General features: G+C 42.1%; 8 protein-coding genes across 14 annotated transcripts in view; 3 read left to right on the top strand and 5 right to left on the bottom strand.

Annotated features, from left to right (window-relative positions):
* Positions 1–41,512: 41,512 nt before the first annotated feature.
* On the top strand, positions 41,513–42,779 carry LOC135549079 (niq CART3-like). The gene is made up of 3 exons (XM_064979142.1): positions 41,513–41,801; positions 42,151–42,240; positions 42,486–42,779. Exons 1-3 carry the CDS (start codon positions 41,655–41,657, stop codon positions 42,591–42,593), a joined length of 345 nt encoding a protein of 114 aa, XP_064835214.1. The 5' UTR covers positions 41,513–41,654; the 3' UTR covers positions 42,594–42,779.
* Positions 42,780–49,196: 6,417 nt separating this feature from the next.
* On the top strand, positions 49,197–50,284 carry si:ch211-191i18.4 (uncharacterized protein LOC799350 homolog). The gene is made up of 3 exons (XM_064979140.1): positions 49,197–49,413; positions 49,599–49,724; positions 50,087–50,284. The coding sequence occupies exons 1-3, from the start codon at positions 49,282–49,284 to the stop codon at positions 50,198–50,200; spliced, it is 372 nt and encodes a 123-aa protein (XP_064835212.1). The 5' UTR covers positions 49,197–49,281; the 3' UTR covers positions 50,201–50,284.
* A 1,353-nt stretch (positions 50,285–51,637) lies between these two features.
* Positions 51,638–55,498, bottom strand: LOC135549911 (protein JTB-like). 2 transcript variants are annotated; one of them, XM_064980295.1, is made up of 6 exons: positions 55,387–55,498; positions 54,252–54,439; positions 54,125–54,165; positions 53,735–53,820; positions 53,135–53,214; positions 51,638–52,823 (listed from the first exon to the last, which is right to left on the bottom strand). In XM_064980295.1, the coding sequence occupies exons 2-6, from the start codon at positions 54,347–54,349 to the stop codon at positions 52,667–52,669; spliced, it is 462 nt and encodes a 153-aa protein (XP_064836367.1). In that variant the 5' UTR covers positions 54,350–54,439; positions 55,387–55,498; the 3' UTR covers positions 51,638–52,666. The 2 variants fall into 2 exon arrangements, with proteins under 2 accessions (XP_064836367.1, XP_064836368.1); XM_064980296.1 differs by having other exon boundaries at positions 53,135–53,211.
* A 6,704-nt stretch (positions 55,499–62,202) lies between these two features.
* Positions 62,203–73,524, top strand: crtc2 (CREB regulated transcription coactivator 2). Of its 2 annotated transcripts, none has more exons than XM_064980291.1 (14): positions 62,203–62,464; positions 64,889–64,990; positions 65,146–65,259; positions 68,963–69,024; positions 69,117–69,185; positions 69,268–69,356; positions 69,529–69,602; positions 69,745–69,794; positions 69,889–70,109; positions 70,201–70,652; positions 70,764–71,666; positions 72,220–72,306; positions 72,444–72,588; positions 72,763–73,524. In XM_064980291.1, exons 1-14 carry the CDS (start codon positions 62,291–62,293, stop codon positions 72,942–72,944), a joined length of 2,724 nt encoding a protein of 907 aa, XP_064836363.1. In that variant the 5' UTR covers positions 62,203–62,290; the 3' UTR covers positions 72,945–73,524. The 2 variants fall into 2 exon arrangements, with proteins under 2 accessions (XP_064836363.1, XP_064836362.1); XM_064980290.1 differs by having other exon boundaries at positions 70,764–71,696.
* Positions 73,409–78,887, bottom strand: LOC135549910 (glycosylated lysosomal membrane protein). The gene is made up of 6 exons (XM_064980294.1): positions 78,739–78,887; positions 77,273–77,548; positions 76,754–76,948; positions 76,260–76,478; positions 75,346–75,611; positions 73,409–75,124 (listed from the first exon to the last, which is right to left on the bottom strand). Exons 1-6 carry the CDS (start codon positions 78,844–78,846, stop codon positions 74,953–74,955), a joined length of 1,236 nt encoding a protein of 411 aa, XP_064836366.1. The 5' UTR covers positions 78,847–78,887; the 3' UTR covers positions 73,409–74,952.
* A 193-nt stretch (positions 78,888–79,080) lies between these two features.
* LOC135549909 (T-complex protein 1 subunit gamma-like) lies at positions 79,081–90,778 on the bottom strand. The gene is made up of 14 exons (XM_064980293.1): positions 90,670–90,778; positions 89,663–89,724; positions 85,289–85,339; positions 85,131–85,193; positions 84,914–85,010; positions 84,646–84,763; positions 83,743–83,929; positions 83,348–83,497; positions 81,355–81,487; positions 81,174–81,255; positions 80,771–80,951; positions 80,298–80,543; positions 79,980–80,111; positions 79,081–79,871 (listed from the first exon to the last, which is right to left on the bottom strand). Exons 1-14 carry the CDS (start codon positions 90,761–90,763, stop codon positions 79,779–79,781), a joined length of 1,689 nt encoding a protein of 562 aa, XP_064836365.1. The 5' UTR covers positions 90,764–90,778; the 3' UTR covers positions 79,081–79,778.
* Positions 90,779–91,059: 281 nt separating this feature from the next.
* On the bottom strand, positions 91,060–115,775 carry LOC135549907 (protein disulfide-isomerase A3-like). Of its 2 annotated transcripts, XM_064980288.1 has the most exons (14): positions 115,488–115,772; positions 113,058–113,136; positions 105,086–105,203; positions 104,905–105,012; positions 100,177–100,306; positions 99,846–99,959; positions 99,385–99,510; positions 96,935–97,117; positions 96,578–96,686; positions 94,630–94,758; positions 93,758–93,837; positions 93,562–93,619; positions 92,435–92,530; positions 91,060–92,073 (listed from the first exon to the last, which is right to left on the bottom strand). In XM_064980288.1, the coding sequence occupies exons 1-13, from the start codon at positions 115,646–115,648 to the stop codon at positions 92,441–92,443; spliced, it is 1,485 nt and encodes a 494-aa protein (XP_064836360.1). In that variant the 5' UTR covers positions 115,649–115,772; the 3' UTR covers positions 91,060–92,073; positions 92,435–92,440. The 2 variants fall into 2 exon arrangements, with proteins under 2 accessions (XP_064836360.1, XP_064836361.1); XM_064980289.1 differs by lacking the exons at positions 91,060–92,073; positions 92,435–92,530; positions 93,562–93,619; positions 93,758–93,837 and adding an exon at positions 95,215–95,356 and having other exon boundaries at positions 94,680–94,758; positions 115,488–115,775.
* Positions 115,776–132,126: 16,351 nt separating this feature from the next.
* The window catches only part of LOC135549905 (GON-4-like protein), a 19,338-nt gene continuing 7,685 nt past the window's right edge, over positions 132,127–143,779 (bottom strand). For all 4 annotated transcript variants that reach the window (XM_064980284.1, XM_064980286.1, XM_064980285.1 and 1 more), the window contains exons 12-28: positions 143,776–143,779; positions 143,643–143,683; positions 143,370–143,488; positions 142,775–142,985; positions 142,061–142,147; positions 141,722–141,899; positions 141,386–141,536; positions 140,168–140,318; positions 139,764–139,880; positions 136,680–137,903; positions 136,476–136,560; positions 135,896–136,077; positions 134,518–134,715; positions 134,220–134,363; positions 133,718–134,040; positions 133,101–133,203; positions 132,127–132,902 (exon numbers count right to left, since the gene is read on the bottom strand). The exon at positions 143,776–143,779 is cut by the window's right edge and continues 101 nt beyond it. In XM_064980284.1, coding sequence (XP_064836356.1) covers positions 132,783–132,902; positions 133,101–133,203; positions 133,718–134,040; positions 134,220–134,363; positions 134,518–134,715; positions 135,896–136,077; positions 136,476–136,560; positions 136,680–137,903; positions 139,764–139,880; positions 140,168–140,318; positions 141,386–141,536; positions 141,722–141,899; positions 142,061–142,147; positions 142,775–142,985; positions 143,370–143,488; positions 143,643–143,683; positions 143,776–143,779 — 3,438 coding nt within the window. In that variant the 3' untranslated portion in view covers positions 132,127–132,782. The remainder of the gene's footprint in view (positions 132,903–133,100; positions 133,204–133,717; positions 134,041–134,219; positions 134,364–134,517; positions 134,716–135,895; positions 136,078–136,475; positions 136,561–136,679; positions 137,904–139,763; positions 139,881–140,167; positions 140,319–141,385; positions 141,537–141,721; positions 141,900–142,060; positions 142,148–142,774; positions 142,986–143,369; positions 143,489–143,642; positions 143,684–143,775) is intronic.

Below are 143,779 nucleotides of genomic sequence, written 5' to 3'. Positions count from 1 at the left end.
CGAGACGGCCTATAGGGAGGAGGTCAGAGACCTGGCCGGGTGGTGCCAGAATAAAAACCTATCCCTCAACGTAACCAAGACGAAGGAGATGATTGTGAACTACAGGAAAAGGAGCACTGAGCACGTCCCCATTCTCATCGACGGGGCTGTAGTGGAGCAGGTTGAGAGCTTCAAATTCCTTGGTGTCCACATCAACAACAAACTAGAATGGTCCAAACACAACAAGACCGTCGTGAAGAGGGCACAACAAAGCCTATTCCCCCTCAGGAAACTAAAAAGATTTGGCATGGGTCCTGAGATCCTCAAAAGGTTCTACAACTGCAACATTGAGAGCATACTAACCGGTTGCATCACGGCAATTGCTCGGCCTCCAACCGCAAGGCACTTCAGAGTAGTGCGTACAGCCTAGTACATCACTGGGGCAAATCTGCCTGCCATCCAGGACCTCTACACCAGGCGGTGTCAGAGGAAGGCCCTAAAAATTGTCAAAGACCCCAGCCACCCCAGTCATAGTCATAGACTGTTCTCTCTACTACCGCATGGCAAGCAGTTAGACTGGCCAGGACTACTGCAATCTTATAAGCATTTTGTAGCCTAAATGAAGAGTTCGGCCTAACTTTTTACATGTTGAACTCTAACACACAACAATGAGTCTACATGACTTTAATTGAATTTGTCTGGATACGGTTCATGATCTGGCAATGGCCATTTACCACCGGTGTACGCGAGCCAAGGGCAACGTGCCAACGACATGCATTCACCATTACACAGATGGCATGCCCCAAAGAGGAAAACATCTTGCCAGCCAAGTGATGTCTTTGTCTATACAGGCACTCTTGCTGTGAATGAACACTGCCATTCATTATATCATAGATGGAGAGGAAGGGGAGTAATGTCATTCATCAACAGTCTGCCGTAGGGGCCGTTCGTCAATCTTTCTTACATGTCTTTGCACAGACTTATAGCCTCTGTCATATACAGTACATCTACACTATCATTCAAAAGTTTGGGGTCACTTAGAAATGTCTTCCTTTTTTTTCTCCATTAAAATAACATCAAATTGATCAGAACTACAGTGTAGACATTGTTAATGTTGTAAATGACTAATATAGCTGGAAACGGCAGATTTTTTTTTTTAATGGAATATCTAAAATTACACCATCCACTGGTCCTACAGATAGGGAGGGCAATAATGTAAGCAGTTTTCATCCCATGATCCTTGTAGTGGTCACCAGAGGGAGCAACCAATAATAAATGAGTATGGGCACATGCCTTGTGGGTAATTGGGAATGTTCTTAATATAAGGTAAAATATAGGCTATGATGGGAGATAGACCTACATGACAGTTGGCTATGTGCCAATGGTGGGAAATGCATAGTTCGTGGTCCAGTGACTACTGTGTTGCTGACCACCTCCTGAACTCTACTTGACACGGGCTGGCATTCAATCGAATCAGTACTGAAACTGTTAAAACTGCACTACACATACAATTGTGTCTGTAAACACTGTCTAAGCAGTTAAAGGATTACAATGTGGTTATGTGCACAATATATTTGCACGTCTTTACTTTCACTGATCTAACATGGGAAAATAACAAACAAATGCCCTGAAAGTGAGGGTACAAAATGAAACAGACTTTAATATTAAGGCATGCATTTGTGTACAATTGTTTCAGCAGCAGCTATAGACTGGAGTTTGTGGATTCTTACCGTTGTCCTTAACTGGCTAGTCAATGGAATGACATGAATATACACCAGCTGAGCCGGCAGCTCATCGGAGTGCTGCACTGCTCGCCACAGAGGTCTCATCTGAAGCCCCAGTTCCAATTCCGTTGATGTGGGATCAGTATGCCTGTTGGTTCTGAACCATGTCGGGCAGGGGACCCTGCGACTGTTTTGGTAGCTCAATGTCAAGTGCACCTCTGTCGTAAAACCATCTGCCAGTGGTTCACCAGGAAACCCTTCACAGTATATGCACATTCCCCTCTTCACCGTCCCTCTGAATTGATTTGTAATAAGAGCGGCTAATGTATTAATTCATAACAATAAATAGCTTGTTTGAATTCACATTAAGCCCAGAGGGACTATTGAGTCATTTTCACAGCTGGGGGATTTCATAAACATTCTCAACATGTCAGACCAAGGACTTCAAAAGTCTCACTCTTAAACTATTGGTAAGACAAACATCTGGTAAATTAGTTCAACACTTCCTTTTGGTTTATTGTAATACAGCTGTACACTCATGATTCAAAATTGTCCTCTCGTGTGGAAAAGGACCATTTATCGTAACAGATGCTGCACATTGCAGAATGCAACGTACAAGATACTCCTTTCTTCTTAGAAGCCATCAATAATATATTTTTGTATTTCCTGCCATTATACTGTATTTTCCAACAGTGATTTTCATGATGTCCTACTCAGTGTTTGGGGAGTAGTGAACTTCATGTAGGTCAACTAGTAATTACATTTTTTTGCCATGTAGTGGGGTAGCTAACTATTGGAACGACACACTAATCTTTTGGCAAAAATAAAATATGGGTAAAATAGGCAAATGAATGTTACTTGAAAGTCGTTTTTGTGTTTTAAAGGTGAGATTGCACATTTTGTTAACATATGACCCCAAAGTGATCTGATCTTGGAATTTGTTATCTTTGACATTTCAGATTGACATATGGTATAAAGTTGTTTTTTTTCACAAAGTAGTTCAAAGTAACTTTAGTTCAGTTAACCATATTTTTTTTAAAGGGTAGCTTTAGTGTAGCTTAACTTCTTCCAACAGGAAGTGATTGGTAGCTTGGTGAACTATATTTTCAGAGTTGCTTCCCCCACACTCTCCTACTCAAAATATACTCAGGTCTATAACTCAAGGGAGCTTCAGTCAAGCCCATTTATGATTCACTAAATGTTTTCTTTACCATAACAATGTTTTACCTTTTAAAAAAAAAAAACACGATATAGCCTACATATCAGAGAATCGATCACAAGTTTAGTGTCTCCTTGTGCTTGAGTTTATACCATGCGACACAGGCCTTGCAGGTGTCTGAGTCTGGGGGCCCCATCCAACTCCCAGGCCCCCGCTTTTCTTCCACTTCATAGCCTCGGCCCTTTGCCTCCGTGGGCAGCTTTGATTAATAATGGGAACAGACATTTCAGTGCCTAACATACCCACGGGCAAAACCCTCCCATCAAATTCCATTTGAATCAGATTTGTATCTCACCTAGCTTTTCTATTAAAAATACTGTAGCAATTGAGCTTTATCTACAAAATTATTAGAGATTTGTTGAATTTGACCGCCTGTAAATGTAAGCCTGCCATGGTAATGATTTGAAATAGATTGCCTCAACATTTGAAAATCATTTCCAAGTTTTTAGCTTCCACCCACATCAGATGTCGGGGATAGGCTTGGATCGGGATGGCTGAACAATAGTTCTACAGTGAAGGGAAGGAGTTGCATTCCAATCATGCATGTAGTTGTTTAAAATGAACCCATCTGTATAGAGCACAAAATAATCTGAGGGTTCAAGTGAAGGGAAATTCCAGTCTACCTGCAATGAATCTTATCATTGTCTTCTTTTTTACGAGACAAGTCAGTTAAAAACAAATTCTTATTTTACAATGACGGCCTACCCCAGCCAAACCCTCCCCTAACCCGGACGATGCTGGGCCAATTGTGCGCCGTCTTATGGGACTCCCGATCATGGCCGGTTGTGATACAGCCTGGGATCAAACCAGGGTGTGTAGTGACGCCTCTAACACTGAGACCTTAGACCGCTGCGCCACTCGGGAGTTTTACCTCCTTTGTGTTTATGCTTTGCTGGGTCTCCTAGATCATGAGTCTGATGGCTATTAGCAAGATGGCGCCAACAGAGATGGTCACCTCGCTTTAAGTCCTTAGGAAACTATGCAGTAATTAGTTTTTTTATGTATTATTTCTTACATTGTAATAACACTTCAGATTTTCTGGGCTAACAAACAGCCGGGAAGAACTACTGGATGTAAGGGCGACGTCAACTTACCAACATTACGACCAGGAATACAACTTTCCCGAAGCGGATCCTTTGTTTGGACCGCCACCCTGGACATTGGAACTAATCCCACAGGCCGACCCAAAACAGTTGTCACCGCAGGAGAGGCAGACGGAGTGGCCTCCTGGTCATACTTAGAAGGCGTGCACACCATCCATCGCTTCCGAGCATATTACTCACCAATGTCCAGTCTCTAGACAACAAGATGGATGAAATTAGGGCAGGAGTTGCCTTCTAGAGAGACATCAGAGATTGTAACATTCGGGATATGTTGTCAGAGTCGGTACAGCCACCGGGTTTCTTAATGTGTCGCGCCGACAGAAACAAACATCTCTCTGGTAAGAAGAAGGGAAGGGTGTATGCCTCATGATTTAAGACTCAGGGTGTAATCATAACAGCATACAGGAACTCAAGTCCTTTTGATCACCTGACCCAGAATTCCTTACAATTAAATGGCGACTGCATTATTTCAAGAGAATTATCTTTGATTGTCACAGCCATGTATATCCCCCCCCCAAGCAGATACCTCGATGGCCCTGAAAGAACCTTACTGGACTCTATGTAAACTGGAAACCATATATCCCGAGGCTGCATTAATTGTAGCTGGGGATTTTAACAAAGCTAATTTGAGAACAAGGCTACCCAAATTCTACCAGCACATTGATTGTAGTACCCGCTCAAGCAAAACACTGGACCACTGCTACTCTAACTTCCAAGATGCATACAAGGCCCTCCCCCGCCCTCCCTTCGGCAAATCTCACCATGAGTCTATCTTGTTGCTCCCCTCCTATAGGCAGAAACTAAATCAGGAAGCGCGGACTGGGATATGGATACGTGGACTGGGATATGTTCTGGTAGCCTCAGACAATAACATTGACGTATACACTGACTCGGTGAGTGAGTTTATTAGGAAGTGCATTGCAGATATTGTATCCACTGTGACTTAAAACCTTCCCTAACCAGAAACCGTGGATTGATGGCAGTGTTCTCGCAAAACTGAAAGAGCGAACCACCGCATTTAATCATGGCAAGCCGACTGGGAACATGATCGAATACAAACAGTGTAGTTATTCCCTCCGCAAAGCAATCAAACAAGCAAAGCGTCAGTATAAAGACAAAGTAGAGTCACAATTCAACGGCTCAAACACGAGACGTATGTGGCAGGGGTCTTCAGACAATCACAGATTACAAAAAGAAAACGAGCCCTGTCGCGGAATTCGACGTCTTGCTTCCAGACAAATTAAACAACTTCTTTGCACGCTTTGAGGACAATACAGTGCCACCGACACAGTCCGCTACCAAAGACTGTGGGCTCTCTTTCTCCATGGCCGACGTGAGTAAAACATTTAAATGTGCTAACCCTCGCAAGGCTGCTGGCCCACAGAGCATGCGCAGACCAGCTGGCTGGTGTGTTTACGGACATATTCAATCAATCCCTATCTGCTGTTCCGACATGCTTCAAGATGCCTCAACCCTCAACTCACCATTAAGCTTGAGACCCTGTGTCTCAACCATGCACTGTGCAACTGGGTCCTGGACTTTCTGGCTAGCCGCCCTGTGGTGATGAAGGTAGGAAACAAGATCTCCACATCTCAAACATCTCCACCCTGCTGATCCTCAACACTGGGGCCCCACAAGGGTGTATTCTCAGCCCTCTCCTGTACTGTAACATAATTGCAAAAGGGTTTTCTAATGATCAATTAGCCTTTTAAAATGATAAACTTGGATTAGCTAACACAACGTGCCATTGGAACACAGGAGTGATGGTTGCTGATAATGGGCCTCTGTACGCCTATGTAGATATTCCTTTTTTTTTATCTGCCGTTTCCAGCTACAATTTTCATTTTCAACATTAACAATGTCTACACTGTATTTATGATCAATTTGATGTTATTTAATGGACAAAAATGTTTCTTTTATTTCAAGAACAAGGACATTTCTACGTGACTCCAAACTTTTGAACGGTAGTGTATATGCTGTTTTTTATTCCATCTATTGCATCTTGCCTATGCCTCACGGCCATCGCACATCCATATATTTATATGGACATATTCTTATTCGATCTCGTTAACTTGTGTGTGTGTATAAGGTAGTTGTTGTGAATTTGTTAGATTACTTGTTAGATATTACTGCGAGGTTGGAGATCGAAGCACAAACATTTCGCTACACTCACATTAACATCTGCTAACCATGTGTATGTGATCAATGAAATTTGATTTGATTAGATTTATTCTCATCGCTCGTGAAAATCCCCGTCCATCAGCTTTAGTTTTAGAGGACGTCTTGGGGATGGCAAACAGGCCCTATTATCTGTGGCGCATTTGTAAGAAAAGAGGCAGATATTTGTGACTTCCTCTTTATGGTAGTAGCCATAGTCTGTCTCTAATTGTGAAAAGAATTTGCAAATCTGCACTGTTCAACCCTGCAGTACAGACTTTCTAAATCATATGTTTACTTAGAAATGTAGTGCTTGGTATAGGTTTACTCTCTGATTTCGACCGTTTAATAGTGTTTACTATGTTCTTAAGTATCAAAAAAACGTGTAGGATCATTTCAAAGAGCCCTGGCTATTAGTTAGGCCACTGTTTGTATACAGTGCATTCGGAAAGTATTCAGACCCTTTTCACACATTTTATTATGTTACAGCCACACATTACCCCACACATTATGTCTACACACAACCCCATAATGACAAAGCGAAAACTGTTTTTTAGAAAACAGAAATACCTTATTTAAATAAGTGTTCAGACCCTTTGCTATGAGATTTCTGAATTGAGCTCAGGTGCATCCTGTTTCCATTGATAATCCAAGAGATGTTTCTCCATAATTCTTAAATGGAAGTAGTTTGGAACCGCCAAGACTCTTCCTAGAGCTGCCTGCATGCCAAACTGAGCAATCTGGGTTGAAGGGCGTTTGGTCAGGGAGGTGACCAAGGGTCACTCTGACAGAGCTCCAGTGGTCCTCTGTGGAGATGGGAAAACCTTCCAGAAGGACAACTGCAGCACTCCACCAATCAGGCCTTTATGGTAGTGGCCAGACGGAAGCCACTCCTCAGTAAAAGGTACATGACAGCATGGTTAGTTTGTCAAAAGGCACCTAAAGGACTCAGACCATGAGAAAAAAGATTCTCTGGTCTGATGAAACCAAGACTGAACTCTTTGGCTTGAATGCCAAGCATCACATCATGAGGAAACCTGACACCATCCTTACAGTGAAGCATGGTGGTGGCAACATCATGCTGTGAGGATGTTTTTCAGTGGCAGGGACTGGGAGACTAGTCAGGATTGAGGCAAAGATGAACGGAGCAAAGTACAGAGGGATCCTTGATGACAACTCTCTGAATGTCCTTGAGTGGCCCAGCCAGAGCCTGGACTTGAACCCGATTTGAACATCTCTGGAGAGATCTGAAAATAGCTGTGCAGCAACGCTCCCAATCCAACCTGGCAGAGCTTGAGAGGATCTGCAGAGAAGAATGGGAGACACTATATACAGGTGTGCCAAGCTTTTAGTGTCATACCCAAAAAGACTAGAGGCTGTAATCGCTGCCAAAGGTGCTCATCAAAGTATTGAGTAAAGGGTCTGAATACTTGTGTAAATGTGATATTCCAGTTTTTGCTTTGTCATTATGGGGTATTGTGTGTAGACTGATGAGGGGGGAAAACAATTTAATCAATTTTAGAATAAGACTGTAACGTCACAATGTGGGAAAAGTCAAGGGGTCTGAATACTTTCCGAATGCACTGTATTATAGGCTCAGTGCTCTTTCATGTAGATAATGAGCGTTGGGATGATTTCTACGAGGAGATGATTGAGAAACCACGATGGATCAGTGGTGCACATACGGAAAACAGTTGCTGGAACCGTGCCCAGATTCCATTCAAATGTCCAATGGTAAACATTCACAAATGTGTTCTCCCCCTGGGTTGGACCCTCTGCAAGCACAACGGATCCAGCACAGCCCCCCACCTTAAGGGGCCCTCTGGAGCCCTGAGAATTTTCTTCTGGATGCTCCCACGGACAAATCCTGTATGATTCCCTCGCACCACACAAGTTTTTCTGTGGGAGAGAACACAGCGTTAAACGCTGATTTGGTCTTCGGGGAGCGCACTGATATTGAGTTACACAGGGTTTTTGGAGTTTAACGTAGTAATCAGTTTTGATAATGAATGTGTGGATATTGTGTCTAATGCATTTAAGAGTGCATATGATCTAAGTCTCTAAGAACTTTGATCATATTGTTGAACGCCCTCTCAAATTCCATTCCTAGAGCAATGCCCTGTTTGTTTTCCAGAGTGTCCATAGGACCATCTATCAACACATACAGTAGATAGTGCCGACAAGGAATCCCCAGAAAGGAAATAACATCTCAGACATGTCTATAACACATGCCTGACCTGCTATCCAAACACATCATTAAACTACCATTCATTGGTCTGCAGGGGTCCTCTTATCTGCCTTTCATATGTGTACGTTATTGGTTAATAGCACTGCAAACTGGGCTAGGTGACACTGCAAACTGGACTAAGTTACATCTGCTCAAAATAAGTACACCCTCTTGCATGATGCTGACCAGTCATATGGACTAAATGAGATTCCTTGGAATTTGTGTGTCAGCCTGAAAATCTGACACTGTGACAACCACAAAACCAGACCAAAAACAAGGCCTTGTACAGAGTTTTGTCCACTTCATTGAACACTGCCTGTGCTTGTTGGGCATCCCTGCCAACCCCCTGTCCTGACCATGGCTGTTTTCAAAACCACTCCCCCCGCCCCCCACTCCTGTCACATATCTAGCCGTCAGGGTGTCGAGCAGTGTGAATTGTGTACATGCCTATACGCGCCCCTTGGTTAATGCTCAGGTCAGGGATGTCACTCTCACTCTCCCCCAGCCATCCTGCAGTCCTGAAACTGGAGACTTGGAGAATGGCACATTTGTGCATGCTCTGTTCATACCATTTTTCCCCTGGCACCGGGCCATTCCATTAAAAGGTGTCTCTCTGTGCAGAGAAATATCAAATGGGATGGGGAAAAAATGGGACACTTCTGGAAGGCTTTGCCAGGCTGCTGGACTCGCCCTTGACAACTAGGTGTGGAAACAGGCGAGACACTCAGGGTTTGGCCGTTCCTTCACAGGAAGAATACAGGTCGCAAGCATTGAGAGAGGGAGCAAGAAAGGAGTGAGAGTTTAAGGAACTGAGAGACCAAACTCTGATCAAGAGATGTTCTTTGGAACAGCTCTATGACTCAGTGAGAGTTGGCCTGGTTTCTCTTGTTACTATAAGCACCACCGGCTGTGAACAGGACCGTGGGACCATTTAGGTGACTGGCTTAAATATATCTTACTCCACGACCCCATACTGACTGGGGAGGATGGGGGCGGTCAAAACCCCCCACCTCTTCTATGTAAAACGCAAAAACATCTGGCATTTGGAAAAGAGCATTTTCTCCACAACAGATACAATAGGGAAAGAGTAGTTGACTGTGTCTTTACTGGCCGGTTCACAGCGAGATGAGCTGTCCAAACAACAATGGCTTTTTAGAGGCACAATTTGAACATATGCAAAATATGTATATATGTGTATATATACACTGTTATCCGACGTTATCTAATCATCATGTTCAATTGGAATGTATATGAATTTATTGTGTAATATATAAGAAAGACGATGCTATGTCTCGCCACCCCGTAACCTTTTCACTAATTGTGAAATGCATTTTCTCATACCAAAGTTTGCGGATCCATTTCAGTGCCTTGAGCACTGTTCATTTAGTGGACTCACTGTCTCGACAATTTACCCACCACTCCATGTCCTTTATAACCCAGACTTTTATAACCCAGAATCATCCAAATATATAATCCCAAACCCCATCTACAGTTTGTAAAAAGTGGTCACTAGTCACTGACTGAAAATCAGATGAATCTACTGTAATCCCAACCTCAACCCATCAGTGTTAAAAGGCCATAATGGATCCAGAAATAGTTTACCTCACCTTAAACCAGATCACAGCCACTTTGTGTGCCATTGACATTTTTGGGGTGTGTTTAGTTTATACTCGGCAGATTGAGAAACACATCGAGACAAAGAAGAGTTCCCCTCTTCTGCCACCTCCCTCTTTTCCCTCTTCCCCCACCCCTCACCCCTCTCTCTCACACACCACATTCATTCAGAGCCCAGTTTGGAGTCTAATCACTTCCTCACACACTCACGTTATCTCTTTCTGGAGCAACATGCACAGGCTAACCCACTACCGCCTTCTCTTTGTCTGCTTGACTGGAGTGCTGCTGGAGTGCTGTGGTGAGTACTGCAATAGGCAGGGTGTTTATCTGTGGGGAGATTGAGTACCATGAAAAAAACAGAATGTAAGAACTGAGAACCTGTGGCATGTGTATCTGTTTGGGTTGACCTCTGAGAGACAGGCAGGTGTGTGTGTGAGTATTATTGGGTGATATAGAACATTGAGGGAGTACTGAGGGGGGCAGGTGTCAGAGCTTTCCCACTGGGCACACACTGGTTGAATCGCCGTTGTCTCCATATCATTTCAACTAAATTACATTGAACCAACATGGAATAGACGTTGAATTGACATCTGTGCCAAGTGGGTTGCGTAATTAGGTGAATTTTAAGACTGGGAACTTTCTGCTAGATCATTTTTTAAAGTTAACACAAAGTGGAAAGTTTTTCCCCTGAAAGTTTTGCCAGACTTGCACAAATATTTCACAATTGTAGTTACAGGGTAAGGGTGGGATGAGGCATTGCCGGCTATCAGATTTACAAATCCAGTTAGTTGGTCTGACTTTCCATACAAATATCTTTTGATCTAAGTCTACTCAGCTAAAATGCTCCAAAGTGTGGGAAAGTCTGAAAACACACAAGCCAGTGAACCAAGCAGTACGCAACCATGTTCCTCTCTCAAGCCCTGGAGGCAGAACAATCACCCGGCGACGTAATCCTGCTGCAGGTCCCAGCCAGCCAGCCTCCTCCTTCACTCCCTCTAACCCCCCCCTGTCCCACCGTGGGCCACATTGGCTTTCAGACAGTGAGTGGGAAGCTTGATTGTTGTCAGTATATGTTTGCAAAGTGCCTGTCAAAACACTCAGTCCATCAGGTATCAGTGGTGGACGCGTTCCTATTGTGAATGAAAGACATGTGCAACTTGCGCATTACATGAACAAAAAAAGGGCAATCTAATTAAATAAGGAAACATCTGAATAAATGAATGATCATGACCGGCATTACCAGATGTTACTCTTCTTAATGATGATGAACGGCATGATATATTGCTTGATTTTTGTTTTGACCTTTCAAAAGTACACACTGTAGATAATTTTTTTTTTTCCCATTTCATTATGGTTGGAGGCTTAACATGGGATGGGCTTTTCAAAAGGGTTGGCAACTGGGATTGTATCGATAGGGACTTTACATTTTTTTTCTATTCGATGAATCATAATTAGAGCAAATGAGGCCACATTTTATGTCACGCTAACCCTGTTTGCCTGTCTCAAATTTTGTTGGTGAGAATATTTTGCACGTGCTTTGCAATGTTGAGGCTGTGTTCAGCCTCCTTAAAATAAATGTACCTTGACTTGGGCCACCTCCCAGATTGAAGAAATGTCATTATTTTGCAAACCTTGGTGGTAATGACACACGAGGATGAAATATAGACCTAAAAACCAAACAAAGCTGTGATGCTGTATTGGGTGTCCTACTCATTTCACATCTCATTTTCACCTTCCACCTCATTTAACACGTGATTTACACTGAACAAAAATATAAATGCAACAATTTCAAAGATTTTACTGAGTTACAGTTTATATAAGGGAATCAGTCAATTGAAAAGAAATCATGAGGCCCTGATCTATCGATTTCACATGACTGGGAATACAGATATGTATCTGTTGGTCACAGGTACCTTAAAAAAAGGTAGGGATCTGGATCAGAAAACCTGTCAGTATCTGGTGTGACCACCATTTGCCTTATGCACATCTCCTTCACATAGAGGTGATCAGGCTGTTGATTGTGGAATCTTGTCCCACTCCTCTTCAATGACTGTGTGAAGTTGCTGGATATTGGCGGGAACTGGAACACGCTGTCATACACGTCGATCCAGAGTGTCCCAAATATGCTGAATGGGTGACACGTGAGTATTTAGGCCATGGATGAACTGGGACATTTTCATGAATTGTGTACAGATCCTTACGAGATGGGGCAGTGCACTATTTATTTTACCTTTATCTTACTAGGCAAGTCAGTTAAGAACAAATTCTTATTTTCAATGACGGCCTAGGAACAGTGGGTTAACTGCCTGTTCAAGGGCAGAATGACAGATTTTGTACCTTGTCAGCTCGGGGATTTGAACTTGCAACCTTTCGGTAAACTAGTGCAATGCTCTAACCACTAGGCTACACTGCCGCCCACTATCATGCTGAAACATGAGTTGATGGTGGCGGATGAATGGCATGACAATGGGCCTCAGGATCTCGTCACGGTATCTCTGTGCATTCAAATTTCCATCAATAAAATGCAATTGTGTTCATTGTCTGTAGCTTATGCCTGCCCATAACATAACCCCGCCGCCATCATGGGCAACTCCGTTCACAACGATGACATCAGCAAACCGCTCGCCAACATAACACCATACACGTCCCGTACGGTTGAAATCAGGATTCGAAAGTGAGCATTTACCCACTGAAGTTGGTTACGAATCCAAACTGCAGTCAGGTCAAGGCCCTGGTGAGGATGACGAGCATGCAGATGAGCTTCCTTGAGACAGTTTCTTACAGTTTGTGCAGAATTCTTCTGTTGTGCAAACCCCCAGTTTTATCAGCTATGCAGGTGGCTGGTTTTAGACAATCCCACAGGTGAAGAAGCCAGATGTAGAGGTCCTGGGCTGGCGTGGTTACACGTGGTCTGCGGTTGTGAGGCCAGTTGGATATACTGCCAAATTCTCTAACATGACGTTGGAGGCAGCTTATGGTAGAGAAATTTATGTTTAAAAACTTCTTAGGGCTTGGGGTCCCACTAGCGGGACAACTCTCGGGGAAACTGGAGCGCGCACAATTCAAATAAATAATCTTAAATAATATGGATTTTAAACATTTCGTACATTACGTCTTACATCGTCTGAAAGCTTAAATTCTCGTGAATCTAACTGCACTGTCCTATTTACAGTAGCTATTATAGCGAAAACATGCCATGCAATTGTTTGAGGACGGCGCCCCACATCAAAATATTTTTCTACTGGCCCGTTTCATAAATTCACAAATAACGATTAAATATTCACTTACTTTTGAAAATCTTCCTCTGAAATGTCATCCAAAGGGTCCCAGCTATAACATGTAGTGTTGTTTTGATAACTGACTTTTTGGGATATAAAGAAGGATTTTAAGTTGGCACCATCGATTTGAGTAATCCACTCATTCAACGTGCAGAGAAAGGAATCTGAAAATCTACCCCTAGACTTTGTTTAAACATATACTGCTGACACCCTGTGGGAGCCATAGGAATTGCATCCAGGGAGCTAATTCTCAATATGACCTTTCTCTTGCATATCTAAGAAGGTGGTCTCTCAACAAAATAAAATTCTGGTTGGTTGTTCTTTGGATCTTCTCCTACCACATCTATTGTGTTATATTCTCTTACATTATTTTAACATTTCCACAAACTTCAAAGTGTTTTCTTTCCAATGGTATCAATTATATGCATATCCTGGCTTCAGGGCCTGAGCTGAAGACCGTTTACTTTGGACACGTCATTCAGACAGGAAGTGGAGTGAAAAGGGGCCTAGGACTAAGAAGTTTTAATGAATTATCTGGCAACTGCTTTAGTAGACATTCCTGCATTCAGCATGCCAATTGCACACTGTGGCATTGTGTTGCGTGACAAACGTCACTTTTTTGTGGCCTTTTATTGTCTCCAGCACAAGGTGCAGCTGTGTAATGATCATACTATTTAATCAGCTTCTTGATATGCCACACTTGTCAGGTAGATGGATTGTCTTGACAAAGGAGACTAGTAGGTATGTAAACAAAACAAACTAGTAGGGAAGTTTACAGTTGTGTCTAAAAAGCACTATTTTGCACAAAACATATATTTTTTTTTACCCTATAGTGAGTGTACTGTATTTTACTTGGGATATCACTTTCTAACAGGAAAAGTAAAACAATAACTGGAGAACCTCTTTAAGCTGATGCCTTAATTAAAAGCTCAAATACACCACCAGCTCAAACGTTTGCCTGTGGACAGTACTTAGCACCTCTGACCAGTGTTGGCAGTCAATCTCTTTCGTGTTCACACAGCAAAGACCTTGGAAGTCGTCAGCCACTCAGCCTTGTTAAAATAGTCCAAACCAGAAGCTGCAGTAGCGTTGTTTGGCAATGGATATCCGTGTGTATTGCATATGGCGTAGATTCCAAACTATCTACGCTAATGTTGCTATTTTGTAGAAAGCCCTTTTTGATACTAGCCAGATGGCCATAGCTAGATAACTACCTAGATGACAAAGAAACAATTTAATTCACTGTCCATAATCCCAGTCCGTATCCAAATGTTTAGCTAGCTAGCTAACGTTAGCATAGTCACTAGCCAGAACAACATAGCTAGCTTGCGACACTACGCTAGCTAAGGACACTGCACTAACTCGGCAGCTAACACAGGCAGCTGTTTCATGGAAACGAACTAATCCATTGTGATTTAATTATAATTTCAATACTAGCCACAGTGGTTAGCAAGCATTTAGTATTGTGTCTGTGCACTTACCTAGCTACCATCCCATAGCTTACATTGCATTTGAAGTTTGACTGGCTCATCCGTGGATGTATGGAAAAAATGCACAAAAAAAGTGTTTCCATGCCAGGCAACGTTTTGACAGTGTTTGGACAAGCTCGACTTCATTATGGTTCCCTGTTGGAGGTAGACAAGGGACCGCTCCTTTTAATAGGGTGTTTGAAAAGTCATTCAACACCTCCCCCCAGTTTGCTTATATGGCTGGCATTACTGTCTTTTTGCTAATACCTTTCCCCCTACGGGCTTAACATGTGATGTGGTCGGTATTCTGAACATGTTTGTTCAGAGCCCACTATGGGAATCAGCTGAATCTTCAGGATGCAAAGCAATGGGACTGAGATTCCCTTCCCACAGTTCCTTCCCTGGAAAGCACATACTGTGACTGTCACGAACCGACTCAAAGCCCGTAACAAAAGGGAGACAACGTGGAGATAAGGAGTAACAAAATATAGATTTATTAAATAAGTAACTAAGTACAATATACAATGGTATGTGTAAGTGAGTGTTTTGCATGTATGAATGTGATAATGCAGGGTGTTGAAAGGTGCCAAAGCAAACAACCAAAAGGCCACCAAGAAACACAACAAAATCTAGAAAGGTGTCTGCATGGAGAGAGTCTCCTCCATGAATGTGGAAGAGGTTTATTTATCCTGGGACACACCGGGCCCAGGTGTTTCCCATGTAGCTGACGACCCTCCCAACTCCGCCCACCGGCATCCAAATAAGGAAACAAGAACAAAGAGAGAATACGGCAGACAGAGTGGGAGGGTCGTCACAGTGACCACAATGGAACCTTTTCCTCCTAAACTGGTGGGCAGTGTTAAGACAAGCAGCCTGTCTTCTCAGATGAAGAACAGATCCACTTACGCTCACTATAAAAGGTTTGTGTCATTTACTGTTGTGAATGAGAGCGTTTTTTGAACACTTTCATAGAGGTAGCATTCATCTTGGTCCTGAGAGGAGACTGTGACACACAAGCATTATGTGGTGATCAAGGACAGGAAGATATAGAGGACAGCAGCACACACATTGCCTTAATTTCCTCGTTTTTTTCTAAGCTGCCCACACAACGCCGGATACTAGTGAATTGGTGTTTTCTTCCACATAGCACTCCATTGCCAGTCGTGGCGTGTTGACAGAGAATGGGATTGTGTATCTGAAGGCATGATGGCAGACTGCCACAAGCTACAGTTCATCTCTGGGTTAAAAACATTTTTTTTTTATTAAATGAGAAGCTAGCATCAAAGCCCATCTGAAAGTTCTCTGGTAGTAACATTGACCACCCATGTACCTTATCATTTTGCACTGACCCTTCCCATTAGGCATCGTAATATGTGTAGGCCATCTCTTCCACTTCAAGGCAGCCTTTATGACTCCACCAGAAATAGATGATCATGGTGCGAGGTCTGGTACAGGATTTATTGGGCTCCGCTCAAGTAGACCGAACTGGAGCAGGAGGAAGTTTGGGGCAATGGTTGCATGTGAAACTGGAATGAGGAGGGAGATGGGCACAATAAAATGATAAACTAGTCCACCCAGATGATCATGATGAGTCTCACTGACTTTGAGGGTATTTAACACATCTTGAAAAAAGCAGGGGGTCCCGGTTGAAATAACAGAGGCAGACACATACAATACGTTGTCCTTGGGAAATGCTCTACACTAATACATCTGTATATTCATTTCATTTTATTTTTATTCAAACTTTATTTAACTAGGCAAGTCAGTTAAGAACAAATTCTTATTTACAATGACGGCCTACCCAGGCCAAACCCTAACCTGGACGACGCTGGGCCAATTGTGTGCCGCCCTGTGGGACTCCCAATCACGGCCGGTTGTGATACATCCTAGAACTATAAATGAATCACATGCAACTGATGGATCCTTATTTATATAGGCATTTTTGGGGAAAGGAAGTGGGCCCTTGGGGTCAGTTTAGTTCCCATTCTCCGTTCTTCAGAACTTCCGGTCCAAAGTGCAGGGTCCAGAGCTTCTGTGAGTTCTATGGACCAAAAACCACCAGAGCCCTGTAGTGGTTAGGCAGGGTGACCCCTGTCCTGAGGTCTCCCATATCTCTTTTTTTTTACCAGCAAATCATGTCCTCTTTTCCTGGACTCTAGCCCTGGTTCGCATGGCCTAAGTGATGTGACTTTCCAAACTATTTGATGACGATGATGTACCGTGGCTGCCATCGTCTCCCTGATGTCCACCCATTAGTAAGGTCTCAGGTAACTGAATGGAAGTCCTGCAGCTTGAATGAGGTTATAGAGAGGATTACTGATTCTCTTGAGTAAGTTTAGACTTAGATGCTTAAGGAAGTTAGAGTTTCATTGAAATGACTAACTGATGGATATGCTAACAAAACAATTGTCAATTACTTATACTGGGGTAGTACATCATTTCCTTGAGTGACATCAGTGCTGTCCAAATAAAATCTGACTTTTGCCATCTGTGTCCACCATCATGATTGACTGACAGAACCAAGCTTTGCTGTAGCTATTGTTGTCGCTTCTTTATTTATTTATCTGACCCACCTTAATAACCCGAGTTTGTCTCAAATATTGCCTTACCAGATAAGCTGTTCTAAATTAAGTTTGAGCAACAGCTGTCAGAACTAAGTGCTGTGCTGATTTTGATTGGTTTGGAGGAGCTTACCTCTCATTTCCTGGTTTAGTGCTGTGCAACTCTGCCCATTTCAAACAGTCAGCCAAACATCTGCTAACTAACGTACAAGGTGTGTATGGGTGATATATCAGTCTCATATTACCGCTTTACCTCTGATCAAAATCTCCTCACTGTTGGAAATGAAAAGGGCACTGTAGAACAATACGGGGCATATTTGTTTAGGGTTCTCACTTGTTGGGGGAAAAAAGGGTAGAACATTTGGAAACCACTGCTTTTAACTGTAAATGATGCAGAGATGTTGTATTTTCATTGTAGTAATTTAGCAGATGCTGTTATCCAGAAATACATGCAACTCGTGAGATGGCATTCACTACCCAGTATATTTTGGCCTTGTCGCAACTGAGGTATATTTTCCTCACAGAAACATCTTTGTTGCGGTGTGTGGGTAAAATCACTGGGAAAGCCCACCCAAGAAAATTGCCATTATTAAATCCTATGTGCTGTGATAATTGCGTTGTTTGCTCTATAACCTGTTAATTCATATGCCTTGACACTGTGATATACAGACCTACCGTAAAGGCCGAGACAAGAAGACACAGCGGCAGAATAAATCCAACTGCATCTTTCTTCATCACAAAACCTCTGTCTGGTGGAGTCCACATAGCATATTACATGTAACAAACAGTTACATGACCTACAGCATGGTCAAGCAAGTTAATGTTTCTGACATTTTCAGACCACTAAACTATTTATTTTAGAACCGTGGAGAGTTACCGCAAGTCGCAAAGAAAACAGCCGATGCCTCCACTATTCCAGCACATTTTAACTTCAACATCATCTATTCACCTCTGCTTAGTCTAATACAGTGACAACTAAAAGATACCATAAACAATTTAGTCCAATCAACATAAGCTACATTCGCTGTGTCTGTCTATGATACTGGTTTCTGTGTGTGCAAGTAGAAAAAAGCATGTTGACTCACCCTACTTGTAGAGAAACTCCAATGCCATCCTCCTCTTTCATGTTACCTGAATCATCTATCACTTTGTCATACAGTACATACATTTGGTTTTTGTTGTCCGAGGCTACCTGGTCAAAATGCTTGCTCGCTAGCTTAACTTCCTTTCATGGGCAATGATGCGCCAGACCAACTTGTTGACATTAGCCAGCCAACTACATCTAACTGCATGTTGAACTTCCATCCTCTCAGTCCAGGGGCACGATGTATGAATTTATGGTTGGATCAGAATCGCGTTATAATCATTGGCCAGTATGGAGATTTAAGTGAAACCACAAGTCCAAATCCCTTTCTCCATCCATTGCTAATTTAGTAAAGGGACGATTTAAGCTAGCTAGCTACCGGGACACAACGAGATGCAACAATTCTAGTTTTCTGTTTAATGTGATGTGATTGGTTTGAAGCCAAATACAAACTGGCTACACTTGATTTTTATTTTTTTGGTGCGCCAGGACCATTCACAGCTGAGCTCACTCAGTTTAGCTCAATGCTGATTTTCTGTTTTTAAAAAAATATCAAGGGAGGCCAAGCCAAATGCTCGCTGGCTCCCTTGCATTCAACGCTACAGGTGGCAACAATAACATACACCTTTTGACAAGACAGCATAGATGGGTTATACATACAGTGGGGCGCTATTTCGTTTGCTTGGAAGCTCGCTCAGTAAAATACATTCAGCCTCTAGAGGATTGAAAGACATTTAAGAAACACAGAGAGACAAAAGACACATTTCTCTTTGTACTTTTTGGGGGGTAGCCTAGCTTCCCTTGGCTTCCATGAATACATGCAACTGCTTTGTAGGCCAGGCACAATTCATGGACGCCCCCCCCCACACACACACACCCCCCCCCACTCGCGTGCCAAAACTGTGCATGATTTCCCTTGAGTAACTCCCTTGAGTTAGCACTGGACTCTACATCCATTAATCATAGTCGATTATTAAGACTGCCATTAACATTCAACAGCCTCTGCTGGATATTTACAGACCATTAGATTATTCAGAATATAAAAGTTCATCACATAATTTAAGGAGTGTTAATGGGCTGTCTGTAAATAGTGATAAAACATACTTTAATAATGCTTGACGATGAAAGAGCTCAGTGAATTTAAAGAGTAGGCAAGATGGATTAATCCATTTTAAAGGTTTACTGAGATTTAGGAGATTTGGCACCATGATCTATTTCTCCTTTTTATTAAATTGTTTTATTTGGTGGGGTGGATTGAACTGTCCATATGGCCTCTTAAGTGATCATTTACTATAAAGTTCATCTTTGCAAGACATGCGCAGACCTCTGAAGTCCCAAGCTATCGGTTGTGTACTGTAGATACAGCTATATGCCTCAACTCTATATTAAAATATAAGATAGGCCCTGTCTAATTTCTTGATTTTTATTTTGTGCCCATCTTTCCCATTATTTTGGTATTGAGACATATAGCTGTATCTATACAGCCGATAGCTTGGGACTCCTCTTGACATTATACCACTTTTTAGGTCTGAAAATATCTGATAAACGATGCATTTTGAGTGTACCATCTCTTTAAGTTATATTGATGATAGCTGTGTGCCAAACAGCACTTGGGAAATAAAACATTGTAGGTCAGCTTTCCCCTCATCTTTGACCTTGATTTTCGTCAGAAGCTTTTTATTTGTTGTTTTTTTGGACCCAAACCCAATCTGCTATTGTCTCACTGCGTTGACATAACCTTCTGTTTCTACTCCATCCCTACAGGCCAAACTGTATATGATGACTACGGTGACACAACACAGACACCGGACTACGACTACAACGCCACCTTTGAATACATCTTTTTCAGTATGTTAAAACACCTTAATTTTGGGGGTTTTGACTGATGTTTTTATCCCCCTGCTTGTACAAAATCATTTAATCTGCTTCATTGTTTGTGTTTAATTCTTTGAACTAAGTACTGGAAAGTACCTCACAAATGTGTTGTTCACTAGGCAACGCTAGTACTGAGGACCTGGACAAGTTTCTAAGAGCAAGTGAAGAGGAGTTTTATGAGGGAGAAGATATGGGGGAAGAGGAAGACACAACCTTCTCGACCACTATGTCGACCACAGACAGCAGCATAGCGAAGGTATCTGTCACGTTCTGCCCTTAGTTCCTTTGTTATGTATTTGTTTTAGTTTAGTCAGGGCGTGAGTTGGGGTGGGTAGTCTGTTCTTTTTTTTTCCATGTTGTGTTTGTGTTTGGCCTGGTATGGTTCTCAATCAGAGGCATGTGTCATTCGTTGTCTCTGATTGAGAATCATATTTAGGTAGCCTGTATTCCCTTAGTTGTGGGTGATTGTTTCTGTTTCGTGTCTGCACCAGACAGAACTGTTTCGGTTTCATTTTTCGTTCTCTTGTTGTTTTTGTATTTATTAAATATCATGAACACTTACCACGCTGCGTATTGGTCCGATCTCTCATACTCCTCGTCAGAGGACGAATCCCGTTACAGTATCCCAACATGTTGCTGCAGTCGTTTGTGTCTGATAAGGCTCCCTTTTATCTCCCAAATACTGTAACAGTGCCTGTTCTTCTCCAGCGGTCTATTGTGTATAAAGTTCACCTTTGAGGAATATATCTTTTAAAATGGAGGCTTAAACCAAAACCACATACCTCTGCCCTGAGAACACTGTAACACTGACCTTCTGTTCCAAGCTTGCGGAAGTTTACTTGTGTTTTGCGTGGGTGTGTGGATTACCCAGAGACAAACCAACACTGGAGAGATTTAAGACAGATGGGTTCATTTGGAACAATAAATGTACTAGGAATCAGAGCAATTCTGGAGTCACTTCTCCTGCTGCTACTTCCACTACAGTTGTAAGTGTTTTCAGTTATTTTAAAATAGTCCGCATATCGAAATTCTTAACTGACAGCAAGAACAAACTGACACTTTTGTTAAGTTAGCCTAGTCGTACTTACAAATGAGTGGATAGCTTTACCAAAATGGTAACAGTACTTGATTATTACGATACTTTCTCTGGAAAAGACCATTCAATTTAGTAGTGACATCTGATACATACGGCTTTGAGAGTGCTTATTTTAAAAGTACAAATCCAGCACATTTCAGTGGCTTAGTCAATATCTCAACAGGTGGATCCTATTATCAATACGGGTCTGTCTGAAAGCTCCATCTGCTTTTTATCTCAAACTCAAGTCCAGGAAACCATCATCAACAAACACTTTGGGATTTGTCCAAAACTTCCCAACCATGAGTCTAAACTCTAGGAGGGTTTAGTCTTCGCCAGTTAAACAAACACTTATCATTGGAATCCATGTTTAGATAGAAGCTCTCCCTTGTCTGTGTAACAATAGAGTGCTGGATGGCCAAGTGGAGTATCGTAGTGGGGGGTGGGGGGGGGCTTCAAACTCACTTGCTCAAGATTCCTTCAGATCCTTTCCAGGGAATGTCAAGGAGTATATATATAACACTGAGGTTAAGTAACAATGCTACACCATGTCTTAGCTGGTGTGTATCCAATTATTTGAACATTGCACATTCATATAGAGTTAATGCTGAAGATGCAGACTTTACAATATACAGAATAGATATAGTATATATAGTAATGTATTATGCATACACATATACAGTACATGCTAACACATTCACATAACTGTCAATGTTAGAAGGCAGCTGTAATTATTGCCTTCTAGCCAGACAAAAGCATACAGTTTTTATATGACAGACTTGAACCATACATCTCTCCCACAAAAAATTCCATTGAATCTTTCAGTTTAACCATTTTTGGGATGTCCATGGCAGTGGTGGACATTGGTGGCAGTGATCGAGTCTTACTCCGTTCTCGTCTGATCACCTTTGCCACTCCTCAGTTTATAACTCTGATTTTCTATAACTCTGATAACAACCGTCCTCCACAGGATAAAATAAGAGTTATTTTATTTGATTACGGTTGAGAAGGACTTACATTGCTGTTGTGTATTGGTTTGTACAGGGCTCCAGGACAGCTCCTCCATGTTTACTGCTTGCCTTGGCCTTGACCGTGCACCAACTGGGCCAACTCCTATGAGAGGTTATAGGACGCACACATACACACACTCAGGAGGTGGGTCACACACTTGAAACACACTAATGCATAATAATGCATACTACAGATTTAAGTAGGATACATTCGAACATATATTAAGCAGAAGATGAATATACTCTTCCAGTAATTGTGTACCAGACTTCCAATAATAACACAATGTCTTGTGGTATGTAGATGTAGTGATATTTATATACAGTAGATGGCGCTTTGTGCATACTAAATTATGTGGTGAATATGGCTGATTGCTACAGAGGTATTTGCAGTCTGTGTAGATTATGAGATGAACACCTCTACCTCTACATACCCCGAGTATACAAAACACACCTGCCCTTGACATAGACTGACCAGGTGAATCCAGGTGAAAGCTAGGATCACTTATAGATGCCACTTGTTAAATCCACTTCAATCAGTGTAGATGAAGGGGAGGAGACGGGTTAAAGAAGGATTTTTAAGTCTTGAGACGATTGAGACGTGTGTATGTGTGCAACTCAATATTAGGAACATGTTCCTAATGTTTGGCATACTCAGTGTATGTGTATTACATTGTGTGTAGTGTGATGAGTTCAATATTATTTGGTTGAAAACATGACTAAAGTTTTTCTCTAACATTTCAGATATCCATGTGTCTAAGCATGAAGGGAAGCGCAAGAAAGAATGGAGGGACAGGGCTCAACACTCACCAGCAGTGACTCTTGGGGGACTCCTGGGAACTCAAACTTTATTATGCAAAGAACCCCTTCAGTCTTTGACTGCTCCCCCTGTAGGACCTGAAGCCCAAACCAGGGACTCAAACCACAGCTCCCATTGGACATGTCACTACAACATCACCCATAGTATTCTATAGCAGTGGAGAGACGAAAACCACTGCACACTGTAGGATAAATCACTACACAATTGTGTTTTTATGCGTTACAACACACACAACCCTGCTTATGTAGCACACGCCACCACCGCACAATATTCATATTCACTCCGTGTTGCATCATTCAGGGAGGTAGCTGATCTGTAAGGTTGGTTCAGGCACCATTTGGCTGCTGAAAAGAAATGCCCAATGGTGATTTATTTAAAGGGCAGAAGGTCCTAAATGTGAAAGTAGGCCAGGTTAATGAGAGGACTTCAATTTGATGCTCAAAAAGTAGATACAATACCACAGCAACACATGACCTGTTACATGCTTTGTCCATCGGGGTGGTCAATCTTATTCATCGTCTGTTTTGGAACTACTTTGATTCATGTGGATTTTTATTGAGAAAATTTGTCATTCTGTCAATGAAAAACTCTGAAGAAAAAAAAAACTGGTTTGAAAATATTGTGAACCTGTCGATGCCAAATAGCACAAATATATCTGATGTTCCATTTCACACGTGTTCATTCCCAGCTCCGTTACTTCCGGTGTGTCGCAGTTACCCTGGTTCCTCTCTGTGTACATCATACACAAACACGGCACAGCGTCCTTCTAATCTAAGCCATGCTGTTTATTGAGCAAATACACAGGCACTTTCCTTTGGCACTTCTGCATCACCAGTCTCCTCATAAGGGCAGGTATAACCCTCTGCAGCATACCAGTATTTACCATGTTGTGTTTTATACCATTTTTACAAGTGTTTTATGAATATTTTATAGACGGTATATAAATGAACTCTAGAGGGGATCATACTGACTCCTCAGATGCACAGAAGGTTAATCATGTCAACTGATGAATGTTATTGTCAGTGTAGTGTATGCATTTATACATATTGTTTGTTTCATAATAAATAATTGAAATACATTTGTTCTCCTTTTTAACGATTATTTGTCCGATGAACCTTTTCATTATATCATGCTTTTCTGTCTCCTGAAAAGATTCAACTCAATGAAATTACACACAGGTATTTGGAAAATGCATTAAAAGAGGACCCATATGAAAAGGTTCTTTGAAATAACTTATAGGGGTTCCCCCACAGTTTCAATTTGTAGAACCCCTAAAGGACACTCCAGGAACCTTTTATTTTTAGAGTGTACATTGAATACTCCACCTGGTTTTATGTATTCAAGGAAAGCATTTGTGTACTTCTCAGCTGATACATTCAGCACTCCTGACCTTCAGGCATGCTTGTGCATTCCACTCATGATAACTTAAGTGAAGAAAAGTGGAAAAGAGTTGTTTACCTTAATTAACTTGAACATTGTTTTTCTTATGGATATCAGGTTGTGCAAGATTGTGCAATCGTGGAACATTTTTGTTCTTTCAGGTCAATGATTGCTTAATTACTCATCCACCAAACTATTGCACCATAAATGATGTCTGCAGGGGAGGGAGACTTGGACAGGCTTTGCGGAGGAGAACGATGTCTGAAGAAGAGCACACAGGGCCGATCGGCTAAACACAGTCAGTGGCCGAGCAATTGTCTGCCAAAAGTACTTTAATATTGACATGAATAAAAAGTCAGACTGCAGTTTAAAATAAAAGGTTCCTGGAGTATGCTTTAGGGGTTCTTCAAATTGAAACTGTGAGGGAACCCCTATAAGTTCTTTGAAGAACCTTTAAAAATGGTTATTCAAAGAACCCCTTTTAATGGATCCTCAGATAACCTTTCGGATAAGAGTGTGGGGTTCATTTTTGAACTACCTCCCCCGCACTTATTATTATTATTTATAATACGCATAACAATAACACAATATTTTAGTTGTCAATGTTCATTATGAGTTTAGTGGCAAAGCAAAATAAAATGTCCAAATATGAGGCAAACTCCCAGCAGAGCCCCAAGTCCAATGGATATATCATCTGGCGTGTTGATGTTAATGTGTTGATGTTCTCTGTATCCATAGCCAGAATGATTTTGCAGTGCGTGGTGATTGAAGATGTTTCCTGTTATATTCATCAGAGGTGTAGGGAGGATGAAGTCTGTGAAGCCATTAAAAAAAAGATTATACAGATGTTTAATTAAACATGTACAAGTCAGTATTCATACCTTGGTTTTTGTGGTAAATGGGAATTTAAAAAACAACCTGTTCTGATAATGGTTTTCATACACATACCTTGTCTATAATGTAGAGGCCTATGGGATATTCATTGATGAGGAAAGGGAGGAGGATGGTACATATGTGATCTGCATAACATACCAATACCAATTGACAAACCTTTGTATGCCTCCTCGTCTGTGTACGAGCAGACACAGACACTAAAGTGAGCAGATATGTCATCTGCACCCAATACAATTAGCCGTCAACATGTTCTTACAGCCTACAGATTCTTACCTCTGTGTCAATTGATATCCATTGAATTGTGTCTATTTTCTGCTTTACAAATATTTGCACAAATATGAAAAGATAGACTGTATCATCCTAAAACAATATCAATTTAGATCATATAAGGAACAAACATTACCTTAAATGAAGGAGATCTTTACATTTTTCAGTTAAGTGCCTGCACATGCTGCTCTTTTAAATTCAAATCCAAATGTTTCAGTTGGGCAGTTAGGTTCCTGCAAGAACCCCCACCAACTAAGGAGGTTCCTCGAAGAACCCCACCTTCTATGGGGTTCTTGGACAAACCTTTTGGGGTCAATTTTCAGTGCCAAGAACCATAAGGTTCTTCGAATAACTTTTAGGATCTTAGAAGAACCCTTGTTGAACCTCTAATTTTTAGAGCGTCGAGAGACAGGAGCTGAAATAAGACATTGGCGGCTTAGAACGTTTCCTCGATTCAGGCAACAAATAATAATAATAATAATAATAATTTCCTTAGCTTGGCATTTGAATCTTAACTTTGCTTGCCGCATGTTGTCGGACCTGCGCATTCAAGCCATGGGAACACACTGTGCTCTGAGGAAATGACTAATCTCATGAATGTGTAGCAGTCTCACACTGACACAAGGTTCTGCCCATATTATTCATTGCGGAATGAAGTTGCCATCTAACTATGCCTCAACTGAATTATATTATACACTAAAAGCCACCTCAAGGGCACACATTGACAATTCAGTATTCAGGAACACGCTATTTATGTGGCAGTATTTCCAAGACAAACACCTAAATGTGGTTGCATCTCATGTTTTCAGGGCATGTTCGACAAGAAGTCTACAAATCTGGCCAGTCAACGTGGCCTAATTAGTCAAACTGAAGAACCTGTTGAAATCATCTGTTTACCTGGTGGTAGGTTGAACATGTAAACAACCACTTAAAACCCCCTGGTCAAAACACTATGTCGCACCAACATGCTGCCAGAACAATGCCTCCCTTCCCATACATGTATCCAGTTGCTGCCACTTCAGTACGATCACATAATTAACAAACAACACAAATGGGATTGAAAATGTCACGCTGCTTCGGGATCCTGCGTCTGCCACTTTAATCATTTGTGAGTCAGTAAGATAACTATGATGCGCGCACGGGCTGGAGAAGCGGCGTCCGTGTCAATAGGTCTGCACGGAGAGAGAAAATAGGTGTCAGAAGGCATTTAAAAAGAAATACATGGTAAGGTCAGTAGAGATGTACCTGGCCGGCTCGTTGATGAGGAGGAGAGATAAGACGAGTCTGAACCGGTTATTAATCTGCTCTTTTCAGCTGGACTTCTCTGAAATCTGAACAGTTTGATAAAGCATCTCTGTGCATTGTATAAATAACTCATATAAGCTCGATTGGGTCATTCATAAGGTTGCTACAGCAAGTCCCCGTTAAGAAGGAAACCAAGCAAGACCTCTGGGTTTACAGATACATGTATTTCAGGGATGCCAACCCAAACTGAATTGTTGGGCAGAACACTGGACCCCGAAAGAAGTGGTGGTTTTCACTGTTTCCCATTACATTGAGCCACACTTTATCTCAAGTCTCTAATACTAAATATTTGGTTATCTCATCTGCGGTCTCCAATCCCACTTCTGACACCAGTGTAACAAGGGGCTAGTCTTGAAACCAGCATTCTCACGAATTTCCTATTTGAGAAACAATAGTGTAACATCTTCTTTTGGTCCTTTTAGTTGCCCTAAATTAATTAATGTATTCCCTGGAACATTTGAGCATGTAATAAAAAATGTATTTAGAATAACTGGGTGTTCTTTGGCGATCAATGGTAGATGGTCTAGCTGTTTTCGCTTATGATAGAGAGGCTAGACCACAACAAGATGTGTAAAACCATTCATTTTATTTTCACACATTCCAAAAATGCTCTAATCAATCTAATTTCAGTAGATGACCTCCCAAGAGATACAAAAACATTTTTTCCACCATGTTCTGTATATTCAGCTTTCTCACACACAAACATTGGAAAAGGTAACATGGCATGGCAGGGCATAAATTAACATTTGTGGCATACAAATGCCATGGCATTCAAACTGCCATACTGGACCCGATAATGTCATGTCCTGTATATTCCTACATTTACATGACATTTATAGAAAGCATCTATACTCAGAACACAATTACTTAAGTTACTATCATTAGCTACTGGGTGAAAATGTGAATACTCTCAGCTAAAACAAGGAAGGGACAGTTGTACAAGCGAGTGAACCAACAGAGAGATGGAGATAGCCCTCCGATATCCCTTTGACTCTCCAAGTTTGGGCCAGACAAAACAATACCTAGGGTTTACAATAACAGGAGGACTGTGGACAAGGTTAGTAGAATTATCAATGCTGTCCGCTTCACTCTTCTAAAAGCAGAGACTGAACTACTGTCATTAGAGTAAGCAACAGTATCATCTGCATAATGAGTACAATGGTTGTTTTGAACTATTTCCCAATGTTGTCTATTAGTCATAATCAAGGACCTAGAATTGATCCCTGTGGCACACCTGAGTGACTGGCGTGAAATGTTTGACTCATGGCCACTTGCTGCTACACACTGATTTCAATCAATGTTGTTAGATGATAATGTGTTGTTAAATGGTAATAAATGCCACCTACCAAGCACCAAGAACACATACATATAGGCCTGGTTATAACCTCAGGAGGCTAAAGAAATTTGGCTTAACACCTAGAACCCTCACAAACGTTTACAGATGCACAATTGAGAGCATCCTGTCAGCTGTATCACCGCCTGGTACGGCAACTGCACCACCCACAACCGCAAAGCTCTCCAGAGGGTGGTGCGATCTGCCCAACGCATCACCAGGGTCAAACTTCCTGCCCTCCTGAACACCTACAGCACCCGATGCCACAGGAAGGCCAAAAAGACAATCAAGGACATCAACCACCCGAGCCACTGCCTGTTCACCCCGCTATCATCCAGAAGGTGAGGTCAGTACAGGTGCATCAAAGCTGGGACCGAGAGACTGAAAAACAGCTTCTATCTCAAGGCCATCAGACTTCTAAACAGCCATCACTAGCACATCAGAGGTGGCTGCCTATAGACATAGATTAGGAATCACTGGCCACTTTTAGAAATGGATCACTAGCCACTTTAATAATGTTCCGTATCTAGCATTACACATCTATTCTTCGGTATCTTAGTCACATTAATTGTGTGTAAATATTGCATCATCCATCTCATATGTATAAACTGTACTCTATACTATGCCACTCTATCTTAGTCCAATGCCGCTCTGACATATATGTATATATAATCCATTCCTTACTTAGATGTACGTGTATTTTTGGTATATGTTGTGAAACTGTTAGATATTACTTGTTAGATATTACTGCACTGTTGGAGCTAGAACAAGCATTTTGCTACACCCACAATAACATCTGCTAAACACGTGTGTGACCAATACAATTTGATTTGATTTGATTTGACAATAGACCATCATAAGATTGAGAGGAGTGATACCATCACATGCCCTTGAATTCCACACCCCAAATGGACATGTACAGTGTCTTGCGAAAGTATTCTCTCCCTTTGGAATTTGTCTTATTTTGTTGCTTTACAACCTGGAATTAAAATAGATTTTTGGGGGGTTTGTAACATTTGATTTAAACAACATGTCTACCACTTTGAAGATGCAAAATAAAACAAATTGTGAAACAAACAAAAATAAGACAAAAAAACTGAAAACTTGAGCGTGCATAACTATTTACCCTCTCAAAATCAATACTTTGGAGAGCCACCTTTTGCAGTAATTACAGCTTCAAGTCTCTTGGGGTATGTCTCTATAAGCTTGGCACATCTAACCACTGGGATTTTTGCCCATTCTTCAATGCAAAACTTCTCCAGCTCCTTCAAGTTGGATGTGTTCCGCTGGTGTACAGCAATCTTTAAGTCATACCACAGATTCTCAATTGGATTGAGGTCTGGGCTTTGACTAGGCCATTCCAAGACATTTTAAACCACTCAAGTGTTGCTTTAACAGTATGCTTAGGGTCACTGCCCTGCTGGAAGGTGAACCTCTGTCCCAGTCTCAAATCTCTGGAAGAATGAAACAGGTATCCCTCAAGAATTTTCCTGTATTTAGCGCCATCCATCATTCCTTCAATTCTGACCAGTTTCTCAGTCCCTGCTGATGAAAAACATCCCCACAGCATGATGCTGCCACCACCATTCTTCACTGTGGGGATGGTATTCTCGGGGTGATGAGAGGTGTTGGGTTTGCGCCAGAAATATAGTATTCCTTGATGGCCAAAAAGCTCAATTTTAGTCTCATCTGACCAGAGTACCTTCTTTAATATGTTTGAGAGTCTTCCACATGCCTTTTGGTGAACACCAAACGTGTTTGCTTATTTTTTCTTTAAGCAAAGCCACTCTTTCGTAAAGCCCAGCTCTGTGGAGAGTACGGCTTAAAGTGGTCCTATGGACAGATACTCCAATCTTCACTGTGGAGCTTTGCAGCCCCTTCAGGGTTATCATTGGTCTCTTTGTTGCCTCTGATAAATGCCTTCCTTGCCTGGTCTGTGAGTTTTGGTGGACGGACCTCTCTTGGCAGGTTTGTTGTGGTACCATATTCTTTCCATTTTTTAATAACGGCTTTAATGGTGCTCCGTGGGATGTTCAAAGTTTCTGATATTTTTATAACCCAAGCCTGTCTTTTCTTCTCCACAACATTTTCTCTGATCTGTTTGGAGAGCTCCTTGGTCTTCAAGGTGCCGCTTGTTTGGTGGTACCCCTTGCTTCGTGGTGTTGCAGACTCTGGGGCCTTTCAGAACAAGTGTATATATACTAAGATCATGTGACTCTTAGATTACACACAGGTGGACTTTATTTAACTAATTATGTCACTTCAGAAGGTAATTGGTTGCACCAGAAGTTATTTTTTTCATTTCACTTCCCCAATTTGGACTATTTTGTGTATGTCCATTACATAAAATCCAAATAAAAATCCATTTAAATTAAAGGTTGTAATGCAGCAAAATAGGAAAAACACCAAGGGGGATGAATACTTTTGCAAGGCACTGTATCTGTGGCTTATCAGATCAAACAGTTCTCCTTTGAAATCACACATTTTATTTGATAACAAATACCACTTGATACACATTTCATTAGCTACTGCTAGATTGGAGTACTGTATGCATGGAGGTCTGAAGTAAGGATACATATATTGAGACACGATTGTGCCAGCTTTCAGCAGTTTGGGCTATATTTCAACTTGAATCCCCACCGGCTACAAGTTAAATTGTGGTGATGTGCAAACTAACTGGCTAGGGTAATTCCGAAGTCATGTGTAGTAAATCTCATTAATAGTCCTTGGTGGACTATTGCAGACCTGTTGAGTCAGTGAGTCCTTCATAAAGCCAGCTCTAGAGTGAAACTCCCTTCTACATGAGAGGTCCTTGGGGAGGCCTCGCACGATGCCGGTGACGCACTACCTATACATATTTCAGAGTGTTTATTCCTCTAGACGTGTGCTTCACAAGGTTATTGGGATAATCAGGTGCAGGGTTGAAAAATGACCTAACATCTTGTTGACGGGGACATGGTAGACCCCACACCTCTGAATAATGCAGGGCTGTCTGTCAAAGGCTCCCACACACAACTGCACACACAGACATGTAAACAATCAAAACCGACAAATATATGTTGTCAAGTTTTAATTTATATTATGGCCTTGGTGTACCATCTAGTGTCTGTTCTTCGCGTAAATTGTTTTCTCAGTGATCTTTGCATGCAAAACGTTTAGCTAATATCTTCCAAATACTTCAGCCAATTGCTTTGTGGTATGTTTTTTCCAGTATCGCATTTTGACAGGACTGCAACACTGAAACTGAGTAGTTCATTTGTAACACGGACACTTAACAGTTTTTGGTCACTCCAATAAAGAGAGAGAGTGAGTCATCTAGTTGTGTTGGCTCATTGACAATTCCAAGCCATACAATAATCTAGAAAAGGGTGGAGGAGTGATCCTTCTCTATTCCCTGTTTGAGAGGAGGCACTGCAGGGTAAAGACCAACTGTCCATTCCTATAGCGCTAGTAAGAATGGACAAATCATTTACCTGGGAATCAGATGTGAAGTATTAGAAACTGGTCTGAACTGGCCAGCAAGGCCCTGTGCATTCCATATTCAAGGGAGGGAGAGATGGAGAGGGTATTTGTGATTGAGTGAGGTCAGGATGAACTCACATTCTCTGTCTCCTCCATAATCGCCAAGGTGTAAATGACATGTCAAGGAACATTTTCTTACCCCAGTTCTGTATTACTGATGCCCTGAATTCTACCGCAGTGAGAGACTAATCCTAGTGACAGTGAGAGTTGTCTGTATCACAACCAAACACACAGGTAATCATTCTATGCAACATCATTGCCATTGTAAATCAGAACAGCGGTTGTCCATCATGGAGAATGGATGAAAAGAAGGGATTTAATTGCTTTCTTTGCATTGATGGCTCATTAACACTATCACCACCCACTTCCACACCACTTGTCTGCTGAAATGAAAGAGATAAATTAGGGATGGGGTCTAGCCTGGCTGGGTTGTGATCAGTTCACGTGTGCAAACCACAGCATTAGATCTCTACATCAGAGACTGGGAACACACTGGTTGAATCAACCTTGTTTCAACGTAATTTGTCAACGTATTGGGAACACACTGGTTGAATCAACCTTGTTTCAACGTAATTTGTCAACGTATTGTGACGTGGAATCAACGTGGGAAAGACATTGGATTTGAAAAAAGTAATCAACCAGTAATGTTTTTATCTAATTTCAAACAGCGTTGTAAACATTGAAATTAAGGTAAAACAAACTTAAATTAATTGGCTTATTCTGACTAACAGGTTGTTACATCAATCTAATTTCCATATAATCATAAGAACTATGTACAGTGGGGAGAACAAGTATTTGATACACTGCCGATTTGCAGGTTTCCCTACTTACAAAGCATGCAGAGGTCTGTAATTTTTATCATAGGTACACTATGAGAGACCGAACCTAAAACAAAAATCCAGAAAATCACATTGTATGATTTTTAAGTAATTAATTTGCATTTTATTGCATGACATAAGTATTTGATCACCTACCAACCAGTAAGAATTCCGGCTCTCACAGACCTGTTAGTTTTTCTTTAAGAAGCACTCCTGTTCTCCACTCATTACCTGTATTAACTGCACCTGTTTGAACTCGTTACCTGTATAAAAGACACCTGTCCCCACACTCAATCAAACAGACTCCAACCTCTCCACAATGGCCAAGACCAGAGAGTTGTGTAAGGACATCAGGGATAAAATTGTAGACCTGCACAAGGCTGGGATGGGCTACAGGACAATAGGCACGCAGCTTGGTGAGAAGGCAACAACTGTTGGCACAATTATTAGAAAATGGAAGAAGTTCAAGATGACGGTCAATCACCCTCGGTCCGGGGCTTCATGCAAGATCTCACCTCGTGGGGCATCAATGATCATGAGGAAGGTGAGGGATCAGCCCAGAACTACACGGCAGGACCTGGTCAATGACCTGAAGAGAGCTGGGACCACAGTCTCAAAGAAAACCATTAGTAACACACTACGCCGTCATGGATTAAAATCCAGCAGCGCACGCAAGGTCCCCCTGCTCAAGCCAGCGCATGTCCAGGCCCATCTGAAGTTTGCCAATGACCATCTGCATGATCCAGATGAGGAATGGGAGAAGGTCATGTGGTCTGATGAGACAAAAATAGAGCGTTTTGGTCTAAACTCCACTCGCCGTGTTTGGAGGAAGAAGGATGAGTACAACCCCAAGAACACCATCCCAACCGTGAAGCATGAAGGTGGAAACATCATTCTTTGGGGATGCTTTTCTGCAAAGGGGACAGGACGACTACACCGTATTGAGGGGAGGATACGTGAGGCCATGTATCGTGAGATCTTGGCCAACAACCTCCTTCCCTCAGTAAGAGCATTGAAGATGGGTTGTGGCTGGGTCTTCCAGCATGACAACGACCTGAAACACACAGCCAGGGCAACTAAGAAGTGTCTCTGTAAGAAGCATCTTAAGGTCCTGGAGTGGCCTAGCCAGTCTCCAGACCTGAACCCAATAGAAAATCTTTGGAGGCAGCTGAAAGTCTGTATTGCCCAGCGACAGCCCCGAAATCTGAAGGATCTGGAGAAGGTCTGTATGGAGGAGTGGGCCAAAATCTCTGCTGCAGTATGTGCAAACCTTGTCAAGAACTACAGGAAACGTATGATCTCTGTAATTGCAAACAAAGGTTTCTGTACCAAATATTAAGTTCTGCTTTTCTGATATCAAATACTTATGTCATGCAATAAAATGCAAAATAATTACTTAAAAATCATACAATGTGATTTTCTTGTTTGATTTTTTTAGATTCCGTCTCTCACAGTTGAAGTTAAAAAAATACAAACCTCTACATGCTTTGGAAGTGGGAAAACCTGCAAAATTGGCAGTGTATAAAATAATTGTTCTCCCCACTGTATATGTAGAAATTGCCTAGAAAATTCCACATAGAAACTTTAAAAAAATGAATAATCCTATAATCAATTGGGTTGTTGAAATGATGTTGAATTTTAGATTTGATTAGACATGTTATTTAACCTTACATCAATGTTTTTAATAAAATGGTTTGTTTGAATCAATGTCATTGTTTCAAAGTCATGCTATAAGCCTCAGCTTCAATAATTTGAATAATTCAATGGATGTTTTGTGGCCGTCTATGGGCCAGGCGTCAGTTAAACTGTAGTAACAGAAGCAAAACCTTAGGAGCAGTCGAAACCATGCTTCTAGACCGGAACCCTGGCACCTTGGTCCACACCCTGTCTCAAGCCTAACCCTAATCTTGGCATAACCCTAACCCATTTGATGAACCCTGGCTCAATCCTTACCCTAACCTCTCGTAGGGCTCCCCCACATCCAATTTAACCCCGAATTACCACATCAATCCAAGAACCACTGTGATGAGACCAATCAGTTCACTCGGGAATCACTGAATCATTTCATTACTTACACCTTTACTTGGCCTACCAATTAGTCAACAATGGATAGCTGCAGCCTTAAGGTGGCCAAATGTGAAAGTCCACGTCACTTGCACAATAGCGTGTGCCTTTCTATTATAATTGCATATCACCTGTAGCCACTTTCCCAATGGACGTCCATCATGGCTCAACACTGCAGTCCAGTTTCCACCTTCACACATCTGTGGCTGGGGAGAGTCAGGAAAGTATGCACGTAATTACGCCCTGGTAATGGAGAGGGATCCTTGAGCTAGACCTTCTGCAGTAGATTATAAGGAGACCACAGTGATGACAGCTGTCGAACATGTATCTATCTACTGTGATGTTCTGAAAACGTTTGATTCCGTAAATTCAACATGACACAGAAATACTTTTCCCAACTGTTTCATACTTAGCACAATGTTCCAGAAAGATTGTGCTTGTGTGATGCTTCAGATACGTTCTCTAGCAATCAGTGGGACCATATAATTTTTGCACCTGTGCAATCCTACTTTTGATACCGACCCGGAGGCGAACAGTGAGGACAAGTCTGTAGACGTGTTTTCAATTTATAGGTCTAATATAAGACGGACCCACGTGATGCGCGCGGGAGAAGCCTGAAGCCTCCTTGTACTTTGAGTTCCACAAAGCGCAAACTGCATTCTAACTCATCAAAGCCATACTGTAAAGAGAGGCCAGTGCATGCATGGTCCCATTTAACGCTCCTCAGGGGTCTAATCCCAAAGCGCCTTACTAAATCTGAGAAACGCACAGTTTGCCCTCATTCTCTGAAACAAGCTGTGCACCTGACACCGGCGCTCTTCCTTCGATATTTGCTTTGAGGAAACTTTTTTTTTAAATTGATTGTAGGCATGTTGTTTACGGACCAGAAATTGCTCAGATATTGTCTAGGCCTAGGATATATCTGTTGGACACCATATATTGAGCAATTTGACATTTATGGTGGACCTATTCTCTAGGTAGCCTTGATTGCCCATAAACACTAGCAGATAATTATTGGATTCAATCACACTAGAATAACATTAAAGAGAGAAAATTCCACAGAGAGGCAATAATTCAAGCCTTAACGCCTAGAGTGATGTCCTCATCTAGCGAGGGAGCAATGCATGAAGTATCCCAGCAAATTACATATGGGAGAGTGTCACTTGCTTTTGTACTTTAGGCACTGTAGGCAGAGTCAGTCACACAACATTGAGAAACAGCCATAAACCCCTCATGTGCATTTAGGCCTAAATATTGAAAAATAATATGGCATTTAATTGAATCATGTCAGTTAAGCCTATTTTATAGATTGCTATTGGTCACAGGTGATCAGTAATCTCATATTAGACTATATTACACAATCTCGTCCTATTCGTGACGGTATTAGAAGTGTGCACAAGTTAATTAACATAATTCTTCTAACCTGTTGCAAATTAATATGCGTTTATACTAGCCATATTGCAGTTTCCTTCATTCATTTCGTATGATATCTTACGAATTACAATTCGTATGATACAGTATGTTTACGAATTGCGATTCATATAATATTTTACGAATTTGCAATACATATAATATATTCCAAATTCCAATTTGTTGTGGCTAGAGTTAGCTAGGTGGCTAGCGTTAGCTAGGCTAGGGGTTAGGGGGTTTATAGGTTAAGGTTAGGTGTTAAGGTTACTGTTAAGGTTAGGGGTAAGGGGAAGGGCTAGCTAACATGCTAAATAGCTAAAAAGTAGTAAGTAGTTTCAAAGTAGCTAATGAGCTAAAATTGTCTGTGATGTGATTCGAACACGCAACCTTTGGGTTACTAGACGTTCATGTTATACGCCTGTCCATCTTTCCAGACAAACCTCCCTCTTTGTTATGTATCCATAACAAAGTAACATACTAATTTAAGTGGCAGAGATTTACATGTACTATGTTACATCTAGTCTTTGAGGCCAGGCTGCAACTTTGGAGGCACGATATAAACCTGGTGGTTAGAGCGTTGGACTAGTAACCAGAAGGTTGTGACTTCAAACCCCCGAGCTGACAAGGTACAAATCTGTCGTTCTGTCCCTGAACAGTCAGTTAACCCACTGTTCCCAGGCTGTCATTGAAAATAAGAATTTGTTCATAACTGACTTGCCTGGTTAAATAAAGGTAAAAATTAAAAAAAAATAGTAGGGTAGTGCTGCAGCACGCCCTGAAAATCATAATAAAAAAATATATAAACTACCGTTCAAAAGTTTTGGGGTCACTTAGAAATGTCCTTGTTTTTGAAAGAAAAGCACATTTCTTGTGCATTAAAATAACATCAAATTGATCAGAAATACAGTGTAGACATTGTTCATGTTGTAAACGACTATTGTAGCTGGAAATGCCAGATTTGTTTATGGAATATCTACATAGGCGAACAGAGGCTCATTATCAGCAGCCATCAATCCTTTGTTCCGATGGCACCTTGTGTTAGCTATTTCAAGTTGATCATTTTAAAAGGCTAATTGATCTCTAGAAAACCCTTTTGCAGTTATGTTAGCACAGCTGAAAGCTGTTGTTCTGATTAAAGAAGTAATAAAAACTGTCCTTCTTTAGACAACTTGAATATCTGAAGCATCAGCATTTGTGGGTTTGATTACAGGCTCAAAATAGCCAGAAACAAATCACTATGTTCTAAAACTCGTCAGTCTATTCTTGTTCTGAGAAATTAAGGCTAATCCATGCGGGAAATTGCCAAGAAACTGAAGATCTCGTACAACGCTGTGTACTACTCCCTTCACAGTACAGTGCAATTTTGCTCTATCCAGAATAGAAAGAGGAGTGGGAGACCCTGGTGCACAACTGAGCAAGAGGGCAAGTACTTTAGAGTGTCTAGTTTGAGAAACAGACACTTCACAAGTCCTCAACTGGCAGCTTCATTAAATAGTACCAGCAAAACACCAGTCTCAACATCAACAGTGAAGACTCCGGGATGCTTGCCTTCAAGGCAGAGTTCCTCTGTCCAGTGTCTGTGTTCTTTTGACAATCTTAATCTTTTCTTTTTATTGGCCAGTCTGAGATATGGCTTTCCTTTGCAACTCTGCCAAGAAGGTCAGCATCTCAGAGTCGCCTCTTCACTGTTGATGTTGAGACTGGTGTTTTGCGGGTACTATTTAATGAAGCTACCAGCTGTGGATAAGAACGTCTACTAAAATGGAAAATAATATAATAAGACCATTTTAGTTTTCACATACAAATAAGTTGCATTGGCAAAATATTTTTAAAAACTGGAAAACATACAGTACCAGTCAAAAGTTTTCACACCTACTCATTCAAGGGTTTTTCTTTATTTTTACTATTTTCTACATTGTAGAATAATAGTGAAGACATCAAAACTAAGAAATAACACATATGGAATCATGTAGAAATGAAAACAGTGTTAAACATATCAAAATATATGTTATATTTTAGATTATTCAAAGTAGCCAACCTTTGCCTTGATGACAGCTTTGCGCACTCTTGGTATTCTCTCAACCAGCTTCACCTGGAATAGTTTTCCAAACGTCTTGATGGAGTTCCCAAATATGTTGAGCACTTTTTGGCTGCTTTTCCTTCACTCTGCGGTCCAACTCATCACAAACCGTCTACATTGGGTTGAGGTTGGGTGATTGTGGAGACCAGGTCATCTGATGCATCACTCCATCACTCTCCTTCTTGGTCAAATAGCCCTTACACAGCCTGAAGGTGTTGGGTCATTGTCCTGTTGAAAAACAAATGATAGTTGCACTAAGTGCAAACCAGATGGAATGGCATATCGCTGCAGAATGCTTGTGGTAGCCATCATGATTAAGTGTGCCTTGAATTCTAAATAAATCACCAACAGTGTCACCAGCAAAGCACCCCCACACCATCACACCTCCTCCTCCATGCTTCACAGTGGGAACCACACATGCAGAGATCATCCGTTCAACTACTTTGCGTCTCACAAAGATACGGCGGTTGGAACCAAAAATCTGAAATTTGGACTCCAGACCAAAGGACAGATTTCCAACAGTCTAATGTCCATTGCTCGTGTTTCTTGACCCAAGCAAGTCTTTTTGTATTTTTGGTGTCCTTCAGTATTGGTTTCTTCACAGCAATTTGACCATGAAGGCATGATTCACACAGTCTCCTTTGAACAGTTGATGTTGAGATGTGTCTGTTACTTGAACTCTGTGGAGCATTTATTCGGGCTGCAACTTCTGAGGCTGGTAACTCTAATTAACCTATCCTCTGCAGCAGAGGTAACTCTGGGTCTTTCTATCCTATGGCAGACCTCATGAGAGACAGTTTCATCATAGCACTGGATGGGTTTGGAGACTGCACTGGAAGAAACTTCAAAAGTTATTGAAATTTGACTGGCCTTCATATCTTAAATGAATGATGGACTGTCGTTTTTCGTTGCTTACTTGAGCTGTTCTTGCCATAATATGGACTTGGTCTTTTACCAAATAAGGCTATCTTCTGTATACCACCCTGAACTTATCACTACACAACTGATTGGCTTAAGAAGGAAACTAATTCCACAAATGAACTTTTAACAAGGCACACATGTTAATTGAAATGCATTCCAGGTGACTACCTCATGAAGCTGGTTGAGAGAATGCCAAGAGGGTGCAAAGCTGTCTTCTAGGCAAAGGGTGGGTACTTTGAAATATTCCAGGTGAAGCTGGTTGAGAGAAAGCCAAGAGTGTTCAAAGCTGTCATCAAGACAAAGGTTGGCTACTTTGAAAAATCTAAAATCTAAAATATATTTTAATTTGTTTAACACTTTTTTTGGTTACTACATGATTGGATATGTTTTTTTTACGTAGTTTTAATGTCTTCACTATTATTCTACAATGTAGAAAATAGCAAAAAATAATGAAAAACCCTTGATTGAGTATGTGTTCAAACTTACTTAGCATTATCAGATTAAGTGTTTTGTACATATACTTATCAGACTTGAGTTACACATTTATATTTATTTAACCTTTATTTAACCAGGTAGGCAAGTTGAGAATCAAATCAAATCAAATTTATTTATATAGCCCTTAGTACATCAAATGATATCTCAAAGTGCTGTACAGAAACCCAGCCTAAAACCCCAAACAGCAAGCAATGCAAGTGTAGAAGCACAGTGACTAGGAAAAACTCCCTAGAAAGGACAAAACCTAGGAAGAAACCTAGAGAGGAACCAGGCTATGTGGGGTGGCCAGTCTTCTGGCTGTGCCGGGTGGAGATTATAACAGAACATGGCCAAGATGTTCAAATGTTTATAAATGACCAGCATGGTCAAATAATAATAAGGCAGAACAGTTGAAACTGGAGCAGCAGCACAGCCAGGTGGACTGGGGACAGCAAGGAGTCATCATGTCAGGTAGTCCTGAGGCATGGTCCTAGGGCTCAGGTCCTCCGAGAGAGAGAAAGAAAGAGAGAAAGAGAGAATTAGAGAGAGCACACTTAAATTCACACAGGACACCGAATAGGACAGGAGAAGTACTCCAGATATAACAAACTGACCCTAGCCCCCCGACACATAAACTACTGCAGCATAAATACTGGAGGCTGAGACAGGAGGAGAACAAGTTCTCATTTACAATTGCGACCTGGCCAAGATAAAGCAAAGCAGCAAAGCAGTTCGACACATACAACAACACAGAGTTACACATGGAGTAAAACAAACATACAGTCAATAATACAGTAGAAAAATAAGTATATATATGATGTGAACAAATGAGGTGACATAAGGGAGGTAAAGGCAAAAAAAGGCCATGGTGGCGAAGTAAATAAAATATAGCAAGTAAAACTCTGGAATGATAGATTTGCAATGGAAGAATGTGCGAAGTAGAAATAGAAATAATGGGGTGCAAAGGAGCTAAATTAATAAATACAGTATGGGGAAGAGGTAGTTGTTTGGGCTAAATTATAGATGGGCTATGTGCAAATGAAGTAATCTGTGAGCTGCTCTGACAGCTGGTGCTTAAAGCTAGTGAGGGAGATAAGTGTTACCAGTTTCAGAGATTTTTGTAGTTCGTTCCAGTCATTGGCAACAGAGAACTGGAAGGAGAGGCGGCCAAAGGAAGAATTGGTTTTGGGGGTGACCAGAGAGATATACCTGCTGGAGCACGTGCTACAGGTGGGTGCTGCTATGGTGACTAGCGAGCTGAGATAAGGGGGGCTTTACCTAGCAGGGTCTTGTAGATGACATGGAGCCAGTGGGTTTGGCGACGAGTTTGAAGCGAGGGCCAGCCACGTGTTACAGGTGGGTGCTGCTATGGTGACTAGCAAGCTGAGATAAGGGGGGGTTTTACCTAGCAGGGTCTTGTAGATGACCTGGAGCCAGTGGATTTGGCAACAAGTATGAAGCGAGGGCCAGCCAACGAGAGCGTACAGGTGGTATGCTGGTAAATGCTGGTAAACACTCAAATACATTAAGTTAAAAAATCATAAAAAGTAGTCCACTGTGCATGCTGTTCTTACCTGCATCCCTACCCCCCACCCTGAAAAATCACAGCACCCCCAAACTACATCCCACTACTATGGATCGGCTCCTAAAGTTTCACCCTGGTGGTTGAATTCCTTGGAGTGGTGGGAATGTTTAATATCATTGACCGAGATACCCATCTCACCCAATCCTTGCAAAACACGGTCTGAGGAGACCAAGGTGATGACGTTCGAGCGAAATGGGAGCAGCACCGGGCCGGTTCTATATAAATAGAGAAAGTTTCCAGGCAACAACAGAAGCAAGTGCAGCACCCATGAGCAGAAGGAGTGAGGACCTGAACTGCAAAATAGAGAGGGAGAGAATAATACCAAAGTCACAGATAGTTGCCAAGAGAACTTTGCTGAAGTACGATTTGTTTCTCATTCACTCAGTTCAAGCGGAAGATTTTCAGCACCATGGACAGCATCAGGGTCCGCGCAGTCTTCTACCTGGGCGTCTGTCTGTCTGTCTTCAGTGTTGATTGCCAGGAGCAGATGTCACCCGATAACATACTCTCTTCACAAGAGGAACAATTTCCACTGGGATATGTCACCAGAAATTTGGTGTGTCAAATTTACTCATTTACTTATTTTTCTGTCCTTTTTAAGGATTTTAGGAAAAAAACAACCAATCCAGAACTTGTTCAAGCATTTATTTATGTTGTACCATCAAATGATGTGTAACTATTCTGTGATGGAGATTGAAGACAGTCTACTTTTACCTGTAGTTCAATGAGCTATGTAAGATATCTATTATGGACATTATGCATTTGCGCCCATTCTTGCCCAATGTCTAGTAGCCGATTAAATCGTTCCGCCTTCAAGCTAATGTCGAGAAATAGATGCGATGCAATATTTATTTGGGTTGATAGTGAAGATGGTTCTAAATATCTTTATTGGCGACTTTTTTAAGGCTGATGTGCTCGAGGGGCTTCTAGAAGGCGGTCAGCAAGACAACATGTTAGGTCTATCAGTGGAGAAGAAAGCAAGTCTCATTCCACGGGTAAGTTAAGAATAACCTACGTTCTTTTACATCTACCTTACATATCTCAGTTCCAAAACGCACCTAACGCAAACCTGAATGAGCGCAAAAGGTCGTCCGAGAGTCATATATTTGGAGTGCCAGCAGAGCCTACAGTGCTGTCAGAAGTTTTCTGTTACATCGAATGTGTTTTTATTTGGGAACAGAAATGTGCAAGTAGGACCTAACGAATTTTGCTAACACTCTCTCTCCTCTCATATTTACAGTGTGATGTTGGAGAGCGGTGCGCTATGAAACACGGGCCGCGCATCGGAAGGCTTTGTGACTGTCTGCGAGGCACCGCATGCAACACATTCTTCCTGCGTTGTTACTGACCCCGGTCACAGACCTATCCCCTCAGGCGCACAACATTTCCGAGACACAGGCTTGTGATACGCCCATGCACCTATACCGTTGCCAATGTAAATGTCAGTCTGCATGTATGACTGTCTTGAATTCCTTTGTCTTCTGGAAGTATAAACAAATGTATTTATTTTCGTTTAATAAAACATCTCCATAAAGCTCCACGCATCCTCTTGCATTGTAGACGGGCTCTTTTTGATGTCATTAAATCAAAAGTTCACTTCTTATTTTCCTATTGCATTTGTAGCCCTACAGCTGCAATTAAATCCGTTTATTTAGGTTAATCTCCAAATGTGTTGCTTATAATGACATTGAAAGTCGATAAATGAGATGAAGTTGCACACATCAGAAATACTATCTAAAAAGAAGTTTTCATTCAAACACGTCGTCTGAAAATTTCTCACATTTTAGTTCGTTGATAAAAGACCAAGGTGATAAACTTTACGTTTGGAAGTAATTTTACATTAATGCAATAAGCCTTAATCTTGCCGAGTGATCCAGTCACTGCTGTCTTGCTGCAGATGTCTTCGCTCCATAATGACTATGCATATGACTAATTGTGCTGCCATCATTAATAATACTTTCCAAACAAATATGAATCAATCTCTCAAGATTTGAGTTGACCTGGATGGACAAGTGGTGATCTTTAATACCAGACGAATTTGGAGCCTGACTCCGTAAATGGTTAAGGAGGCGGGTGTAGATAAAACAAAATCTATGACGCACTTTTCTATCACATCTTAGATCACCCTGTCTGACCTTTTCGCTGAGATCATACGAATCTCATGCATGCGATATGAAGATGAGATATGGCTTTTTTAAATACAGATTTCAGATATTAAAGGACAAGGGCAGTCAAAAGCGTGATTGACCTGTATTTTATATATATTTCCATACTACAAGGTTGGAATAATACTGTGACATTTTTAAGATGATGATAATGACCTTTTAGTCTAAGAGCTGTTTGAAAATACCACCTGTTTTGGGTTCACCAGGTGGTAAATCAGTGGACAGATCAATAAGAAACAGAGTCCTAAACCTCTCTGTCAATGACAGCTAGTTTCCCCCTCCCCACTCAGACCACTCCCACACAGTCCTAGCGAAATTCTTGCTCTTTGATAAGCTATTTTTGTATCTTTTTTGGCCATTTTAATTGAAAACAATCACAGAAACCAGGTTTCCATCCAACCTTTTTATACTAGTAAAGTATTGTGCCTTCAGAAAGTATTCATCCCCTTTGACTTATTCAGCATGTTTTATAGCCTTCAAAATGGATTCAATTGATTTATTTTCTCAACCATCTACACACAATACCCCACAATGACAAAATTAAAACGTGTTTTTAGACATTGTCGCACATGTATTGAAAATGAAATACAGAAACACCTCCTTTACATCAAGTACCAGTAAAAAGTTTGCACACACCTACTCATTCAAGGATTTTTCTTTATTTTGACTGTTTTCTACATCGTAGAATAATAGTGAAAACATCAAAGCTATGAAATAACACACATGGAATCATGTAGTAAACAAAAAAAAGTGTTCAACAAGCCAAAATATATTTTATATTTGAGATTCTTCAAAGTAGCCACCCTTTGTCTTGACGACAGCCCTTTGCTATGACACTCCAAATTAGAGTTCAGGTGCATCCATTTTCCTTTGATCATCCTTGAGACGTCACTACAACTTTATTAGAGTTCTCCTGTGGCCAATTCAATTGTTTGGACATGATTTTAGAAAGAAACACACTGGTCTATATAAGGTCCCACAGTTGGCAGTGTACAGTGTGTCAGAGCAGAAACTATACCCAGAAGTACCAAGGAACTGTCCATAGAGCTACGTTTGTGATGAGGCATACTGTATATCTGGGGAAGGGTATAAAAGTAATATGATCACATTTTTTTGGTATTTCATTTTCAAGAAATCTGCAAAACTTTCTAAAAACATGTTTTCACTTTGTCTTTATGGAGTATTGTGTGTAGGTTGGTGAGGAAAACATTTTTCATTCAGGCTGAAACACAACAAAATGTGGAATAAGTTAAGGGGTATGACTACTTTCTGAAGGCTTGTCTGATATTTTTTTTATGACAGATCTGACAGAAAAAGCTAATTTGTCTAAACTGTCCAACTGTAGACAAAACAAAATATGCTAGACAAGGTAAGTTCTTTTTGTGTCAGTAAAATGTATAATGTGAGAAATAGCAGTGGAAACACCTTTATGCGCAAATATTGATATAATAAATCAAAACAAATTGTATTAGTCACATACACATAGTTAGCAGATGTTAATGTAAGTGTAGCAAAATGCTTGTGCTTCTAGTTCCGACAGTGCAGTAATTTCTAACAAGTAATCTAACAGTTCCCCAACAAATACCTAATACACACAAATCTAAAGGGCTAAAATGAGAATATGTACATGTAAATATATGGATGAGCGATGGCCGAGCGGCATAGGCAAGGTGCAATAGATGGTATAAAATACAGTATATACTGTACATGTGATATGACTAATGTAAGATATGTCAACTTTATTAAAGTGGCATTATTTCAAGTGTCATTGTATTAAGTGACTAGTGATAAATTTATTAAAGTGGCCGGTGATTGGGTCTCAATGTAGGCAGCAGCCTCTCTGAGTTAGGGATTGCTGTTTAGCAGTCTGATGACCTTGAGATAGAAGCTGTTTTTCAGTCTCTCGGTCCAAGCTTTGATGCACCTGTACTGACCTCCTCTTCTGGGTGGTAGCTGTGTGAACAGGCAGTGGCTCGGGTGTTTGATGTCCTTGATCGTTTTTGCCTTCCTGTGACATCGGGTGTTGTAGGTGTCATGGGGGGCAGGTAGTTTGCCCCCGGTGATGTGTTGTGCAGACAGCATCACCCATTGGAGAGCCTTGCGATTGAGGGCGGTGCAGTTGCCGTACCAGTGATACAGCCCGGCAGTATGCTCTCGATTGTGCATCTGTAAAAGTCTGTCAGGGGTTTTGGTGACAAGCCAAATTTCTTCAGCCTCCTGATGTTGAAGAGGCGCTGCTGCTCCTTCTCAGCTCCTTCTCAGGTGGGTGGACCATTTCAGTTTCTCCGTGATGTGTATGCTGAGGAACATAAAACTTTCCACCTTCTCCACTGCTGTCCCGTCAATGTGGATAGGGGGCTGCGCCCTCTGCTGTTTTCTGAAGTCCACGACCATCTCTTTTATTTTGTTGATGTTGAGTGAGGGGTTATTTTCCTGACACCACACTCCGAGTGCCCGCACCTCCTACCTGTAGGCTGTCTCGTCGTTGTTGGTAATCAAGCCCACTATTGTTGTGTCGTCTCCAAACTTGATGATTGAGTTGGAGGCGTGCATGGCCACACAGTCATGGGTGAACAGGGAGTACAGTAGGGGGCTGAGCACGCACCCTTGTGAGGCCCCAGTGTTGAGGGTCAGCGAGGTGGAGATGTTGTTTCCTACCTTCACCACCTGGGGGTGGCCCGTCAGAAAGTCCAGGACCCAGTTGAACAGGGCAGGGTTGAGACCCAGGGTCTCCAGCTTGATGATGAGCTTGGAGGGTACTATGGTGTTGAATGCTGAGCTGTCATCAATTAACAGCATTCTTACATAGGTATTCCTCTTGTCCAGATGGGATAGGGCAGTGTGATGGTGATAGCGTCGTCTGTAAACCTGTTGGGGCGGTATGCAATCTGAAGTGGGTCTAAGGTGGCCGGTAAGGTGGAGGTGATATGATCCTTCACTAGTCTCTCAAAGCACTTCATGATGACAGATGTGAGTGCAACAGGGTGGTAGACATTTAGTTCAGTTATCTTTGCCTTCATGGGTTACAGGAACAATGGTAGCCATATTGAAGCATGTGGGGACAACAGACTGAGATAGGGAATGATTGAATATGTCTGTAAACACACCAGCCAGTGGGTCTGAGCATGCGCTGAGGACGCGGCTAGGGATGCCGTCTGGGCCAGCAGCCTTGCGGGGGTTAACACGTTTAAATGTTTTACTCACGTCAGCCACAGAGAAGGAGGGGGGGAGCACAGTCCTTGTTAGCAGGCCGCGATGGTGGCACTGTATTATCCTCAAAGCGGGCAAAGAAGTTGTTTAGTTTGTCTGGAAGCGTGATGTCGGTGTCCGTTACATGGCTGGATTTATTTTTGTAGTCCGTGATTTCCCGTAAACCCTGCCACATACGTCTCGTGTCTGAGCCATTGAAATGCGACTCCACCTTGTCCGTGTACTGGCATTTTGCTTGTTTGATTGCCTTGTGGCGGGAATAACTGCACTGTTTATATTCAGACATATTTCCAGACCTCTTTCCATGGTTAAATGCAGTGGATCGAGCTTTCAGTTTTGCGCAAATGCCGCCATCCATCCACGGTGTCTGGTTAGGGTAGGTTTTAATAGTCACAGTGGGTACAACATCTCCAATGAAATTCTCTATAAACGCACTCACCGAGTCAGCACATTGGTCGATGTTGTTCTCAGAGGCTGACCGGAACATATTCCAGCCCGTGTGATCAAAACAATCTTGAAGCGTGGCTTCCGATTGGTCGGACCAGAGTTGAATGGTTCTTGTCACTGGTACATTCTGTTTGAGTTTCTTTCTATAAGACGGAAGGAGCAAGATGGCATCGTGGTCAGATTTGCAGAAGGGAGGGCGGGGGAGGTCCTTGCATGCATCAGGGAAGTTAGAGTAGCAGTGGTCGAGGGTATTGCGCATGCGCATAGTGCAATCAATATGCTGGTCGAATTTACGTAGCCTTATTCTCAAATTTGCTTTGTTAAAATCTCCAGTTACAATAAATGCAGCCTCAGGAAGTATGGTTTCCAGTTTGCAAATAGTCCAGTGAAGTTCCGTGATGGCCATCTTGGTGTCTGCTTGAGGGGGAATGTACCCAGCTGTGACTATAACTGACGAGAATTCTCTTGGTAGGTAAAATGGCCGGCATTTGATTGTAAGGAATTCTAGATCGGGTGAGCAGAAGGATTTGAGTTCCTGTATGTTGTTATGATTACACAATGAATTGTTCATCTTAAAGCATACACCCCCGCCCTTCCTCTTCCCAGAGAGATGTTTGTCTGTCGGCGCGATGCATGGAGAAGCCCGGTGGCTGGACCGATTCCGACAACATATCCCGAGAGCCATGTTTCCATGAAAGAGAGAATGTTAAAATCTCTGATGTCTCTCTGGAAGGCAACCCTTGCTCGAATTTCGTCTACCTTGTCAAGAGACTGGACATTGGCTAGTAGTATACTCGGAGCGGTGGGCGATGTGCAGGTCTACGGAGCCTGGCCAGGTGGCCGCTTCGTCTGCAGCGTCGTTGTTTTGGGTCGACTACTGGAATTAGATCCATTGTCCTGGGTGGTGATCCGAACAGAGGATCCTCTTTGGGAAAGTCATATACCTGGTCGTAATGTTGGTAAATTAGCATTGTTCTTATATCAAAGTATATATATATCATAGTTCTTCCTGGTTGTATATAATAAGACTTAAGTTTTCCTGGGGTAACAATGTTAGAAATAATACATTAAAGAAAACAAAATACTGCATAGTTTCCTAATATTCCGAAGTGAGGCGACCATCTCTGTCAGCTCCATCTAACTGTAAATATCGAAGTAAACTTGGAGGAGTCTCTCGATGATATGGTGTGTGGTCCCTCCCACTATGACTCAGAAAAGCATGCAGTTTTTTAGGCTACAAATTAAATAAATGAAAATGAACTTGAGTTTGATGAAAGTGCATGGTGATGAGCTTGATGCTCCTTCTTCTGGTCACATAATGATCGATGCTTGGCTGCCATTTGACAAATTATAAGACCCCGGATATTTAATCTCATTATGTAACAGGTTATACCCGCATTGTATCTGCAATCTGTTGGCTAGAGCGCACATGCCAAGACCAGAGTGGGCACATTCACTATATAATGCCACATTGTTTTGGTGCCAAAACCATCAGTAGAGTTGACAATGCAATGGGAATTTAACTGCAACATATCTTCATGTACACTATGTCATAAAGCTTTAATCCGCAACAAGTTAATTTAATGGAAACATTTGGAAAAATGCACATATTGTTTTATGCAGATGTTTTAAACATTCGCAAGAATATTGAATCGTGGCCAATTGGAGGGAAACCTGGCTAATAAGGTTGTTACCCAGAAATTATTTGGTTTTGAGATAAAAACGGCTGTATTGGACCTTTAAGAAAATTATCAGACATGTACATGAAGGCGCTGTAGATGAACTAAAGGAAATTGTGTGATAGGCTAATAGGCCATGTTTGCTCTGTCTTGTGGATATAGTCTACACCGTGGTTGGTTCATTTGAGCTAAACGCCAAGGCCTACAGCTTGTGTCAACCTGTCAAAGGGTAATTTGCAACGGACGTCATGTGATCATTAAACCCGTTTAGAAAAGGATAGATTACCGTGCATCTAGGAGAGTGTTTGCGCACACTGGGCAGTGTGCTTGTTAAAGAGGCTCGGCAATAGCGTCTGCTATTGACGTCGAGACAAAATATTGTTTGTTGACATTGGAGTCAAACGAGCCATTGGTTGAGCTGAAAATGCGCTCAGCACCTTGGAGAGCTCTCGCGCGTAGTGAATCACTCGGCCACTCATTATGATGCGTACAGATCAGCAGTGCCACTGTCTGACAATTTAGTGGAAATCACGCTATGACGAATTTCACTGTGCTGTTTCTGCTGATGTGTTGTGTTCTATGTGTGCACTTTCTGTCTGTCGGAGTAGAGGCAAGATTACCGGACGTTCCGTTGTTGGAAACACGAGACTCACGCAAGCATAAACAGGTGAGTTTGGTTAGATATCCTGGCTATGATTTAAACAACATAGTCATTTAATATAAGGCTAACTTTATTATATGAATAAATACCGTCTAGTGAACATAATTGTTTAATGGTACTATGGACTATGATGATTAGGCCTTTGGTCTCGGCCCCAATATAGCCAAGTCATTTTCACTCTTCTATTCTAGTTGGGTGTCCCTGTCCATGATAGGGGACAGCTTCAGAGGGAAATATCTTCCTCAGTTTTGAGAAACAAGTTCAACCGCCTTCCGGGAGTATGTCAACGTCTACGCAGAAGGAGAATCACAATTCTGGTACATTATTGGCTGTAAACTAACCACCATTTTTTAATGCTTCCTAGATCTGCTTTTCTGTTGAGCTGATTTTTTTAAAAAAATGCAGTTGGACAACTTATTTTTAGTAGTTGGCCCTTTTTCTAATTTTAGTATTTTATAAACCACGGGCCCAATCGAAACGCAGTTAGGACTACCAGCTTTGATTGAGTAGGGCCCCAAGTTACTCTTGTTTGCCTTCAGTTTGATTGTGGTACCAGTGCGACATCTAGTGGTTCATTGGAAACCCCCACCAACTACACAGTGCCCTTGTTTGGCATCGGTGCAATCTAGCACACACAAATCAACAATGGAATCAATTTCGTCATGTACTTTTCTTTCAGTGCAATTCCAACGTGGGCAAGTACTGTTCGGTCAAAGATGGAGCTCAACATGGCCATATTTGCCGCTGTCCAAGAGCATCAAAGTGTAAATACTTCTTTCTGAGGAGTCTGTAGAGTTCAATCTAGATTGTCTTTGTCTGTTGTGCTGTTTGTCTCCCATCAAACTGTTTTGACAACTAAATAAATGCACATTTTCAAGAGAAAAATATAAGGAACACTTTCCCAGTACATCACAAATTGTGTCTTTTGACACAAATACAAGTCCAAGTTGACTCTGGGAATCTTATTTTTCACATTTTATGTTCAACTTGTATCTTACATCTCTGAAAAGTTTGCTTATTTAAGGTAACAGTTACCACGCATCATTACACATCATAACCATGCCATTACAGCCTGTCATAAAACTGTCATGAGACCTTTTTGGTCCTGCTGTGACATATATTGCATTACTTTATGACTGGTTATGACACCAACATAAGTGTCCAATCCCACAAAAAAACCTACCACGGTAGTTACTTTATGGCTGGTTATGACACCTACATAAGTTTCAAAACCCACAAAACATACCATTACACCATAGCCTACTCGTCAACAGTATGTTTAGAACATTTTCTGAAATTTACCATATTAAATAATCATTGTAATTGCGCACACATTGTCAGACATGCACCTACCCCAATGCTCTTTTGCTGATGCTGGGATGAATGCAGGAGCAGATATCAGGAGCAGGACAAGACACTGTTTTGGACTGGTGATTGACATAAGGGCATGTACGTGAGAGGCCCATCTGGCTTACAGCGGTGGTAAGAACTTTAAAAGTATTTTTTACTTAAGTATCACGTAAGCTGTTTTTTTTTTGGGGGGGGTCTGTAAATTACTAGTTCTACTTTCACTCCACTACATTCCTAAAGAAAATATGTACTTTTTACTCCCATACACTTGACCTGACACCAAAAAGTAGTCATTACATTTTGAATGCTCAGGCAGGAGACTTATGATCCAATTCACACACCTATCAATATAACACATACCTACAGCCTCTAATCTGGCGGACTCACGAAACACAAAATATTACATTCGTAAATGGGTGTTGAAATGTGCCTGTCTGTCCATAAAGGGGGAAAAAGGGAGGCCATTAGCGTAATATGAGGAACCTGATGTATAGCTTTTACTTTATACTTTTAGTCAAGTATTTTCTTAGTCCAAGTAAAGCCACACAGGATGGTCATAATGCTTCAAGACAGTGTCATAAAGTGTATTACCTGCGAGTTACTTCAAATGGAGAAAAAAAACACGACTAAAGAATTCATTATAACGAAAACAAAGGACTTAAGAAACAAACAAAAGAAATTCTTGGCGGGGAAAGAAAAACATTTGAATAAATGCGGGTTGACACGTGTCATAACCAGCCATGCAATATGTCACAACAGGCGTAAATGTATGCGTCAAGACAGTGTTATGACCATATAAACAGATTATATCAACTGTTATGACCGTGTCATGTCGCTGGGTGTGAAGTGTTACCCTATTTAATTACAACAAAAACACAGATTAACTGTTGTCCGATTTTCCATTTATTCTTGCAGAATTCTCAACTCTCCGTGAGCTGCTGAGGCTGGAAAACACATGTCACATAATTCCTAAAAATACATTATTTACAGTTCAAATGTAAAACCATGATAAAATCATGAAAATACTGGCAATCACTGAGCTCAGAGACCAATGTTACTAGGAGCCTACTAGGGGAGTCGAAAAAAGTGAATCTCCATCAGCGGAAATGCAACTAAGTTTTTAAATGAATGAAAACAGAAAGAAATATGTGCAGTGTGTTTGTGTGTATTGGATAACGCTATACTCTTATGAAAAAGTAGTCAAATGTCAGTGTTTGTGGTTAGGACCATGCCTGGAATCTCCAAACACACAAGATTTCACCTTTCACAAATCTAGTGATTATAGACTTTTGGCAGAACACCAATACTGAATCTTGGAAATATGAATCCCATGGAGGTGAAAAACAGCACTGCAGCATGAAACTCATACAACAGTACACAGTAACACTGCAACACTCATCCCCCTATAAGACAGATTCTAGATCCACTTGAGTCACAGACCTAGTTATTAGGCCATGTTTCCAAGTCAGACAGGGCATTTGACACTAGATGAGATTAGTTCTCTCAGAGAACAGAAACATGTGCCAGATACATCTCTGGCATTTGTCAGATAATTCATCACTCTGTCCAGATCAAAGTACTGCAAGTTGCCTGCTCAGAAGAGCCATTCATTCCATTGACAAAACGCCAGACACTGTTCACCATTTGTGCTTTGGCGGGTTAAAATTAGAGCTGGAGTTTCACTGTCAATCTTGATTTTATAAGCTTGTTACTGTCAGGCCTAATTTCTTCAAGAACCCCCCCCAAAAAAGTGAAACCGTTTTCTAGTAAGTCTGGCCCATTGAACATTACGTTCTCCAGACCCCCATGCTGTTGAAATGGAGCGGCTGTGGACATTCTTAACAGTTTGAAATGTTGAGATGAGCCACCATGGTGAGTTTTACTAGTCTCTTCACTCTGGTGTACTGCGCTAGATGGACTCGATCTGCCTGCGGACTTTCTCGGAGGCAAGCCGGTCCAGCGAACGTTGCCTAGCGACCACTATGAGCGCAAACAGTATGGTGAGGCCCAACGTGGCTCCTTCAAACTTCCAGAAAAGGTGTTCCTCCATCAGGGTAGAGCGGCAGCTACGAGCAGAAGGGAAACAAGCGTATACATGATGGAAAGCTTGACAGAATAGTTATCATCATGTGTAAAAGCAAATCACAAAAATCTTTATTCAACCTTAAAAATCCATCTGTGCAGTAGTCTATCATGAGTTTGTCTCCTGTAATCTGTTATGAAAAAGCGCTTCATAGTGTTTTCTTAAGATAAGTTATCCAAAGTCTGGTAAATGACATCCAATTCACACAAGATCTAGGTTCAACCTGTGAAATCAAGAGACAGCTCGGCATCACAAGTACACAACGAAATGGCAATAGAAGTTGTAGGGATTCACCTCTTGTACTCATCTTTATTAGACTTGGTGCAGTTGATCGTCTCCACGTATCCCGTCTGAATACATGCTGCCCACGACTTCTAGAGGGAGGACAGGATGGTTAAGGGCGTCTAGTCTACAAACTGTCGAAAATTATGTATCAGACACAGAAAACAACAGTAACATGTTGGTGGAAGGTGCAAGGGAATTTGATGGGTTTACACTAGATATACAAGCCCAACAGAAAAGTTGGGGAGAGAGTTTGTTTAGCTTGGAAGTGTCCTAAACCAGGTTATAATAACTGACTGTTTTTCTCTTTCACTGGGCTAGCTTAAACCTGCCTACTTTAAAATCAGATAAGAGTATCCCAGTATTCTCTATAGCTTACAGTTAAAAGGGCTTGTTGCAGCTTGAAGTCCACTGTCATAAGCAACCACGGACGGTGAGGTAGCATAAAACACGACTACATTAATAACATACATTGAATATACTGCATTCATGTTTAGAGAGATATTCACATCTCCCAATAATAAACTGTCTATTAACCAGATAACTATTGGCAGAAGAAAGGAAATGTAAGGAGAAGTGTGGGGAGGGAGATGACAAAGAGAGAGATCTCACCGACTGGAGAGTGTTGCACCGGGAGCATTCCACTGCAACCACAAACTCCTCCATCTGCCAACAGGGGGTGGTTACCGGCCTGGCCACTAAAACACAGGCAAAACACAATGCCTTGAATCAGTGTCTGAAAAGGACTGGGAATAGTTTTGACAGAAATTATGCTGAATGACATGACCTGTGACACACTTTTGTTTATACCCCTGACACGAGTGAACTGGAGCTTCTATCAGCCCCACACACAAACATGTGCTTCTCTGTGAGCTGTGTTACTAACTTGCTATACAAACTATGTATGAGCAGTCACTGGCATTTATGTATGCAGCACCACATCAATCCTGTACTCATGTTCTCCAACTCATCTTATCAAATACTAATAAAAAAGTATAGAACCTGCGGTCTTCTCCTCACTCAGCAGAGCTGCACCAAACACTCTGAAAGAGACAGTAATGAGGGTTAAGCTCTGAAGCAATGTCAAGCATAAAGGCTTATCAGCAAGAAGGATGACACCAGCACTCACCTGAGAGACACCAAAACCCAGAAGAGTGCATGCAAGGCCAGGATTCTGGGCCTCAAGCACGACATGGGGATCCTGCAATCACTCTCCATCCTCCCCATGCAGGTGCGTGTGGTGTGTGCCACAATTACAACCAAGGCCTGAAGCTTGTCATCGTGGAATTATTCTCTATGGTCCAAAATGGCTGAAACCTGTTACACAATCAAACCACTACCATAATAAGAGACAAACATTGGGCAGCGGGGAATGCCCATGTTCAACAACCAAACATCCATTTAGCCCATTTATAATTAGCAACCACTAAGACACTTTAACAGAGGTCAAAGAAGCTTATCTAGATGCCACTGTTAATCGCATTAACGTTACATGTACAATGGAAGCATGATGGTTCAAGTTCAAATGTGTTTTCCTCCCTAGCGCTGGACCTCATACGCTGTCTTCCAGTCATTTAAACTACTCCCCCCACAGTAGGTTGACTGGACACCTACCTATGTGGGCAGGGTCTGCTGAACAAAGCATTACGCTAACTAGCTAAACATCTGATAACTGACTTCAAGATGAAAAAACGTATCCAGCCATTTCTCTCCGTTCACTCAGCAGTGAATGAGACAATGCAGCAAACCTTCCGCCAGTCGACTGGACTTCAACCTTTATCTCATCTTTCCATTAGTAATATTAGGTCATTGCTGCATAAACATTAACAAAGCAGCCAATGCGGGTCGCTTTTAGGGAGTGTTGTTGCTAACTAGCTAGCGAACAGCTGGCAACAGTTCTAAATCAAGTTATGGAACTTAACTAGCTAACTTACCTAGTTAAAAGGTAACTTAAATAGTAGGTTAGTTTGATATCGTGCCACTAATAATTTGATTATAGCTAGTAACGTAGTACTATCATAACTTGTTTTAGGCAATAACTAGCAAGCAAGACATACAAAACAACATTAACAGCCGGCTATTTTGTTCCACGTAGAGTCGCTAGTCTCGTTAGCCTGGCGGGGGTTTAGGTTTACTAGCTAACATAGCGAGAAGACGGCTAACGTTAGTAGCATAACTTAGTCACCGGAACCCCTCCTGATTAGCATGCTGAAAGAATTGACCATACAAATGTAATGTTAGATACTATTCGTTGAAAAGCAAACCTTAACAGATGTCTCACAAAGACTTAGTGTGATTTTGTTGTTTTCGTTCAGTCCCTGAATAGCCGTTTAGTGGAGAAGTGCACCGCCATTTTGAGTCATGTTGGAAACGCTAATGAATACGTAACAGTACGTCATCAAATGCGTTGCATCCTGGTTGACCCGGTGTCATTAGCGACAGCTCCCTCTAGCGCTTGTCTAGAACGCAAACTGGCAAACTTGTAAACAATCCTGTGTTAAACCTATATGTTCAGAGAAAATAACGTGTGTCTTGGTCTGCTGATAGTGAAAGAACAGAAAACCTATTTAAATGCCAGAGTCTGGATAACTGAAATGACCAGGGGCCGGTCCGCCCAGGTCCACCATGCCCTATTTTGTCTATATTCTACCTGGCTCTGAGAATAGTGCATTGAACTGCTCACAATATAGAGAACACTGCAGCACTCCACCCCCTCCAACGAAAATCCATATAATTAAACAAAATCGTAGCTCACTGGTCCCAGGTCCTCCCTATTGCCACATTTGTTGTCTCATATCATGTTGACCTACTACTTTATTTAACTTTTGTTCAAATGTGTAATATGGTTCTATAGTATCTAACCTGATATTTGTTCATGTGAGATCAAATATATGCCTACTTAATTTCCAGTTGACTGTAGCCAATGCATGTCCCCAATACCTGATATATAGGTGGGTACAGGAGGGTATTGGGGATACAGGTACACTGTATCCCCAATACCAGATCAGATCCAAAGATGACGCAATCTCAATCGCACTCCACACTACCCTTTCCCAACTGGACAAAAAGAACACCTACAGTGGCAAGAAAAAGTATGTGAACCCTTTGCAATTACCTGTATTTCTGCATAAATTGGTCATACAATTATATCTGATCTAGGTCACAACTATAGATAAACACAGTCTGCTTAAACTAATAACACACAAACAATTACATGTGTTCAAGTCTTTATTGAACACACCGTGTAAACATTCACAGTGCAGGGTGGGAAAAGTATGTGAACCCTTGGATTTAATAACTGGTTGACCCTCCTTTGGCAGCAATATCCTCAACCAAACGTTTTCTGTAGTTGCGGATCAGACCTGCACAACAGTCAGGAGGAATTTTGGACCATTCCTCTTTACAAAACTGTTTCAGTTCAGCAATATTCTTGAGATGTCCGGTGTGAACTGCTCTCTTGAGGTCATGCCACAGCATCTCAATCGGGTTGAGGTCAGGACTCTGACTGGGCCACTCCAGAAGGTGTATTTTCTTCTGTTGAAGCCATTGCGTTGTTGATTTACTTCTGTGTTTTGGGTCCTTGTCCTGTTACATCACCCAACTTCTATTGAGCTTCAATTTGCAGACAGATAGCCTAACATTGTCATGCAAAATGTCTTGATAAACTTGGGAATTCATTTTTCAGTCGATGATAGCAACCTTCCAGGCAATGAGGCAGCCCCAAACCATGATGCTCCCTCTACCATACTTTACAGTTGGGATGAGGTTTTGATGTTGGTGCGCTGTGCCTTTTTTCTCCCCACAGTGTTGAGTGTTCCTTCTAAACAACTCAACTGTAGTTTCATCTGTCGACAGAATATTTTGCCAGTAGCGCTGTGGAACATCCTGGTGCACTTTTGCAAACTTCAGACGTGCAGCAATGTTTTTTTTGGACAGCGGTGGCTTCTTCCGTGGTGTCCTCCCATGAACACCATTATTGTTTAGTGTTTTGCGTATCGTAGACTTGTCAACAGAGTTGTTAGCATGTTCCAGAGATTTCTGTACGTTTTTACCTGACACTAGGATTCTTCTTAACCTCATTGAGCATTCTGCGCTGTGCTCTTGCAGTCATCTTTGCAGGACGGCCATTCCTAGGGAGAGTAGCAACAGTGCTGAACTTTCTCCATTTATAGACCATTTGTCTTACCATGGACTGATGAACATCAAGGCTTTTAGAGATACTTTTGTAACCCTTTCCAGTTTTATGCAAGTCAAAAATTCTTCATCTTAATTCTTGTGAGATCTCTTTTGTTCAAAGCATGGTTCACATTAGGCAATGCTTCTTGTGAATAGCAAGCTCAAATTTTGTGAGTATTTCTTATAGGGCAAGGCAGTTCTAACCAACATCTCCAATCTCATCTCATTGATTGGACTCCAGGTAAGCTGACTCCTGACTCCAATTAGCTTTTGAGAAGTCATTAGCCTAGGGGTTCACATACTTTTTCCAACCTACACTGTGAAAGTTTAAATTATTTATTCAATATAGACAATTTTTTAAAATAATTTGTGTTATTAGTTTAAGCTGTGGCAGACCAGGGGGTTGGGTCAAAATATTTACACAGATCAGACACGGACAGAGTAGGATTTGCTCAGTTTTAAAGGTGTTTATTAAAATAATAATCCAAAAGAAAATAATAGGTCTCCCCCAAGAGACCCTCTCCGGGATACTGTCTTCTGGGCGCCGGGTCTTGCTGTATCCTGTGTGGATCAAAAACTGAACTCTCTCGTTACCTCTGGTACTGTCTCCAACTATACAGGAGTCCTTTCCTCCCCCAGTCTCTCCCCTTAGTTTATGTAGTAAATCATTTCTTGACTCTATTTTCTTAAAACTGAATTGTTGGTTAACAAGGGCTTGTAAGTGAGCATTTGTACTCGGCGCATGAGGCAAATACAATTAGATTTTATTTTATTTGTTCTATGGTGAGGTTTATACAGTACCAGTCAAAAGTTTGGATACGCCTACTCATTGTTTTTTTGTTTTTTTACCTTTATTTAACCAGGCAAGTCAGTTAAGAACACATTCTTATTTTCAATGACGGCCTGGGAACAATGGGTTAACTGCCTGTTCAGGGGCAGAACGACAGATTTGTACCTTATCAGCTCGGGGGTTTGAACTCGCAACCTTCTGGTTACTAGTCCAACGCTCTAACCACTAGGCTACACTGCCGCCCACTCTACATTGTAGAATAAAAGTGAAGACTACAAAACTTTGAAATAACACATATGGAACCATATAGTAACCAAAATAGTGTTAAACATATCAAAATAGATTTGAGATTTTTCAAAGTAGCCACGCTTTGCCTTGATGACAGCTTTGCACACTCTTGGCATTCTCTCAATGAGCTTCACCTGGAATGCTTTTCCAACAGTCTTGAAGGAGTTCCCACATATGCTGAGCACTTGTTGGCTGCTTTTCCATCACTCTCCGGTCCAATTCATCACAAACCATCTAAATTGGGTTGAGGTCAGGTGATTGTGGAGACCAGGTCATCTGATGCAGCACTCCATCACTCTCCTTCTTGGTCAAATAGCCCTTACACAGCCTGGAGGTGTGTTGGGTCATTTTATTATTGAAAAACAAATGAGAGTACCACTAAGCGCAAACCAGATGGGATGGCGTATTGCTGCAGAATGCTTGTGGTAGCCATCATGATTAAGTGTGCCTTGAATTCTAAATAAATCACCAACAGTGTAACCAGCAAAGCACCCCCACACCATCACACCTCCTCCTCCATGCTTCATGGTGGGAACCACACATACAGAGATCATCCGTTCAACTACTTTGCGTCTCACAAAGACACAGTGGTTGGAACCAAAAATCAGAAATTTGGACTCCAGACCAAAGGACAGATTTCAACCAGTCTAATGCCCATTGCTCGTGTTTCTTGACCCAAGCTTGTCTCTTTGTATTTTTGGTGTCCTTCAGTATTGATTTCTTTACAGCAATTTGACTATGAAGGCCTGATTCACATAGTTTCCTCTGAACAGTTGATGTTGAGATGTGTCTGTTACTTGAACTCTGTGAAGCATTTATTTGATCTTCAATCTGAGGCTGGTAACTCTAATTAATGTATCCGCTGCAGCAGAGCTAACTGGGTATTACTTTTCTGTGGCGGTCTTCATGAGAGCCAGTTTCATCATAGCACTTGGTTTTTGCAACTGCACTCGAAGAAACTTTCAAGTTCTTGACATTTTCCAGATTGACTGACCTTCATATCTTAAAGTAATGATGGACTGTCATTTCTTGTTGCTTATTTGAGCTGTTCTTGCCATAATATGGACTTGGTCTTTTACCAAATAGGGCTATCTTCTGTATACCACCCCTACCTTTTTACAACACAACTGATTGTCTCAAATGCATTAAAGAAGGAACGAAATTCCACAAATGAACTTTTAACAAGGCACACCTGTTAATTGAAATGCATTCCAGGTGATTACCTCATAAAGCTGGTTGAGATAATGGCAAGAGTGTGCAAAGCTGTCATCAAGGCAAAGGGTGGCTACTTTGAAGAATCTAAATCTAAAATATACACTGCTCAAAAAAATAAAGGGAACACTTAAAAAACACAATGTAACTCCAAGTCAATCACACTTCTGTTAAATCAAACTGTCCACTTAGGAAGCAACACTGATTGACAATACATTTCACATGCTGTTGTGCAAATGGAATAGACAACAGGTGGAAATTATAGGCAATTAGCAAGACACCCCCAACAAAGATGTAATTCTGCAGGTGGTGACCACAGACCACTTCTCAGTTCCTATGCTTCCTGGCTGATGTTTTGGTCACTTTTGAATGCTGGCGGTGCTTTCACTCTTGTGGTGAGAGCATGAGACGGAGTCTACAACCCACACAAGTGGCTCAGGTAGCTCATCCAGGATGGCACATCAATGCGAGCTGTGGCAAGAAGGTTTGCTGTGTCTGTCAGCGTAGTGTTCAGAGCATGGAGGCACTACCAGGAGACAGGCCAGTAAATCAGGAAACGTGGAGGAGGCCGTAGGAGGGCAACAACCCAGCAGCAGGACCGCTACCTCCGACTTTGTGCAAGGAGGAGCAATGCCAGAGCCCTGCAAAATGACCTCCAGCAGGCCACAAATGTGCATGTGTCTGCTCAAACGGTCAGAAACAGACTCCATGAGGGTGGTATGAGGGCCCGACATCCACAGGTTGGGGTTGTGCTTACAGCCCAACACCGTGCAGGACGTTTGGCATTTGCCAGAGAACACCAAGATTGGCAAATTCGCCACTGGCGCCCTGTGCTCTTCACAGATGAAAGCAGGTTCACACTGAGCACGTGACAGACGTGACAGAGTCTGGAGACGCCGTGGAGAACGTTCTGCTGCCTGCAACATCCTCCAGCATGCTACCTTTGGCGGTAGGTCAGTCATGGTGTGGGGTGGCATTTCTTTGGGGGGCCGCACAGCCCTCCATGTGCTCGCCAGAGGTAGCCTGACTGCCATTAGGTAGACCCCTTGTGAGACCATATGCTGGTGCGGTTGGCCCTGTGTTCCTCCTAATGCAAGACAATGCTAGACCTCATGTGGCTGGAGTGTGTCAGCAGTTCCTGCAAGAGGAAGGCATTGATGCTATGGACTGGCCCGCCCGTTCCCCAGACCTGAATCCAATTGAGCACATCTGGGACGTAATTTCTCGCACCATCCACCAAAGCCACGTTGCACCACAGACTGTCCAGGATTTGGCGGATGCTTTAGTCAAGGTCTGGGAGGAGATCCCTCAGGAGACCATCCGCCACCTCATCAGGAGCATGCCCAGGCGTTGTAGGGAAGTCATACAGGCACGTGGAGGCCACACACACTACTGAGCCTAATTTTGACTTGTTTTAAGGACATTACATCAAAGTTGGATCAGCCTGTAGTGTGGTTTTCCACTTTAATTTTGAGTGTGACTCCAAATCCATACCACCATGGGTTGATCAATATAATTTCCATTGATAATTTTTGTGTGATTTTGTTGTCAGCACATTCAACTATGTAAAGAAAAAAGTATTTAATAAGAATATTTCATTCATTCAGATCTAGGATGTGTTATTTTAGTGTTCCCTTTATTTTTTTGAGCAGTGTATTTTTGATATAATACTTTTTTGGTTACTACATGATTCCGTATGTGTTATTTCATAGTTTTGATATTTACATTTACATTTAAGTCATTTAGCAGACGCTCTTATCCAGAGCGACTTACAAATTGGTGAATTCACCTTCTGACATCCAGTGGAACAGCCACTTTACAATAGTGCATCTAAATCATTTAGGGGGGGTGAGAAGGATTACTTATCCTATCCTAGGTATTCCTTGAAGAGGTGGGGTTTCAGGTGTCTCCGGAAGGTGGTGATTGTCTCCGCTGTCCTGGCATCGTGAGGGAGTTTGTTCCACCATTGGGGGGCCAGAGCAGCGAACAGTTTTGACTGGGCTGAGCGGGAACTGTACTTCCTCAGTGGTAGGGAGGCGAGCAGGCCAGAGGTGGATGAACGCAGTGCCCTTGATATATTTACTATTATTCTGCAATATAAAAAAATAGTACAAATAAAGAAAAACCCTTGAATGAGTAGGTGTGTCCAAACTTTTGACTGGTATATAAACCTTTAATACATTAGCCATAGTTAATTTGTTTTAGAAATGTCAATCTGTGAGAAACTGCAAACATGCACTACAAAAATGGTGCATCGCTACAGACCCTGGTTCGATTCCAGGCTGAATCACAACCGGCCATGATTGGGAGTTTCATAGGGTGGCGCACAATTGGCTGTCGTCCAGATTTGGCAGGTGTAGGCAGTCATTGTAAAGAACAATTTGTTCTTAACTGACTTGCCTAGTTAAATAAAGGTTACTTAAAAAATAAAAAATACATGTAATTACAAATTCGTTACAATGTAATGGGACCCAAAACTACACATCCCACATTCACCAAGTTGTTTTTGTCTGTGATGAAAAAAATGAAGCATGGGCTTGTAGTTTAATTTTATTATTTCCACCTGTCCCACTTCGATTAAAGAACAACATATCCCACAATGCACTTCGAAACGACGTGCATAAAAGTGGTCCGTCACGGGTTGCAACTTGTTCTCTCCGGGGGCTTGTGTCTAGTTAACTGTACACTAGTTGTGGTCAGTTATGTTTCTTGCAGGCACAGGAAATGGGTGCTGCGGGGCTGGCCAGAGGTCAGGATCTAGTAATGGGTCCTGCAATCCGCGAAAGTTTAGCGAGAAGATTGCACTCCTCACCCAGCGACAAGCTGAGGACACCGCAGCCTTCCAGGAGGTTATGATGGACATCACTTCCACCAGGGTGAGTCAAGAGGACAGGCCTACGAACTTCGTGTTGATAAAACAGGAGACACCATAAAGCTGTCAAAAATATTCAAACGTCAGTGATGTTGACCACCCGACAGTCAGAGCACTTTGTTTTCACTTTTCAGAGGCGCAATCAATTCCAGGCCATATCAAGCATCGCGTTTAATTTTGCACTATAGAGACTTTCACTGCAAATACGCCGGTTGACAAATCTGTTTAATCCAAAGTGTCGATATAATTTAACTTCAAAACACTCTTACTGTAATATAACCTTTAAACATAATATGTGCGTTATATTGATTTATACACCATTTATGCTTATCACACCTGTTGATTTGCCATACAGATGCACGGAGTGCAGGCTGCCCACAACCTGCAAGGCTAGAATTACAAATTGCACTCTTTGGGTAGCCTGCGTAATGTGCAGTGGTGTAAAGTACTTAAGTAGACATACTTGCAAGTACTACATAAGTCGTTTTTTGGGGTATCTGTACTTTACAGTATTATTTATATTTTTTACAACTTTTACTTCACTACATTACTAAAGAAAATTATGTACTTTTTACTCCATACATTTCCCTGTCACCCAAAAGTAGTTGTTACATTTTGAATGCTTAGCAGGACAGAAATGGTCTAATTCCCACACTTAAAAAGAGAACATCCTGGTCATCCCTGCTGCCTCTGATCTGACGGACTCACTAAATACATGCTTCATGTGTAAATGATGTGTAGGTATAGGAGAGTGCCCTTGGCTATCTGTAAACAAACAAAAAATGCAAAAACACGATGAGGTATGGTTTGCTTAATATAAGGAATTAGAAATTATTTCTACTTGTACTTTTACTTTTGATACTTAAGTATATTTAAAACCAAATACTTTTAGATTTTTACTCAAGTAGTATTTTACTGGGAGAATTTCACATTTTCTATGAAGGTATCTTTACTTTTACTCAAGTATGACAATTGGGTAGTTTTTCCACCACTGTTAATGTGAATATGTTAACACTTATGGGATATGCCCCCACGTTGCTATTTATGGGGGTGTCTATTAGGCTAGGGGTTGCCCTGATTTGTTATTGTGCCCATAGGAAATATAAATACTATTCTATTTTTATGTGAGTGTCGTGTCCCACTACACAGTTGGAGTACTACAACCTCACAGTGCAGTGAGTGTATTAAGTAGTGACAAATATGATACTTTATCGTTTTGGAATCTAATTGCCTTCTGTGTATTTGACTGTATTAGGCCTAAGTAAGTTATGGTATTAAGACTTAACAGGATGTGCTCTTTGGCCTACAGCTCGATGGTGTTCTCAACACCAATATGCTGGTTAACGTTGCTATTATGCACATAGCAACATGGTTGAGGAAAACAGCGCACTGATGTTTCAGAATTTCAGACAGTGACCACTATGCAACGTGGGAGAAAGTGCATTTGTTCTAAACTAATATTTATATTAGTGTTACACCATTGTTCTTGTATAACCATATAGAATTACAGTAGCATGTCTTATTGATGGACTGTGCCATCCCCATGGCCTCCACAATGGATTAGTCCACTCAGACAGGCGCAAATCAAACAGGTGTCTTGTACACCATGCAATTATAATAATTCTTGTTGTTGTTACTCCTCGACTAAAGAAGTCTCAATCAACCAACAGCCTATCGACCAAGCAATCGACCAGTCGACTTAATGGGGTCAACCCTACAGGGGTGTAATAAATATGTTTGAAACATGAGAGACACAGTATGTGTAAAGTGCACAAGTTCGAGTTTCCCTATTCTGCATTATAGAGCACACCGTCCTTATAGCTCGGCTACATTGCATCTCAATCTTCAATGTTGTGAACACAATGCAGTATCCTATTGATTAAGTCTCTGGTGTCACGTGAAATGAGGTGCAGCCCCATGCTCTGGCTTGAAACTGAGGAGCCAAGACCTCATGGCACTATGGTAGCTCTTTGACCTCTTACATAGACCACACTTTTCATATCATTAATACCCGAATTCAAAGGCTCTCAAGTCATGTTACCGAACCACCATGCAACACTTTCCTTAAAATACAGTGGCTGTAGGAGATGGTACCCAGCGATACTCATGGTTTATTGCACATGGGCTTTTAAAGTACGCAAGGGTCTTTCTCCTGCAGTATCTGATTCCCATGTTCATGCCAAGGGTTGGCAGTCAGAGGGTATTCTTTCCGAGATCGAGCCAACAGTCGCCTTGACTCACTCTTATAGTGTCACTATATACGGAATATACTTTGTCTGAGTTTTACATTCACCAGTAATTCCATTATACAAGTGAGACTATTATAGAACTGACTGTAAATGCATTTTTTTCTGATAATCAACTAAATTAGAGTAGTTGTCGTCTTTATTCACTCCTTCTTTATCCCCCCACTCTTTCCGGGCCTCAGATTCAGGTCCAGAGAGCGCGGCAGGCCAGAAGCCTGGGCACTTATTATGGAGGCTCCCTTCCCAATGTCAACCAGATTGGGAGAAGCATTTCAGATGTACAGGTTAGATTTATTACTTACATTTGACTTATAACTACTACATTACCTACTACTTAAAACTATATTTATAAGCCTAATTACATACAAGCTATAGCAATGGTTATATGATGCAGGCTACTGAAAGTCAAATGAACTGTTGATCTGTCTGACTCTGTTAGGGTCAGCTCCCCTGTAGTCCAGACAATGGCTGCCCCTCAAGACTTCACCCAATGGCAGAGTGGGCACAAGGAGAGGGGCGGCTTAGTTTTCCGGTCAGGCCAAACAGGAAACATGTATCCTTTATGGTCAGTCAAAGGGCAGCCAGTGGTGGGTCCCTTAAAGTGAAGTGAGGTCACTGCTAGTGTAACGTCTGTATTGCTTCGTGGCTCCCATGCCTTAAAGTTAATACATGGGGGGGCTAAAGCAGAAACAGATGCTTTTAGGGAAAGGGTTTCTAATGGTAAATGCTAAAGTTAGCCATTTGCAACTGTAGTATAGTAAGCACACAAGAATGACGGTTTTCCTCCATGCTCCCCAGATATCTGACGTGCATGGAGGATGACCATAACAGTGGATGTAAAGCAATAGTTCACCACAATATTGCAATAATGTGTTGAACTATTGCTTTACATCTACAGTAACCTACTTCCTATTGTCTGTATGGCAAGATGACCAAACAACTATTGTTGGTAAAAGCGTGCAGGGCCAAATGCCACACTACTGTCTAAGGTCAAAGGCCCAGTGCAGTCAAAAAAGTGATTTCCCCGTATACTGCATTCGGTAAGTATTCAGAACCCTTCACTTTTTCCACATTTTGTTACGTTATTAACACTCATATTTGCCCCACCTTCAATTTAAGCCTACTAGAGACCATGTGCCCCCAGGCCTGGAGGGAAGATAAAGCAATTCCACTACCCAAGAATAGAATAGTAAAGCCCCCTTTACTGACTCAAATAGCCGACCAATCAGCCTGTTACCAACCCTTAGTACACTTCTGGAAAAAATGGTGTTTGATCAGATACAATGCTATTTTACAGTAAACAAATTGACAACAGAATTTCAGCATGCTTATAGGGAAGGACACTCAACAAGCACATCACTTACACTGACTGATGATTGGCTGAGAATTGATACAATTATTCAATACAGCTTTTGACATTATTGATCATAGTCTGCTGCTGGAAAAATGTATGTGTTATGGCTTTACACCCCCTGCTATAATGTGGATAAAGAGTTACTTGTCTAACAGAACATAGAGGGTGTTCTTTAATGGAAGCCTATCAAATATAATCCAGTTAGAATCAGGAATTCCCCAGGGTAACTGTTTAGGCCCCTTGCTTTTTTCAATTGTACTAACGACATGCCACTGACTTTGAGTAAAGCCAGAGTTTCTATGTATGCAGATGACTCAACACTACACACACCAGCTACTACAGCGACTGAAATGACTGCAACACTCAACATAGAGCTGCAGTTAGTTTCAGAGTGGGTGGCAAGGAATAAGTTAGCCCTGAATATTTTTAAAACTAAAAGCATTGTATTTGGAACAAAACTCTCTAAACCCTAAACCTTAACTAATCCTTGTAATAAATAATAACTTGCTCAATTTCTTTGACTAATATGCTTGGAGTAACATTAGATTGTAAACTGTCATGGTCAAAACATATTGATGCAGTAGTAGCTAAGATGGTGAGAAGTCTGTCTATAATAAAGTGATGCTCTGCCTTCTTAACAACACTATCAGCAAGGCAGGTCCTACAGGCCCTAGTTTTGTCGCACCTGGACTACTGTTCAGTCGTGTGATCAGGTGCCACAAAGAAGGATTTTGGAAAATTGCAATTGGCTCAGAACAGGGCAGCACGGCTGGCCCTTGGATGGACACAGAGAGCAAATATTAATAATATGCATGTCAATCTCTCCTGGCTGAAAGTGGAGGAGAGATTGACTTCATCACCACTTTTATTTATGAGAGGTGCATGTTGAATGCACCGAGCTGTCTGTCTAAACTACTGGTACACAGCTCGGACACCCATGCATACCCCACATGCCACAAGAGGTCTCTTCACAGTCCTCATAGTCCAGAACAGACTATGGGAGGCACACAGTACTACATAGAGACATGACAACATGGAACTCTATTCCACATCAAGTAACTGACGCAAGCAGTAAAATTAGATTTAAAAAAAAAAAACTTATGCAACAGCAGGGACTGTGAAGCAACACAAACATTGGCGCACACACACACACAAGATAACATATACATGGTTGTAGTACTGTAGATATGTGGTAGTGGTGGAGTAGGGGCCTGAAGGATCACAGTGTGTTGTGAAATCTGTGAATGTGTTGTAATTTTTTAAAATTGTATAAACTGCCTTAAATTTGCTGGATCCCAGGAAGAGTAGCTGTTGCTTTGGCAGCAGCTAATGGGGATCCATAATGAATACAAATACAGCCTTATTCTAAAATGTATTAAATATTTTATTTTTAATAAACACAGTTGACAGTGAGAGTACGTTACTTTTTTTGCTGAGTTTATATATATACACGTCCTCTCACTGTCAATTGCATTTATTTTCAGCTAATTTAACATGTGTAAATATTTGTATGAACATAACAAGATTTAACAACTGAGACATAAACTGAACAAGTTCCACAGACGTGACTAACAGAAATTGAATAATGCGTCCCTGAACAAAGTGGGTGTCAAAATCAAAAGTAACGGTCAGTATCTGGTGTGGCCAGCAGCTGCATTAAGTACTGCAGTGCATCTCCTCCTCATGGACTGCACCAGATTTGCCAGTTCTCGCTGTGAGATGTTACCCCACTCTTCCACCAAGGCACCTGCAAGTTCCCGGACATCTCTGGGGGGAATGGACCTAGCCCACACCCTCCGATCCAACAGGTCCCAGATGTGCTCAATGGGATTGAGTTCCGGGCTCTTCGCTGGCCATGGCAGAACACTGTCATTCCTGTCTTGCAAGAAATCACACACAGAACGAGCAGTATGGCTGGTGGCATTGTCATGCTGGAGGGTCATGTCAGGATGAGCCAGCAGGAAGGGTACCACATGAGGAAGATGTCTTCCCTGTAACGTACAGCGTTGAGATTGCCTGCAATGACGACAAGCTCAGTCCGATGATGCTGTGACACACTGCCCCAGACCATGACGGACCCTCCACCTCGATCCCGCTCCAGAGTACAGACCTCGGTGTAATGCTCATTCCTTCGACGATAAACACGAATCCAACAATCACCCCTTGGTGAGACAAAACCACGACTCGTCAGTGAAGAGCACTTCTTGCCAGTCCTGTCTGGTCCAGCGACGGTGGGTTTGTGCCCATAGACGGCATTGTTGCCGGTGATGTCTGTTGAGGACCTGCCTTACAACAGGCCTACAAGCCCTTAATTAACCAATAAGAAAGAGTGTTCCAAACCTCTCTGCCACTCAAACCATTCCTAGACAGTCCTATTAGAATTCTTGCTTGAGAAATGTCTGTTTGCCAATAAGCTATTTTTGTTACTTTGACCATTTTGTTTTCAATTAATCTTAGTAAGGTATGTTACCCAGAAATGATTTGATATTGAGGTAAAAATGGCTGCATTGGACATTTTTTTTTTTTTTTAATATTCACTTTTTTAAATGAAACCTTTATTTAACTAGGCAAGTCAGTTAAGAACAAATTCTTATTTACAATGACTGCTTACCCCTGCGACGCTGGGCCAATTGTGCGCCGCCCTATGGGACTTCCAATCACGGCCGGACGTGATTCAGCCTGGATTTGACCCAGGGACTGTAGTGATGCAGTGCCTTAGACCGCTGCGCCACTCGGGAGCTCTTTAACTGTTGATCCACTTAAGTAGCAGATAGAGGGGATTAATCATGTACACACTGTAGAAGAAATGCCCCGTCAACTTTGTGTACCATTGTTTGCCAACAGTCGGCCTATGCCTAGGTTTTCCAAGGGCACTCTGTATAGCCTTAACACTCCCTCACAGATTGACAACTCTCCCTACCGCTCAGTTCACCCGACTCCACAACCTGAACCCAGTTTGAGAAGGTAAGGGTCAGCGCAATCCAAAATGATACATTTTGTAAACTTAATAATAACCATCCTAATACATATCTTGACTGATTCTGTCACCCAAAAAGGAACTGGTCTATCAGCTCTCCAGTGGACAAAAGCCACTTGATGCACCCTCCCTTAACAGCACTTAATAGGTGAGCAATGTACCCATCGTGTTTCTCTACTGTTCTTCTACACTCTTGCTTTCCCCTCTGAAAGGTGTGCTCTCATCCCCAGAACTAACTCAGACTCGGCCCTGCACACCAGTGTGAGGAACACCCACGCAGGGGACCAGCAGCCTTTAATCTCACAGAACAGGCACAATGGTAAGTCCACAATGCCAGTTGTATTGATTTAGTCATTGTATTGTGTTCAGTGTTTCAGTATTATTCCTTAGGTAATTCTTGCAAATGCCTCTTGAAAGTGAGTTTTCTTTCCTATATCATGTATTAATCTATTAGATTTTTGCACCTGATGGTTTCCTCTCTAACACCTCAGGTTTTCCATATCCAGTGCCTCCAATTGAGGAGAATGTCCTTGAAGAGGAAAAACCATTAAGGAATACCAAAAAGGTATTATTTCTTGCCAATGTAACCATCCACAATGCTTCATATTTCCTATACGAATGGGTTCAGTATTGCACAATGTGCTCTAGCGGATGGATTACTATTTTTCTCATTGATGTATCCTTGCTAATTGTTTGTCTCATCTTAGCTTCCTGCACTTCCCACTGGAGTCAAATCGCATAAAGTTCCTGGTATAAAGTATGTTCTGCTTCTCCAAATGAATATTGTCTAAAAGAAAGGCAAACCCTGTGCCCTGAACCACCTTCCTTTCTCCTATCCTTCTTTCTTGCAGTTTCTCCAGCCTCCTGTCCTCACCAGATCAGCAGTTCAGGGCTCTTAATGTCCCTTCCGCTCTCAATGCAAGTGGCTCCTTGCCCGATCTCTCCAGCCTGCACCTCCCCTCCCCACAGCCAGTAGGTGGGGACTCACACAAACCCACTACCTGTAGCACTGGCCACCTACCTGGAACTCCCGCTCACCTTGAAGCCAGAGATGATGAATTTCCCATGCCAGGTGTGTTTGTCTGTGTGCTAAGTTCTTAGTGTATGTTGGTTTAGGTAGGTTCATATGGTGATGGTGTCCATTTCTTTCCTTGTGTTCTCAGGTTTGTCGTTGTCTCTCCAAGGCTCGTACAGTAACCCATTGCTCCAGTCCTCCCACAGCAACCCCAATATTCAAGCCTCTCTGCGCAGCCACTCCCTTTCCAGCTCTCTAAACTCCACCTCCTTGAACTTGTCACTCAGCAACTCTTCTCTGCAGTCATCCCCTAGCAACCAATCCCTCCAGTCCTTCCTCAGCAGCTCTTCCCTAAGCGGCCTATCCCTGCAATCCGCAACTAGCCACTGTAGCTACAGCAGTGGGATTGGCGGATCTCGCTCTTGCTCCTCCTCTTCCCTATCCTGCTCCCCACGTCCAATTAGCCAGACGCGGGTGCCTTCGTTAAGAAGGCGGACTCCCCTCAGCCCACTGGTCGTTCCCACTGGTGGAGAGTCTCGCTGGCTCCAATCTAAACAGTTTTCACCTGTTGGGTCTCCAAAGTTATCTTCTATAACTCAGGTATATCAAACAAACTGGAATTGAAGTGATGTTGTTTTTGTTAATAAGATGGTTTCATAGAACTCCATATTAAGACATTGTTTGATGTATTGCTCTTATTTCAATTCCAAGGGAGTTCTCCTGAACACCAACCAATTACCACAGGAGTCAAGGCCACCAGGGTATCCTCACTGCCAACCTCAACACGAAGGTACTCCAGCAGCTCAGCAGCATTCTCTGACAGAGGGGCAGCAGCAACCCAGCCAGGAACCGAAAAAAACACCACCACACCAAGAGAAATCCAGGCATCAACAACAAGACCAACAACACTCACAGCTACAGCTCCCACAGACACACAACCTCCAACAACTGCAATATCACCATCGACAACAGTACCAGCACCCAAATCAACTATATCAATGCCAAATCCAGCATGTCCAGACAGAAAGTCAGGACCTGGACACAAAACAGCAATATCAAAGAGGGTCAAACCATTGTGAGAACCCACAGCAACAACACCTACATCAATCACAAGAGGAACAGCATCAAAGACAACAACAGAAACAAGTGTACCAAAACCTTCCACAGCACCAGCTAGAGAAGCAAAGGCAACAATACCAGCAACACCCACACCAGCAGTACTCACATCAGCAACATGATCAACAACAAGCGTACCAAAGACAACCTCAGCAAAACCGAGCACGTCGACAAGATGAGCTGCTACTGCAGCAACATCAGCTCCAGCAGGTTCAACTCTACCAACAGCAGCAGCAGACAAATGGCTACCAGCAACAGCAGCATGAGCAACAGTGGAATCTCCAGTGTGCATACCCACCAGCTCAGAGCCTTGACTTGAATGGGCAGAACATGTCAAACCCACAAAAAGTACCAATGATGACTCGTAAGCATCAGACCCAAGCCCAGGGAAGGAGCTGGGCACATCAGAAGGTGCAAAGTCAGAAGGACCAGATTGAGTCGACCAAAATCTTCTCACAGATTAACTCCTTAATGGACAACAATCCAGGCCTCTACAATGTGAGAATATCCCCATCTGTTGCATATTGTGTATGTCTATTTTCACTAGTTTGAGTTTAGTTTGGATAGCCTAAACTGTACACACTGACACTATGTTTTGGATCAATAAGAGGCCATTTTATGTTTGGTCTGTCAGAAAGATGTGGTAATGTAGGGCTGCACGATATGGACAAAATAAAAATCGAATAACGATTAAAAAATAAATCAAATACTGCGATTTGACATGCGATATAGATCAACACTTGGGTGAACTGGATTATTTTCCTGCTGTAGCAAACGGTCTCAAATGAAGATCCTACATCTGTATAAGGAATCTAAGAGAGAAGAGGAACTGTGCTGCTTGAGTGACGGGGTGGTTTTCTTGTGTGTGGGAAGCAGCCGTAAGAGGAGAATGAAAAACCGAGTAAACTATTAAAAGGACATTACATGCGACTGAGATGCGTTTCAAAATATTGTAATGCGATATGGATGTTGCACATGTGCATATTTCGATGGGAATTCGATAAATTGTGCAGCTCTATTAATGGTACTTACTTCTTTTCTGCTCTCTCAGGACACTTTCATACTGAACCATTTACAGCAGGAGTCCTACATGGGTCTACATCTCACACCACGCCAGACTCAGGCACTCTCCCAGCAGGTAGTCTAAGACCTAAAACTGTAAATAATCTAACAGTATTGAAAAGGACAACTCCATTTGACATGTTGATTCACTCACTGTGCATAGTTTCAAATCTAATTCTCTAATCTTGTCTGGTTGTCCACACCTCTGCCCAGCTGGGACAGCTCAGTAAGGAGCCTCTCTGGGGAGATCCTGGGCCTCAGGCTGTGGAGGGGAAAGATGGAGGGGTTTACTGTGGGAACCAGGGTCCTCAGATGTCCCTCCACTGCCAGAACCAAACCAGTGCAGACTTTATGACAGGTAGGGCCCACTCTCTCCACCCTCTTGCACTTTTTTAATTGCTTGCATTTGGGTGCTGGTACTGTGAACGGGAGCGTTGACTTTAAGTCACAATGCCTATAACCCGCAATCGGATTGAATCCCAGCCTCACTCTTTCGCTCTTATCCACTTTGTCTTTGTTTCCCACTTAACAGACAAAGGAGCCTATGAGGATTTATCTGGTGTTCTGCCCATGCTGGGATTTGATGCAGACAACTTCACCCTGCATAACCCCCTTCAGATCGATCCGCTAGACCTGGAGGAGCTTAACATACTAGCAGATGGAGACATGGTCGAGGACCCTGTGAAAGGACACTGCTCTAACCTACTTAGGTGACCGGGGTAGTTGAATGTATCCAGGAACACTACTTTCAACTAAGATGGCTGTCTTGGTATGGTCTGATGGCAGCAATGTCAGTTGTAGTTTCTGTCCCGGGATCTTTCACTGCTGGACATAATTTGATTGGACATTAATGTTATCTTACAGCATCCTCATGTGATTGGCCAGGTCATGGGATTTAACAAGCATGTAACTATACATCGACTGCCTCACACGAGACTCGTTAGCTGACTGCACTTTTTCTTAGTTGTCATTTAATGCTTGCCTGCAATGGAAAAATGCACCACAAGAGCTGGCATCCCCTGCACCTTAGTTTAAATGTAGTTGAATAATGAGATTAGATATGTAAAAAATATATATTTCTATTGATATGGATTTTTGTAATACAATGATGTACATTCTAATATGAATGGTGTCTTTTCACCCTCTAGTAGTGATGAAAAGTTTTTAAAAAACACATCTTAAACTTTGTGTATTTAATGTGGCCAAGAAAACAGTTATTTACATGTCCTTTTTTAAACATCTTATGACATTGTGTACCATTGTTTTAAAAGAAAAATAAATGAGCACGAAATAACTTGCCAGTATATTTCTTTAAGAAAAAGACAATTATGGACAGACCATTACATTACTATTGAAAGGGAGCATTTCCTCAAAATACAAATGAATGTGACCTGTGTATTAGATGCTTGCATAATAATATTTCAGGTACTGGTGTTTTTGCATTAAATTTAGCATGTAGTCCTAAAATTAAGGTAACACATTGTTGCCTAATAGACAAATACAGGTAAATAAATAAGGCCATTTATTCTCTTGTACTGTGATTACAACCTGAATATGACTGAAGCTTGTTTTAAATTAATTCCAAAGGAGAACTATAAATCAACACGGCCTTAAAAGTAGCAACATTATCAAATATTTTGTAATCCCATACCGATTTCTAACTTCATTGACATTAAATCAAACATCTCATTTCAGTTCACTTTGGGTGTAGCACATGGACCCTAACTAGGCTTCCCCTTACCCCAACCAATAACTAACATCCAAGGGGTTGGGAAAGAAAGCAACAAATCTTGTTCCTTTAAGCTTCTTCTCTTGAGATTTATTTTCCTTTCACTGCTCCAGGTATGAGTCTCCTTCAGGTGCAGATCTTGGATTATTTTAGTTTTGAACAATTCCTAAACCATTACAGTACAAACTGACCTCAGATCAGTGTTACGAAGAGAAAAAAAGCCCCTACTCCTTTGTAGCTCTTCTTCTGTCATCAGATATATGCTTGAGTGCATTATTAGTTAGGACCCATGTCAGGATATCTAGATAGGCAGTGCCAAACATGGACCACTTCAGTGTAACATGTCATCATGTACTAATGTTTGTTGAGCAACAATAAGATAATATACTGTTTTACACAGAACTGGAGGGACAGTGTACACCGTTTGAGTTTTACAATGAAAAAACATCCTTAACTACAGTAACTAGCCTTTTCACAATTTTCTGGATAAATATGTTCTCACATGGAATGTTAGGTTTGAGATGGGAGCCTTTGGCATTTCCAAGCACAACTAAATCAACTCATTCATGGGCTTTCTCTTCCACAAGATGATTCAGCCCATTCCTAAATTATGCAAGTGGTTAAAAATGTGTTTCTGTCAAAGCCTTATTGGCCCGTTGTGCCAACAATGGGTGGCCATATTAGACAGTCATGTACCTCATATTTATTTTTTTTATAAACGAGTGACACCTGCCCGACACCAGGGCCCAGTTTTTCAAAAGTTGTCTTTGTTTTTTGCCTATCAGATAGGATTAAATGCATAGAAATATAAGTAATAGAACAGTTGTCCCCATTCAAGTAAATGATTCATCCATTCTATTTCTATGCATTTAATCCTATCCGATAGGCTAAATCCAGATAACTTTTGGGAAAAAAATGGGCCCAGAGGTGTCTGCTCATTGGCAAGAAACTGGTTACAGCAGGACTTAAAAGTACACATATCCTGGCTTGGCCTCAGTTGATTGGCTCATAGACCAGTGGTTGGGGCTTGTTCTTGCGGACACACACACATACCCCGCCAAGCAGGATGATCAACATGGGAGTGCCCAGCCCCACCGCCATGATGACCAGAACCAGGGGAGAGAACGAGTCCACAGGAGGAGAGCCCAGCCCCACCAACACAGTCCTGAAGTACAAAAAGCAAGAGGAGGAAGAATATTATCAGTGCTGACAATTTCATTATCATTTCAGGTAGTTGGTGATGGTGTGAGATATCAACCTCAGCTGCTTGATAGTTGGTTAATGGAGGGGCTATAAACTGCAATTTAGTATATAATTAAGTTAAAGTTGCTAAAATGCAACCTATTATAGCTAGGATGAACCAACAGGATGTAAACTGCTACCTACCAGCTGAGGTAGTTGGTGGTGTTGTAGAATGGGTCTCCAGTGATACTGAAGGTCATGTTGAGCCCGGTGGTCTGGCGCTCCCCTCCAAAATACGCCCGCACTAGGCCGGAGGGAGGAAGCTGGGCTACGGGGACAGGGGTTGAGTGGCGGCAGGGAGTGGCGTCCTCAAAGACAGGCGATGGCCTGCGGTAGGCCACGGGCTTCCATTGGGCGTAGCCAAGAACAGGAGAGGTGGAGTTGACTGGAGAGGACACCCACTGAGATACCTAAAAGAGAGGAAAGACGAGGACGCTGTAGCATCTGAAAGCTTCAGTGACAGTCTACAGAGAGACGAAGGTAAAGAACAGTAAATCAACCATAAATTATCAACCACAAAAAATGTGTTGAAATATAAACATCTAAATACTCTTATTCAGTAACATTTACTCCAGTATAACCACAGATGGAACAATGAAACAGATAGTTCACCGGATGTATAAATATGAAGCATCCGCTTGATGTTTCCACTCACTACCAAATATGGCAGTGAGAGGATGCCCAGTGGACGGCAGGGGGAGAGGATGGATTTTTCTGTTCCCAAAACTATAATCTGTTATGAACAGAATGGACTAAGTTTTGTAGACTTTACCCTTTGCTAAAGTCTTTAAAAATCACCTTGTTTAGAAGGAGTACAAAGGTAAATTGAGTTATTGCACATGCACACTTCACAGAGTAGGCGTTCCCTACCGGAAATATGCAGATGTATACTTGAACGGGCCAATACGATCTCGCTAGCTCGTGCTTGGCTCTGCCCATCTCATTGCTTGTTTTATCCACATTTGTTCCCAGTTGGAAACGACAGGCTGTGGTCTATCTTAGTTAAGTTATACAAATCTTTGGTACAACTACATGTCTATAACACACAGAGACATCACCTTGAATATGGAGGGTGTGTATTCATCATCTATTGATTGGAGCACGTCCACTCTGCTCATGGCCTGGGTGCCGCCCACAACCTGTAGCTCTAGAGAGAAGCGGGAGCGATTGGACCTCGGGACCACACCATCCAGCACCACCCTCAGCTGGGAGGAGTTTGCGTTGTGGAGGAGGCTGGGCCAGCCTTGGTCCCGCCCCTCAACATCAAAAGCTGAGAACTAGGATAGGAAGATAGTAGTTGAATACAGGCTGGCTAACATGTAATAAAATAAATCATACCGCACTGATCATTAATACTCACTTCAGTAACCAAGTTTAAGTGATAAAATCAATCTTTGCCGGACATTTTCAGACCTTTAAAGTGGTCTAATGTAGAGATGAGTCCATGTCCCACTTTATCTGTTGAGTGGATCCAGGCATAGGTCTGAATCTAGTGAAGATAGGCAATGTCTAATTTCATCACACAGGCTTTAGATGATGCAGTTCCACCTACCTTCAGACAGAGCGAACCGTTGCTGAAGCGCTCGCTGGCGCCTCTTCCACAGAGCAGGGCGGTGTGGGCCATGGGGTCAAGTGTCTTGTTCAGGTCATCCCAGGTGAAGTTCTGCAGCTCGTAGGGCTGGAAGAAGCTGGAGGGGGGTAGGTGCTCGGGGACGGCTGTGTCATTGACATCATCGTACTCCCACAGCTAACGAGAGACAAATGATGAGTTAGTTTAGTGAGTGAGTTACCTATGGCTTTGCCCAGTCTGAAATCAACCCCTTGTTAATAGCCAGGTGTTTGTTAGAGCTATTACCATATTGATAACCATCCAAACATTTAAGATCTACAAGAAATGTCTAGAGCATGAATTTTGGACCTGGAATATTCAATAACCTGGATTATGGATCAAAACCTAGCATCTCGCTCATCTTTATGGCTTAAGCATTTGGATGTGATACCTGTATCAGCCACTTAGAATATCACCTCAACAGACACTTATGAACAGGATGACAATCAATTTATGACTCACCCTGGTAAAGACGAGTGCGTTGCTGTACAGAACACTGCTCTCCGGAGTCAATTTCAGGCTGCCTGTGGTATTTTGTGCCAAGAAGGCAGGCCAGTCTACCTTCACCTTGGATGAAGTGGAGTTTGTGTGCACCAGAAGTAATGCTGGCGCCCCCTGGCTGCAGAGGAGGTAGTGCAGTGTGTTGTTCTTGCCCAGCGCCCGCACATGGAGCAAGCCAACACCAGGGGGTAGTGGTGTCAGCGAGGAGTTTAGACCAGGGTTCAGCTCCAGGGATAACTGGGAAGAGGTAAGTCACACAGAGACGGTAAATTTTATAATTTTCCCATAGTGACAGACAGATTCTAACAAGCAAACTGAAATTGTAAGCAGAGGTGATTCATACATCATTAACAGATTTGCACAGCATCCTCCTCAGGCCAACAACCCTCAAAAATATTGTCTGGTGACTGGTCCTACTGAGTACTGACCTATGCAAGGAAGTCTGAGACAGTTCATAATCAACACTTAATCCATACATTTGTTGAATCAATAATATTTTATTCATATTTGATATGGAGGGATTGCCAGCACAGAGTAGGGTTTAGATATGTTTCAGCATTATTTGACCTAGCTATCTCAGCATCTTCAGTAGAGAGCTCTTGGGTACCGCTATGGCTCTTTAAATCAAATGTTATTCGTCACATGCGCCAAATACAAAGGTGTAAACCTTACCATGAAATGCTTACTTATAAGCCCTTAACCAAAAATGCTGTTTTTATTTACTAAATAAAATAAAGTTTAAAAAAAGAATAACAATAAAATAATGAAACGAGGTTATAAAACAGGGGGTATAGGTTAGTCGAGGTAATATGTACTGTACATGTATGTAGGGGTAAAGTGACGAATAATAAACAGCGAGAAGCAACATGGTAAAAAATAAATAAAAATAGTCCATTTGATGAGCGTTCAGCAGATTTATGGCTTTGGGTAGAAGCTGTTAAGAAGCCATTTGGACCTAGACTGCCATAACAGATTGTTTTAATTACCCACCGCTATCAATCACAACAACAAAACACCCACATACTTAGACTTTTCTATTTCCCTGGTTTAAAAATCACACCCACAAGGGATTGCGTAATCTGTCGCTACATTATGTGTAATCTGTCGCTACATTATGCATGGAGGGCTGGGGTGAAACAATGGATAAATTATGATAGCTAGTTTAATTGATTTTTGATCATCATTCCAATATGGCTCGCGCTACAAAATACAAACACAACGTGTATATCCAAAATGCTCGAAATCACCAACTAGCTAAAATATGTTAACGTACTATCTAGCAGTATATCGGGTCAAATACAGAAAACTGGATCCAAACAGAAGTTAGTTAGCTACAGCTGACGCTATCCCTGAGAAGGTAGTTAGCTACCTTTATAGAACTTTATTACTGTACAACATAAATATAAACAATTTAATATCAAACTCACATTCCGTCGGTAGTTCTCACCATTGCCGATAAAACTAGAAGAACATCGAAGCGTTAAAAGCACAAATAAGACATAAAAGTGGATTGTGTACATAATATCCGCCGCCATCTTTCTTTTTCAGGGGAGGAATCACGTGCCTAGTTCCTTATTTGATCAGCTGATCGGTCTTCAGCTGACTCGCCAGTATCGATTTCAGGATGCACCTTAGCAATTCATGAAACAACATATTTCATCATAGGCTACATCATTAACACAAATTGTGAGAGAATCTGAGATGAGAGAATCAAATCACATCTACACACATCATGGGCTTCATCAAAGTGAATAAAACAAATATAGGAATATGGTCATCTGTTTCCAATTTTATTGAGGTTGATACAATCACAGGCAACAGCACCAGGCAAAGGGGTAATGGAGGAAAAAAGTTATGGTGGAGTAACAGGATTCAGAACCATAGTCACCAGTCCAATTTAATAACCCCAACAATTATTTTGGAGAGAGAAAGCATTCTCATTCATTGAAATGCAGTAATGTGTTACGATCCAATCCATATAATACACAATTTCAACATTTAAAAAGGATCTTCAGAAGTGGACATTGCAGGCTCTAAATCATTTACAATCTCTATTTTGTTTAGTAGTTTATTCAAATAACTTATAGGTCACTTGATTTGGTCACCATCCATTGGCAACTGTTCTTCAACTAAAGTCACACAAAGGAGTTTTACCATACAGAGAAATACCTACAGTGACTAGCTGAGGTAAACCTTGGTCCCAGGAGAACATATTCAGTCATCTTACTTACTGCTATAAATACTGCGCAAACACACACACCGTACACACACTGACCAAAGCCAACTGGGGTGCCTTGATACCCAATCTAGTGCATTCATATGTAATGCATGCAACAACACTATCCCAGCCTGCTTAGTGTCCATACCAAATGTTATATCTGAGTTAGTGGTTTATAGAACAGTGTTATCACAGCTCAGATTGCCTATTCCTCCATTACCCTCTTCCTGATCCTTGTCTTCTTCTCCTCTACTCAGCACCCAGTCCTCCTCCTGTCTGCTCGTCTCCCTTCTTCTTGTGTCCGGAGACAATGTCGTCGATCCGCAGCAACAAGATGGCCGTCTGGAGAAATAGTTCAATGGAGGAATGCTGCACATCCAAACATGTACTTAATGAACACTTATGTAGTGTTTCTTAACATTGTATTAAGCAGGCGGTCGCAAGTCTCACCTCTACTGCGGTCTTGTACGTCTGAGCCTTGACTGCCAGCGGTTCCCAGATGCCCAGGACGGTCATGTCAGCCAGGGTGCCAGTCTCTCCGTTCACCCCCCACGATACACTGTCCTCCTGGGTGTGCTTGGCCTGTAGGCAGTATGGAACTCAGTGAAAAGGCCACTAAAATGTACAGTAAGTCCTCCATCTCCCTTTTACCAACGCTCTCTCCTTCTTGAGCGTTCTCTCACACAACACACACCCACTCTCCCATCGGGTCTTACTCCAAGATGGTATGAGGTTCTACCTTTGACTCTCTCTCCGTCGCTCTCTTACCCTGAGGGCGGTGAGCACACGGATGGTGGAGGCGCCACAGTTCTGGATGAGGGTGCGGGGGATGACTTCCAGGGCCTGGGCAAGGGCGCGATATGGCCATTGCTCCACGCCGGTGATGGCCTTGGATCGCTCCATCAGCCGCTGAGACACTGCCATCTCGGTGGCGCCGCCGCCAGGCAGCAGGCTGGGCTCCAGCAGAACGTTGCGGGTCACCTGCATGGCATCCTGCAGATTACGCTCCACCTCCTGGGAGAGCAGGGAAAATGGTGTAGAGAGAGATTTCAGAACAAAAGTAAATCCTCAGTCAGTCATCTTTACTCTGATAACATACAATAAAAAAATACATGTTCTAGGAGGGGAGTAGAGACTCATCTCATGAACATTATTTTTCCCCATTATCCATCTCTTTTAGTGATTGTTGTACAATAAAAAGCGCATATTATTTGAAATGTTTTATTTTCTCAGTTTCTCACTGCAAGGATTTCCTTGCTGGCTCCTCTCAGCAGGATGGTGCAGGCTTTGGGGTCTTTGCACTCTGTGACGAAAGTGAAGTACTCGTCTCCAATCTTCTTGATCTCAAACAGGCCCGCCCCCAGGCCCACGTCCTCCTCGCGCAGCTCATCCGTACGGCTGGCAATACGTGCGCCACACGCTCTGAGGGGTGACAGGGAAAGAAGATTGTTGGTTTAGTCAGAGAAGTGGTTGTAAAGAGCATACACCCTAATACGCAATTAAAGTGACCGGCCATTTGCTAGCTATGTAATGTACATAGTAACAAAACGCAGTGAAGACAAGCAAAACAGAACAGAGATAAGCGTCTCCAATAACGATGAAGAGTCAAATAATTGTTTTGCTTTCATAGTGTATTGGACTTACCTGGCGATCCTGTTGTTGTCTGTCTTTCTGACACGGCGAATAGCCGTGATGTTAGCCTTCATCAGGTAGTGCTGAGCCAAGTCTGAAGAGAGAGGCAAAATATAGTCACGGTAAAAATGTTAGTTGCATCAGACATGTGCCTTACCAAGAGCATTGCATTTTAAAGCAGTGTGTGTAGTACCTGAGATGCCCTTCTCTGTGAAGATGAGGTCAGGCTTGAGGCGGATGATGTCTTCACAGATCTGCTGGATGTACTCCTCCTCCATCTGCAGGATGCGGGCAAAGTCCTCCTCACGAGTGATCTCAATATCAGTCTGTAGAACAATACACATGGTTTAAAAAATGTTTTATACACACACACAGAACAAAACGCAACATGCAACAATTTCAAAGTTACAGTTCAAATAAGTAAATCAGTCAATTGAAATAAATTAGGTTCTAATCTATGGATTTCACAAGACTGTGAATACAGATACGCATCTATTTGTCACATACAATTTAAAAAAAAGGTGTGGCTCAGAAAACCAGTCAGAAGCTGGTTTGACCACCATTTGCCTTATGCAGTGCAACATCTCCTTTACAGTCTTAATCAGGCTGTGTGAAGTTGCTGGAACACGCTGTCGTACACGTAGATCCAGAGCATCCCAAACTTGCTCAACGGGTGACATGTCTAGTGAGTATGCAAGCCATGGAAGAACTGGGACATTTTCAGCTTCCAGGAATTGTGTACAGATCCTTGCAAACTGGGGCCGTGCATTATGCTGAAACAGTCCTTCCTGAGCGCGCACTGATTCTGTAACAAGCAAATTGGTTGTCTCTTCTCTCTTCATTAGCGTGCTGCATTCTGCTATGTGAATGATTGGCTGAGCCTTGGATACAGCCAGTATTGCTCCAAACGCGCATCACTCGTTCAGTTACGGTCAGTAGTCATCCAGCCCCCCCTCCCAAATGTTTCTCATCGGATCTACACTATTCACATAGGTCACCTATTTTAGATTCAAAATGGCAAATTCCGCCGAAAGGTGGCTAGTTTGCAGTTTGTGCAAACTAGCGCCATCGTGCGCTATCGTGCATAAACCTAGCGCCATCGTGCATAAATTAATTTTGTCCCCCTACACCAAACGCGATCACGACACGCAGGTTAAAATATCAAAACAAACTCTGAACCAATGACATTAATTTGGGGACAGGTCAAAAAGCATTAAACATGTATGGCAATTTAGCGAGTTAGCTGAGAGTTCCTCTGTGGAGATGGTTGTCCTTCTGGAAGGTTCTCCCATCTCTGCAGCACACCACCATTCAGGTCTTTATGGTAGAGTGGCAAGATGGAAGCCACTCCTCAGTAAAAGGCACACGACAGCCCGCTTGGAGTTTCCCAAAAATTCTCTGGTCTGATGAAACGAAGATGAAACTCTTTGGGCTGAATGCCAAGAATCACGTCTGAAGGAAACCTGGCACCATCCCTACAGTGAAGCATGGTGGTGGCAGGTTGTGGCAGCATGGGGATGTTTTTCAGAGCCAGGGCCTGGGAGACTAGTCAGGATCGAAGGAAAGATGAACGGAGCAAAGTACAGAGAAATCCTTGATGAAAACCTGAGTGGCTTGGGGACAAGTCTCTGATCGTCCTTGTGTGGCCCAGCTAGAGCCCGGACTTGAACCCAATCGAACATCTCTGGAGACCTGAAAATAGCTGTGTAGCGACGCTCCCTATTCAACCTGACAGAGCTTGAGAGGATCTGCAGAGAAGAATAGGAGGTACTCCCCAAATACAGGTGTGCTAAGCTTGTAGCGTCATACCCAAGAAGACTGGAGGCTGTAATCGCTGCAAAAGGTGCTTCAACAAAGTACTGAGTAAAAGGTCTGAATACTTATGTAAATATCATATCAGTTTTCATTTTTACATTTGCAAAAATTTCTACAAAATTGTTTTTGCTTTGTCATTATGGGGTATTGTGTAGATTGATGAGGGGGGAAAAATGTAATCAATTTTAGAATAAGGCTGTAATGTAAACAAAATGTGGAAAAAGTCAAGGGGTCTGAATACTTTCCAAATGCACGGGAAAAAAGAGAGAAAAAAACAACAGGAAACATTTGTTAGTTTTTTTGACAAGTATTTAACCCCATATCTTTGGCATTAAACAGTCTCCATATAGACTTCCATTCCTTTTCCATACCTGGCTTTCTCCCTTCTTGTACTCCAGGGAGCAGTCCAACAGGATAATTCGGGGATCCTTGATCATTCTGCGCATGCGTGGGTGAGTCACATCCTTGTTAACCATCACACCTCTCAGCACGCATGAGTCCTCGATGATCCCACCGGGAACCTGAACAAACACAGATAATAAAGCAGACGTTGAAGCTGATGCTGATCTGATGCAGAACTTGGACTGTATGACATTAACAAGAATTCAAGCTTTATTTTGATGTATTACACTTGTGATTTTATGAAAGTTAAATATTTATAAATCTGTAGTTTGAATTTCGCGTTCTGCAATTTCACCGGATGTTGGCCAGGTGGGACGCTACCGTCCCACCTGCCCGTAAGAAGTTAAGACACTTTGACCCTTACCTTTTCTACTTTGGCGTACTTCTTGATGTCGATCTCCTTGCGTCCGTTCTCCTCCATCTCCACAGTTTTGACGGCGTCCAGTGAGATGCTGCAGGCCATGTCAGACCAGCGGCTCAGGGCCTTGGTGTTGATGGCAGAGTGGATGATCTTCAGCATCATCTTCCTGTCGCTAACGTCCACTGGGGTGCTGGGGGGAGGAGGGGATGGAGGAGAGTGTGTTGTTAAACAACTGATGAGTATGAAAGCAGTTGTCATCGAAAACATGCAGTTATCAGAAAAAGTACTTGGACCAATATTCTAGACTTCTGTAAATCAAGTACCAATGCCAATCCCAGATTTTCATAACAAGTGAAATTATGCACAGATGTCAAGTTAGAATTCAGCTCTTAAAGAGCCACTGAACATGCTGATTGTTTTTCTGTTGCTCATTAGATAAACAAGATTTCAGTCTGGTTTCGCAATTTTACATCTAGCTAAGGTGTTTGGTGCAGTATTTCTCAAGTTAAAAAAATGTGCATCGTGTTGTCTTGTGTAAATGAAGTCGGGCTGCTGGGCAGGTCTGTCTCACTGTCTATTCTACTGGATACAGAGCAATCACCGCAGCTGCTCACCCCATGTTAGTGGGCAAATGGACATCATCAAATCCAAACCCAACCTTCATTTACCTGTTGTGACGCACAACGCACACACGGCTGTTCCAAACTCTATTTTAAACGACACAAACTTTGACTAAAGTTATCCTATTTACACTTCGTAATCAATTTTGACACTAGAATAACCATTTGACTCATATCGATGCCACGTAGGCCGTTTTCAAAGGGATTTGCTGCTTTTTAAAGGCAGTAGCTCTATAACGATTAAAAGGTTGTGTGTGTGGTTGGGTGGTAGAGGCTGGAAGAGTACCTGATTTCTTTGAGAACGTTGAGCACATCATCCAGAGCTTGTCTGTAGGCGCTGATGACAACTGTTGGGTGCATTTGCTGCTCCAGGAACTGCTCTGACACGGACAGCATCTCACCCGCTAGAGATGCATAAAATGTATGATGTTTCCCATGTTGAGACACAGGAGTAATAAGAGTAAAACATAAGGAATAGGCTGGATTGGACTACTACAATGAGAATAGACCTGATGGTGCAGTGTATTCACAGTATTGGGCATGTGGTGACTCACCCAGGATGATGACAGAGGTGGTGCCGTCTCCCACCTCCTCGTCCTGAGTGCGACTTATCTCAATCATGGACTTGGCAGCCGGGTGCTGGACCTGGATCTGAGTATGTGGAAGCAGAGATGGAAGGAGTGACATAGGCTTTGCACCGGGGCACTGAACATTGATATTTTCTGCATGGAAGTAGATGTATGGGAATCATAGCAAGTGTGCCCTTCTCACCTCTCTCAGGATAGCGTTACCATCGTTGGTCATCACGATCCCACCCATGGGGTCCAACAGCATCTACCAAGACAAAGTATCTTATGGTTCCGGATTCAAGTGATACCATAAAAGTAAATTCCAGACAAAAGTGACATAATAGAAGACCTATAGCTCACCTTCATCATGGCCCTTGGTCCCAGGCATGTTCTGATGACGTCTGCGATCGTCTATAACACACACAAAAAAAGTTCTATACAGCGCCAACAGGCAATGCATGATGGTGATCCTACATTCCTCATAGAGCTACAGTAGTAGCTATGACAATAATAGTATCACAATATTTATTACATAAGGAAATATTTCAACAAAGCAGACCTAACTCCTTGGTCCTTTAAAAACTTGCTGTATGCAACATTTCGTGTGCTATAACTTGGAAAATAAATCAAGGTGACTCGATGTCAACATAATGATAATTGTTTCCAACATTAGGGCCACTTTGTGTTTTGTTTCCTTGTTGCGATACTAAAGAGTATCGCGATATTGGCATTGTCTCTGCCCTAGTACTGGGCCCCATAGATTAAACATACAATTATGTTGAAATAACATAGCTAGAAACCAAGTTAATTCTTAAAAAGTTTAAGCCATTGGGGGGTTTCTAAGATGACATGTGCAATTATTTTAAGATGGTCATACTATGGAACATTTAGTGATTTGATTTTGAACTTTAAATTTCTCCGGATGTTGGCCAGGTGGGACGCAAATTTGGACTCATCAGACCAAAGAACAGATTTACACCAGTCTAATGTCCATTGCTTGTGTTTCTTGGCCCAAGCAAGTCTCTTCTTCTTGTTGGTGTCCTTTAGTAGTGGTTTCTTTGCAGAAATTCAACCATGAAGGCTTGATTCACACAGCCTCCTCTGAACAGTTGATGTTGAGATGTGTCTGTTACTTGAACTCTGAAGCATTTATTTAGGCTGCAATCTGAGTTGCAGTTAATTGACCATTTCTGGGACTGGTAACTCTAATGAACTTATCCTCTTCCTTTCCTGTGGTGGTCCTCACTACAGCCAGTTTCATCATAGTGCTGGATGGGTTTTGTGACTGCACTTGAAGAAACGTTCAAAGTTAGACATTTTCCAGATTGACTGACCTTCATGTCTTAAAGTAATGATAGACTGTCATTTCTCTTTGTTTATTTGAGCTGTTCTAGCCATAATATGAAATTGGTATTTTACTAAATGGGACTATCTTCTGCATACCACCCCTACCTTGTCACAACACAACGGACTGGCTCAAACGCATTAAGAAGGAAAGACATTTCACAAATGAACTTTTAACAAGGCACATCTGTTAATTGAAATGCATTCCAGGTGACTACCTCATGAAGCTTCCAAAGGTGGGGGAGTGGCAATCTTCACCAAGGATCCCCTTCAGTGCTCGGTTGTCTCCACCAAGTCTGTCCCCAAACAATATGATTTGCTTTCAAATAGCTCTTTGTTGACTGTTGTTGGGTGCTATCATCCTCCATCAGCACCAGCCTATACTAGAGGTCGGGCCGATTTCAAGTTGTTGTTTTTTTACATTTAATTTTTATTTAACTAGGCAAGTCCGTTAAGAACACATTCTTATTTTCAATGACGGCTTAGGAGGCAGGACGACAGATTTTTAACCTTGTCAGCTCGGGGGATCCAATCTTGCAAACTTACAGTTAACTAGTCCAATACTCTAACACCTAATTACATTGCACTCCACGTAGAGCCTGCCTGTTAGCGAATGCAGTAAACTAAGGTAAGTTGCTAGCTAGCATTAAACTTATCTTATAAAAAACAATCAATCAATGACTGTCATTGCGCCAATGTGTACTTAACCATAAACATCAATGCCTTTCTTAAAATCAATACACAAGTATATATTTTTAAACATGCATATTTAGCTAAAATAAATCCAGGTTAGCAGGCAATATTAACCAGGTGAAATTGTGTCATTTCTCTTGCGTTCATTGCACGCAGAGTCAGGGTATATGCAACAGTTTGGGCCGCCTGGCTCTTTGCGAACTAATTTGACAGAATTTTACATAATTATGACAACATTGAAGGTTGTGCAATGTAAAAGGAATATTTAGGCTCATGGATGCCACCCGTTAGATAAAATACGGAACGGAATAAACGTTTTGTTTTCGAGGTGATAGTTTCTGAATTAGTCAAAGGTATATGGTTTAGAGAGAAATAGTCGATGCGTTATAATTCCTGTAATAACTTGCGGCTGAACTTGAAAGGGGTTCCTTCGTTATTTTACCGTTCATGTCTTCCATAGAGAATGTCTTGATCTACTTCAAATAAGGTCTGTGTTTCATGCAGGCTTAAACCGCCTCGGCGTTTTGATACCCGTGTAAATCTCACTAGGACAAGGTAACGTTTGTCAACATATTTTCATAAATCCACTCTACAAAAAAAATGATCTTCACTTATATTTAGCCAATATTGATCAGAGTTACCTTGTCCTATGGATATCTACACAGTTAAAAAATTGGCACGGAGGTGTAAGCCTACACGAAACACAGACCTTATTTTAAGTGAATCTAAAAATATCCTATGGAATAAATGAAGGAACCGCTTTTCAGATTTTGCTAGGTGTCATGGGAATTATGACTCGCACTTTGGTTATCAATTCTTACCATGCCCTTTATTAAAATAGGATTTCCTGCATATAGAAATTAAAGTTTTTGTTTTCAACATTCATCACAGATAACTTAAACTCTATTTTTATTCAAACAGTTGAGAGTATTTGTCTCCTAAGCAGACTCTTCAGTATCATTGTAACTTCAGAGCTGTTAGTGTGTGTGTGTGTGTGTGTGTATTTATGTATTATATTAAGTTAAAATAAGTGTTCATTGTTCATTCAGTATTGTTGCAATTGTCATTATTATAAAAATGTGTGTGTATGATATATATATATATATATAAAAAAAAAAATCTAATAAATCGGCCGATTAATTGGTATTTGCTTTTTCGTGTCCTCCAATAAATCGGTATTGGTATCGGCGTTGAAAAATGATAATCGGTCGACCTCTAGCCTGTACCCTACCTGCCCTAAGCGCTCTTCTGGCCCCTTACACTAAGTCTGAATTTGTCCTGTTAGGTGACCTAAACTGGGACATGCTTAAACCACCTGACCAAGTCCTAAAGCAATGGGACTCCCTACATCCTTCTCAGATTATCACCAATCCCACAAGGTATGACTCCAAACACCCAGAAAAGGCTACTCTCCTCGATGTTATCTTCACAAATAATCGTGATATGTATCAGTCTGGTGTTTTCTGTAATGACCTTAGTGATCACTGTTTAAGAAAAACCCTGGAATGAGTAGTTGTGTTTAAAATTTTGACTGGTACTGTAAATATTCCAAACACACGCTGGGACAGTTGGGGGATGCGATAGATCCCAAACTAATACAACCACTCCCATCAAAAAATATTTTAAAGCAATGAGGCTGGTGCAACAGATCAAAACATTTAGCTTAACATTCTAACTATTAGGCAATTTCTTCACATTATAGGCGCAGCAATACGCACACGGCAATAGGCTATAAGTGCGAATGTTCCAAAATGCAATCAATTAGTGGGAAAAACTGACCGGAAATGCAATTATGCATATAACGCTTTATTATAAAAAGGTGCATTTTTATGGTGAACATCATCTTCCCCAAATGTGAAACTCGCACCGCCCATGTATTTATGCCAGTTAGGCTTTACACCGGATTAATGTGCTTCATTTTAAGAAGTTATTTGGAGACTTAAGTTGTGATACATACTGTACCTTATCGTAATATTAAATATCACTTGTGAATGATGCCCAGTGTGTGCAGTATGGCCTATATGTTTTCACAAGGTACAGTACATCATTAACAAGTGATAGGCTAATATTGTCAACCATCAGACTATTCTTAATTGAATGTGTTTTTTTTACATATAGTAAAAAAATGTGTGAAATTAGTTTTGATATAATGGACCATTATCGTGCACCTGTCTCAGAACAGGGGCATGTTAAATAAAAAATAAATAAAAAGTAATCTATGCACTTAAATAGTGAATGGAGGATGCTTTTCCAGTGGTTCATTTTCATGACAGCCAGGTAGGCTATACACCTGTTGTAAAGCAAAGCAATGTACTTATTATTAGAAAAGTTGATAAATAAATATAGTAGACCTAGCGTATAGAAAGCTGATTGGATCCTCTTTCTAATAGAGGCCGTCATAACTATTTTCTCACAATTGCATAGCCTATTTGAAATGTTACGCAACATTAGCTCTCATGAAGTGTGATTTGATTTTCTAAAACATTTGCATTGATGTCAGAGTGATTAGAGGGAGTACCAGGCAGTTTGCAAGTTTGGTAGGCTACTAATGACCATCAGCAGCATTAGAGCTTGGAGAAGCCTGACTAAACGGTCATGTGGAATTTGACTGCGGTCATGACTCGTGACCGCCAGTGTGGCGGTAATACAGTCACCATTACAGCCCTAAGTGGAAGACACCAAAGAATGATAACTCACCTTGGCTGCACTGATATTTCCTGTCTGAACCTTCCGTCCAGACTCCCTCTTCATATTCTGGCCTGTAGCGGAACATGGAAACCAAGTTAAAAGTCTGTATGTTGTGTAAAATTGTACTGCAAAAACACAGCAGACCAAAACATAATTTCAGCAATTAGCCTAGTTAACTGTGGGATCCAACCAGTCTACGTCTGTTCTGCACCTTTTGATTTCTATGTACAAATTAAGATCCCACATCTGTAGATAACTAGCTACCTGCCTACAGTACGCCATACAGTAGCTAGCTAGGCGTATCATGTTTGGATTAGGGATGTGTCATATTTTGGAAGGCTGATCTTTTATACTGTACAGTTAACGTTACTAAGTTACACACACACACACACACACACATACATACATAAACTACATCACCCAAGCCAGCTTCATTCATCTGACATGTTAGCTACGGACATGCCTGGAAGCTTCAACGACTAGGTTAAAATGCCATTGATTTGAGTCCCTTTCTTTGCGCTTCACTAATATGTTGCCGAACAGATGGGCTCCCCTCCCATATTTTTTACCCTCATTTGGTCAAACGCTAACTAGCTAAGGTTCCTGTATGTTGTAACTAGTTAGCTATTGTAATATGTAACAGTAACGTTACTGCAAAATGTATTCTTGAGAATGGACACTTGAGTACTTAGTTATCTAACTAGTTAACGGTTGTGTAAATAGTACTATAGCCAGCCAGAGGTTTGTTGTAACATTATCTTACGTTAGAGCCAATGAAGTCATACAAAGAGCCAGTTCGCTAACGGTAGCTAGTTAACACTAGTGTCAGCTGTCGACAAGGAAGCAGAAGCACATGCTTTGTTGCTGACTAGAAACAGACTATAACTATGTAGCCTGTATTGGCCCCTTGTCGGGATATTACAAACGACAGAAACATCAAAATTAGTAACATTTCCAAAGAAATCTACGTTAAGTTGTAAACTTTCTCGTTGCGTATGGGTTTTCTATTTACTTACTCAGCACGAGAACCTGTTGGCCCATCATTTTTGACAGCGTGTGGGACAACCGTCTGGAACCTTCTGGGCTGCCGGAGAGTAAAACTCTCGACATCGGGGGGCTGATTACTCCCAGTATCTTGACCAATAAACTTCGAGGAAAAAATGATGTACAGTGGATTCCACCAATTAGGGAGACGGGATAAACGTAAAATGATTAAATGGGAGGTGAGTATGTACAGGGCATCATTGTGAGACATACCCTGTACATTCATTGACCTGTACAAAACCAAGCAAGTCCATATACAGTAATCCAACATTGGCTAGACCCTTTCTGAAATGCAAGGATACCCGACAAGGCCCGATAAGACTCGAACAGTCGGAATATTAGCGAGAAGAAAGTCAGACACATCGAAGTCAGTAATTTTATTAAATGGTTTCAGCATCTTTTAAGTGAGAAAACTCCAAAGACAAACATTTCTTAGGGATCAAAAATAAACTAAAGATAATGGGTCCTCTGAGTGCCAAACTCTTGCAACAAATAAAATGTACATCAATAAATCAAAAGGCTCTGTCAAAAAAGAGACAATTAAGATTGCAAATATGTTCACACATTATGTACAGTACACAGAAAGTGAATTACTGTATTGCCTATACTATATAATAAATATGATAAATAACACACATCTGGCCTTCATAGTCAAATCCAAACATTGTACATGCCTTTCAGAAGTTACTTGCTCAAAAAAAAAAGCATGGGAAAATGGCATATAATGACAGAAACATAAATAAAATACAGAATATTCAAAAACATAAAGTGAAAACATTTGTTTTCAAGGAGACCATGGTGGCTACTTGTCATTTTTGCCACTAATCTGAATATTGCCTTTGCAGTATTTCCAAAATGGTTAATTCGATATTTGCATGGACAAAAAAAGGGAGAATGGGTGGGGATGTTTTGGGTTTTGTATGCAGTCAGTAGGCAGATAGGTGGTGAGCGGTTGGTTGGTGCTGTGTGGAATGACACCAACTCTGTAGCTCAAGTACACATAAAAAGACCAGTGGGTACCTTTTGGAACTAGTTAATATGAAGCTATTTCAGACTAATTTACACAAGCAAGGTTAGCTGACCACCTCCTTGCTCCTGCTTTGTGAAATGCCAATGCAAAAGAGTGCTCAATATTAGCTGCCAATCTAGGGGTGTTGATGGGTTATCATTGGTGGAATGGATGGTATGGCTTATAGTGGTGAAGAAGACCTATAGTTCAGACATAGAGGTGGTAAGTCAAGACCTAGAAACAAATAGGTGTTATTACAGTGTCATTATACAACGTCCATTAATTTCATGGTATTTGATGCATGACAAACCTGCACCAAACTGCTCCTTGGTGAGTTGATGCCGTTGATATTCATTTTGATTTTGTCCTTTAATGAAAGTAAATTGGGAAGGTTTGGTTCAGTCTCATGCCAAGACAATCAGCCTCATCTCCCTTCCAAGTCACTTGACATTAGAGGTTCGCAGTCCTCAATCTTTGTTCTCTCTTCCTCTGTAGAAATGTTATTTCTCCTCCTGAACAATTACAAGGGGCTCGGTTCCTAGAGAGTCAATTGTGTGACTTTCAAAACTATTGTTTCAAGGAACAAAATTATTGTGGGTAGATTTAGGTTTTTGGAGTGTCATTTCATCAGAAATAAAGAATCTTAGCAGAAGTTGTGAGTATCCACAACCGTAATTCCAGGGGTCTCAAGCTACATTTTCCATAATACACCCCTGCCATCGCCTTACTTCTGTTCACAGGTCTTCTCTCACTCCGCTGACAACAGGAACATGCGAGGATTCTCTCTTCAAGTACTTGATGAAGTCCTTCACTTCATGTGCTCCCTGGAATTAGAGGAAAACATTGTATGCTCCCTTTGTAACCAAACATAAAATCTTTCATACATCAATACATGCAGTTTCCCTTAGGATTTTTTTCAGCAGTGGTGGCAAAGGTAGCAGGAGAAGTAGTTTCGCAAGCCATTGCTTCTAGTCATTGCGCTAACGCTAGTTAGCAACTTCCTTCAAACTGCACGCATAGACATAAAAATTGTACCCATGAGTTAATTTGCCTCTGGGTAAGTAGAAAATGTCAATCTGACACTATCCCTTTATAAGCACATCTTGGCAGAAATATATACACTACATGACCAAAAGTATGTGGACCCCTGCTTGTTGAACATCTCATTCCAAAATCATCAGCATTAATACACAATTGGTCCCCCTTTGTTGCTATAACAGCCTCCACTATTATTGGAAGTCTTTCCACTAGATGTTGGACATTGCTGCGGGGACTTGCTTCTATTCAGTTACAAGAGCAATCGTGAGTTCGGGCACTAATTTTCGGCAATTAGGCCTGGCTCACAGTCGGTGTTCCAATTCATCCCAAAGGTGTTAGATGGGGTAGTGTGTGCTGAAACCAAGAACAGATGATTTTTACACACTATGCGCTTCAGCACTCGGCTGTCCCATTCTGTGAGCTTGTGTGGCCTACCACTTTGCGGCTGAGCTGTTGTTGCTCCTAGACGTTTCCACTTCAACAAAATCAATTACAGTTGATCGGGGCAGCTCTAGCAGGGTAGACATTTAATGAACTGACTTGTTGGAAAGGTGGCATCATATGACGGTGCACATTGAAAATCACTGAGTAAGGCCATTCTACTGCCAATGTTTGTCTATGGAGATTGCATGTCTGTGGCTGAAATAGCCAAATTCACTCATTTGAAGGGTTGTCCACATACTTTTGTATATAATCTCTATATATTATTTTTTTGGAGTGGCAGGTTGCTGCTAACTGAATATAGAGGAAACGCTGGTATATGACTAGTTTGTGTCTGCTTGTGTAAAATGGTATTAACAGTGTAAGGACACTTCACCTCATATCGCTTGGGCTGGTCCTTCTTGCCTGCCTGAGCAAAGTAGATGGTGGGAAACCTACAGAACAATAAAAGCGAGAGAGAGAAAAACAATGAATGAATGCCCAGAAAGAAACATGGGAAAAATAAAATGGAAAGATAAGTGAGTCCTGATAGAAGGGAAAAGACAACCAGGTGATGAAATGTGACCTCTCACCCTTGCACATCAAAGCCTTGTGGAACATCATTGGCTGTGGCGTCCATCTTGGCAATTACAATATTAGGGTCAGAGTAGAGCTGAGAAGAAAACATGAGAATCAACCAATGACTAGGGTTGCATGCACACAATAATGTGGCTAGTCTGACTACTATAATAGTTTGATTGAAACCTTTATATGCTTCACAAAAAGAACGATTTCCCTAATAATCCTTTTTACATGGACACATCTGAAATCAGGCCCCCTGATCGGATTTTGATAAACGCACAAAATCTGCAATCAAAATAAACGTTCTACCACAGTGTTTTTTTGGGAAGTATATTTGATTCTGAGTTCAGATATATAAAGTTTGCATGTGAAAACTTTTTCTAAGACACAGAAATGTGGTTGTTCCAAACTTACTTCTTTCACGCTAAAGAGGGAGGCTTGCGCTACCGGTGCAGATTAAATACACCGCTGGAATGCCGATTAAGGTGTTTACATGTTCAAATAATTAGAAAGATTGCTCAGAAAACCAGGTGTTTTAATCGGCGTATGCTTACTTCATTTTGACCTGACGCCGATGAAGATAAGCAGAGTAAGGTGTTTACATGACTTTTGCATGATCTGCCTACTGCCAGAATCGGTTTAATATTGAATTATTACTGTGCATTTAAACGTACTCAGAACAAAGGGCGTAACTTGGCTTTAGTTCTTTCCTTAATTTGACATATTACAATTTTCAATGGCCCACAAATGTTCTGAGGAAAGCCATAATCGTGAACGGGGCAGTAAATAAAATAAAAATATTTTGTTCCAGAATTTAATCATTTTAAATAATTTAAATGTGGCATTGGTGAGTCTGTATGAGTGCGTGTGTTGTCTTGCTTACCTGTTCTGCCAACTCCTTGTACTTGGGCTCCAGGCTCTTACAGTGACCACACCAGGGGGCATAGAACTCAATCAGCACGTCCTTCTCCGGGTCATTCACAATCTCCTCAAATGACTCCGCTACCACTACCTGCGAGAGGGCGCACACACAAACCCAGAGAAAATAATTCAAATCAAACTATTTGTCACATGCGCCGAATACAACAGGTGTCGACCGTTTCCGTGAAATGCTTACTTACAGTTGATGTCGGAAGTTTACATACACTTAGGTTGGAGTCATTAAAACTTGTTTTTCAACCACACATTTCTGGTTAACAAACTATAGTTTTGGCAAGTCGTTTAGGACATCTACTTTGTGCATGACACAAGTAATTTTTCCAACAATTGTTTACAGACAGATTATTTCACTTATCATTCACTGTATCACAATTCTAGTGGGTCAGAAGTTTACATACACTAAGTTGACTGTGCCTTTAAACAGCTTGGAAAATTCCAGAAAATGATGGCATGGCTTTAGAAGCTATAGGCTAATTGATGTCATTTGAGTCAATTGGAGGTGTACATGTGGATGTATTTCAAGGCCTACCTTCAAACTCAGTGCCTCTTTACTTGACATCATGGGAAAATCAAAAGAAATCAGCCAAGACCTCAGAAAAAAACTGGAGACCTCCACAAGTCTGGTTCATCCTTGGGAGCAATTTCCAAACGCTTGAAGGTACCACGTTCATCTGTATAAACAATAGTATGAAAGTAAACACCATGGGACCACACAGCCGTCATACCGCTCAGGAAGGAGACGTGTTCTGTCTCCTAGAGATGAACGTACTTTGGTGCAAAAAGTGCAAATCAATTATAGAACAGCAGCAAAGGACCTGGTGAAGATGCTGGAGGAAACAGGTACAAAAGTATCTATATCCACAGTAAAACAAGTCCTATATCGACATAAAATGAAAGGCCGCTCAGCAAGGAAAAAGCCACTGCTCCAAAACCTCCAGACTAAAGTTTGCAATTGCACATGGGGACAAAGATCATACTTTTTGGAGAAATGTCCTCTGGTCTGATGAAACAAAAATAGAACTGTTTGGCCATAATGGCCATCCTTATGTTTGGAGGAAAAAGGGGGAGGCTTGCTGAAAAACACCTTCCCAACCGTGAAGCACGGGAGTGGCAGCATCATGTTGTGGGGGTGCTTTGCTGCAGGAGGGACTTGGTGCACTCCACAAAATAGATGGCATCATGAGGATGGAAAATTATGTGGATATATTGAAGCAACATCTCAAGACATCAGTCAGGAAGTTAAAGTTTGGTCGCAAATGGGTCTTCCAAACAGACAATGACCCCAAGCATACTTCCAAAGTTGTGGCAAAATGGCTTAAGGACAACAAAGTCAAGGTATTGCAGTGGCCATCACAAAGCCCTGAGCTCAATCCCATAGAAAATGTGTGGGCAGAACTGAAAAAGCGTGTGCGAGCAAGGAGGCCTACAGACCGGACTCAGTTACACCAGCTCTGTCAGGAAAAATGGGCCAAAATTCACCCAATTTATTGTGGAAAGCTTGTGGAAGGCTACCCGAAACATTTGACCCAAGTTAAACAATTTAAAGGCAATGCTACCAAATACTAATTGAGTGTATGTAAACTTCTGACCCACTGGGAATGTGATGAAATAAATCAATCACTCTACTATTATTCTGACATTTCACATTCTTAAAATAAAGTGGTGATCCTAACTGACCTAAGACATGGAAATTTTACTTGGATTAAATGTCAGGAATTGTGAAAAACTAAAGTTTAAATGTATTTGACTAAGAGGCATGTAAACTTGTGACTTCAGCCGTACATGTGTGAATTGGCATGAGAACTAACAAAATCAGAAACACAAATGTACTGTGATTGAGTATTGAATAATAACATAGAAATACACACACACACACACACGCACACACACACCTTGACGGGGCCTTTGTTTTTCTCAGGGATGGGCTCCGACTTGATGTAACGTTTTAGTCGTCCAGCAAAGTAATCCTCCAGGAATCTTTCCAGGGACTTCCCATCTCGCCTGTTAAATAGAATAATTATTTATTGTTGAACCTATGGCATTATCCAACCCACATCGCCCTCTTTGATAAGGGTTAATGTTAGATGATGGTTCGAGTTTGGGTAAGGATGAGAGATTGTCTGTGGATAGGGGTCTGATATTTCTGTAACTCACAACCATGTTCTCGTGGTTAAAATTAGGGTAGTAGGGTTATATGTGGTAGAGCTCAGAAGTTAGGACTTAGTTGAGGTTCTATGCCTGTAACTCACGTGAACTCCTCCCTCATGGTGTACTTGAATCCCTGTTGTGTTCTGATGGTTACGAAGGGCAGATCTCCTCCGTCCGACGCACCGAGACCAAACTCCTCCTCCAGCTCATCCACAAAGTCCCTGCGATTGGCCACGGCAAAACTCAGGCCCTGGGACGCAAACTGAGAACCCACCTTCATCACCCTGAGGAGAGAGAATGAAAGACATTAAAAAATAATAATGGCAAGTGACTTAATATACCACCTTGTATACAATATTTGGGGCTCAGATATTACATGTATTGTTTGAAGGATAAGATCTAAATCAAAATAAATAATCTAAGTGAATATACATACATAATGTTAAGTTCATGTTTTAAGTATCCCTATATTTCTATTATTTATACACCTGCGCAGGAGTCTCACTGGAGATGGACCTGGCCTGAGTGTGATGGCAACTATGTACTGTGGTAATACGGTGAAGTAAACGTTGTTAAACTGGAACCTAGTCGTTGTGTCATTTTGAGTAACCACATAAGAGATACAGTACCAGTCAAAAGCTTGGACACACCTACTCATTCAAGGGTTTTTCTTTATTTGCAAAAACCATCAAGCGCTATGATGAAAATTGCTCTCGTGAGGACCGCCACAGGAAATAATACAGTGCCTTTGGAAAGTATCAGACCCCTTCAGTTCTTCCACATTTTGTTACGTTGCAGCCATATTCAAAAAATGCTTCTTTTTTTAAAATCATCAATCTACACACAACACCCCATAATGACAAAGTGAAAACAGGTTGGTAGAAATGTTTTCAAATGTATTAAAAATAAAAACACCTTATTTACATAAGTATTCAGACCCTTTGCTATGAGACACGAAATTGAGAGCAGGTGTATCCTGTATCCATTGATCATCCTTTAGATGTTTCTACAACTTGATTGGAGTCCACCTGTGGTAAATTCAATTGGTTGGACATGATTAGGAAAGGCACACACCTGTCTATATAAGGTCCCACAGTTGACAGAGCAAAAACCAAGGAATGAGGTCGAAGAAATTGTCCGTAGAGCTCCGAGACAGGATTGTGTCGAGGCACAGATCTGGGGAAGGGTACCAAAACATTTCTGCAACATTGAAGGTCCCCAAGAACACAGTGGTCTCCATCATTCTTAAATGGAAGAAGTTTGGAACCACAAAGACTCTTCCTAGAACTGGCTGCCCAGCCAAACTGAGCAAATGGGGGAGAATGGCCTTGGTCAGGGAGGTGACTAAGAACCCAATAGTCACTGACAGAGCTCCAGAGTTCTTCTGTGGAGATGGGAGAATCTTCCAGAAGGACAAATCTCTCTGCAGCACTCCACCAATCAGGCCTTTATGGTAGAGTGGCCAGACGGAAGCCACTCCTCAGCAAAAGGCACATGACAGCCCGCTTGGTCTTTGCCAAAAGGCAAACAAGACTCTCTGGTCTGATTGCCAAGCGTCATGTCTGGAGGAAACCAGGCACCATCCCTACGGTGAAGCATGGGGAGCGGCATCATGCTGTGGGGATGTTTTTCAGTGGCAGGGACTGGGAAACTAGTCAGGATCGAAGCAAAGATGAACGGAGCAAAATACAGAGAGATCTGCTCCAGAGCACTTAAGACCTCAGACTGGGGCGAAGGTTCACCTTCCAACAAGACAACGATCCTAAGCATACAGTCAAGACAACGCAGGAGTGGCATCAGGACAAGTCCTTGATTTTCCCAGCCAGAGCCCGGACTTGAATCTGATCGGACATCTCTGGAGAGACCTGAAAATAGCTGTGTAGAAACACTCCCCATCCAACCTGAGCTTGAGAGGATCTAGAGAAAAATGGGAGAAACTCCCCAAATACAGGTGTGCCAAGCTTGTAACATCATACCCAAGAAGACTCAAGGCTATAATCACTGCCAAAGGTGCTTCAACAAAGTACTGAGTAAAGGGTCTGAATACTTATGTAAATGGTATATTGCGTTTTTTTTATAAATTAGCAAAAATGTACCAAATAGGATTTCAGTAACAAATGAAAAACAGAACTAAAATAAAAGACAATGTTCAGTTTAATTGTGGGTTATCTAATTTGAGTGTTTTAAAGCAGTGGTTCTCAACAGGTTTTGCCTCAAAAACCAAAATTGAACCAGGTTGTCGGGACCCAATATTCACATTGCATTTCGTTTAAAAAAATTGCAATCTGTAAAACTTTTTTTTTGTAGCTATATTGACAATAAATGTAGTAATTATATGACAATATTCCCACCCTTTCATTGTAAATAATTCCATTCAACATATTCTTGATGAAGAATATCGGTAAACTCACTGGTTTGAGCCTGACCGCAAAATCAACCACATCGGCTAAATAGCACTGCTAGTAGCTCTATATATAAAAAAACATAAGATTTCTTTGGGGGTGGGGTGAGTCAATTGAGAATCACTGGTTTAAGGTGTTATGGTACCAACCTGTTCCTCCAATAGTTGGTGCCTTTGGGGTTCTGCAGGTAGTCCAAATCATAGTACGCAGTCAACAAGTCCTGCCCCTTCAGCTTATCTCTGTTCTCATTGGTCAGATGGGGGCACATTCCGAAACTGACCAAAAACAGTAAAAAGGGACACCAACAATGTTAGACAGTCAAGTAGAGGTAGAGGTTAAGAGCAGTCGGCCAGTAACCGAAAGGTCGCTGGTTCGAATCCTCAAGCCGAATTGGTGAAAAATTTCTCAATGTGCCCTTGAGCAAGGCAATTAACCCTAATTGCTCCCGTAAGTTGCTCTGGAGAAAAGTGTCAGCTAAATGAATAACCTGTAAAACGAATAGGGATATGATAGGGAGAAAGTGTTAAAGAGATGCAGATACAAAGAGACATTAAAGTAACACAGACATTGGAGTAGATGAAGAGTAGACAGAGGGGAGCAGCAGTCTTACATGTTGTCTCTGATGAAGCGCCGCAGTGTGTGGGTGGTGATCGTCTCAGTGAAGCGCAGCACACTCTCCTCAAACTTACTGCTAAGTCTTGGGGGTCTGAACAGCAGAACATGCCTGGAGAGACACATGGAAAATAATGTAGTCGTTTGGTCACACCATAGCAGTGTTTCTCAATCCATTCCTGGATGTACACAATTTTGCTCTAGCCCAGCACTAAGAAACCTGATTGAACTCTACAGGGTTATCTTGATCACGCTCACTTCTTCCCATTCTCTCCCTATCCCTCCCTCTACCCCTACCCTACCCTACCCTCCCTCTCCCTTGCTCTCACTCAGTGTCCACCCCGTGTTTGAGGCCCAGGGTCATGTCGATGGTGTGGGCGAAGCGGAAGTGCTCCCTCATGACGCTGGCCGCCTTCAGAAACTCTGCCAGCTGACCACTGTCAGGCCCAGAAAAAAATCCTGAGGGAAGAGAGAAGTATGGAGAGAAAGTACATTAGCCCTCTCCAACACATCGAGTGTGTTGGCTTCCACCATGTTGTATTCACCTCTCACAAGCTTTTCAGAGCAGTGGACATGAAATCATGTATAACCAAATGTGAAACGTACAGATTCAGGGAGCCAGTTAAAGGGGCAGCGCAGGGGGCTCCTGAGTTGCGCAGCGGTCTAAGGCACTGCATCGCAGTGCTAGAGGCGTCACTACAGACCCTGGTTCGATCCAGGGCTGTATCACAACCCTGGAGTCCCATAGGGCGGCGCACAACTGGCCCAGCTTCGTTCGGGTTAGGGAAGGGTTTGGCCACGGGGGGTTTTACCTGGCTTATCGCGCTCTAGCGACTACTTGTGGCAGGCAGTGGACATGACTCGACCTTCGCCTCCCGAGCACATTGGGGAGTTGCAGCCATGGGAGAAAAAGGTGCAGTAAAACACGTGATTTTCCTTTGTTTTATAAACACATTTCCACACTATGAGGTAGATTATTATCCACACTATTATATACATGGCAGCCAATTCTAACCAGGGTTAAACGAGGTAAATGGAATGGAATTCCCTTTTTATGCACTTCTCTCTATGCGTATTCTGAACTTGAATGTAAGCATGAGAATAGCATGCTATTCCCCTGCTATTTGTTCGGGGTGGAGATCTAAGTAATGAATGTGTGGCGGAGGAGTGTACAGATACACCGTATTCTGACCTGGACTTTATTCCCTCATAATTCCACCACCGTTACATGCGAGGAAACCATGAATAAGGTTGAGCGAATTTACCGGTTCTACTTTCATTTTCCCCCGATAGAAATAACAGCATTCTCCATGGACCGTAATTTCTAAATGGATAAGAGCTACAGATAAGAGCTAGGTAAATGAGTAATCCATTTGGAGAAGATTGTAAATACACGTTTTAAATTATTTTTCCTTATGATCCCTAGAGACGAATATGAAACCAGTCATATGGAAGCATATGACTGGTTTCTTTGAAAATTGTATCATGTTTAATATTAGCCACTGTCGGCAGCCACCATCAGTATTAAACACATACATTTAGAACTGCCACTTTCGTGTTTGTTTTCTTCAATTTGTAGCTGACATTTTGCATCATCTCATTCCGTTTCTCTTTCTTACCGTTTACCTTTCTTTCACATCTGTGTAGTTGTTCCTGAGGGTCGCTAGCATTAGGGGATCATATTAGGCTAATGTTGAGCAATAATTTGGGACATGTAGCATATTTAAATCATTATGGAACTCCGACCACACACAGCAGGTTAAACCTGGAGCACGGTTCACGACGAACTGGACCGTTGTCATACAGTTCCATTAGTGAGGGTAGATTTATAGGACTATTGTTCTATAAATAATTTTTAAAATACATTCTAAATGACAATTATTCAAATCTAAAAGATAAAATTCAACGTGAGCAACCTTAGATCATTGGAACAGGTTGAACTTGAAATCATTCTCACAATAAATGGCTACGCTATGAAACCACACACTTGCAGAGACTTTGATATTACTGGCAGCAATTGATATGGTGTAAACAATGTGCTCTCCAAACGGCCGTTAACTGTGAGGGCCAAGATGCCCATTCATGGACTTTGGTTCGCTATACCAAGTCGGGGGATGCTATTCGCGAGGATATATTGTTGTCTCACGAGTCCCGAGCATAAAACAACATAGGCGATGTTCAGTGTGCTGCCTGGCTATATTGACAAAAAAAACTGATTCCATATGGGATTCAAATGGTGGGCTTTTGCAGAGATGGGACTCCATCTATCACAGGATGGCAGGCAGGCCTCTGCCCTCTAGTTATGAATGTGTCTGTCATATGGAGGCATTTTATGATACACAAAGCAACTGGCGGCAAAAGAGCTTAGCACAGAACTCGATACGGTAGGTAACTTCAAATGTAAACTACATCAAAACACATCCACTGTGCGCACGCCTGTTTGCAAAACTATGTGGATATGGGATCGGAGCATGACAATGTTCGATCACACACCGGGGCTTGGTGGTTATCGAGGGGGGAGAGTTGGAAAGAGTTTTCACATTGAGAGAGGAACTGTCATTCAGAATGAACTTGGTTGACCTTCTGAAGAAAATAACAGGACAGCATCAGTAAGTGTCCCACACAATCCGTTTGACTGTGATCCTGGTTCAGTTGACATGCCAGTAAATGAAATCGAACAGCTGATCAAGCTGTTCATGTGACCAAATGGATTCACGGGTCACTACAGAGGAGATTTGGTTCCTGATTCAAAGAGAATACCCTGCCGTCTCCCTCTGAGCATTAATACCGCGTTAAAATCAACTTGGAACTCAATGTCTTCTGACTTCAGTGTGTTCAAGACAACTGGGAACTCCGGAAAGAAATGAGCTCCGACTGGGAAAAATAGTTTTGAACGGTCATCCAACTAGGGAACTCAGGCCTCTTTCTAGAGCTCTGAATTCCAACCCAAAGTGAACCTCATATTTTTCAGAGTTCCCAGTTGTCTTGAAAGCACCATAAAACTCATGAGCTGGCAAAGGGTAGCCTACAATATCTGTGTGATGCTGGATTCTGTGTTCTCGTCTGCATTTAAAACCAAATATTGATCCAGGTTGGATGTGACAGCAGAGATGAGGTGCGCACTGTCGACCATGAACACTGACTTTGAGAAGCTCCAACGCGACATGCATCAAGTACACCCATCTCATTAGTGGTGTTGAGATAAGAGACATTATGTCAGACTAATTTGCAATTGACTGCCATCGCCCCAAATAAAGTAAAAATCTGTTAATTAAATAATCTCACACATTTGGGTAGAGAGAATTTTCTGATATCACAATGGGGTCGTGGGCCAAATTTTTTTGTAAACCCCTAATCCAGGCCGTATCGCACCCGGCTGTGATTGGGAGACCTATCATCATCCAGGTTTGGCCGGAGTAGGCCGTCATTGTAAATAAGAGTTTGTTCTTATCTGACTTGCCTTGTTAAATCATTTTTATTTTTTTACCTACAAGATCAGAGTATTTTTAAATCTACCAGTTGGTGCTGAAATGGAGACGAATATGCATATTAGGTCTGGGCTATATATTGAATGAATTCGATTCATTTGAATTGATGTTTTGTGCAATATTCCAAATGCCCCTATCGCAATAATCTTTTTTTTATTTTTATGAGTTTATGTCCACTTGTTCTCATGTCTTTTTGGTCTCGTCTCCTTCACTCCTTCTGTGCACCTTCCCATTTACACCAGAGCTCTGAATATAATGTTGAGATGCTCACGTCTCTGCCCTAACAATGACAGTCGTTGTTCCAAAGGCGGGAAGGCAGGAGACAAGCTTAGGGACAAAGAAAAAACAGAAATGCTTTGGGCTTATTTCGGACAGATTTTAGCGAGATGTTCTCGCTACATCTCTTCCTCTCTGTTTACACACACACAAAGTTGAGAGATCACTTCTTCCTTTCTGAAAAGCGGTTTCAACTCGATATTTGCATTTGAGGTTTGGTCCAACAGAACGGGTCATATGGAGACAAACAAATTGAGACATTATTTTATTGTAATAGAGGAGAAGTTAACCTGTCGAATAATAACCTTTTTAATGTCTCAACTACTCAAATTGTGCACAAAGCAGACATTACTAAAAACAGGCGTAACAAGGAACATTGATTCTGGAAAATGAATGCTCAAATATTGTGGCAGCATTTTTTGCCAAAGATTGTTATACTAGCTGTCTCGTCTGTGTTTTATAATTGTGCAATAAGCATAAAACACACTTATATAAGGAATTGGCAACTTGTTCTCATTCTGAGAAATAAGGTAGGCCACTTGATTTCAACATCTTAAAAAAGTGGACAGGCTAGCATATTGTTCAAACAATTGGAGAAGGGTGTGTTTAGAACAATTCAACTGTTCTGCCTTGTTAGCAAGCAAATAGATCCAAGTTGGCTAAATTTGAAATAAAGATACTGGCTACTCACCAGCATGTGGGCTTGTGCTTGACAGATTGTTTATAATGCCTGCTACAAGAAGTAAGTCACCATTAGTGAATGTGAACTATGCATGGTTTTAGTTAAATTTGTAACAAAAAGGGCATTTTCATAGACACTTGAAAGCAGATCAGTGATTATTGCTAAAAAGCAGGTTAAACTATTTTGATAAAATAATCAAATTATTGTGGCATATATTTAGACTAATTTCATACGCCCCGAATTCATTACATTATTGCAGTGTTTGAAATTAAGTGTATTTTATCTTTTTTTTAAAGTGTACAACAAAGCTTATTGCATTGTTGGTTAAAGGCTTGTATGTAAGCATTTCACTGTAAGGTCTACGACATCTGTTGTATTCGGCGCATGGGACAAATACCACTTGATCAGATTTATTTGGAGATTTTTATCTATGGAGATTTACATCGTGACATAAGTTTGGGGAAAGAAAATCGAGATATGATTTTTAAGCCATATTGCCCAGCTCTAATGCATATACACAGAGTATACAAAACATTAAGAACACCCGCTCTTAACATGAAAAACTGACCAGTTCAATCCAGATAACTATCCTCTTCTAGAGGACGACTTACCCACTACACTGGCGTCAAAGTGGTTGACAAAGGCCTCGAGATCTGCTTCCCTGCGCAGGGTAACAGAGTTGGGTCCAGCCTGCTTCTTCATGAAGTGGACAATGCCATCTGTGTGTATGCAGACAAATTCATTAGTAGGCCTACATGATTAGTGTATCCTAACAACATTCAAAACACACACCTGCGGAGCGTGGCCCGTCATAGGACGAGGCATCTTCTCCGTTTCTGAAGATCTTGAGCGTGGGGTACCCTGTGACCCCAAAACGCCCACATGTGTCTGGGCTCGCTGTGCAGTCCACCTGAGGGGTGAGAGATTGAGATGATAGGGAAGGAGGGAGGTAGAGAGAGAAAGAGGGAATGCAAGAGGAGAGAGAAAGGGATAGAAACATATGACAGAAAGCTACATTTGTGAGAAAAGTAGGGAGAAAGATAATGAAATGGAGATGATAGAGGCAATATAAAGTAGGGCTGAGCAATGTATAGATTAAATCTAATTTATGTTTTCGCACAATATTCCAAATGCCTGTATTTTGTAAAAGATTTTATGTCTGCTTGTTCTCATGTTGTATTTTTGGTCTCGTCTCCTTCGCCCCTCTGTACTGTGTGAACCTTCCCATTTACACCAGAGATCAGTATATAATGACAAGATGCACATCTCCGGCCTAACAATGGGAGTAGTGGTCCCAAAGGTGGGAAGGCAGGCGACAAGCTTAGGTCCAAAATAAGCCCATGGAAACACATTGGCCTTATTTTGGACAGATTTTATCAAGAGTGATACCTATCGCTTCGTCTCTTCCTCTACGGTTTACACACACACACCAAGCCCATCCCCCTGCCTCTCACTCCAACCAAGATGAGATCACATCTTCCTCTATGTCAAGCGGTTTCAACTCGCTATTTGCATTTGAGTTTTGGTCCAACAGAATAGGTCATATGGACACTAAAACACATTGAGACATTACTGTAATAGAGGAGAAGTCAACTTCTCTAACGATACCCTTTTTATGTCTCAAATACTCAAATTGCACACAGAACAGACATTACTAAAAAGAGAGTATCAATGAACATTGATTCTGGAAAATGAATGCTCAGTTTGTTGTGCACGACAATGGGGGTACCCACGTACCTCAAAGACTGTTATAGTAGCTGTCTCGTCATTGTTTTATACATGTTTCATAGCATAAAACACAATTATATAAGGAATTGACACCTTGTTCTCAATCTGAGAAATAAGGTAGGCCACTTGATCAACATCTGAACAAAGTGGACAGGCTAACATGCTGTTCAAACAGTTGGAGACGGACAGAAGGGTGTTCAACCTTGTTAGCTAGCAAAAAGATCCAAGTTGGCTAAACGTGAAATATAAAAGATTAGCTGGCTAATCACTAGCACATGGGCTTGAGAGAGATTGTTGATGAGACCCGTGTGAATTTTCTAAAGCCTAATGCCTGCTACAAGAAGTTTGTCATTAAAAGTGTTAGGTTCTAAATAAAGAGTAAAACACTCACAGAGGCTTAGTAAATCTTAAACCAAGTGTATTCACCCACTGGGTCATACAGCTGCATAAGACAAAGAACATATTCACACAAGCACAGGTATTGAACCCTTTCTCCTATGCTGAGCCCCTCCTCACACATCTGAACAGCCAATTGTTGTCCTGTTGCTATCCAGAACATTAGTGATATATGTTCTTCCTCACTTCATCTAACCTGACCTCTGCCCAAATTCCTCACTCCTCCCCCAACTCACAGCTGTCTTGTTGACCTGTACCAGACTCTCTCTTCTCCTCTCATAGGATCCCTTATGGCTAACATTAACATATCCTGACAGTAAACATTATACATTCCCCACTCTCCCTCAGTGACATGAATAAATCAGAAGGCAGAACCCACAAGTCAAAACTCATCAGTAGTGAATGTGCATTATGCATGGTTCTAGTTAATCTTGTAACAAAAAAAGGGAATTTTTCATACAGACTTGAAAGCCAGATCAGTGATAAGAAAACAACAGGTTAAACTATTTTGACAGACTAATTAAATGATTAGTGGGTATTATGGTAGTGTAAGGATTATATTTAGCCTAGGTATAACTTCAATTAATTTAATTATTTTGGACTTTTTGAAATGCAGCGTAAAATCAAGATAGAGTGCATTCAGAAAGTATTCAGACCCCTTGACTTTTTCCGCATGTTGTTGTGTTACAGCCTTATTCTAAGTTGATTTTTTTTAAACTTAATCTACACACAATAACCCATAATGACAAAGCAAAAACAGGTTGGTAGAAACACCTAATTTACGTAAGTATTCAGACCCTTTGCTATGAGACATGAAATTGAGTGCATCCCGGTTCCATTGATCATCATGACATATTTCTACAACTTGATTGGAGTCCACCTGTGGTAAATTCAACTGATTGGACATGATTTGGAAAGGCACACACCTGTCTATATAAAGGTCCCACAGTTGACAGTGCATCTCAGAGCATAAAACCAAGCCACGAGGTCGAAGGAATTGTCCTTAGATCTCCGAGACAGGATTGTGTCGAGGCACAGATCTGCGGAAGGGTACCAAAACATTTGCAGCATTGAAGGTCCCCAAGAACACAGTGGCCTCCATCATTCTTAAATGGAAGAAGTTTGGAACCACCAAGACTCCTCCTAGAGTTGGCAGCCGGCCAAACTGTACAATCGGGGGAGAAGGGCCTTGGTCAGGGAGGTGACCAAGAACCTGATGGTCACTTTGAAAACACTCTAGAGTTCCTCAGTGGAGATGGGAGAACCTTCCAGAAGGACAACCGTCTCTGCAGCAATCCACCAATTAGGCCTTTATGGTAGAATGGCCAGATGGAAGCCACTCCTCAGTAAAATACACATGACAGCCTGCTTGGAATTTGCCAAAAGGCCCATAAACTCTCAGACCATAAGAAACAAGATTCTCTGGTCTGATGAAACCAAGATGGAACTCTTTGGCCTGAATGCCAAGCGTCACGCCTGGAGGAAACCTGGCACCATCCCTACGGTGAAGAATGGTGGTGGCAGCATCATGCTGTAGGGATGTTTTTCAGTGCACTCAGGACCTCAGACTGGGGCGAAGGTTCACCTTCCAACAGGACAATGACCCTAAGCACACAGCCAAGACAATGCAGGAGTGGCTTCGGGACAAGTCTTTGAATGTCTTTGAGTAGCCCAACCAGAGCCCAGACTTGAACCCTATCGGACATCTCTGGAGAGACCTGAAAATAGCTGTGCAGCAATGCTTCCCATCCAACCTGACAGAGCTTGAGAGGATCTAGAGAAGAATGGGAGAAACTCCCCAAATACAGGTGTGCCAAGTTTGTAGCGTCATACCAAAGATGACTTCATGCTGTAATCGCTGCCAAAAGTGCTTCAACAAAGTACTGAGTAAAGGGTCTGAATACTTATGTAAATGGTATATTTCCAGTTTAATTTTTTTTAAACAAATTAGCTAACATTTCTAAAAAACTGTTTTTGCTTTGTCATTATGCGGTATTGTGTGTGGATTGATGAGGGGGGAAAAACAATTGAATTTTAGAATAAGGCTGTAATGGAACAAAGATGTGGAGAAAAAAAATCAAGGTCTGAATACTTTCCGAAGGCACTGTATATCATGAATTGCCCATAAGTTTGAAAGAAAAGCGTTGTGATTTTCAGGCCATATCGCCCAACCCTAACAAAGTAAATTAGCCGTTTCACCTCAAATTGTCACGGATCCCCCCCGTACCGTTGCTGATTCCATGCACCGGTTCCGGAGGTCTACTGTACGTCACCGGCCTCTCGGCATCACTGACCTGTCTCATTACGCACACCTGGCTCCATTTCCCCTGATTAGTAATTGTATAAATTGTGCCCGTTGTTCACCATTGTCTTGGTCAGTTATTATTCCCATGTCAGTTGGTCTTGTGAGTACAATTACACATTTTCCAGTACATATGTGCCCATTACACATTTCGTAGTAGTCAGCAGGATAAGTGTACTCTAAATGTGTGTCTAGGTCATTAGGCCCCATTAGACATGCACCTGTCTGGGGAGTGGGCATGTCTGTTTATTTTTGTACCATTGCTATGGCTCTGTTTCTATGCCCTAATATGAAACCAAACTCAAATTAGTGCAAGGCAAAAAGACAATGGTGGATGAAACATTAACATAAAGAGGAGTTACGATGTGTGTAGCGTAAGGATGAAACCTGTATAAAAAAAAAGTGTGTGCCAAGGCTGGAAAGGGAGTTACTTCATGAACAAGCTCGGCTTATATTACTTTGTAATAAAGTCTTATTGAACTCACAGGCTCCGCTATTCAGTGTATGGTCATTACGGGATCTCGTCCCGTGTATTTATTAGAGGTTTAACCTCGCTCTTTTTTTGGGGTTACATCCCTGTGTTTTGTATTCGTGTTTGTTTTGGGCTTTGTCCCCGTGCCTGGCATGTTGTATTGTTGGGTAGTGTATTAAAACTAGAGGTCGACCGATTAATCGGAATGGCTAACCTCTCACAGTCCTGGGCGACTTTAACCTCCCCACGTCTACCTTTGACTCATTCCTCTCTGCCTCCTTCTTTCCACTCCTCTCCTCTTTTGACCTCACCCTCTCACCTTCCCCCTACTCACAAGGCAGGCAATACGCCGACCTCATCTTTACTAGATGCTGTTCTTCCACTAACCTCATTGCAACTCCCCTCCAAGTCTCCGACCACTACCTTGTATCCTTTTCCCTCTCGCTCTCATCCAACACTTCCCACACTGCCCCTACTCGGATGGTATCGCGCCGTCCCAACCTTCGCTTCTCTCCCCCGCTACTCTCTCCTCTTCCATCCTATCATCTCTTCCCTCTGCTCATACCTTCTCCAACCTATCTCCTGATTCTGCCTCCTCAACCCTCCTCTCTTCCCTTTCTGCATCCTTTGACTCTCTATGTCCCCTATCCTCCAGGCCGGCTCGGTCCTCCCCTCCCGCTCCGTGGCTCGACGACTCATTGCGAGCTCACAGAACAGTGCTCCGGGCAGCCGAGCGGAAATGGAGGAAAACTCGCCTCCCTGCGGACCTGGCATCCTTTCACTCCCTCCTCTCTACATTTTCCTCCTCTGTCTCTGCTGCTAAAGCCACTTTCTACCACTCTAAATTCCAAGCATCTGCCTCTAACCATAGGAAGCTCTTTGCCACCTTCTCCTCCCTCCTGAATCCTCCTCCCCCCCCCTCCTCCCTCTCTGCAGATGACTTCGTCAACCATTTTGAAAAGAAGGTCGACGACATCCGATCCTCGTTTGCTAAGTCAAACGACACCGCTGGTTCTGCTCACACTGCCCTACCCTGTGCTCTGACCTCTTTCTCCCTCTCTCTCCAGATGAAATCTCGCTTGTGACGGCCGGCCGCCCAACAACCTGCCCGCTTGACCCTATCCCCTCTCTTCTCCAGACCATTTCCGGAGACCTTCTCCCTTACCTCACCTCGCTCATCAACTCATCCCTGACCGCTGGCTACGTCCCTTCCGTCTTCAAGAGAGCGAGAGTTGCACTTCTGAAAAAACCTACACTCGATCCCTCCGATGTCAACAACTACAGACCAGTATCCCTTCTTTCTTTTCTCTCCAAAACTCTTGAACGTGCCGTCCTTGGCCAGCTCTCCCGCTATCTCTCTCAGAATGACCTTCTTGATCCAAATCAGTCAGGTTTCAAGACTAGTCATTCAACTGAGACTGCTCTTCTCTGTATCACGGAGGCGCTCCGCACTGCTAAAGCTAACTCTCTCTCCTCTGCTCTCATCCTTCTAGACCTATCGGCTGCCTTCGATACTGTGAACCATCAGATCCTCCTCTCCACCCTCTCCGAGTTGGGCATCTCCGGCGCGGCCCACGCTTGGATTGCGTCCTACCTGACAGGTCGCTCCTACCTGGGGTCCCCCAGGGCTCTGTTCTAGGCCCTCTCCTATTCTCGCTATACACCAAGTCACTTGGCTCTGTCATAACCTCACATGGTCTCTCCTATCATTGCTATGCAGACGACACACAATTAATCTTCTCCTTTCCCCCTTCTGATGACCAGGTGGCGAATCGCATCTCTGCATGTCTGGCAGACATATCAGTGTGGATGACGGATCACCACCTCAAGCTGAACCTCGACAAGACGGAGCTGCTCCTCCTCCCGGGGAAGGACTGCCCGTTCCATGATCTCGCCATCACGGTTGACAACTCCATTGTGTCCTCCTCCCAGAGCGCTAAGAACCTTGGCGTGATCCTGGACACCACCCTGTCGTTCTCAACTAACATCAAGGCGGTGGCCCGTTCCTGTAGGTTCATGCTCTACAACATCCGCAGAGTACGACCCTGCCTCACACAGGAAGCGGCACAGGTCCTAATCCAGGCACTTGTCATCTCCCGTCTGGATTACTGCAACTCGCTGTTGGCTGGGCTCCCTGCCTGTGCCATTAAACCCCTACAGCTCATCCAGAACGCCGCAGCCCGTCTGGTGTTCAACCTTCCCAAGTTCTCTCAACCCCGCTCCTCCGCTCTCTCCACTGGCTTCCAGTTGAAGCTCGCATCCGCTACAAGACCATGGTGCTTGCCTACGGAGCTGTGAGGGGAACGGCACCCCAGTACCTCCAGGCTCTGATCAGGCCCTACACCCAAACAAGGGCACTGCGTTCATCCACCTCTGGCCTGCTCGCCTCCCTACCACTGAGGAAGTACAGTTCCCGCTCAGCCCAGTCAAAACTGTTCGCTGCTCTGGCCCCCCAATGGTGGAACAAACTCCCTCACGACGCCAGGACAGCGGAGTCAATCACCACCTTCCGGAGACACCTGAAACCCCACCTCTTCAAGGAATACCTAGGATAGGATAAAGTAATCCTTCTCACCCCCCCCCCTTAAATGATTTAGATGCACTATTGTAAAGTGGCTGTTCCACTGGATGTCAGAAGGTGAATTCACCAATTTTTAAGTCGCTCTGGATAAGAGCGTCTGCTAAATGACTTAAATGTAATGTAAATGTAATTAGGGACGATTTCAAGTTTTCATAACAATCGGAAGTCTGTATTTTTGAGCGCCGATTTGCCGATTTGTTATTTATACCTTTATCTAACTAGGCAATTCAGTTAAGAACACATTCTTATTTTCAATGACGGCCTAGGAACGGTGGGTTAACTGCCTTGTTCAGGGGCAGAACGACAGATTTTCACCTTGTCAGCTTGGGGGATCCAATCTTGCAATATTGCAGTTAACGGGTCCAACGCAACAACGACCTGCCTCTCTCTCGTTGCACTCCACAAGGAGTCTGCCTGTTACCCCCATTTACGTATTCCTGTGCCTGTTTCCAATCATTTATAAAACGTGACACATATCCCATGGGTTATGGGCAATTCCACAGTTAGAGTGATGCTGAAACTCAGATTTTTTTATTTAAAATGTATGCCAAACAAAAAACAATTATTTGCGAAGTTAAATAAACCATACAAATCTATGCACAAGGTACACTTAACTTCCACAGAAAATTTTACAAAAACACTTTTTGGTGTGGTATTTTTCATCCCTTTATCTCCCCAATTTTGTGGTATCCAATTGGTAGTAGTTACAGTCTTGCCTCATCTGCAACTCCTGTACAGACTCAGGAGAGGCGAAGGTCGAGAGCCATGCGTCCTCCGAAACACAACCCAACCAAGCCGCACTGCTTCTTGACACTGTACAGCTTGCTACCGCTTCAGCTCGTACTGCATCCGACCCGCCACAGGAGTCGCTAGTGCGCGATGAGACAAGGATATCCCTGCCGGCAAAACCCTCCCTAACCCGGACAACGCCGGGCCAATTGAGCGCCGCCCCATGGGCCTCTCGGTTGAGGCCGGCTGCGACAGAGCCTGGGCTCTAACCCAGAATCTCTAGTGGCACAGCTAGCACTACGATGCAGTGCCTTAGACTACTGCGCCACTCGGGAGGCACTACAAAAACACTTGACGAACATGTCAGATGCAAATTTGGTAACAGAATGATGGTTTGTGCTGTCATTCTGTTAACAAAGTTTACACTATGCCGGTGCAGTGAGAGTGGGCCATGCAGGGCATGCAACTACCAATTAACATTGTGTAACCCTGGATGACGGCAAGAGTTCAAAACACCTGGTCATTTTGTTATGCATTATTATGCATTCATAAGTACCTTAGCAAGTGGAACTGTCCCCTTCAGTCGAGTGGCTGCGGTCTCAAAATCTGGGGCTAGTTTCTTACAATGTCCACACCTGAAGAGCAAATAAACATACAGCAGATGAAGGTAGATATAACACAAGGAACAGAATCAGAATCAAGAAACAGGCAATGCAATTGATAACATAGTTATGTGTGGGTAGAAATGTGTTATACCTGTAAAAGGCATTAGCAAATTGGGGTTTAAAAGAAATCTTCCTCACCAAGGTAAGCCAATTTTGAAGAATAATATCAATAGCTCAGCCTCAAATACAGTGACGTGGATGCCAAGGGAAGCCAGGCTTCCCCCCCAAAAACGTACAAAGAATAATGTTTAAAAACATAAAATAATTTATCTATTGTCTCTCTGTGTTTCATAATTTTCCTTAAATTTGCAAGAGGCTGAATGTATCGCACAGCCGAAAGCATCTGAGTGATTGAAACAGCATCACTCTGTCTCTCTATGTGTAGGCCATCTGATTATGTCTGGTCCAAACAAGTATGACATTGTTGCCGCCTGTAGCATTAAAGGCAAGGGAAGGTTCACCTAGGGGTCATGATAGGGGCTGTACCAAATGTTGATGTATTATAATAATTGATTATGCTTAGGTTGTATTAATAGAAGGGTGGGGGGTTATAAGACCCCGCCCTCCTTACATTTACAGGGTCATAGACTACAGATTAACAATATATTCATTATAGAGGTTTAGTATTGTTCCATAGTTGTTTTCTGGTCTTTGCCTTTTATAAAAGAGACCCCACTGAGAAATGTGTGACTGTGAAGACAGAACTCTGCAGGGTAGTGTAAGAGATAAGAGATTAGTCAGGCATTCCACTATAAATCAACGTGAACATTTACTGCTAAGCTTTTACATAGTTACATAAATAAGAGTTTTAGTGTTGAGTAGGCATGGTTTTGGTCTCATGAGTAAAAGATAATGACGTAGGCAGTGACATCACTAGGGCTGGACTTCGGGTTTAATAAAATAACATGGGACCTTTTCTTTGATGCAGAACTTACTTGGAAACATGCATTATGTTCCTGTTGTCAACTTCTGGTCTGCAATTGCATTAAAAAAGGTTTTGAATGATTTAATTAAAGATATTGTCATAATGCAAATTTCACCAATGAGCCAATAATTGACAAGGAACAAGGAAACGAACCCCAACAGAAGCCATCAAGCATCTGGCCTCCCCTTGACAAAAAAAGAGGAGAAATTTGCCAATCAGCATTGAGCTAAACTGAGCGAGCTCAACTTAAAATTGGCAATTTTTCGTGGATGGAGATAGGGATTTGGACTTGTGGTTTTACTTAATTCTGTACTGGCCAATGCTTATAAATGGTGATTCTGATCCAACCAATAAGTCATACATTGTTGTTCCCCTGGCCTGAGAGGATGAAAGTTCAATATAGCTAAATGTAGAAGGTTCATGTTAACTAGGCTAGCTAACTTTGCCCATGAATGGAAGTTAGGCTAGCGAGCAAGCATTTTAGACAGGTAGCCTAGTAGGAAAACAAAAGAAATAAGTGTGTACTGTATGACAAAGTGATCACGTTTAGCCAACATGAAAAATGAGGATGGCATTAGCAGATCTCTACAAATCGAACGCACACAGAAATCAGAACCACAGACAGCCACATCATATTTAGCTAATGTTGAATAGAGACTAAATCGTTTTTGGTATATTTTAGATGTCACTGTATTAGACTAAGCAGAGATGATATGTTGAAGTTGAAACGGCGCTCTAATAGTGGGGGCAGCTCCTGTTTTCTTTGCGACTTGCGGTAACTCTGTGTGGTTCTAAATCAATAACGTTAGTTGTTTGGTTGTCCGAAAATGTCGGAAACATTAACTTGCTCGGCCATGCTGTAGGTCATAACTGTATGATACTCTACATGCAATATGCTTTGTAGACTTCACTGGACAGAGGTTGCTATCCGGTTTTGTGATAAAACAAAAGGTGTGGTTGAATTTATTCTGCCACTGCGTCTTCTTGTCTCGGAACTAACCAGGTTTATGGAGCAAACAAACGCAATTGTCACAACAGGTTGTAATTTGGGGGGGGGCTCGATTTACCAGTGATTTTATCCACGGCCACTGCTCAAATACTGTTTGCAAATATGGCCAACTGCAAGCTAGTTGCCAACAGTTTGGCAGATGATGGCCGATACTGAGAATATAACTACTGTAGCTAGCTAACATTAGCTGATGGCTGACTAACGTAATATATCTTGGACAGTTGCCTAGCCGATAAGTCACTTTCATTACATATTTGCCTAAAATGACATTACGTGTGTAGAAATTACAATGGATTGACATAAAATCATGTTTCATTTCTATTTTCTCTCACGTAGAAATTACTATGGATTGACATAAAATCATGTTTCATTTGTATTTTCTCTCACCATGGAGCGTAGAATTTCACTAGCATGGTCTCGTGCTCCGCTGCCAGGTAATCGAAATCTGCGTCCCCTAACTCAAGCACATCACCCCGTGCGACTACCGCTCCAGAAAATATGAGAACCGATAACAAGAAAGGAAGGATGACCGACAAAAAGGAAGCCATATTTCTAAATACTTCAAGTGAACAAAATCTTCAAATTAAATACAGAAACATAAAATGGCACCTATGCTGTAAAGAAGACCCTCACTGTCACCTGCCGGCTCCTCTCCGGAAAAACGCGATAGAGTAGACAGAGTAGACAATTGAGAGGTGGGATATAAACAGAATATGCCGGAAAATGACCTTATCATTGGTCGAGGAGGACATACATTGATGCCATGTAAGTAGTACATTGGTCCACTTCGACGTCAATCATAGTACATCCCTAGCCTACCATACAGGACAGTAGCTAATCATCAAGGCGTTTGCTTTCTTCAGAGAGGTGTCCGGGTATAATCCCAGATCCACGCTTCAATGCAATACTTGTGACTTTTGAGGAGGGATACCGATCTCAAAACAGATGGTATATGACATGGCTATGGAAATATCACGTTCAAATATCAAACAAATAATTATTTCACTATAAATTATAGGAAAAACATGTGAAGTGCACATCACACCCATTATTCTGATTACAGGATCGTGGATGTGAGGAGGGGTCCTAATTTCTGTGTGCAGACATGTTGTCAAAGGTTTTAGTGGGGTGATCAAGGGGTTATTGTATTGGGGCCTATGGTGACATGGTGGGGGTTTATGTGATTGGTTAGTATTTTCTGAAGTATCTGTTCTATATCAGAGATATAGTAAGAAATATCAGGAAATTGTATTTTGTTTTTTTTTAATCGCTTTGGTACTATTTTCACAAGTATGTGGTAAAATTTCACAACACTTAGTACCAAACTCAATACAGATCATCAAAAAGGCCATTTTTTTCAAAACGTTAAGCACATTTCAATTGACTAATTACACACAAAATCAGTTACTTTTCCACCAAACCTAAGTGTTTCATCTAGAAATACCTTTCATATAAAGTAATTACCTTTCACAATGCAATGCTCACAATATGTATTCATATGATTATCTTCTCATTTGTTTAAATACAATTGACCATCACTCAATCCAACTGCTTTTAATGGTTAATTACTTAACCGTTTGGTAAAACTATAGATTTTAAACTAGTTTGTTTTACTATATGGATAGAGAACTACATCAATAAAATGTGTTTGTAAAGTATAAACATCTAAGTTATAGGTATGATACATGATCACAGTTATTGCTAATTGATTTCACATCGTGGTCATCACAATTGGTCACCATATAAAAAGGGTGTGTGTGAACACTTGCAATTTCTTTCAACATGGAGCAGGATAGACAGCAAGGGAGAGGAAGACATCAAAGAGCTCGTGGACAAGGGACCGTCAGAGAGGTGGGCATGGGCCCCATCAAAGAGGTCAAAGAGATGGCATAGGCCGCGTCAAAGAGGTAGGCATGGGCCCAGTCAAAGAGGTGGGCATCAGAGAAAGGGAGGCAGACGGCAGGGAACTGTTGTGTCTAATGAAGCCTAATGAAGTCCGCACCATCATTGTTGACCATGTGCCAAGTGCTGTAGCGCGTAAAAAAACATCTGTGCTTGGTTGCAACACGCACTACTGAGTTCCAAACTGCCTCTGGAAGCAACATCAGCACAATAACTTTTCGTCGGGAGCTTCACAAAATGGGTTTCCATGGCCGAGCAGCCGCACACAAGGCTAAGATCACCATGCGCAATGCCAAGCGTCGGCTGAAGTGGCGTAAAGCTCGACGCCATTGTACTCTGGAGCAGTGGAAACGCTTCTCTGGGTGATGAATCATGCTTCAACTTCTGGCAGTCCGACTGACGAATCTGAGTTTGGCAGATGCCAGGAGAACACTACCTGCCGAATGCATAGTGGCAACTTTAGAGTTTGATAGAGGAGAAGTAATGGCCTGGGGCTGTTTTTCATGTTTCTATCTAGACCCCTTAGTTCCAGTGAAGGGACATTTTAACGCTACAGCATACAGTTTGAGTAAGGCCCTTCCCTGTTTCAGCATGACATTGGGCCATGCACAGAGCGAGGTGCAAACATAAATGGTTTGTTGAGGTCTGTGTTGAAGAACTTGATGGTCCTGCACAGAGCCCTGACCTCAACCCGATCAAACACCTTTGGGATAAATTGGAACGCCTACTGCGAGCCAGGCCTAATCGCCCAACATAAGTGCCCGACTTCACTAAAGCTGTTGTGGCTAAATGGAAGCAATTACCAGCAGAAATGTACCAACATCTAGTGGAAAGCCTTCCCAGAAGAGTGGAGGCTGTTATAGCAGCAAAGGGGGGACTAACTCCATATTAATACCCATGATTTTGGAATGATATGTTCAATGAGCAGGTGTCAACATAGTTTAGGTCATGTACTGTAGTGCCAAACTACAGTACATGTACTGGTCATGTACCATACATTTTTTTCAACTGATACCATGGGACCTTCAGACGAGTCTTGAAGCCTGTGGACATCCTAGAGCAAAACAACCGACAAGTACATGTTATGCATGCTGTTTTCTGAAACTCTAGTTCTACATGATGTAGCTGAAAATGTAGAATGTTCTTACATTAAAAATGTTTATAGTACCTCACCAAAATATCATTTGTTTAAATAAGAATGTTCATAAATAAGAATAAATACTGTATACCGCTGCATAGCTCATAATGACCAAATCTGATGCAAAACAGAGTTCCGTGGTATTAAGAATGGTGATGTAGTTGTTACAGCTTTTGTTAAAAGTTGAAAAATGGTTCATGAAATGTAACCATGGATGAATGTCTACATTTGATTAAAAGATGATACACTTGTTGTGTAGTTTGTGATGAAGTGGTGGGGTCTGAAGATGTTGGTGATGTAGCTTTGCTATTACAGCTGTAGTTTGAAAGTGAAGTGGTGTGGTCTGAAGATGTTGGTGATGTAGCTTGCTATTACAGCTGTAGTTTGTTTTGCATGAGTGGTGGGGTCTGAAGATGTTGGTGATGTAGCTTGCTATTACAGCTGTAGTTTGTGAAAGTGAAGTGGTGGGGTCTGAAGATGTTGGTGATGTAGCTTGCTATTACAGCTGTAGTGTGAAAATGAAGTGCTGTGTACATGAACTGTTTTGGACTTATCCCCATTCTACTTTAGTATTAGATTAATATGCTTTTAAACAACTCTGATAACATTAGAAAACATGTCTACAACTCACACATATTAATTAACAGTCACATTAACTCGAGAGACAAGTACAGTATCTGAACCAATTCTCAATATTCACCTGCGTGTGATTCTAAAAAAGGAAGAATCAACTTTTGACATGTACTTTACTCGTGCTACTTTCATATAGTATTATTTCAGTGTCAGTAACATTATATATTGTGGTGATGTGTTGTATCGCTTACATTTTCCACATGCGAAAGGTTCTTAACCTTAACACTCTGTGGGAGTTGGCCTATATGGATAGGGCTAAACTGAAATGTTTCTTATAGAAGAAATAGGAAATGCATAAGCATGGTCACTATTCAGCTATCATAGCAGTGCCGTTGAAGAACAAGATCATGCACACTTGTTATTTTGTTTGGAATATAACCCTGCATCCCCAAACCATCACAACTATTATTATTTGTTTTACACAATCCAAAAACGTCAACATAAATTGCATTCTCGGTCAGGTGGCCATCACTTGAAAGCTTGCTCTATTGCCAACATAACTAGACTAGGTAAGTTATAAAATATGATCTTACAGTGTTAGGCTTTCACAAGGCAATTCTGACCAAACCGTTTAATTTTGGTGCGCAAAGAAAGGAGTCATGAGCGCATTCAGGTGTTTGTTCTGCAGCAAATTTTCTTCACAATAGACAAACGTGCCCTTCTGTAACTGTACATAAAACATAGTATTCAAAAACGTTGACACAGTTTATGAAATTAGATTTATGTTATGGAAATGTGAAGTGCACTTTTGTTTGGCTTGCTTGTGTGACATCAAAGCGGTATTTATTATATTCCTCAACGTCTCATCTTTCAAAATGTATTGTGTCCTCTTAAATTTACAGTATTTCCCTACCTCAGACAACAAAACATGTTCAAAAGTCACCCAATTAGCGAGAGGGATGGGGGCAACTTCTTGTCAAGTGCAGTGCTTTAATTCAGAATGGCAGCGCTGTGAAGCGCAGAGCCTGGGCTCTGACGTCATTTATATCATGTTACTGTACAGGCACTACGTTCCAGTTTATGGCAGAGCCCAAATCTGCCATTTTCAACACGTATACGGGTACGAGTGTAAAGGGTTACCATCTTGGATAGTAGTACAGTAGTAGTATGTTACATTGTGGTATTAGTGTGGTGGTACAGTCCTGACAACTAAAATGTACATTGTAACATCTTTTAAAAGTTACAGTACTTGTTAGTTGTCGAACGAGCCTCCTGGATAGGTATAGTAACATCAGTGTCTCCCCGTTTTACCAGGTTATTTTTCGCACCAGTTTAACATAAACAATATTTCACTCCCCTGTAAAAACATATTCTTAGAGTACAAACGTGTAATGGGGCTGCTAAAATATCCAATGTATTGTCATGTTATATCCATTAAAAACCAAGGGTGGGTCAAAAGGTTTTCCATATCCCGGGAAGAATTAAGTACTAAGTCACACAAATATAAATCACATCAGCAATATATTTCAGAAAAGTGCATATACAGTTGAAGTTGGAAGTTTACATACACCTTAGCCAAGTACATTTAAACTCAGTTCCACAATTCCTGAAGTTTAGACACTCAATTAGTATTTGTTAGTATTGCCTTTAAATTGTTTAACTTGGGTCAAACGTTTCGGGTTGCCTTCCACAAGCTTCCCACAATAAGTTGGGGGAGTTTTGGCCCATTCCTCCTGACAGAGCTGGTGTAACTGAGTCAGGTTTGTAGGCCTCCTTGCTCGCATATGCTTTTTCAGTTCTGCCCACAAATTTTCTATGGGATTGAGGTCAGGGCTTTGTGACGGCCACTCCAATACTTTGACTTTGTTGTCCTTAAGCCATTTTGCCACAACCAAGTATGCTTGGGGTCATTGTCCATTTGGAAGACCCATTTGCGATCAAGCTTTAACTTCCTGACTGATGTCTTGAGATGTGGATATATTTAAGCAACATCATTTTCCAGCCTCATGATGACATCTATTTTGTGAAGTGCACCAGTCCCTTCTGCAGCAAAGCAGCCCCACAACACGATGCTGCCACGGTTGGGATGGTGTTCTTTGGCTTGCAAGCCTCCCCCTTTTTCCTCCAAACATAACAATGGTCATTATGGCCGAACAGTTCTATTTTTATTTCATCAGACCAGAGGACATTTCTTCAAAAAGTACGTTATTTGTCCCCATGTGCAGTTGCAAACCGTAGTCTAGCTTTTTTAATGGAGGTTTTGGAGCAGTGACTGCTTCCTTGCTGAGAGGACTTTCAGGTTATGCCAATATAGGACTAGTTTTACTGTGGATACAGATACTTTTGTACCGGTTTCCTCCAGCACCTTCACAAGGTCCTTTGCTGTTGTTCTGGGATTGATTTGCACTTCTCGTCCCAAAGTACGTTCATCTCTAGGAGACATAGCGCGTCTTCTTCCTGAGCGGTATGACGGCTGCGTGGTCCCATGGTGTTTATACATACGTACTATTACTATTGTTTGTACAGATGAACGTGGTACCTTCAGACATTTGGAAATTGCTCCCAAGGATGAACTAGTCTAAAAGTCTTTGGCGCCACTCGTCCATGGTTCTCAGCTATTGATAAGTCTATAAAGACAAAATCATGTTAAAAACAATCTAATTATACCCTTGATGAATTAGTGAAAATGTCACAAGGTAGTGGTGGAAAAAGTACCCAATTGTTATACTTGAGTAAAAGTAAAGATGCCTTAATAGAAAATGACTCAAGTAAAAGTAACACAGTAAAATACTATGTGAGTAAAAGTCGAAAAGTATTTGGATTTAAATATACTTAAGTATCAAAAGTAAAATGTAATTGCTAAAATATGTAAGCATCAAAAGTAAAAGTATGAATAATTTAAAGTTTCGTCTATAAAACAGGGTTAACCGGCATAATTTACAAACTAACCATGTGTTTAGTGAGTCCGCCAGATCAGAGGCAGTAGGGATGACCAGGGATGTTCTCTTAATAAGTGTGCCAATTAGACAATTTTTGTCCTGCTGAGCATTCAAAATGTAACGAGTACTTTTGGGTGTCAGGGAAAACATATGGAGTAAAAAGTACATTTTATTTAGGAATGTAGTGAAGTAAAAGTAGAAAAAGTAGAAGTTGTCAAAAATATAAATCGTAAAGTACAGATACCCCAAAAAACTACTTAAGTAGTACTTTAAAGTATTTTTACACCACTGTTCACAGATTTGATTAAGGTCTTCAGGAGACTTATTTAAAAGAGCGAGTGTTCCCCAATATCGTTTAAATGTGGAAAAAAATCCACATCAGGATAAACATATACATTTTTAAATCCGACACACAAAAATTAAAGAGTAACACGTTTAAAATTAACTGTGTTTATCTTCTTCCCCACCAAGACAACATTTCAGTCAGTTGAAATTCTTAAGATCAGTTTTACATTCTCACTGGTTAAGAAATTTGACAGCCCCAGACACCCCATTCATTAGCCTTTGATCAACGCATAAACACACTTGTTTGAAGCAACTAAGCATTTTTACAGTTGAATTGTCCAGAACCACATCAACAGCCCTCCCCGCCAATACAGGGGCAGCAGGTAGCCTCGCGGTCAAGTGCATTGGGCCAGTAACCCTAAAAATCGCTGGTTCAATCCCCCGAGCTGATGTGCCCTTGGGCACACCTGGGTGTGATATTAAAATCCTAGCCCCTCACAACAATGGGCGTGACATTTCCATCCTAGGAGGAAATCCCACCCAGCTCATCAATCAACTAGGTGTGAAAAATAATTTGATAGAAGTCACCCTGCAATGACTACTATTATTAGCTAATCACACCCCTTTAATACAGTATGTCATACATTTAATGATTCCCTAGATAATGTGGCGTCAAAGGAAAATAAATTACGTTGTGCACAAAATGACACATTTGTTAAAGCATCTGTGGCCTCCATTTAAAGAAAATGCTGAATTAACTAAAATGTGTCATTGGTGTTACTCCTCCTACTGGTGAAAAAATGTTATCATAATAGTAAAAATTATTCAAAGTCATTAAGCTGCTAAATTAGTTGATTTAAAATGGAAAGATGCAACCAAATACAGTCACCAAGTTGTCTATGAAGAGTGGCAGACGAGAACCAAATCTGATTCAAACAAACAAATATCGCACACAGACGAAAGAAGGTCTTGAAAGTTATGAAAATGGTTCATGCCAACTTTAGAATGTCGCTGAAATAGTTTCTATACAAAAGTGCTCAACGCTTTAGATCCTATAAAACCCTTGAAATAGAAGTTAATAACATAGAAACGCAACACACTGCCACAATGACGCACACACATAAATATTATACAAACACATTATTGCTCATGGTTAGCTGAAGTCCACTCCATTTGTGCATCATTATGTTTTGTTCACAGGGCAGAGACGAAAAGAGCAGTCGCCGACACCAAGCTGGCAGTCTATGAAGAGTGACAGCTCAATGGTTGATCCAATTTGGTTCAAAGACAAAGAAGAACTGTGCACAGACAAAATGTCATCAAAGAGCAATTGCCATGATGAGATTTCATATTTGATGATTTCATGTAACCATTTTAAGCTATCCCTGTGACATTTGTGTAAATTCATAGTGGTTCTCTTCAGATCAAAGAAAATAAGACCAGAATCGCCTACAATAAGCGGTCTTTCTATGAGTGACAGCTCAATGCCCGAACCAATCCGCTTCAAACAAGGACCATGCTCAGACAAAACAAGGTCATGAATATGTTATGAAAAACAGTTATGACAACTTTAATGTTGCTGAAATAGTTGCCACACACACACACACACACACACACATACAGAACAAAAATAAAAGCAACAATTTCAACAACTTTACTGAGTAAGTCAATTTAAATAACTTCATTATGACGTAATCTACAGACGTTACATGACTGGGCAGGGGCAGAGCCATGTGTGGGCATAAGCCCACCCACTTAGGAGCCAGGCCCAACCACAGGTTTGCCAGCCAATACTTTTTTCCACACAAAAGGGACTTAACACAGACAGAAATACTCCTCAGCCCCTTTGAAATAGAAGTTAATAATGACTTTGTTTATAGAAACACGACACACTGCCACTTAAAGTTGCACACAAATACAGAACTAATAATCCATACTGAACAAAAATATAAACATGTAAAGTGTTGGTCCCATGAAATAAGATCAGACATTTTCCATACTCAAAAAACATATTTCTCTTAACTTTTGTGCACAAATTAGTTTACATCCCGGTTAGTGAGCATGATCATTACTCAGGTGCACCTTGTGCTGGGGCCATAAAAGGCTACTGTAAAATGTGCAATTCCACAGATGTCTCAAGTTGAGGGAGAGTGCAATTGGCATGCTGACTGCAGGAATGTCCACCAGAGATGTTGCCAGGTATTTTAATGTTTATCTACCATAAGCTGCCTCCAAAGTCATTTTATAGAATTTGGCAGGTGTTCCAACCAGCAACACACAAAAATAAATGTTATTTGTCACGTGCCGAATACAACAGGTGTTGAAATGCTTACTTACAGGCCCTTAACCAAATGCAGACCACGTGTAACCACGCCAGCCCAGCACCTCCACATCCAGCTTCACCAGCACGATTGTCTGAGACCAGTCACCTGGATAGCTGATAAAACTGGGGGTTTGCACAACCAAAGACTTCAGCTGGAAAATAACCATCGATGACCACTGGCATGCTGGAGAAGTGTGCTCTTCACAGATGAATTCCGGTTTCAACTGTACCTGGCAGATGGCAAAAAGCGCGGTGTTGGCGAGCGGCTTGCTGATGTCAACATTGTGAACAGAGTGCCCCATGGCGGCGGTGGGGTTATGGTACAGGCAGGCATCAGCTACAGACAAACACACACAAATTGTATTTTATCGATTTGAATGCAGTTTGATACCGGGACAAGATTGAGGCCCATTGTCAAGCAGTTCATCCACCGCCATCATCATGTTTCATAATGATAATACACTGCCCCATGATGCAAGGATCTGTACACAATTCCTGGAAACTGAAAATGTCTCAGTTCTTCCACGGCCTGCATACTCAGACATGTCACCCATTGAGCATGCACAGGATGCTCTAGATCGAAGTGTACGACAGTGTGTTCCAGTTCCCACCAATATCCAGCAACTTCGCACAGGGACAACATTCCACCGGCCACAATCAACAGCCTGATCAACTCTATGTGAAAGAGGTGTGTCGCGCTGCATGAGGCAAATAGGTGGTCACACCAGATACCGACTGGTTTTCTGATCCACGACCCTGCCTTTAAGGTATCCGTGGCCAACAGATACATACCTGTATTCCCAGTCATGTGAAATCCATAGATTAGGGCCCAATGCATTTATTTCAATTGACTGATATGAAGTGTAAATCAGAAAAATCTTTGCAATTGTTGTACATTGCATTTATATTTTTGTTCAGTGTACAATATATTATTGATCATGGCCAGCTGAAGATGCAGCTCATTTTCTGCATCATTATGTTTTATTCTGCTAGGTTCTGACAGAGTTAACGCAAACGGACGACGATAAAAAGCTCAAACCAAGTTTATTCACCCACCGAGTCAAACAGCCGAAAAGACAAAGAAATGTCTACACAGGCCCATATATTTCTAGCCTCTACTGGGCGGAGTCAACACCTTGCACACCTAGACAACCAATAAAGCTCTGTTGCTGGGCAGGAACTTAAGTGGTTCCTCTCATTGGTATAGTCATGGCCCTGTCTCCTGTGTGACATAGGACTGGTCTTTCTCCCTTCATCTGACCTGACCTCGGCACACATTCCTCACTCCTCCCCAACTCTTGGCTGTCCTACCTCATCAATGACTGAAACCAGACTGTTGCCCTTCTCCTCTCCATAGGATACATGAGATTTAACCATAACATGTTCAGATAGGGGATAGCAGAAAGTTTACATTCTTTCTCGCTCAGTAGATTTCCATCCACTCAGCTCTAATAGTGTAAGATTTGTCAAGTTAGAAGTTCAAATCCAACAGTTCACAGGGAAAAGAAGTCACCAAACTGTCTGTCCGTGAAGTGACAGCTCAATGCTTGAACCAAATCGGGTTCAAACAAGGACCGTGCACAGACACAAGGTCTGCAGTGGACTGAGTACAGTCCATATAAAAAAATGTGGGTAAACACACTGAAAGCATTGAAGAATTACTGTAAAAAAAATAGAACATAAATGATTGTCAAATTTTGCACATAAGTGCTCTCATACAGTGAATGTAAATATGTATTTTGCAGTACACATGGTATTTAAACAAAAAAAATACTTATGTAAAGCTCAGTTTGAGATCATTGTCATGTTATATTCACTGGGCAAACAGGGAAAGTGTGAAGCCAGACTGCTCAGAAATGCTTGAGGACCCAGTACTCCTAGCAGCCCAAAAAGAGATGAAGGCAAAAATAAGAGAGAGGCATCAACGCATGACAGAAAGACTTTCAAAGCAAGACAAACAAGCTTCTTTAAAATGACATTTACACAGAGCCTTACCTAATAGAGGGTGGAAGTAGAGGTACTAACAATGAACGTGAAGTGAGACAGATTGAGGCGGCATCCAAGAAACAAACCACACGAGAGAGACCCATCAAATGCAAAGACATCTTCCAGCCTTTACCTGGACAAGACAAACCTATCAGAACTGTATTGACAAATGGCATTGCTGGCATCTTGAAAACTGCTTCTGTGCAGAAATTCATCATTGACTGGGCAGAGTGAAAAGACAATCAAGATGTTCATTTCATGTGTCCTCTTCCTTTCCGGGATCTAAATCGTAAAGCAGGGGAAAATTGCAGTCTAGTGCAACTTCACCACTACTTTACAGAAATGAAAGCAATTGATAGCATTGACAGTGACAAAAATCAAGATTGGGTTCATATTTGATGGCCTAGATGAATGTAGACTCCTTCTGGATTTCCAGAGCAATAACATCTTACACGATGTAACTGAGCCAACCTCAGCAGATGTCCTACTGACAAACCTCATCCAAGGAAATCTGCTTCCCTCTGCTCCCCTCTGGATAACCTCCCGACCTGCACCAGCAATAAAATCCCTCCAGAGTGTGTTCACAAGATGAGAGATTCGAGGATTTGCAGAAATAACATTTTGAGAAGAAAATCACAGACCAGAAGCTGGTTAGAAGAATCAATCATTGACATAGACATCAAGGAGCCTTCACATCATGTGTTACTTACCAGTCATCTGTTGGATATTGGCCACTGTCCTTGAGTATATATTGGATGAAGCAGACAGTGAGAATGTTCCCAAGCCACAGAGACAAACCCAAAGGAACTGTATCAGTCAGACAAAGAGAAGATCCTGAAAGTTGGCTTTTCAACAGCTGGATAGGGTCAAATTGATAGTCTATGAAAAGGACCTGAGAGAGAGTGGCATTGACATCAGCGAGGCATCAGTGTTTTCTGAAGTGTGCACAGAGATCTTTAAAGAAGAGTCTTGGTTGTGCAGAGAGAAGGTGTTCTGCTTTGTGCATCCAGGAGTTTATTGCGCCAGTCTATTAGGTTCACTAGTGTTGACAATACATGCAATGTCTGATCTACACCAGAGTGTCATCTTTGAAGCCCTGGACCTGTTCCTCCGCTTCCGTCTCAGCCTCTCACTGCAGGCCAATCAGGCTCTCCTCGGTAGACTCCCGTCACAGCCCAAGAACACTTCACAGACCACCAATGAGACAGTCGAGTACATCAAAGACAAGATCAAGGATGGAATGTTCTGCAGATAGAACATGTTAAGTGTCCTATTGTCTGAATGAACTGGGTGACAACTCTATTGGAGGAGATCCAGGATTCACTGAGATGGGGAACTCTTTCAGACAAGGAGTTGGAGCCACACCAATGCTCAGCCTTAACCTATGTGCTGCTGATGTCTGAGGAGAGGATGGATGCGATTGACCTGAAGAGTTACAACAACTCAGCAGCCCGGTCAACAGCGGCTGATACCTGTCCTGAAGAACGTCAGGAGTGCCAGGCGAGTACTGCTGCATGGGATGAAGACATTGTATTGCCTTAAATCGTGCTTCAACTATTCAAAATTCATAGTCATTAATGTACTCCTATCACCCATATGTTTAGTCTGGACAAATGTCATGAGGAGTGCTGTGAAACTCTGGCCTCAGCTCTCCAGTCACCCGACTCAGACCTGCGAGAGCTGGACCTCAGCTACAATGACATGGGAGACCCAGGTGTTCTGTGTCTTGATGCTGGACTGAGGAGTCCACACTGCAAACTGGAGAAACTGGCATGAGTCATTTATAATTCCCAGCCATAAGCATTTACAGTTGTTGCCAATAAAAATACCAGTAGTATTAAACATGGTGCTACTGCCGCTACACTATGGTGGTATGAAATATTTAATCTATTGTACACTATTCATGACATCATGTCTAACCATGTGGAAGGTGTGATTGTTTTTTTTCTAGCAATCTGTAGAAAATTGACAAGTACAGTTTTAACATCCGGTAACAAAGTTTATATTGATATATAAACCTCTTGACTTGCTGGCTGCAAGCTCACAGATAAATCATTTGAAGTTGTGGCCTTTGCTTTAATGTCTGGGCACTCAAACTTGAGGTGGATTTGAGCTACAATGTGGGTGATTCAGGAATACAACTGATCTGTGATGGACTGGTCTGCACTCACTGCAAACACTAAGGTAAGTGGCGATGTCTGGACCAGATTGACTGAATATGTACTAGTCATTTTCAGTGGGGTATAAAACAGAACATGAAAAGCTAAAATCAAGTTTGGGAATAATTATTGCTTTATTCTTCCAAACAGGCTTGCTGGCTGTAATATATCCAGAGAATCTTGTGAGACTCTGGCCTCAGCTCTCCCGTTGGCAGATCCACGGCTAACAAAGCTGAGCCTCAGCGACAATAACGTTGGGAGGTCAGTGATGAAGAAGTCGTGTGCTGCTGGACAGAGCTGCCCACTTTGGGAACTAGACTTCAACGATTTGGAGGAATCTGGAGTGTGTGTCCTCAATGGACGTCTGGGCCAACAATGTAGGCTAGAGAAACTAGCGTGAGTGGAGATGTTTGCTTATCATCATCATCATCAACCTGTCTTCATATTTTCAGATTTTGCGACCACATTTCTCTTAGCGGTGAAAGTAATGTGTTGTTTGCTTCGAAACATGTAAATAAATTATCCTCAGTATCGCTAACATCCCTCCCTCTTCCTAATAGATCGTCTGGCTATAATCTGGACACATGAATCCCTAGAAACTCTGGCCTCAGCTCTCAAATCACCATCTGATTGAGCTGGACCTCAGCTACAACGATGTGGGTGACAGATTCAATTGCTGGGAAATGGCCTGATAAGTCCACATTGCAAACTAGCCAACCTAGGGTAAGTGCTGTTACAGTTTATTCAACAATTCCAGTAGTAATATTGCCATTTGTGGAGTTAATGAAAAGTATAGGTGAACTAGCAGTACCAATACATGTTTTGAATAAATATGCAACACCTCACTAACATTTATGCAAGGGTACCATTATACTAAATAAACTAATTACTACAGATTGGCTGACTGTTATCTTTCATATGGATGTTATGAAAATCTGGTATCAGCATTCATGCCTCAAAACGCATGCCTGAGAGAGCTGGACATCAACTACAACAACCTTGGGGACTGTGGAGTGAAACTGCTCTGTGCCGGACTGACGAGTCCACTCTGTCATATAGAGATACTGCAGTGAGTATTGTTGTGTGTACCGTACAGACAAGGCAAAATGCTCAATGAAGGCAAAAAAATAAAAAATAATTTAAAATAAAATTGACACTACAAAAATGTTTAAGTAATTGTTGCCTCAGCGTGCAATGCCTCACTGTATTTCTGGGCCTGTGCAGGTTTGATATAACCTGTATATTCTACCTCGTCTCTTTCTCTTTGTCTGAGGGAGTGTAATATGACAGGTGTATTCTGTTCAGATTTGGCCACAGTTTTGTGTTCTTCCAACTCAAAGAATTGGAACTACGAGACAATAACCTGCAAAACTCAGGAGTTGCACTTCTCTCTGCTGTGCTCAGAGACATACATTGTGAAGTAAAGTGATTGGGGTAAACGCAGCTTTGCGGTGTAGCATTTTAATAATGATAGATACTGCTTATGCAAAATGGCAGGGTGAAACTGTACTGTGTTATTATTTTTTTAAATGTACCCCAATTTTTGTGATAGCCAATTGGTAGTTACAGTCTTGTGCCATTGCTGCAACTCCCGTACGGGTCGATAACTACGCGCCCTCCGAAACACGACCCAGCCAAGCCGCACTGCTTCTTAACCCGGAAGCCAGCCGCACCAAGGTGTCGAATGAAACACTGTACAGCTGGCGACCGTAGTCAGCGTGCATGCGCCCAGCCCGCCACACGGAGTCGCTAGAGCGCGATGGGACACGGACATCCCGGCAGGCCAAACTCTCCCCTCACCCAGAAGTCCCCTAACCCGCAAATTGTGCATTTAAAAACTCCCTGGATTTACAAAAGAAAATTAATTGATTGCAGGTTGTCTGGCTGTAAAACCACAGAGGAAGGCTGCATTTATCTGGTTTCGGCTCTGAGATCAAACCATTCACACCTGAAAGAGCTGGACCCGAGTTACAATCACCCAGGCGACTCTGGAGTGAAGCAGCTCTCTGCTGTACTAGAAGATCCACACAGTATGCTGAAGAAACTCAGGTAAACTCAAAAGAACGAGCAAAACCTTGATACTGAAGAAAATCTTTTTACCATCTCGGGGTTTCTGAACTTCTGTAACCAACTATATTGACTGAATCTAAATCACTGACCAGGCCTTTGATTTTCTCCACAGAGTGGAACATGGTGGGGAATGCAGGGCCAAAGCAGGGCTGAGAAAATGTAAGTCTGTGCTAGATAGGAATTACAATAAAATGTGGGCTACAAGTAGTCAAACCAAACATTTTACACATAACGTGAGAGAATTTGTACACTCTTGTATAAAGTAATTAAACTGGCTCAGTTGAGTTCCGTTTACCCAAACACAAAGCCTGACACTAGCCATTTTTCTTATTGCCCTCAAACTTGTCTGTAGATGCCTGTCTGCTCAGTCTGGACCCAAACACAGTGCACCCACACCTGTCACACTCAAAGGGGAACTGAGAGGTGACGCGAAACGTATAGAACCAGCAGAAGCTCTTGATCACCCAGAAATACTTCAGCACTGTCGCCAAGTTCTGGGCAAAGAGTTTCTGACTTCACGCTGTTTCCGGGAAATAGAGTAGAGCAGGACGAATGTTGACATCGGAGCCACATATAAAAAGAATCAACAGGAAAGGCGAGGGCTCGGAAAGCATGATCGGGATGAATAACAAGTCCTTTAGCTTGGTCTGTCATCGTGAAGGCAATCACTTCTGTCACAATGGGAGGATCATTAAAATAGCCACTCCACTTCCTCCCTCAAAAAGATTTGGGGTGTGTCTGGACTGGCCGGCTGGCACTCTAGCCTTCTACAGTGTCGCAGCGACCCACCTGCATACATTCCACACCACGTTTACCGAGCCCCTCCATCCCGCGTTTGGAGTTTACATGGGCTCAAAGCTGACACGTTGCCAGTTTGACTAGAGAGTCAATCAGAATATATTCAGTGCATACAGAGTAGTATATTACATATGAGATGTGACAGTAAAATGTGTCTACTGTAGTCCATCTGCTGCATTGCATTGTACCAATTGTGTATATAGTAGTTTAAGTTACTGCTGACCACAATCTTTTGGATATTGTTAGGTTCTAATTCTTAGAGTAAACTCAGACACTATGAAAGCTTAAACCAAGTGAATTATTCCCAGAGGATCAATACAGCTGCATTAGACAACGACATTACACACAAGCACTGATATTTAACCCTTTCTCATAGGTCGAGTCTCCTCCTACACATCTGAGCAGCCAACGCATCGCTGTTGCTAGACAGAACCTTCGTGATAACTGTTCTTCCTCAATTCATCTGACCTCTACCCCAAAGTGCTCACTCCCCAATTCAAGGCTCTCATGGTGATTGCTACCAGACTGTGTGTCTCTTCTCCTCTCATAAGATCCCTGATGGCTAACAATAACAGATCCTGACAATGTAAACGTTATACATTACCCTCTGTCCCTCAGTGACATGAATAAGTACATTTCATTCTCAGAACACAACAATTCGGATAATAAAACTACTGTATAGCATATAAATGTTTTTTTTTCAGTCTGTTCTGGAAACTACAACTTTTAATTTATTTTTTAAATAGTCAAAACACTGCTCTTGAACCATTCATAATAAGGCCTACTTAATGGTTGGTGTCATAGTACAGCAATAAAAAGATCCCTGAATGCAAAAAAACAGTCTGGTTGTCCATTATGTAAAACAATTATGTACACTTTATTCAAACAGTCATACTAGCAACCAGCAAAGCATCAGTCAATCCGTGTCATAATGAAAACACTACAGTTGGCAATCAATTGTCCATTTTCATCCCTTTTTTTTTACATTTCAGCAGAATTTAATTCAACATGATTGTGCTATAGTCTACACTGACTCTTACTGTGCAATGTGTTTCTCTGAATTGTGATTTGGAAGGCCCTCATGAGCTCTTCCAATATTACTTTTAGCCGGATACAGCTCTAAGACCTCTTGCACATCTTATGCGCTGTTCTCCTTCATACATTCAAGAGGGGTTGGATTTCACATTTTAGCACCTCATAACACTAGGAACCTCATGGCCTGAACATATTAACACATTTGGAACCCTTGTACTTCGTCTATGCATACTAGCACAGAAACGAGTCCTGGCCGTGTCTTAATGGCCCCTGCATCTGCGCCATCAACGGGAGACTTACCCATATTTTTGCACCTTCAGTAGTGTTGAGTCAGAGAGGAAGCACAGTCAAGTGCCAACCAAGTTTTTAGAGATTGGTCAAGCGCTCCTCCTTTTCTGTGGCTTAAGACTGCAGTTTGTCAATCCTGCTGACTAAGTGTTATTACGGTATTGTTCCACTGGTGTTGGGTCCTGCTCAGTCCGGGTCTGGCTCTCTGCTGCTGGTTGGCTCTGTGTCACTGACCTCCTCGTCGGAGTACACCCGCTCGGTGGAGGAGCGGAAAAGGCGCATGAGATCCTGGAAACGGGCACAAACCTAGAGGGAACACATTTAGGAGAGTTACGGTAAAGGAGTACATTTTTTTTTTTAAAGAGTTAGCTCCTCCAACATGACGAGGTAATGTTTCGTAGACGGAGGTGGTGCCATAACTAAGTGGAAAAGGACCCTTGACAGATCAGACTATTACTCTGTTGCAGCCGCTCTATAAAAAGACGCTACGCTTCTCTCTCTCACCTCATTGGCTGTCTTGTTGCCAAGTTGGGCGGAGACGGCTTCAAAAGTTATTTTATTTGCTCCCTTCTGCTGACAGGCGGTCAAGATGGCACGGTCCGCCTCCCTGTTACAAACAACGAAAACAAAGCAAGATTGAACACAACAAATTTAAAATTGTGAAATATCTATTTGGCAATATACCAGAATGATACAATACACTTTGCATCCCACTCCTTAAAGCGGTAAGCAGAAGTCAAAACAATAACAAAGCGTTTTCCATGCCACTGTTTTGGGAAAAAGCTACAGGATGGGCCTGGAGAAATGTAACCACTCAAATTCATTGACAAAGCTATGGATGCAAGAACTAAAAATCAATGAGAACATAGTAGTTGTAGTGATGTTTTGAGGCTATACCGTGTTTGTTTACATTTACTTTGTTTACAAACATTGGCGTAAACACGTTTCTATTTTGGGTTCTGAGGATGGATGACCATTGAACTCAGCTCATGTGGCATTTCTAAGTTATAGTCTTCAAGAATCAAATTGGTACATATTAATTTACAAGTCAAAAAAGTTGATGTAGCAACTGCAGATTGCCCCTTTAAATGAGCATACAACAGGAGGACAGTGGCTCTAACCTGGTCCAGAGGATGACTTTCTCTCCACTGGGTGTAAGTGAGATGTTTTTGGCACAGACTGAGGACTCAGGGTGGGTGTAGTGATCCACCTCTTTGTCCTTCACTTGTGTGGCTTTTGGGGTTTTAGTGCCTTGGCATCTCTTAGGTTTATTTGCTGCTGATGACTTCTGGGAAGTGGAGATTGTGTTGGTCACATCACCACGGCCCCTGTTCTCAGTCTGACACTGCAGCGAGGGCCGTAAGTGGAGCTCGTTGAAAAACACCCAGAATTCACCCTGCAGGTGGGTGTGACCTCGGAGAAGGTTGGCTATCTGGGCCTTCACCTGAAAGATAAAGAGAGACATTTAATGTTCTAATCTACCATCTCTCGAATCTGAAAAATAACTACGATATTTCCCTCCTTTCTGCTCGGCTAGATTTGATAATGATGTTATACTGCTGTTTTCCACGACAGTTAGAACAGTGTGCTCATGTGAAATCAATGTAGCCCTTCCTAGCACACCTCCTTGATTCCAGCAGGACTGAGAGTAGGGCCTCCTTGAAGGACGCTCACTATCTTGCGGTAGTGGGAGGAGTTTTCCCCAAAGCTCAGCTCCAGTTGTCGCAGGAAGTGCCGGCTACGCTCAAACGCCTGCTGCTCTGACAGCTACGGCAGGGGGAGGAGAAGGAATATTAACACCCTGACCTCTGTCACACACAAATAAGAGATAGTTTTGATGTAATCACAGCCAAACACAGGTAATGGACGAGTTTCAAAGTGTATATTTTCAAAGTGTATAGGAGGCTAAGCCAACACATACCAGTCCACACTCCTGGGCTTGTTCGGGATGGAGGAAGGCAGCAAAGTCTCGGAGAAGCTCCGGCCACTCGTTCAGAACAGGTTTAAGCCTCATGAAGAGTTCCACGGAGGTGTGCCCATCTCCGTCCTGCTCAAACTCATAGAGTACCTCCAGAAACTCCTCCACGCGCCCCGGCACCTCCTGCAGGGCATGGCACACCTGGTCATAGAGCAGAAGAGAGTTATATAGTAGGATATGCAGAGTTATATTTGCAATAGCATTAAGGATTTCTTAAATCCTCTTAGGTGGTTAAATTCCCTTTATAGAGGATGTGGGGCGGTTCTGGACCCGTTCCAACTGACATTTTGGTAATACAAAGCACTCTGTGAATGTCGTAGGATCCCGTTCCTTATAGCGCCTACCCCCATCTGTCTGCTCCGCGCTGCCACTCTCTCAGCGGAGCAGACTTGAAGTGTCAGTTTTCAGACCTCACATTTGCATAGGGAGTGACACGTCACATCTTCGGACCTATCCAGACAAAGAACTGATTTGCTCTTCCTCTAAGTAACTGATATTCTCAGCCGGATTTAGAGCTCGCATACATGTACTAACTAATTTCAAAGAATTGAAACAAGACCGCATTCTCTTGGTCACAGGAGGACGAAATTACTGTTTAAAAGCCAAAGTTGTAATGAATCTGCACACATTTGAAAGGCGTATCTGCGCCACTCAGTGAACGTTTGGGAGAAATTTATCCGTCGTCAGTTATATGAAATTGTGGCAATATTGTCCTGTCACTAAGTATGGTCATATTTATTTGACTGTTATAAAAAAAGCAACATCTTATAGCAAGTTGTTTCTAATTTGCTATTATATTTAGAAAGCATGTTAGTCATTTCAAGCCCTATTGCCTCACTTTTGTTGAATAGGGGGATAAATCATGATTTTTTTTTTCATAATATTTGAGTATGGGTCCTCAAAGTGACTACAGCTCAGCAATTTATAAAACATGTACCAGAAAGGAGTTCCAGACCTTTCTAAAACCACACAACAGTTATTGTTTATGACCAACCCATGAAAATAATGAAGTTTGGGTATGTCTATTTAGGCAGAAATATAAATTATGTTGACAAGAGGGTGGCTATAACTGTGAATAGCGCCACAATGTATTGCATGGTGATGCACTGCACGCAATCAGAAGCTGCCTTATTCCGATGTAGTTTCACAATGAATGCCACCCAGTATAATTCAACTCATTTTTTGGGCCAACTTCACCCAATTAGAGGGCTGTTCATCAGACAGAAAATGTAGCCCAAAGCCTTTGCAGCCTTTTAAGCACCTTGGGTGCGAGAAATGCGCTTTATAAATAAAATGAATCATCATCATCATCATTATTTACCCTGTTGAGATAATGCTGAGCGAAGCCTATTTCCTTCTTCTCCCTCAGGGGGTCGCTGTCGAGTAGGTTGTCATGGTCGTAGATGATCGGTAGGCTTTTGGATAACCCCTTGCTGCCGACTACTCCAGTGTGATGCTGCTCGTGCCTCGAGCTAGGAGGGTTGGGGCTACTACTATGGCATTCTGGGAAGGACAAATCAAATCCAGCAGGTGTGGTTAGATGGGAGAAGAGGAGGACTCCCCAATTCCAAATAGACCCCTAGGACTTTGTAGAAATCTGAAAGGATTTAATAGCATTGACATATTTCATGAACCTATGTGCAGCGTTTCCCCCTTACACATTTAGCAGCGGAGCACCACCGCCAAATCATGGCCGCCACTGCAAGAAATGTAATAAAGTTTTATTTACAATGTAGATATATAGATGTATGCCCCTGGAAGACCCAAAATCGGCCACCCCGCATAGGAAGACCCCACCCTTGCTAACTCTGTCACTGCCGCTGAAAAAAAAAAACAAGGGAAGAAAAAAAAGAACTGTGTCCATCCATGTTGTGGCGTTTAAAGATTGGTGGGAAACTAACCTGAGGATGTGCCTGATTGTTCACCCTCTTCCAAGTCCTCTGACCTCCCCCCTGACGCCAGCCATGACAGTTTCTCCATCGTCTCCTACAAGGAAAGATAACACACAAACCCAACCTATGAGACGTGTGACGTGTAAATAACTTGGCAAATAAAATGTATTCATATGTTCATGTAATATCAACGTCTCGCATGACCTCACTCACCTGCAGCTCTGGCACGGACAACGTGGACTCCTCAGAAGCTGGTGACATCACTTCCTCTACCTCCTGATCTCTGTCTCCCCTTCCCTCTTCACCCTCCCACTCTCCGTCCCCCATGTCCGACGGCCCGGGCGATAGGTTCAGCGTTATCGCCTGCCCCTCTGACTCCTCAGCGGGGTCAACGGGGTCAACGCTCCCTGGGGGGCTGGCAGAGGACTCCGACAGGGCCAGGAGGGGCATATCATAATCACCTCCATCCTCATCCACCCCCTCTTCCTCCATTACAGCTGTGACGTAGTCGTATGGGGTCAGAGCCTGGTCCAGGGCAGGTGGTTCCGTGGAGGCTGAAGGCTGGGGCTTCCCCTCACTCTTCAGGCTGCTTTTAGGTTTCTTTGTCACCCGCCGCCGGCTCATCCTGGAGGATTTTTTCTTGAATTGTTCGATAGGAGTCGTAGTAGAGACCGAGGTTTGGGTTTCGGTAACAGTGGATGCTGTTCTACTACTCATGTGGGGCAACAAAAGGTTTGCGCCACTGGTGGGGGCCACGGTATTCAGGTTAGTTTGGGGAGGGATCTTGTTGGGTGGAGGGGCTGGCAGCAGCCTGGGCAGCCTGCGGAGGTTGGCGAATGTGCTGAACTTCCGAGCAACCAGGTCTTTGGCCAATGGAGCGAAATGTGACAACCGGGAGGCCAACACCCTGGCGGATGGGGCAGGACAAAGGACAGCTGCGGGCACTGGGGCAGGCAAATTGAGGATGACGTGCAGGGGTTTCTGGGAAGGTTTGGGTTGAGGCTTGAGGGGACGTTTCAGATGAGGCTTGGTGGGATGCTGAAGAGAAGGAGGTTTGGATGTTGCAGGCTGGATGGGCCGCAGTTTGTGGTGGGCCATGCACTGCTGAATCACAGCACCCGTCTGGGAATTATTTTCAGAGCATGTAGTTCCACTTCCCAGACTCTGTGTGGCGTTGTGCGATACAGCCAGGGACAGCGAGAGGTCACAGGGTGGTGGACGGTGCCAGCGCCTGAAGCCGCAGCGCTGGAATGAAAGGCTGTCGGGGAGTTGGGGCGGGTAGCGAGTCCCGAGAGGGAAGCTGTAGTCCAAAGTTCTGGAGGAACTGAAGAGAAGAGAGACGAGTGGGGCTTTCTTTGATTGACATGCCGACATTGCTTCTGTATCCGGCGAGCTGTTGAGTTCCCTGATTGCCTCGTAGATATAAGGCAAACTTCTCTGTAGGAACAGAACATTTATTTAAATCAATATGAACTATTTAGCTGGTTCCTGAAATGTTATCCTTTATCCAAAATAAATGTACTTTCATCTTCACTGAAATAAAGGTTGTTTTGGACTGGAAGTTTCTTTATTGTTAGAATATCTGACATAGGCAATATGGTGGAATCTCTCCTAGGACAAATGGAAGGCTAGGTGGCCAACAATATACAGTGGCAAGAAAAAGTGAACCCTTTGGAATTACCTGGATTTCTGCATAAATTGGTCATAACATTTGATCTGATCTTCATCAAGTCACAACAATAGACAAACACAGTCTGCTTAAGAGGTTAAACTAATAACACACATTATTGTATTTTTCTATATTGACTACATAATTTAAACATTAAGTGGAGGTCGGGAAAAGTACGTGAAACCCTCGGCTAATTACTTCTTCAAAAGATAATTGGAGTTGGGAGTCAGCTAACCTGAAGTCCAATCAAAGAGACGAGATTGGAGATGTTGATTAGAACTGCCCTGCCCCATTAAAAAACAAAACACCTCACAAAATTTGAGTTTGCTTTTCACAAAAAGCATCGTCTGATGTGAACCATGCATTGAACAAAAGAGATATCAGAAGACCTAAGATTAAGAATTGTTGACTTTACATAAAGCTGGAATGGGTTACAAAAGTATCTCTAAAAGCCTTGATGTTCATCAGTCCATCAGCACTGTTGCTACTCTCCCTAGGAATGGCCGTCCTGCAAAGATGACTGCAAGAGCACAGCGCAGAATGCTCAATGAGGTTAAGAAGAATCCTAGTGTCAGCCAATGACTTACAGAAATCTCTAAAACATGCAAACATCTCTGTTGACGAGTCTACGATACGTAAAACACTGAACAAGAATGGTGTTCATGGGAGGACACCACGGAAGAAGCCACTGCTGTCCAAAAAAACAACAACACTTCTGCACGTCTGAAGTTCACAAAAGGACACCTGAATGTTCCACAGCGTTACTGGCAACAATATTCTGTCGACAGATGAAACTACAGTTGAGTTGTTTAGAACATACTATGTGTGGAGAAAAAAAAAGGCACAGCACACCAACATCAAAACCTCATCCAAACTGTAAAGTATGGTGGAGGGAGCATCATGGTTTGGGGCTAATTTGCTGCCTCAGGGCCTGGACAGCTTGGTATCATTGACGGGAAAATTATTTCCCAAGTTTATCAAGACATTTTGCAATGGAATGTTAGGCTGTCTGCGAATTGAAGCTCAACAGAAGTTGGGTGATGTAACAGGACAAGGACCCAAAACACAGAAGTAAATCAACAACGGAATGGCTTCAACAGAAGAAAATACGCCTTCTGGAGTGGCCCAGTCAGAGTCCTGACCTCAACCCGATTGAGATGCTGTGGCATGACCTCAAGAGAGCAGTTCACACCAGGCATCCCAAGAATATTGCTGAACTGTAACAGGTTTGTAAAGAGGAATAGTCCAAAAACCCTCCTGACCGTTGTGCAGGTCTGATCCACAACTACAGAAAACGTTTGGTTGACATTATTGCTGCCAAAGGAGGGTCAACCAGTTATTAAATCCAAGGGTTCACATACTTTACCCACCCTGCACTGTGAATGTTTACACGGTGTGTTCAATAAAGACATGAAAACATATAGTTTGTGTGTTATTAGTTTAAGCAGACTGTATTTGTCTATTGTTGTGACTTAGGTGATGAGAACACATTTTATGACCAATTTATGCAGAAATCCAGGTAATTCCAAAGGGTTCACATACTTTTTCTTGCCACTGTAGGTTCTAACTATCATAGGTGTTGATTTGGGATTGGGATCAGGCAGTAGTATTCTATATGTAGTTGGTACCCTCAGCCATCCGGGCATGGCTCTCTCCTCTCTCTCCACTGAAGGGCGCAGGTCACCCGGTTTCACTCGGTCACAGGCCACCGGCATGGGAAGGACCACTTTCTGGAGCTGGTAGGCCTTTTATTAAAAAATTATTATAATAATTGTTAAAAAAAGACGTGGGGAGAGGTGCTTTTTGAGGTCCATTCGTTCATATTGTTTATGGTCAACGCTAATGTTAGTTGAGTATTAGTTCATGTTAGTGGATATGTGGATCACTCCCTCTCCTGGATAAAAGAACAGGTCCAATTTAAGGAAACAACTAACTAGAAACTAGTAATTTACAACTAACCCAAACTATAAACAGTCGCCTTAATACATTTACTTTAGTAATAGTGTATATAATTTGTATATCCGGGTCCTACCTTGATGACGTTGTTGGGATGGGTGTGTTTACACTTCTCCATAATGTGGTCGCGGAGCTGAGAGACCCTCTTGGCGCGGAGCAGGTAGTGACACAGCAGTTCCTTGGGCTGGAGGGTCTCCCCCAGGTTTCTCAGGCCCAGGACGATCAGGCTGGAAAAACAAGATGGCGGAGAGTAAAGGACTCAGCCTACGGACTTAGTTCATCTGTCAGCGAGTTATTAACACATATAAAAAGCATGCAGAAATCAAATAAATTTTAGATTTCAAGTTAATGTACTACGGAAACAAAATGTGTTTAGGACAAGGTGTGCATTTAAAAGAGCATACACAGTACACTGAATAAAAATATAACCGCAACATTTAAGTGTTGGTCCCATGTTTCATGAGCTGAAATAAAATATCCCAGAAAATGCTAATTTCTCAAAAATGGTGTGCACAGAGCCGTTGCCAGAGAATGTAATGTTAATTTCTCTACCATAAGCCGCCTCCAACGTCATTTGAGAATTTGGAAGTATGTTCAAACGGCCTCACAACCGCAGACCACGTGCATGGTGTTGTGTGTGCGAACGGTTTGCTGATGTTAACCTTATGAACAGAGTGCCCTATGGTGGCGATGGGGTTATGGTATGGGCAGGCATAAGCTACTAACAAACTGCATTTTATTAATGTAAATTTGAATGCCCATTGTTGTGCCATTCATCCACTGCCATGACCTCATGTTTCAGGATGATAATGCACAGCCCCATGTCGCAAGGATCAGTAAACTATTTCTGGAAGCTGAAAATGTCCCAGTTCTTCCATGGACTGCATACTCACCAGAAATGTCACACATTGAGCATGTTTGTGATGCTCTGGATCGACAACATGTTCCAGTTCCCGACCAATATCCAGCAACTTCACATAGCCATTGAAGAGGAGTGGTACAACATTCCACAGGCCACAATCAAGAACCTGATCAACTCTATGTGAAAGAGATGTGTCACGCTGCATGAGGCAACACCAGATACTGACTGGTTTTCTGATCCACACCGCTACCTTTTTTTAATGGCATCTTTGACCAACAGATGCGTATCTGTATTCCAAGTCATGTGAAATCCATAGATTAGGGCCTAATGCATTTATTTCAATTGACTGATTTACTTATATTAAGTATGGGCATTAAAAGGAGGTTATAACATTTGGGCATAATATTGGGATTCTAAAAAGGTCCTTCTTACCAGTCCTCTCCTGCGGTGAACATGCTGACTGAGCGGGCGGAGTGCAGGGCTGGGTCCAGGCTGACATGGGGCAGTAGCTCAGGGTACAGGAACACCGGACGTGTGGCAAAAAGCCACGCCAGCTGGGGTGGCATCGACGGGTGCTTCCGGACTGGCAAAGTGGTAACACACAACAAACCAGTTAGAGTGAGAGAGATGAATTAGGCCTACATCCTGAATGAGTTCAAACATTTTCAACTGAGAAGGGTACATTGTAATTCAATTTAGTAAATTAGAAATCATCTTAACCTCATCGATTTGACTATCATCATGGCTCTCATGCATGCACATGCTTACCTCTCCTGCATGTTCGTGGCTCGTTAGGGGCTTCCTGGTAAGGGATTGGGGACAGTCTGAGCTCCTCCAGTAGTGACAGTGCTCCCTGTAGGTTACAGGCTCTGAACACACTAGTAAAACATGTCTCCACTGGGCCCTGGGTCAACTCCCCACGCTGGGCAAACATCTGTAACTCCATCTGTGAGTGATGAGAGAGTGATGAGAGAGTGATGGAGAGTTAGCGAGAGAGACAGAGATATGGTGGGAGTATCAGAGAGAGAGAGAACGAGAGTATATTTAGAAGTTGGTGAAGCTAAAGGCACTAGTGAAAGTGGGTTTGTCAGTATGTTTCTCTCTCACCAGGAACTGCTTGGTGGTGGCTGCTTCACTCTGCAGTGCAGCCACCGGGCTGGTTAACATATGGACCTGAGTCAGGAGCTGGACGTGCTGCAGACGGAGAAAAATAAAGTAATTACCGACCAAAAGAAGGTTGTCTTCATTGTGGATCCTTGACCAGGATCTCACTACCGAGGTTTTGATTTAGATGTTTGTTTTGACCAGGTTTGGCTCATCAAGATAAAAGCTCAATTACAAAATATTGAGCATAAAGCAGGGTCCGGATTAATTCCAATTTCATTTGAAATTCCAATTGAATTCACTCATTGAGTGGAGAATTTGCATTGAATTCAATTTTGGGTTAGAATTGAATTTGTAAAATAGTTTAACCTTTGGAATTTAATAATTGTACATTTCCCAGATAATGGAATTAATGCACTTAGTATATGAAATGTACTGCAGAATTTGTTTTTGATTAGTTAAACGTGCATTCGTTTCCAGCTAGGCTGTCTGAACAGTCACATGATCAGCCTGAAAGCCCGAGGGAATTTAATTTGAATTTGTGGAATTGTTGGGGACAATATTGAATTGGAAATAGAATTCTTAGAATTTACCCAGCATTGGAATTTAATTCTCTGAATTCAAAGACTGATCTGGAATTTGAATTGAATGAATTTACAGGGAGAGGGAATTTAAATTTGTGGAATTAACCCTAACACAAAGCCAAGGACCCCAGACCTGCTGGACTTGCTGCTCCAGCTGGAGTCTCTGGTGGTGGGAGAGGGTGGGGGTGAATGGAGGCGGGGGCTCCCGGGGCTTGGTGATGAGGGCCCTGGGGACCAACAGGCCCTGACTCTCCAGCAGGGCCCGGCGACGCCGGATGGCGTCCAGCTGCTCCTTCACCGTACGGTAGCGCCCTGCCGTCACCTCCGGCATGGGGTCCTCCAACCTAGGGATCAAAGGTCAAACTGGGTCAGCTATACATAGGTCAAATCAGAGGAGGTTGAAAGTTGTCACTGTGTGGGTGAGTAGACGGTATAAAGGTTGTGATTCGAGGTTGAAATCAATATACAGAATTCAGTTTCGCAACTGAACTGATAGAATGTTATTCACTATTTATTCCTCGTGTCACCATTTCTATTTTTGTACCTTTATCTCTGCATTGTTGAAAAAGGACCCGTAAGTAAGCATTTCACTGTTAGTCTACACACCTGTCGTTTACAAAGCATGTTACAATTAAAACAGTATTTGATAAATGGAATTATTTTCTTGGGAAGATGCCAGTGTAACAAACAACATCAGAACAGTGTGTATAGGAAGTGGATACACCTACGGGATATCTGGCGGGGTGTTGAATGTGGGTGTCCCCAGGGCAGGTGCCTCTTCCTCCCTCTCCTCCTCTTCCTCGTGTCCCTCCCCATCTTGCTCCTGAGCAGTCAGCTCATCCTGGAACTGGAGCACACACACACAGATAAACGATACATAGACAACCACACAACATACCAAACACAGAGGGGTAAAGAAAGGACACATAGAAGGGGTGTTGAGGGAAAGAGAGAGGGAGAGAAAAAAGAGACAAACAAACACAACACAGATCCTCTCTTACTGTCTCAAACAACTCCTCCATCAACTGGTTCACTTCCTTTTCTGTGGGAGAGAAAAAAAAGGGAGATGAGGGTCAATGCCTGACAGTAACAGCCTAGATAAATTGACTCCATCTCATCACCAAGGTAACTCACTGGT

This window comes from Oncorhynchus masou, chromosome 12 (assembly GCF_036934945.1).
Source record: "Oncorhynchus masou masou isolate Uvic2021 chromosome 12, UVic_Omas_1.1, whole genome shotgun sequence".
In the NCBI taxonomy this organism is placed as follows: domain Eukaryota; kingdom Metazoa; phylum Chordata; class Actinopteri; order Salmoniformes; family Salmonidae; genus Oncorhynchus; species Oncorhynchus masou.
This window is presented reverse-complemented; position numbering and strand designations above follow the sequence as displayed.

Coding starts and splice junctions, on each gene's coding strand:
- LOC135549079 (XM_064979142.1), top strand. CDS start 41,655: ATGGACAGCATCAGGGTCCGCGCAGTCTTCTACCTGGGCGTCTGTCTG. Junction 41,802..42,150: donor GATATGTCACCAGAAATTTG/GTGTGTCAAATT, acceptor GACTTTTTTAAG/GCTGATGTGCTCGAGGGGCT. Junction 42,241..42,485: donor AAGCAAGTCTCATTCCACGG/GTAAGTTAAGAA, acceptor TCATATTTACAG/TGTGATGTTGGAGAGCGGTG.
- si:ch211-191i18.4 (XM_064979140.1), top strand. CDS start 49,282: ATGACGAATTTCACTGTGCTGTTTCTGCTGATGTGTTGTGTTCTATGT. Junction 49,414..49,598: donor ACTCACGCAAGCATAAACAG/GTGAGTTTGGTT, acceptor CTTCTATTCTAG/TTGGGTGTCCCTGTCCATGA. Junction 49,725..50,086: donor GAAGGAGAATCACAATTCTG/GTACATTATTGG, acceptor CTTTTCTTTCAG/TGCAATTCCAACGTGGGCAA.
- LOC135549911 (XM_064980295.1), bottom strand. CDS start 54,349: ATGGGGAGGATGGAGAGTGATTGCAGGATCCCCATGTCGTGCTTGAGG. Junction 54,166..54,251: donor TGGGTTTTGGTGTCTCTCAG/GTGAGTGCTGGT, acceptor TGTCTCTTTCAG/AGTGTTTGGTGCAGCTCTGC. Junction 53,821..54,124: donor GAGTGAGGAGAAGACCGCAG/GTTCTATACTTT, acceptor CCTGTGTTTTAG/TGGCCAGGCCGGTAACCACC.
- crtc2 (XM_064980290.1), top strand. CDS start 62,291: ATGTTTCTTGCAGGCACAGGAAATGGGTGCTGCGGGGCTGGCCAGAGG. Junction 69,357..69,528: donor CTCACAGAACAGGCACAATG/GTAAGTCCACAA, acceptor CTAACACCTCAG/GTTTTCCATATCCAGTGCCT. Junction 72,307..72,443: donor CTCAGGCACTCTCCCAGCAG/GTAGTCTAAGAC, acceptor ACCTCTGCCCAG/CTGGGACAGCTCAGTAAGGA.
- LOC135549910 (XM_064980294.1), bottom strand. CDS start 78,846: ATGGCGGCGGATATTATGTACACAATCCACTTTTATGTCTTATTTGTG. Junction 76,949..77,272: donor ACGCACTCGTCTTTACCAGG/GTGAGTCATAAA, acceptor GTCTCTCGTTAG/CTGTGGGAGTACGATGATGT. Junction 75,125..75,345: donor ACCACCAACTACCTCAGCTG/GTAGGTAGCAGT, acceptor TTTGTACTTCAG/GACTGTGTTGGTGGGGCTGG.
- LOC135549909 (XM_064980293.1), bottom strand. CDS start 90,763: ATGTCGAGAGTTTTACTCTCCGGCAGCCCAGAAGGTTCCAGACGGTTG. Junction 85,194..85,288: donor GACCAAGGGCCATGATGAAG/GTGAGCTATAGG, acceptor TTGTCTTGGTAG/ATGCTGTTGGACCCCATGGG. Junction 80,112..80,297: donor GTGTGCTCACCGCCCTCAGG/GTAAGAGAGCGA, acceptor TACTGCCTACAG/GCCAAGCACACCCAGGAGGA.
- LOC135549907 (XM_064980288.1), bottom strand. CDS start 115,648: ATGGCTTCCTTTTTGTCGGTCATCCTTCCTTTCTTGTTATCGGTTCTC. Junction 105,204..113,057: donor GGACAGTTCCACTTGCTAAG/GTACTTATGAAT, acceptor CTCACCCCTCAG/GTGGACTGCACAGCGAGCCC. Junction 92,531..93,561: donor ACCAGCCCAAGCGATATGAG/GTGAAGTGTCCT, acceptor CTCTAATTCCAG/GGAGCACATGAAGTGAAGGA.